General features: G+C 51.3%; 2 protein-coding genes and 1 long non-coding RNA gene across 5 annotated transcripts; 2 read left to right on the forward strand and 1 right to left on the reverse strand.

The window, feature by feature from the left end:
* The first annotated feature begins 13,867 nt into the window (after positions 1-13,867).
* Positions 13,868-48,151, forward strand: MYOZ2 (myozenin 2). The gene is made up of 6 exons (XM_084883439.1): positions 13,868-14,053; positions 21,842-22,036; positions 31,198-31,364; positions 34,441-34,570; positions 36,977-37,160; positions 47,732-48,151. Exons 3-6 carry the CDS (start codon positions 31,206-31,208, stop codon positions 47,964-47,966), a joined length of 708 nt encoding a protein of 235 aa, XP_084739565.1. The 5' UTR covers positions 13,868-14,053; positions 21,842-22,036; positions 31,198-31,205; the 3' UTR covers positions 47,967-48,151.
* A 9,260-nt stretch (positions 48,152-57,411) lies between these two features.
* Positions 57,412-66,816, reverse strand: LOC311622355. The gene is made up of 3 exons (XR_014794980.1): positions 66,641-66,816; positions 62,886-63,067; positions 57,412-58,113 (listed from the first exon to the last, which is right to left on the reverse strand). It is a non-coding gene; the product is annotated as an uncharacterized lncRNA (long non-coding RNA).
* Positions 66,817-67,339: 523 nt separating this feature from the next.
* On the forward strand, positions 67,340-117,545 carry USP53 (ubiquitin specific peptidase 53). 3 transcript variants are annotated; one of them, XM_084883394.1, is made up of 16 exons: positions 67,340-67,579; positions 79,678-80,341; positions 83,053-83,145; positions 85,528-85,662; positions 87,559-87,672; positions 87,744-87,826; positions 90,278-90,383; positions 90,948-91,094; positions 91,765-91,914; positions 97,935-98,097; positions 98,686-98,838; positions 100,353-100,475; positions 101,938-102,631; positions 103,556-103,632; positions 112,863-112,953; positions 113,616-117,545. In XM_084883394.1, exons 2-16 carry the CDS (start codon positions 80,198-80,200, stop codon positions 114,574-114,576), a joined length of 3,234 nt encoding a protein of 1,077 aa, XP_084739520.1. In that variant the 5' UTR covers positions 67,340-67,579; positions 79,678-80,197; the 3' UTR covers positions 114,577-117,545. The 3 variants fall into 3 exon arrangements, with proteins under 3 accessions (XP_084739520.1, XP_084739521.1, XP_084739522.1); XM_084883395.1 differs by having other exon boundaries at positions 87,793-87,826; XM_084883396.1 differs by lacking the exons at positions 67,340-67,579; positions 79,678-80,341; positions 83,053-83,145; positions 85,528-85,662; positions 87,559-87,672 and having other exon boundaries at positions 87,788-87,909.
* The last annotated feature ends 24,584 nt before the right edge of the window (positions 117,546-142,129 follow it).

Raw genomic sequence — 142,129 nt, forward strand, 5'->3', positions numbered from 1 at the left:
GGCACCGTGTGGCCATGTGGCTGGGTGGCCGGGTAATCGGTTGGCTTGGTGGCCGGGTGGCCGGGTGGCTGGGTGGCCGGGTGACTGAGTGGCCCAGTTGCCAGGTGGCCGGGTGGCTGAGTGGCCAGGTGGCCGGGTGGTCGGGTGGTTGAGTGGCCCGGTGGCCAGATGGCCGGTGGCCGGATGGTCTGGTGGCCGGGTAATCGGTTGGCCGGGTGGCCGGGTGGCCTGGTGGCTTAGTGGCCCTCTGGCCATGTAGCCGAGTGGCCGGTGGCTCGGTGCCCGGGTGGCCGGGTGGTCAGGTGGCCCAGAGTTCTGGTGGCCGGGTGGTCTGTTGGCCGGGTGACTGAGTGGCCCAGTGGCCAGGTGGCCGGGTGATTGGGTGGTTGAGAGTCCCGGAGGCGAGATGGCACGGTGGCCGGGTGGCCATGTGGTCATGTGGCCGGGTGGCCAGGTGGCCGGGTGGCCGTGTGGTCTGGTGGCCGGGTGGCCCGTTGGCTGGGTGGCCAGGTGGCTGGGTGGCCGGGTGGCTGAATGGCTCAGTGGCCAGGTGGCCGGGTAGCTCAGTGCCCGGGTAGTCGGGTGGCCGGGTGGACAGGTTGCCTGGTGTCCGTTGGTTGGGTGGTCAGGCGGCCCGGTGGCCGGGTGGCCAGGTGGCTCGGTGGCTGGATGGTCGGGTGATCGGGTAGCCCGTTGGCCGGTGGCTGGGTGGTCGGGCGGCCCGGTGGCCATGTGGCCGGGTGGCCCGGTGGCCGTGTGGCTGGGTGGCCTGGTGGTCGGGTGGCTGGGTGGCCGGGTGGCTCTGTGGCCCTGTGTCCAGGTGGCCAGATGGCTGGGTGGCCCTGTTGGCGGGTGGCCAGGTGGTCGGGTGGTCCGGTGGCCGTTGGGTGGGTGGCTGGGTGGTTTAGTGGCCTGGTGGCCAGGTGGTCCGGTTGCCGGGTAGCCTGGTGGCCGGGTGTTCTGGTGGCCGGGTGGTCAGGTGGTTGGGTGGCCAGGTGGCCAGGTGGCTAAGTGGCCCAGTGGCCAGGCACCGTGTGGCTGTGTGGTCGTGTCCAGCTGGCCCAGTGGCCGGTTGGCTGGGTGGCCGTGTGTTCAGGTGATCGGGTGGCCGGGTGGCTGGGTGGTCGTGTGGTCAGGTGGCCGGTGGCCCGGTGGCCGGGTGGCCCGGTGGCCGGTGGTTGGGTGGACGGGTGGCCCGGTGGCCCATGGTTGGGTGGTCGGGCAGCCCGGTGACTGTGTGGCCAGGTGGCTCGTTGGCCGGATGGCCATGTGGTTGGGTGGCCCGGTGGCCAGGTGGCCGGGTGGCCGGTGGCTTTGTGGTTGGGTGGTCAGGTAGCCATGTGGTCGTGTGGTCGTGTGGCCGGGTGGCCCAGTGGCTGGGTGGCCGGATGGTCGGGTGGTTGGGTCATCGGGTGGCCGGGTGGCCGGTTGGTCGTGTGGTCGGGTGGACGGGTGGCCCGGTGGCCGGGTGGCCAGGTGGCTGGGTGGCCGCGTGGTCGGGTGGTCGGGTGGCCGGGTGGCCCAGTGGCCGGGTGGCCAGGTAGCTGAGTGGCCCGGTGGCCAGTCACCGTGTGGCTGTGTGGCCGGGTGGCCGGGTGGCCCGGTGGCCGGGTGGTCGAGTGTCTGGGTGGCTGGGTGGTTGGGTGGTCGGTGGTTGAGTGGACGGGTGGCCCTGTAGCCCGTGGTTGGGTGGTTGGGCGGCCCCGTGACTAGGTGGCCAGATGGCTCGTTGGCCGAATGGCCATGTGGTCAGGCGGCCCGGTGGCCGGGTGCCCGGGTGGCCGGGTGGTGGGTGGCCGTGTGTCCGTTTGGCCAGGTGGCAGGGTGGCTCGTGGCCAGGTGGCCGGGTAGCCGGTGGCTTGGTGGTTGGGTGGTCAGGTGGTCAGGTAACCGGGTGGCCATGTGGTCGTATGGTAGTGTGGCCGGAATGCCCAGTGGCCGGGTGGCCGGATGGTCGGGTGGTCGGGTGGCCGAGTGGCCGGGTGGCCGGTTGGTCGGTTGGTCTGATGGCCGGGTAGGCGGTTGGGCAGGTGGCCGGGTGGCTGGGTGGCTGAGTGGCCAGGTGGCCAGGTGGCCGTGTGGCCGGGCGGGTGGCCGGGTAGCTGGTTGCCAGGTGGTCGGCTGCCTCACAGGCTGTATGGGCTGCTGAGTCCAGGTTCCTGATGGATGGGCGTGGCAGGGCTGAGATTTGCGTTCACAGAGTCATGCACTGTCACGCTCCTCTCTGAGGAGAAGCTGCTGAGAGGAGAAAGACAGAGACCAGTTGCCAGGGAATTTAGTGCAGCCCTGGGAGGCCAGCCAGGCAGGGTCGGGGCTTTGGCCCTGCCCTGCTGTGGATTCCACCGAGCTGGCCTCTCTTTAGGGAAGCTGGCTGTTCACAAACGTTCTCTCACTGACCCTATGGCGGGTGTGCCTCAGGGATAACAAAAGACAAAGAAGCAGAGAAACTCTTTTTAAAAAGGGATTGTCTATTTTAATAACGAATGTAATTGGTTTAATTACATGTAGGATGTCTGCTGCTCTGTGGGAGGAATTGTACCTTTTTATGTCTTTTATGTCTGCCAGGCTCCTCTGCTCAGCACGGAGGTATGTCCCCGAGTGCCTAACGGGACTTCTTTTTAAAAAACGTTTTTGTAGTTTTTAAGAAATATTTTATTGACTTTTTATAGAGAGGAAGGGAGAGGGACAGAGAGCTAGAAACACCGATGATAGAGAAACATCAATCAGCTGCCTCTTGCGCACCTCCTACTGGGGATGTGCCGGCAACCAAGGTACATGCCCTCGACCTGAATCGAACCTGGGACCCTTCAGTCCGCAGGCCGATACTCTATCCACTGAGCCACACCAGTTTTGGCTGGTGTTTTTGTACTTGCTTAGACATTTATTTATTTATTTATTTATTTATTTATTTATTTATTTGTGTGTGTGTTTCTTTTCTTGAAGTTGAATTTATCGGGGTGGCCTGGGTTCACAAAACCACACAGGTTTCCAGTGTGCACCCCAACAGAACCTCTCCTGCTCCTGGGCCCACCGCCCGAGCAGCCTCTCCTCTTCCCCATCCCCTCCCCGCTGGCTGCCCCACACGGTCCTCTGAGTCTGCGTGCTGTACGTATGACTTTTCAAGTGGAATGCGCTTCGTTTCACCCTCACTCTGAGGCAATCTGGAAAGGAAGCCTTGATGCCGGCACGAGGCATGTACACCTCCCAGCTGGTCCTGTCTCCACAGCCGCCCCAGAGGCCCTGAAACAGCGCGTGGGATACTCATCTGGAAGGGCAGGGGACCCCTCATCCAGCCACCAGCCGCCCCTGGCTCAGAGGGAACCAAACCCCAGAGAGGTCACCTGACGGGGCGCCCTCCCTGGGCAGGCCCGGCTTGGCTCCTCACTCCGGGGAGCGATTCCTTCCTCTTGCATCACCTCTGTCACGCAGCAGGCAGCTCCATGCCCCCCAGAGGATAAACACGCTTCTCCTGGACCTGCTGAGGGAGATTCATGGAAAACAAGCAAACACTCCACTGGAACGCAAAGGCAAGGCAGAAAAACAGCAGTTGGAAAACACTTTTTGTCACGTGGTGTAGATTTATCTTCTGATTTTCCACAGTCTTAGCCATCTGTACCAGCCTCATAATGAGAAAATGGGGTGCCCTGGTTGGTTTGGCTCAGTGGATAGAGCATCGGCCTGAGGACTGAAGGGTCCCGGGTTCAATTCCAGTCAAGGGCACATGCCTAGGTTTCGTTCTCAATCCCCAATAAGGGAACATGCAGGAGGCAGCTGATGAATGATTCTCTCTCATCATGGATGTTTCTATCTCTCTCATCATGGATGTTTCTATCTCTCTCTTCCTCTCCTTTCCTCTGAAATGAATACAATTTTTTTTTTAAATGAGGCTACATCAAAGTTACTTGGAAATGCCACTCTTATTGAAGATAACATTTTATCATGCACCCATTTTACGTTTTGAGGTAAACTGAGACCTGCATTTAGACCTTTGGTGATAAACATTCCACGGGGGCTCTGTGCCATGGGCACTACTCAGGAGCCCCACACAGGCTGTGAGTGGGGCCCATGGAGCTGCAGGTGGGGTGACTGTGGACCAGAGACCCGTCGGAGTGAGCCCCCACCCATCATAGCCACGAGGTGGAGGCCGGGTATGAGATCCTCCCTCCCGCCAGCTGGTGGGCGGAGTTATGACATTACTGGCATCTGTCACAGAGACATCCCCAAGACATTGAACCACCAATCAGCGTGTGTCGAAGTGCCCTGGAACCCACCCCTTCCTGTTCCTCCCCTTAAAATGACACCCAGACCAGCCATGTGCTGCTCTCTCCATCTTCCTCTGTGGAGGCAGCCCTGCTGGGTCCTTTCTCCCCGCTCCACTCCTTCAATTCTGACTTCTCTACGTCCAAATGAGTCCCACTCATTACTGGGGAATAAACTTCAACACGTCTCGGTGGTCAGTTTCCTGTGCCTCAAACCTTACACTGGGCACAGCGGAGGTCCGGCATCCTCACGGTCACTCAGGACTGGGCAGCGGCAGGCCACACTGCGGGGCGCCACAGCCCTCTCGGGCATAAGAAGCAAATCACAGACGTGAGCACTGCTGGTCACAGCACGTGAACAATCGTGTGCGTTCACCTTTGTCTGTGTTCCCATGTCTAGGATTCCCTGTACGGGCAATCGCTCACCCTCGAGATTATGTTTGGACACATGAGGGTTTGGACCTCCTCTTTCAAAGACATGCTCTAAGATGCCTGGCCAGCACGGAGCCCAGACTTGTAGAGTGGTTGAATGTCGACCTATGAACCAGGAAGTCAGGGTTGAATTCCCGGTCAGGGCACATGCCCAGATTGCAGGCTTAATTCCCAGGAGGGGCATACAGGAGGCAACCGGTCAATGATTCTCTCTCATCATTGATGTGTCTATCTTTCTCTCCTCCCTTCCTCTCTGAAATCAATACTTTTTTTTTTTTAAGTTAAAAAACCAACACACAAACACACTCTTAAGATTCCATCCACAGTCCAGGCAATGCCGCCCTGCCTCCCAGACCCTCGGGCCACGCACCTGAGTCACCAGGGGAACGTCCGGCAGGGACCTGTCCGTTTTCTCTCGCTTTACGTGTGGGCGTAGGAAGCTTAGTCTCTCGGGCTGGTTCTGATCCACGTCTACAAGAGCCCAAGGGCATCTCTGGCTTGAATCAGTCGTGACTTCAAAAGGACTGCATGTGTCCAGTGAGGTTACGTTTTGAAGGAGGGGCGGTCAGCACATTAATAATAGTCAGTGCTCAGTCAACAAAATGGAAAAGGGAATTACTCCATAAAAATAAAACTTCATAAAGTATGAAGTTTAAAAAAAAAAGATTTAAAAAAATCTCAACATTATACCAAAAATAACCAAGGGTATCAAGCAGTATGCTAGGTAACTATTGCGAAGAATGACTATGAAAAGAGATATAGTTTGCCAGCCAGCTTGGCTCAGTGGTTGAACTTTGACTTATGAACCAACCAGGAGTCAGGGTTTGATTCCTGGTCAGGACATGTGCCCAGGGTGCAGCCTCGATCCCCAGTCTCTAGCTCTCTTCCTTTCTCCCTTCTTCTCCGAAATCAATAAAAACATATTTTAAAAATATAATTTCTTCCTGACTGTTTTTGCTCTGAAACGAACACAATAAGACAGACACTGGCAAAGAAAAAAAAAATGGACACATTTTTAATACTATTGCTGCCCCCTCCAATTCCCTAACCCAGTGGTCGGCAAACTCATTAGTCAACAGAGCCAAACATCAACAGCACAACAATTGAAATCTCTTCTGAGAGCCACATTTTTTAAACTTAAACTTCTAATGCCACCACTTCAACATAGACTCGCCCGGGCCGTGGTGTTTTGTGGAAGAGCCACACTCAAGGGGCCAAAGAGCCGCATGTGGCTCTCGAGCCACAGTGTGCTGACCACGGCTCTAACCTAACCTTCTAGTTACAGGATGTGTTTAGCAAGTGTTAGGGATTTTCCTCCAGGTGGGAAGTCTGGGCCATGAAGAAGACTTTGACGGGAGGAGGAAACCAGAGGAGAGAGTGAGGGGAGAGGGAGGGAGGAGGACGGAGCAGGATGGCACAGGTGGTCCTGGTCACCACCTTCTGTGGCACCAAACCCTCCGGCTGCCGGGCCACACTCTACCAGGCGCCGGGGCCTCGGCAGGGACAACGCGGATCCCTTCCCCGTCCTGCCTTATGCCTGGCACCGGGTCGGCCCACCAGTGCCATGGAGGGCTCCGTGCCCAGGCTCTCACTGTCAGCACTGCCTAACCTGTCGCCCCAGCACCACAGCTGCCATTGAAGGCAACAGACGGCCGTGGCTGTACTCCCATAGGTTTTATTAAACAGCCTGTCCGGCATGGCTCAGGGGTTGAACCTCAACCTATGAACCAGGACACCAAGGTTTGATTCCCGGTCAGGGCACAGGCCCAGGTTGCTGGCTTGATCCCCACTGTGGGGCGTGCAGGAGGCAGCCCATCAATGGTTCTCATCACTGATGCTTCTCTCTCTCTCTCTCCCTCTCCCTTCCTCTCTGAAATCAATAAAAATAAAATTTTAAAAAGTTTTATTAGACAGATGGTAGATGATCTGGCTGCAAACCCTCCCTCACCTCCTGTGTGCGAGTGGGAGGGGACAGGGAAGTGGACGATGTCATTACAGGTGCCGGTAACCGCCTGGGAGAGAAGTCCCGCAGGCGGAGGGCAGAGGCCAGTGTGCGAGCTGCATGTCAGGCCTTAGGGAGGTCTGACCACAGCGATGCCTGTGGGAGGCGGAGCGGCAGAGTCTCTCTTGAAACCTCACCCCACATCTGGCAGGGCCCGTGGGCCGCGGTCACCCTGTCTCACTCCCAACCCTGGCCATGGGCTATCTGACCTTCCAAACCTTTGTCTCAGGGACCATCCGTTCTCAAGGGACCACCGTCTGTGCAGAGAAATTAACAGCTGACAGGGCCCTGAGCTGTGACCTCAGCATGAAACCAGGAGGTCCGAGTGCCCCCGTCTCAGCTCATGCTACCGGCTCCATGGGAGCAGCGTCACACGCAGAACACGCCGCCTGAGCTCCCAGGAGGCCGGGGCGCAGGCGCGGCGGGGCGCGGGCGGACGGTCTCCGGAGACGGCGCCCGTAACCAGGACGCCCTGCTCCCTTCCTGCCCAGCAGTGAGTCACGGAGTAATCCGGAGAAGTGGCTCACGCCCCAGGCACTCCACTTCCTTCCATCAGGAACAATGACCTAATGCCAGAAGCCCTGAAAACACGAGAGTTCCTTTCTGGGTTATCAGCGGCTCCCAGCAACCAGCGGCCAAGAAAACAAGAAGGTGCACGAAGCCAAAGCAATCCATTCTTCATCCTGGCATCGCCCCTGCGGGTGAGGAACGCGCCCTCCAGAACGTTCTCTCTGGGCTGGCTCAGCTCGGGCACTGCCAGCGCCGATTCCAGAAACTGGGTTCCCTCTTCCCCCAGCAGCGGGGCTCACACTGTGGCTCTTTGTCCCGTTTGTCCGGGCGAGGATAAGGCGCCAGTGTCCACTCTGAGTCCGGCACTGTGTGGCACCACCGTGTCCTGAGCTGCTCCTTTCACGGCCAAGCTCGGCCCACACGGAGCCAGTCCTTGCGTTAGCTCAGGAGGCAGCCCTCCGGTCGTGGGGTTCAGACATGGCCAGAGAGAAGGAGGGCTCCAGGCAGGGCTAGAAATTTTCCACAACAGAGATGTCAAACACTGTTTGATTATTGATTTTATATATATTGTTGATTTTTTTACAGAAAGGAAGAGAGAGGGACAGAGAGTTAGAAACATCAATGAGAGAGAATCATCGATCAGCTGCCATTTGCACACCTCCTACTGGGGATGTGCCCGCAACCAAGGTACATGCCCTTGACCAGAATCGAACCTGGGACCTTTCAGTTCGCAGGCCGACACTCTATCCACTGAGCCACACTGGTTTCAGCTGATTATTGCTTTTAATGCGGGAGGAGCAGGAGTTAGGTCAGAGGAGCTGAGTCCACAGCCTGGCCTCACCCCAGTGCTGCCAGCTGGCGGGAGGTGGAGGACCAGCTTAAACCCGAAGGTCTCAGACTTTGCACTTGCAAAATGGGGTTGAGAGGTCCCCTACGTGCCTGCTGCTGTGAGGGAGGTTCACTACGTGCCTGCTGCTGTGCGTGTTAAAGCAGAAAAGGACGTGTGTGGACAGGACCCGTGAACTCCGTGCACAGCAGTGAGCGCAGTGTGCAATGCATGATGGGACTTGGTCTTTCTACGTGAGGACAAAGCACAGCCATGACGTGCCGTTCAGCTTTCTGAACCACTTTCTGAATCTACTTTCCGGCCACGCTGAGCTTCCCACAAACCCCTCTTCTGGCAGAAGGAACGTCTCCGATTCCTCACAATATCCACCGAGCTCAGAGCAGGCGCCACACGCACTGTGTGGATTCACCTCTCTCTGGGACAGATGTGAATTCCGCACCGAAGTCCACAGCACTTCTATGTGCTACCTCAGACCCCCAAACACGGCATTTCTGTTTTCCCGAAGAGATTGCTGTGCACCAGACACAGGCTCTTGGTCACCGCCTGGCAGATCACAGCTGGCATCTAGCACAGGGACGCCACAGGAAAAGCAGGAACAACAAGCAGAGGCTGAGCCCTTACCTTCTTTAGCCTCGGAGTATAAATAGTCCAGCCTCGTAATTACATGCCCTGTGTGCTGGGCGCAGTAAAAATAAAACAAAGGGCACTTGTGACCGACACCGGGCCGCCTCCCCGCCCGCCACACTCCCTGACCCTGACCAGGGCCTGAGAAAGCAGGTGACTGGCAACGAGAACCGAGTAGCACGGAGCTGCAAGGAAGGTGCCCAAACCAGGTGACACCTGCCCCAGGCCAGGTCTCCCCCCTCCGACCGTGTCTGCCGTTTGCTCCTTTGGCCTTCGATGCCTCTGTTGGTGGCACCAGGAGCTGTAGCTGGGCTAGGAGTGAGACCACTCCCCCTGAGCGGGCGCCCAGCCCAGCCCACGCCCTACAACGTGATAGGACAGGGCAATGAGGACACGGCAGAGAGGACACGGCAGAGAGGACACGGCTGTTTCCACCTGACCTCTCAGTCCCCCCTGGGCTCCGCTCACTCTCTCTGATGGGCTGACAGACCTCAGGATGGGCTTGGCTTTGTAGTCCTTCTCTGAGCACCGATGTGACGTGGGTGTCTGTGCCGTCATGGCCGCTGTGGCCATGTGTGATCAGCTCGGTGGAGACGCCACCTGGAAATGTCCATGGTCAGCTGGGCAGGAATGACCTGGTCATGAACGCACAGCCTTTAATTGTCAGCACCACTGCAGAGTGCGTGTGTAGCCCTTTAAATGCGCCCTTCCCCTCACCGAATAGAGCTAACAGGGACTCGCTAATCACAGGGTGACGGTGAAGATTATAACCAGGGTGATGGGGCTTGGAAACGGCCCTTCGCCCGAGCGGGATAGAACGTTGGCCTGCGGACCAGAGGGTCCTGGGTTTGATTCCTGGTCAGGACCCATGCAGGAGGCAATCGATTGATGTGTTTCTCCCACATCAATGTTTCCCTCTGTCTTCCCCTCTCTCTCCCACTCTCCCTAAACATCAATGGGAACTCATTCTTGTGTGAGGATTAGCAAAACAAACAAACAAAAGGTTCTTAAATTCAGTGTGGTATTTTTACACACACACACAAAAATCTTGCAACTTATTAAAGACAGTCTATATTAATTATACACACACTATATCATTATCCTATATATTGAAGACGTAATGTGCAAATGGTCATTACATCGTGAAGCGTAATGACCCACCTCATAATGACCAGATCACGGTCAGCAGGAGGGTGGGATAGCGAGTGACAAGCGGGCGGCAGAGAGCTACAGGAGGGCCAGGGCAGCAAGGTAATAGGGGGATGGTAGGGGGGCTACAGGAGGGCTGGGCAGCAGGCAGAGAGCTAAGGAGGGAGCCAGTGAGCTACTGGCGAGCTACTGGTGCATGGATCTGTGCACAGGGCTACTAGTGTGTATATAAACACACAGATACTCTTTCTGCATACATAAACTTTTTTAGTGTTAACGAAAAAAAACATTGAAACCTGTAAAGATTTTTTTGTGAGTTTATTTGAGCCTAACTGTCGACATATGCCGGGAAGCAGAACCTCAATGGATTGAGATAATGCTCCGGAGAATGGTGGATTACATTTCTATATTTATACATTGCAATCAAAGGAAGGGGACGTAGGTGAGTTACATGAAATTCATTGGTGATAGATTAGGGAGGTGGGACAGAGCGAAGGGGGGGACACCTCTGGGATAGGGTAAAAGGTGAAATTATGGACAGGAGCTTCTTTTACAGAGATGGATACAGGATACTCTAACGTAAGTAACAGTTGACAATTAACTTGATAACAATAACAATGAGGAATGTCTTGAGGCCATTTGTTGTGCCCTGAGGGGTCCGGGGTAAAAAGGAAGTTACAGGTTACCCAGACATCTCTCAGATATGTTATCTTAGATGCGGGAAGGCAGAGGGGCTCAGTACAAGATCAAAGTTGATCTTAGTCAGGTGAAATATCTGGGACATGACTACCTACTATAACCTGTTGGATATTTAATTTTCAAACCATCTGTTGTGGTTATCTTAGGTCTCTGGGTTTGCAAGACAGCCATGCAGGCCTTCCCTGAGCTTGTCAGGTCAGCATGTGGCTCTTTTCTTTCACATTGGGAATAGGGATTCTTGCTCACGGACTCCGTGAGAGCAAAATAACCGAGGTTTTCCTTGAAATACAGGGAATGCACCGAGCGGTCTCGGGAGGTAGCATGTGAAGGGCCGGAGAGAGGATCTCCGGAGATGACACCTGTGGCTCGGAGAAGGTCTTGGGAGACGCTGGACACGTGCTGCTCGGATGCATGTGCGCTCCTCGCCCAGCTGCATCCTGTCAGTCAGGAAGCAGGAGCTTCTTATCCTCGTGACCTAGACGGACAAAGGATGTCGTTGAGCCAGACGAGCTGGCTGCCGTTCCAAAATTAACTCTTCTGGGAGACCATAAAGCCCCGATTGGAAAAGTCCTTCCTGCTTCCCCCTCTTTGGCTTTGATTATTCCAAGGGAGCGGGGGCGGGGAGCGGGAGGGCGGGGATGGGATCTGAGGCCTGCTGGTAAGTTCTAAACGTGCAAGAAACAAACAATCTAACCTCAGCCAGACAGGTGAGCCTGAGGCCACTGGGTGTTTGTTTTCTTTCCACAAACAGCCGCCCAGGATCATCTGGGGACGTGAATCCCAGAGCTGAGAGACCAGGAACGCCACCTGCAGCTGTGTTGGTCTCATCAGCATGAACGACGCGAGGGACGGATGGAGGAGCCCATGGTGGGGCACGGCGGGTACCATGGTTTGGTGGAAACAGCCTGGAAACTGGAGTAGAATCCATCCGAACCCTGGTCCTGCCCCCTCACAGCTGTGCTATTCAGGGCGATGTGAAAGCTGCCAAAACCCAATTACTATAATAGTAGGAGTAGCTTAGGCCTGGCAGCATGGCTCAGTGGTTGAGCATCAACCTATGAACCAGGAGGTCAGGGTTCAATTCCCCATCAGGGCACATGCTTGGGTTGCAGGCTTGATCCCCAGTGTGGGGCGTGCAGGAGGCAGCCCATCAATGATTCTCTCTCATCATTGATGTTTCTCTCTCTCTCTATTTCTCTCTCTCTCTCTCTCTCTCTCTCTCTCTCTCAAATCAATAAAAATGTAAAACAAACAAACAAACAAAAAGAAAAACCCAAAGAATTAACTTAAGCTCAGGACACCAGCCAAGCAGGACAAAAACCACAGTTGTCATCGAGGAAGTGGGTCAGGCCATGAAGGCTGCCAGGTCCCTGTGGGCATCTCATTTGCATACCGGTTTCCTTCCCAGGCCCAGAGCGCCCTATGTCTTATGGTGATGAGATGACTCTCCATGGCTTCCTCTGGCTCCGGCAGGACCAGCTCCCACTAGAGAGGAGGCTCCAGGGAGGAAACACTGCCCTGGGCAGGGGGGGGGGAGCGCGAGGGGTGACGCTCCGCTTCGGCCACGTGGCCACTGAGCTCGGTCAGCACATCCAGGAGCTGGAGGCACATGGGACGAGGCGGGGTCTTCCCAAGATTCGCACAAACATGCCCCCGAGGGCCAGGCAGCCCTCCTGTGATGCCCCCGCAGCCCCTGCGTCAGGCCGCTCCCTCCCGTCCTGCTTTCTTCACTGAAATGGCTGACATGGTAACACTCCCTCAGCGTGGCTGTGAGGAGCGCTCAGGGCTGATGAGGCATCTGGAACACGTGAAATGCTTTACAGAGAGACACCTGTTCAGAGCTGGCCCCAGACTCACAGGTTCCTGGAAGCTGCTGTGACCTGGCGGAGACCCTGGTGCACGCTCAGAGCCCTGGAGAGGCGTCCTGAGCGTTAGCAGGTTGGTTCAAGGTCACCAGGTCAAATGTAAACAGACACATGAGCCAGATGTAGGTCCAACCATTGAAAACATCAAGTCAAAGGAGAAACAAAATTCACTTTGTTTCATAAGAAACGGACAGCTGGCCCTCCTGTCTAAGTTACGGATCAGCACGACAAAAGGCATTTTCTGGAGAAGATAGCCGGTGTTTCTGTGGAATGGGCAAGCACGTCCTCCTCAGGACTCCTTACTCCACGCAGTCGGAGTCCATTTTAAAAATATATATTTTATTCATTTTTTTTTTTTTTTTTTTTTTTTTTTTTTTTTTTTTTACAGAGAGGAAGAGAGAGGGATAAGAGTTATAAACATCAATGAGAGAGAATCATCCATCAGCTGCCTCTTGCACACTCCCCACTGGGCTTGTGCCCGCAACCAAGGTACATGCCCTTGACCGGAATCGAACCTGGGACCTTTCAGTCCGCAGGCTGACGCTCTATCCACTGAGCCAAACCGGTTTCAGCTGAGTCCATATTTTTTGTACCAATTAAACACATGGGCCACAATACAAGTTTCTCTGCTGATGAGCACGCTGTGGGGGGGGGTGGGGGGCTGTGACAGGCAACATGACTCGCGTCTGGGCGTGTCTTCCCCCCCCCCCCCACACACACACCCCCCCAGTCTCTCCTGCTGGCGGCCGCTGATGCGGGACTGACACACAGGCCCTCGGTCCAGCGGCTCAGAACCAACGTGTGGAGGGTCCTCGGACTGCGATCATCCCTCAGGCCGCCTGCCCTGCACAGCTTCTCTCTTGGCGGGAGGGCGAAGGGGTCTAGAAGAAGGGGCGGGTTTCTCGGGGCCAGTCCTGCCCACCTTAGTTCACCTGAGCCCATCCTGACGAAAATAAGACAGCCCCGCCTCGGCTTGGGCGTGCGTGCACCAAGCATGTCAAACGAGGCATGTGGCCTGCGGGCCGCGGGTTTGACATGCTTGCCACACACACACACAGAGCCCGCCTCCTCTGGGAAGCCCTCTCTGATTTCTGGAGACTCAGTCAGATGACCCTCCTCGGGGTGGCAGCGGGCTCTGTGCTGTCCCCTGTATCACTGATGTCTCTTTCAGGGTCCAAATGCCAGAAGACACACATCGAACCAGCGCGTGCAGGAAAGGGCGCCCCCCAGCGGCAGCGTCTCCCGGACCAGCAGAGAGCCAGCATCGCGCACTCACCGGATTCTTGCTGGGTGCGCCAGGCCCACTCCCGGCGGCCGTGGGAGTGGACGCCCTGAGCCTGAAGGAAGACGGCCCTTCCGCCTGGCCTGCGGGTGCGATGAAGCGCCCTCTCCGGACCCGGGCCTCATGCCCATCAAGTGAGTCATTTCCCTGTTAACGTGAGAACGCACTCACTCTGTAAGAGCTTCGTGACTGTGTGAGCCAAAGGGTGGACAGCTGCCGGGAAGCAGAACCTCAGCGGCTGGGACGGTGCTCCGGGGAAGGGCGGTTTGACACGTCGGCAAGGAGGGCGAGGAGGAGGCCGAAGCGGCTGCGTGAACTCCATGGGTGACGGATCAGGGAGGTGGGAGAGAGCGGAGCGGGGAGACCTCTGGGGTTGGATAAAGGGTAAATGATGGGCACGTGCTGCTTTTACTCAGGTGGGTGCAGGTAGCTCACAGTCTGCAGTTAACTCAGTAACAACGAGGGGGTTGTGGTCTCTGCAGAGATGTGCCTGTGCTTTGAGGGGCCCTGAAAAAGGGGGAAATACTCTGACCTTCCAACGACATGTTATCGTCGATGCAGAAAGACCATAGACAGGCTCAGCGAAGGTAAAGACGGACCTTGGAGCGACGACCCGCCACAACCGGTTCTGGCTGAAGTTTAGTTTCAGACCGCCCTTGTGGTGACTGTGGGTCTCCGAGTCTGCCAGATCCCAAGTAGGCCTGCCCCGAGCTGGTCCGGTCAGCGTGCGGCCCCTTTCCGCCCACACCCTGGACCGCCCGCTTTCCATGCTTGTGCAGCGATTAACACGGCTTCTCCTTCGTTTACACCAGGTCCCCAGCCTCTGCTGCGGCCGGGACTCAGACCAGCACTGGCCACGGGCGAGAGTGAGCCCGGGCTTGTGTCTCCATGGGCTCCTCCTGCAGGCTCCGAACAGCACAGCCTCCTACCCACACCCGCCCACGTTGCCATGGCCGCCTCCCTCCCAACAGGGGCCTCAGCCTCACGCCTGCACCTCCGCAGTGATCAGCACCTGCACACACACACACACACACACACACACACACACCCGTCCACTCCTTCACTCCCTCTTCGGGGAAAGCCTGGTCTGGGAGGAGCCGAGTCCTCAGCCTAGGTTCTGGCGCCCGCTCCTCCGGGCACTCTGCCTTGGAGGCCAGCTCTCAATGGATGTGCGCGTGCCCTGTACGCCAGGCCTGTTCACTCTCTCAGGCAGCACTCCACCCCGGCCACAGCCCTCGAAAAGGCAACAGAGCAATGTTCCCGGAAGATCGCTCTAAAGCACCCGGCCAGCACAGCTCAGTGGCTGAGCACCGACCTATGAACCAGGAGGTCACAGCTTGGTTCCTGGTCAGAGCACAGGCCTGGGTTGTGTGCTCCATCCATCCTCAGTGTGGGGAGTGCAGGAGGCAGCTGTTCAATGATTCTCATCATTGATGTTCTGTCTCTCTCCCCCTCTCCCTTCCTCTCTGAAAGCAATAAAAAAAAAAAGATAAGAACTCTCTTAAACGGCATAAAGCGGTATACATTTGTTATAATTTAGAATGTTTCGTTGTTGAGTTTCCTGTCTAATTCACTTTCACATGCTGGTACTTGCTGTGCATGGAATCCATTAGCGGCACTCCTATAATAGCCAGGCAAGTGGTGTGTAAACGTATACAGAAAATAATCCTCTACCCTGGTCTTATTCCCTAAGAAAACCCAGCTTTTACAGAGAAAGGAGCCCGCTGACTGGAGCAGGCATAGGAGCTAGAGTCCAGCGTCGGGGGTGAGCCCCAGGCTTCCTCCAGGGCTCCTGTGAGGCTGTGGGAAGGCCGCTCACCTCCAGGCCCACCGATCGGGTCAGATGACACAGCATGTAGACAGTGTAGGCCCAGTGCGTCCTTGGTTATCAGCGTCACCATCAGTGACCTCCCTGCTCCTGCGAGCCGCTAACAAACAGCAGGCCTGTCAGGATCGTGAGGACCCAGGAGAACCTGTGAGGACCCCTGAGGACACATGAGGACCCAGGAGAACCCGTGAGGGCCCAGGAGGACCCGTGAGGGCCCAGGAGGACCCGTGAGGACCCAACAGGACCCGTGAGGACCCAGGAGAACCTGTGAGGACCCAGGAGAACCTGTGAGGACCCAACAGGACCCATGAGGACCCAGGAAGACCCGTGAGGGCCCAGGAGGACCCGTGAGGACCCAACAGGACCCGTAAGGACCCAGGAGAACCTGTGAGGACCCAGGAGAACCTGTGAGGACCCAGGAGAACCTGTGAGGACACATGAGGACCCATGAGAACCTGTGAGAACCCAGGAGGACTCGTGAGGACCCAACAGAACCCATGAGGACCCAGGAGAACCCGTGAGGATCCAGGAGAACCTGTGAGGACCCAGGAGGACCCCTGAGGACACATGAGGACCCATGAAGACCTGTGAGGACCCAGGAGAACCCATGAGGACCCAGGAGGACCCGTGAGCACCCAACAGGACCCATAAGGACCCAGGAGAACCTGTGAGGACACATTAGGACCCATGAGGACCTGTGAGGAACCAGGAGAACCTGTGAGCACCCAACAGGACCCGTGAGGACCCAGGAGGACCCGTGAGGGCCCAGGAGGACCGGTGAGGGCCCAGGAGGACCCGTGAGGACACATGAGGACACATGAGGACCCAGGAGAACTTGTGAGGACCCACAAGGACCTGTGAGGACCCACAAGGACCTGTAAGGACACATGAGGACACATGAGGACCCATGAGGATACATGAGGACCCAGGAGAACCTGTGAGGACCCACAGGACCTGTGAGGACCCCTGAGGACACATGAGGACCCAGCAGGACATGCGGGCACCGGGCCTTCTGGACCAGGCAGAGTGCTAACCAACCAGAGAGGTTTTGCTTCAGGTGGGCGTCCGGGCTCCTTGGTCGACTGGGACACCATCGCCACCAAGAAGAGAATCACCAGGAACTGCGCCTTTTTTAACGAGCACAACCTAACTTTTCTTCTAAAAAAAGCAAGGTGCACCGGTGTGGGTGGGGGAGGGCTGGAGCAAAGAAATAAGGGAGAGAACTCATGGGCAAGGACAGCAGCATGGTGATCGCAGAGGAGATGGCGGAGGCGGGAGAGGGCATAGAGGGCATACATGATGATGGGAAAAACAAACAAACAAACAAACAGACAAACAGAGGCAGACAGAACCTACGGGAACAGCGATTCCACAAACACGCGTTAAATATCCGCTATGACAAGGAGTCATTTGCGAGCGTCAGGGCTGCCCCGCTCAGAGGACGGTCCCGTGGAAGAGGGCTGTTTCGCAGGGAGGACCCCGCCCGAGGCCAGGCCCCCGCGCCCAGAGGAAAAGCACAGGCTGGCGCACCCGTGGAGGGAAATGGGAGAGCGCTCTGGGTAAAGGCTGGAGTCGGGCGAGGAAAGGGAAATGATTTGCGGGTTTTCCTTGGCAGCTCGTTCCTTCATATTCCTGCAGAGGAAGCGTGGTTTCCTCCCAGGTTCCCGACCCTGACGTCAGCTCCTGTCCGGGACCAGCTGGCCCGGCTCCCTCCCCCGCAGCCCACCTGGAGGCGTAACTGGGAGTCTGGGAGGAAATGCCTGGCGGGAGGAACACATTTGCAGAGAAAGAGGCGTGAAACGTGGGCTCACCTAAAGACGGGCTATTCTGGTGGTGTGGGCCCGGCCTTATTCCTGGCCCGGGGCGGTCTGAGGGGTGCTGTCCAGGGAAGGAAGGGGCTGCACCGCAGGCGGGCGTGTTTGTGTGTTTCCACCTGCGGGCTCGGCTCAGGGGGCAGCAGCCGGGTGTTTGCACAGCTGCAGGGAGGAAGGCCCCGGTGTGGCCGCCAGGCGTTCTCAAACCAGAAAAACAGGCCTGGGGAGGGCATGGAAGTCTAAGTAAAGGCACCACCTTGGCCAAAGCAAACGGTGCCAGATGCGGAGCCGCAGGGCGTCGGGGAGAAGGACCGGCAAGACTCCGGACCAGCCACGGCCGCTGCATGGTAGTCATGAGCTGTCCACACGGCCACACAGAGCTCCGGGGGCTGCTCCACAGGACAGCGTGCGCACATGCAGGCCTCGGTCCGCAGAGCCTGGTGCATTCCCCTGGAGCCTCTAAGGACAAGGAGCGGGGTGCCTCTCAGCCCAGCGTCCCTGCAGCCCAGGCCAGGCCGCCCGCCGCCGCAGCCTGCCCTGCTCCTCCTCGCCTGTCTGCCCTCTAGCGGCTCTGCCCGCCCAGCACACACACCCCTCTGCCTCACCCTGTGCCACCTGGGCCAGTGGCACAATCTCCCAGCCCTGCTGACGCCCATCGGCCTCCGGATGGGCACCAGGGAGCTCAGGGGTTAGCCGCGGGGGAGATGGGCAACATGGTGACGTGGTGGCCGTCCGGCCATCCAGGAGAACGGAGGGCGTTTGTGAGCCACGCCCATGCCGCCACGGACGCCTCGGGGACCTGAGCTGTCCCCCTTCCGCCCGGTCAGCACCCGTGTGGCCTCTCAGATTAGGCCCAGCAGCGGCCTGTCTGGGTGATGTGTGCAGGGGCCAGGCTGAGCCTCCATCGCGCTCACGGCTGCCTGCCCACCTCCCGGACACTCCGACCCCACACCCTGGCCCGGCCCCGGCCCTGGCCTCTGCCTGTCACAGCCACCAAACACAGACTGAACCCGGACGGAGAAAGCCACGGGATCGGAGCCACGTACCCTGGCGGGGCGGCACACAGCCTGGGCGCACGCTGCCCTCGCTGGCATCCTGGCAGGGGTCTGCTGGCAGCCAAGTTCCTTACTGAAGGACCTCCTCTTTAGCACATGGTGCAGGGGTGCAGGGAGCCCGGCAGCCCAGCAGGGGGCAGCGTGGTGGGGGTGGGGAGACTGACAGGCTCTGACTGACATCTCCCCACTGGCCTCTGAGGCCCAGCTCCCACCACAGAACCCGCTAGACTGCCCGGGAGGAAAGACCCGGCTGTGTCTTCAGCCCCGACTGATGGAACTTACCCGGGGCCCAGGGACCCGCGGCTGCTCCTCTGTGTGATGCCAAGGGAACCGTGGCTGCTCCTCTGTGTGAGGTGGGGTGGGGAGCTTCGGGGACGGGACGGTTCGGTGGGCAGGACAGGGCAGGACTGGGCCCGGAGGAAGGGAGGTCCTCCCCTGGGCAGTGTGTGTGAGGGGACTCCTGGGTCTGGGGATCAGAGGGTGGGGGCTGCGGACAGAGCAGGATGGCAATAGGACCATTTCTTAGGTGAAGTGAATTGGGGTGACATTGGTTAGGCAGCATGACCCATTTGAAGGCTCTTGACCTTGAGGAATCTGACTGGAACCAGCTCTCTGAGAAGATGAAATGGAAGTGCATTGACTGGGAGGGCAGCCCAGCCGGTGTGGCTCAGTGGTTGAGTGTCGACCTAAGAACCAGGAGGTCACAGTTCGATTCCCGGTCAGAGCTCATGCCCGGGTCACAGGCTCCATCCCCTGTGTGGGGTGAGAAGGAGGCAGCCGATCCATGATTCTCATCGTTGATGTGTGTCTCTCTCTCCCTCTCCCTTCTCTCTGAAATCAATAAAAGTGTAAAATAAAATGGAAGTGCACTGGCTTTCAGGATGGTGTTGGTGAGCACCCATCCGAGCTCTGGCTAAGACGTGTCCTCTGGGGCCTAAGCCCGTGAACAGCATAGACGGTCTCAAACTCAAACTACAGGCAGCCATTGTCTCTCTCTTTCCAGAACCAATAGCTCAGAAACCAGGAAGCTATTAGGTATAAATGAGCCCCCCAAAATAAGGCAAAACAATGTTAGGTATAACAGAAAAAATAAACAAAACCGAGTAAGTTGATATATTTTTAAAAACACTTAAAATATGTCCTTTTCAATTTGGAAACCAAAATCAACGTGAGCATTTTAACCTGTGGAACTGAAAACAGCCCAGAGCTGGAAACATGCAGGTGGCCACGCAGGAACGCTGTGGGCTGGTTTCTGAGTGTATTTTTATTGTTCACGGAAGAATGAGGGTGATTGTGCGAAGGTCCCACACCCTCCCGCTGCAGGGAGAGCATCATAAGCAGCAGGATTGAATAACAGTGTGAACCTTTCGCTAAGACCAGGCACCTCTAAAAGGAGACCTGCCTAGTGTCCATGGCACCACGTGGTAGAAACGGCATCTCCGTTTCACAGATGGGAAAACTGAGGCCTGAGAGACCCAATGGCAGCTGCAGCCACGCTAACTCAGCCCGGGAAGACCACGGAAGGCCCGCAGAGGGGCCTGTGATCAGTTTCTCGTCGGAACCTGAGAGCACCTTCCACACAGACATTTGCTCAGAAGCCATTGCAGTTGCTTAGCTCACCCGAGCCCCTCAGGCTCAGACACCAAACCTGCCGCCTGTTTCAGCCGCATGTAAGACCACTTCTCTCACCAGCGGCCACGTCTTCTTATCGTCGAGTGACTGCTCACTTATCAGGACCCGATGCCCCTGAGGCTCAATGTAACAGGAAGAGACTTCCCATCACCTGCCAGGCCTGCAGTGCATTCCACGTTCACCTCTGGCCACGCGTTTATCCAGCGGACACCGAGTGCCCCGGGCCACGCGCAGCCCTGGCTGCTGACCACACAGACGGCGCCCAGGCCCCGGCGGAGGCCAGCAGGTACCGGGCAGGTAGATGGTGACGGAGGATATGCTCTTGTGGCAAAAACGAAGCCGTTCCTCCCACTCACCACCTATCTGCCTTGCCGGCAAGTTAAGCTCTGAGTGTTAGCTGGCCACACGGCCGCGCAGAAGGAGGTCGGCGTTACCTACCTCACTCGAGAGAAGCTTCGAGTGGCAGGGGAAGGGGGCCACGGCCGCGCTCTGAGGGAGGCGCTGTGCCCGGCTCCGGACCTGCCCTGCGGACTGAAGTGAGAACTCCTGCCCCAGAGCCGGAGCCTGTGGAGGCCGAGGGGTCGCGTTTCAGGGGCAGAGGAGCCAGTCGGAAGGTCACGGCCATCCCCAGCCCTGGATGGCTTCCCTCTGGACGGAGCTAGTGTGGGCAAACATTGCTCCTGTGCACTTCCTGTGGGGGTCTCTGTCCCTCCCGTCGGACGCAGATCCGCTAAGCGGCCATTGGGAGTGAAGCTACTTTGTAGAGGATTGGCACGGGCGGTCAGAGCACTGAGAGGACAGGGGCAGCTGGGCGGTTAGAGCCGGCCTAGTGCAGTCACGTCTCAGGGAATGTCCGCACTGAAGGTATTGATTAGATTCTGGTGAGAAACCGTTGTGCCAAAGCCGACAAGGTAGACAGACGTACAGAGAACCAAGAGGCAGAGACCGAGGGCGCCTGTGGCCTCTGGACAGGGGACACAGAGAGGTCTCGGGAGCAGGTCCGAGTCCTGGTGCAGAGAGCCCTAGGCGGAGCGGGGAGCTGCAGCCAGTGGGGGGTGGGAGGGGGAGACAAAAGCAGGAATCCAGGAATGGGCTTCTGCTGTGTCCCAGCCAGATCCCACACTCCCTTTCCTGGCCACCCCCCCACCCGCCCCAGAATCCTGACTCCCAGCGCTCAGAGGGTCTCTTCCAACAGCGTTACCCAGTCAGGAGGCTCAGCTTCCGCTCAGAGCTGCCTGCAGCTCGGCATCCAACATCCATGTCAGAAGGCTCCTGTGTCCCCAGACGGACATTCCCCATCCTCCCGGCCCAGCAGGGGTGGCCTCCCGGCCCAGCCACGGGTGGTCTCCTGTCCAGTGTGTCACTTACCTTCTTCCTTTTTTAAATAGATTTTTATTGATCTCAGAGAGTAAGGGAAACAGATAAGAGGTAGAAACATCAGTGATGAGAGAGAATCATGGGTCTGCTGCCTCCTGCACGCTCCCTACTGGGGATGGAGCCCACAACCTGGCACGTGCTCTGATTGGGATTGAACAGTGACCTCCTGGTTCATAGGTCAACGCTCAACCGCTGAGCCACACGGGCCTGGCGCTAGCCCTCTTCCTGAGCTCCACGGCTGTGAGTGCCCACACCTCCCTCTCAGGGTGACACCCTGCCATCCGCTCTAATCCGTGCCCGCCTCGCCATCGCAGCCAGGACGCAGCACGAGCCCTTCCTCCTAAGCCGCCCCATCCCTGGGCCGCTGTCTCCTCCGCAGAAGGCGGCCAGAACCCTGCTGCCCCTCCCTGCACGCCTCACCCCCAGATCGCAATGCAGAACCCTAATCTCCGCTCCATCCCGCCAGGAGGCTGCGGCTGAGTGTCCGAGCTAAATATAGCCCTGACGTCAGCGGACGCAGGCTGCGGGAGGCGCCGTCCCCGGAGGAGCGGGCGAGGACCATGCCATCAGCGGCTCAGGGGTAGACTCGGCCCAGGAGCACCCACCCGCCGCGGCCTTCCGCCACCGGGCCATCCTGCTGGGAAGCACGGGCGAGGGCAAGGTGAGTGCAGGCTTCCTGAGCGAGCACTCCCTGCGCGGTCACGGGCTCGGGGCTGCGGCTCACATTGAGCATTCTTGCCCTAAGGGACAGCTGTCGATGCCAATTTTAAACAATCGCCCCCACACAGCATGCCGGCCTGGTCTGCGTCCCGGCCTCACTGTGAGCCTGTGGCCGGGGCTGGATGCTGGGAGGGGGCCGGAGGGACTCAGGGAGTCCAGAGGGATGCCGGGGGGGGGGGGGGGGGGGGGTTGGGCAGAGGGATGCGGGGGGGGGGGGGGGCAGAGGGACGCGGGGGCCAGGAGGGCGCAGGGACAGTGAGCCTGAGCGGGAGAGCTGGGAGGGCAGCTCTCTCAGTCCCCGCTGCCTGGGGTCCTTGTGCGGAGACAAGACCCACCGAGCCCGCGCCCCCTCTCTCACTGCGGCTGCGCCAGGCGACAGGCTCTGGCCCGGCGGGCGGGGGAGGCGGATGCCTCCAGGGGAACAAAGGCTCTGACAGGACGGCACCAATGCCCCCCACCTCCCCGCAGCACCTCCGCCGCCTCAGCACGTCTGTTTCCACAGTGCCACGGGGAGGCAGAGGAGGCAGAGGAGGCAGCAGGCCTCGGCCATCATGCAGGAGGTCCACGGACACGGTGCCCACGCCCGTGTGGAGGGGACGCAGTGAGGGACACGGTGCCCACGCCCGTGTGGAGGGGACACAGTGAGGGACACGGTGCCCTGAGCCCGTGTGGAGGGGACAGTGAGGGACACGGTGCCCACACCCCGTGTGGAGGGGACAGAGTGAGGGACACGGTGCCCTGAGCCCGTGTGGAGGGACACAGTGAGGGACACGGTGCCCTGAGCCCGTGTGGAGGGGACAGAGTGAGGGACACGGTGCCCCACGCCCGTGTGGAGGGGACAGAGTGAGGGACACGGTGCCCCACGCCCGTGTGGAGGGGACGGAGTGAGGGACACGGTGCCCTGAGCCCGTGTGGAGGGGACAGAGTGAGGGACACGGTGCCCTGAGCCCGTGTGGAGGGGACGCAGTGAGGGACACGGTGCCCTGAGCCCGTGTGGAGGGGACGCAGTGAGGGACACGGTGCCCCACGCCCCCTGTGGCCTGGACGTGGCTCAGCACTAAGGGGCCCCCGGCGTGGTAGGAGCCTGTGGCCGCCGTGGCTCTTGCGTTCCGGGCAGCGGGCGGGAGCCGCCGGTGCTGAGCCTTTGTAGTCACCCTCATCTGGAAGCTATTTTCAGAGGAGCGGCTGCCCGGCAGGAATGCGGCACCGACAGCTGATGTGCGTTCTGTGGGGTCTGCCGTGAGCAGCGACCAGCTCGGCTCTTCCTCCTCTGGGCAGGCCTCCCGTGGTCTCAGGTCCACCCCCGGCAGAGCTCGACGTACCCGCCCTTCTGCCCACAAATCACTCCAACAGGCCCTGCCGTCCCTTCCTTGCCAACAACAGAAGACAGATGGGAAGTGGGATCCATAATCACCGTCACTCCTCCCCCTGAGGCCGTCACATCCTGAGTGATACTCAGCGAGGACTTTGGCTGGGAATCTTTTATTCGTGATTCCTGGGGAAAGACGAAGCTCTCGTCATCTCAGGGCCACGATGCAAACCATTCTCCAAAGTGAGGGGCGAGGGCCGACGCTCCCTCCTGACCCAGGGGCTCCTCCCCCACGCTGATTGTTGTAAAGAAGCGGCTTTGCGGGGCGAAGGGTGGCATGGCGGTCACGGAGACAAAGCAGCGCGCCGGGGCCTTCGGGGCTGAGCTGAGGTTCCGGCAGACTGGGGCTCTGCCGGAGGCTCTGCTGGAGTCTCCGCCGGGAGGAGCCTCGCCTTCCCCCGAACAGCCCTGCGGCCAGGCCTGAGGTCTGGGGCGGGCAGTGAGCGGCATGGCCCCTGGCCTTCCCTGAGGGAGGGACGGGACGGGGAGCCGGGTCCGATCCTCCGACAGCGCAGGCGGGAGCGGGTGCCTGGCCGATCCTTTCCTGGTTCCCAGGAGATGAGTCGGCACAGGGACCGGCTCCGTGCCCGTGGTCCACGGCGTCGAACGGCTCGGGAGAACGTGAGGAGGATCCGGACTCGGTTTCCAGGACTGACACCGACCCAGAGTGCCCAGGTCCACGTGCAGGCTTCCTCCGTGTACCTCCTGCCTCAGGGCATCTGCCGACACGCTTCTCACCGTTCTCCTGACAACGCGGCAAAATCAGGTGGCCACTGAGTGTGAGACAAAGTTGCTTCCCTTAACACTAGACCTGAGCGGCGTGACTATTTTCTCATTCCTCAAAATCCTCATGATCGCGTGTCAGACCCATTTCCTGAATCCCAGTTTACATCTTACGTGGGCCCTGCTCTGCCAGTCCAGACACACACCTACAAGGATAAGAATAGCTTGTCTTTATAGCGTAACGTTGGTGTTTATCAAAGATTTAAAAAGTACAATTCTGTCTCAGGGGGAAACCCCAACACTGCTGCCTCAGCCCAGGCGATGCGGGTCCCCAAAGCCCCCCTTGGGGTCACGGGGAGTCCACCCCGTAGCGGGTCACAGGCTCAGCCCTAGTCCAGGCTCCCGGGTGCCAGCTGGCAGGGTTGGCCACGTGGCCCTGAGTCCCACACACAGAGCAGCTCTGTGTGTAGGAGCGGCTTCAGCCACCCCTGTGGCTCCCCCAGTGTCTCCTGGGGATGCTGTCTGCTTGCAGCTTGGCCTCCGGGACCTGGAGGTCCGGGGGGTCACTGTTTGAGGAAGCGGCTGGAGGCCCGGATGGCAGAGACCCGTTCTGGGCGCGATCCTCCAGACCTTCCGACACCGCACAGCAGCCGGAGCTGTGACTTCAGACCAAGCATGAGACTGCTTCCCACTGATTACCAGGCTGACCCAGTCACTCGGACCGGCTGACTTCTTAAAAGCAGAAAGGGAACGCCCTCGGAGCCCCCTCCCTGTGCCTCCGGCTCTTTGTAGCATGACAGTCACATATGACCGTCACGTGTGTTTTCATTCCCCTTTCAACAAACACGGAGCCCGCGGGAAAATGGGAGGCGGTCCTGGCCGCTCAGTGAGCCCCTTCTTAGCAGGAGGGGGGTGGGGTTCGGCCTGTTCCTGTTGGGGGAGACCCAGCAGGTGTGCCTTCGAGATGAAGCCTTGGGAAAGATGAAGCTAAAAAAACAAGAGTTTTACATCCGAGCCTTCACCCTCCTGAGGAAGAAATAACCGCAGAGAACCACTGCGGAGGCTCTCCACATGGACCCCCCAGGAGGAACCACAGACCGAGGCAGTGCTGCTGCTAACCCACCCCAGTCGTCTCCCTGGGCCCGGGGTGCTTGGTGTCAAACCACATCCGGACGAAGACATGGCACGCCAGCGGACAGCTGACCAGCAGGCCACGGCCCAGGTACCGCTGTTGTACTCATCACCAGCACCAGCACCAGCACCACCACCATCACCAGCACCATCACCATCACCATCACCATTGCCAGCACCATCGCCATCACCATCACCACCACCAACACCACCACCATCACCAATACCATCACCATCACCATCACCATCACCACCACCATCACCAATACCATCACCATCACCATCATCATCACCATTGCCATCACCATCACCACCACCATCACCAGCACCATCACCAGCACCAGCACCATCATCATCACCATCACCATTGCCAGCACCATCGCCATCACCATCACCACCACCAACACCACCACCATCACCAATACCATCACCATCACCATCACCACCACCATCACCAATACCATCACCATCACCATCATCATCACCATTGCCATCACCATCACCACCACCATCACCAGCACCATCACCAGCACCAGCACCATCATCATCACCAGCACCAGCACCAGCACCATCACCAATACCATCACTACCATCACCAGCACCAGCACCATCACCACCACCATCACCATCACCATCACCAGCACCAGCACCAGCACCAGCACCAGCACCAGCACCATCAACAGCCCACGGAGCAGCCGCCCCTGTTATGCAGAGGTACAAAGTCCCTGTCTGCACAGAAGTACCAGAGCCACCATGCTACCATCCAGGTGCGGCTCTCAGACCCACAGCACCACGAAGGGACTCCAGAGTGGGCGCCTGAGTTAGCTGTGGCCTGTGGCCTGTTCTGCAGTGACCGCCACCTTCCCCTGTCAGCACCTCGAAGACTGAGGACAGGGTGGGAGGAGAGGGTCAGAGGTCATTGACAGAGAGACTCGGGGGGCAGGATGGATGGAGAGGCGCAGACACCCTGGCTGGTGTCCAGAGGTAGCAGAACAGCCACGGGAGGTGGGGGCCCACGTTCCCGATTGTAGGCACAGACATTGCCAGCAGTTTAGGAGCTTCAGAAGCGGGGGGACCCCCCCTGAGGCTGTTCTGCCGCCTCCAGTTCCCTCACCTGGGCTCTGCGAGGGCTTGCTGGTGTTTCTTTCCTCTTGGAAAGGTTTTGGTTTTGGTTTTCTCCCTCATAACCTGTGAGCCGCTTTCCCAGCACCAGGGAGAGGACTGGGCTGGGCAGACTGCTGTGATTCCAGGAGAAGGGCTTAGTTTGTGCAAGCGGGGGGCCCAGGTCCACATGGGGTGCTGTGTCCAATGGTGTCCCAGGAGCCCTGGGGTCCAGACCACACACACATCGGAGTCCTCGTCCGACAATGAGGCGGCTGGGCGTGCTGACACGTTAAATTCTTGGTTCCTGTCGCTGTTACGGAGCTGTGTTTGTGCAAGCAGCAAGCATCGTGTTTGGAGTTTCTCCTCCAATAACCGAGGCACACCAATATTAACACAGACTGCGGGGCTCTCTGAAACGCACAGAGCATAACAGCTTGAATTTCAGATGGAAGATTTTGTGAAGACCCTCTTCCTTTTCCCGTCTCAGCAGATCTTACACTGTAGCTGATCATGTCATCATTATTAAAACAAGGACAGCAGATCAGAAAGTCCGGGGCAGAAAAATCACTTAGCCTAATGCCTGAGTGTACAAGTCTGCTCATTTTCTTTGGGTTAAAATTTCTCATCACCCACCCCCCACACCCCCCCAAACAAGAAAGATGTTTTATTTGGAAAGCAGTGTAGTTTCTGGCCAGTGTTTCATTGAAGCCACACGATTCCTTCCCCGGTGTCTTTGTTGCCCACGCCATTAACAGCAGCTCTATGCGGTCCTGTTTGTGGAACACAATCTGTGTCATTTAATGCGTTGGCAATCTCATTTCCTCAGTGTTTATAGATTTACACAGCCATTAAGAGAGGATATTTTTATTAACAGAACTTTAAAGTCTTAGAACTCAAATCAAGGCAAAGAGATATAAAATAGGAAAATCAAAAAAGTTCCACGTGTGTTTCAACATCAATTTTATTAGTGTAGAGAAAATTATTACTAAACTTTTAATCAGTTGTAGGCATTATGCACAATCACAGGCTACATTATTATCTTTTACTAGAGGCCCGGTGCATGAAATTTGTGCATGGAGTGTGTGTCCCTCAGCCCAGCCTGCACCCTCTCCAATCTGGGACCCCTCTCACATTCCAGGACTGCTGGCTCGCAACTGCTCTCCTGCCTGCCTTCCTGATTGCCCCTAACTGCTTCTGCCTGCCAGCCTGATCACCCCCTAAACACTCCCCTGCCAGCCTGATTGATGCCTAACTGCTCCCCTGCCAGCCTGATTACCCCTAACTGCCCTCTCCTGCAGGCCTGGTCACCCCTAACTGCCCTCCCCTGCAGGCCTGGGTCCCCCCTAACTGACCTTCTTTGTAGGTCCCCCAACTTTCCTCCTCTGCTGGCCTGGTCACCTCTAACTGCCCTTCCCTGCAGGCCTTGTTCCCCCTAACTGCCTCCCCTGCAGGCTTGATTGCCCCCAACTGCCCTCCCTTGCAGGCCTGGTCCCTCCCCTGCTGGCTTGAACACCCACAACTCTCTTCCCCTACTGGCCTGATCATCCACAACTGCCCTCCCTTTCAAGCCTGGTTCCTCCCAAAAGCCCTCCCCTGCTGGACATCTTGTGGTGGCCATCTTGTGCCCACATGGAGGCAGCCATCTTTGACCATATGGGGGCAGCCATCTTGTGTGTTGGAGTGATGGTCAATCTGTATATTATTCTTTTATTATATAGGATAGAGGTCTGGTGCATGGGTGGGGGCCAGCAGGTTTGCCCTGAAGGGTGTCCTTGATTAGGGTGTGGGTTCCCTTGGGGCATGGGGCAGCCTGGGCGAGGGGCCTGTGGTCGTTGGCGGGTCGGCCACACCCCTCCCCTGGGTGACCCAAATGGAGACCCTGGTATCTGGTATTTATTTATCTTCTATAATTAAAACTTTATAACCTTGAGCAGAGGCCAGGGCCAGCCAGGAAGCTTGGCTTCCTTCATCACTGGGGGCCACCCAAGCCTCCTGCTCTCTCCAGCTCCGTGGCTGCCACCATTTTTGTTGGGTGGGATTTATTTTCTTCTATAATTGAAACTTTGTAGCCTTTAGTGGAGGCCAGGGAGGGAAGCTTGGCTTCCTTTATTGCTGGGAAAACCTAAGCCACCTGCTCGCTCGGTGGCCACAGCCATCTTGGTTGTGTTAATTTGCATGCTTGCTCTTGATTGGCTGGTCCGCGAGACTGTGGGCATAGCAGAGGTACAGTCAATTTGCATATTTCTCTTTTATTAGTGTAGATATGACACAGTATACTGTGCAACAATGTATCTTTCCTAGGGGCATATGCAATCCACATGGGCCACCCGCAGGCAGTCCTGTCCTGGGCAGAGAAAGCCTCAAGGCCTAAGCCAGGCTCCGCAGGGAGTCCCAGGCCCCCCTGCAGCTGGGCATTCCGGTGGCTCCCCTCAGAGGGGTGCCCCCTCCACCAGAAGTGCAGCTGCCAGGCATCATGGGAAACATCTGTAAAAAGAGGTTATGTGTAAGTGGGTACCTTCACAAAGTATGAGTGGAATTCACTTACTTCTCTTAAATCTGTCACTTTGGCAGGATCACAATTTCAAATTTAAAACACAAAATTCTTGGGCACACATAAATCACTGTTAACTTAATTTCAGGATATTAACCTATGAAACTAATGTGAAAAAAAAAAACAGAATGTTTCCTTTTGGAGGAATTTAAGCCCAGTGTCTACTCAGAAGAGTACACATTGAAGTTAGGTTTGAAAAAGGAACTGATCACATTTCCAATGATGACTCATATTCTCCCAATAAAATGTGATTTTCCTTTTGGCTCCCAGAATCCAGAGCAGCATGGCTCCCCAGTATGAAATTTCTATGTAAGACTTTAAATCTTAATTTAACTACAAAGAGATTGTGCATTTGAAGACATTACAAGAAAGAATATTGATAATAATTATTTAATATATCTAGTAAATTAAAAATTGTGAGTTTTTTGGTGGAAATTAATTTGATTATGGTCAAGACCCTAAAGTTATATGATGACATCTATCCGTTCATAATTGCATAGTTATTCAAAGAAAACCCTTGATCTGCTTGAAAGAACAGTAAACTATAATAGATGAAGTCCCATCAAATGATTGAAGAATAAACAGAGAGTCCTGCCTCAGTGTCAATGACATCAGTAGGAAAGTACGCCCAGCGATATTATTTTCATTGGGTAACCTAATGCCACAAAGACAGCCTTCTAATCCACGGGTCAAGGATGTGTATCCTGACGCGTTGTATCACTTACCAGGCATCCAGCTCCCCCGGCGGCTGAGACCCTCTGGGGTGTGCAGCCAAGGCCCGGGACAGCTGAAGGGGACGCCTGTGCCCAGCTGGCAGCCTTCTGCACGCTGAGCCTCAGGCAGCGGAGTCCATACCGTAGGCTCTCCCCTGGCAGGTTGTCTGGGGAAGAAAGCCTCGCCTCAGAGAACTCACTTTATGTCTTTGGTTGTTTGTTTATGCAAAATGTGTTGGCTTATGCCTGTGCTTAGGAGTGTGCTAGTAACTAACTACTGGTTCTTTTGTGGGGGGTGGGGGGGGGTGGGCGGGGGGGATGCCTCAGTTTGCAGAGTTGGCTAATTTCTGAGGGATAAGCACTCCCTCGGTGGCCGATTTCAGTGCCATCAGGGTCACCGCGGGCCGGCCTGAGAGAGAGGTGCAGTAAGGGACCTTGTGTGGTTTCCACCGAGCAGATCCAGCAGAGAGATACCATCAAGGGCACACGGACAGCGAAAAGGAGTATACAATGTAGAACGAGGTCCTTTTGAGCTGGGTGGCTCCTCATTGAACTTTCATTTTGAGATAACTATAGTTTCCCATGCGAACATGAGAACTAATTCAGAGCTGCTCCCTGGGGCTTGCCCCAGGGTCCCCCAGCGATAACGCCTCCTAAATGAGAGTGGACCCCACAGCCAGGAACCACCCTGAGCTGGTCAGGACTCCTGCCCGTCACTGCTCCTCGTGTGTGTGTGTGTGTGTGTGTGTGTGTGTGTGTGAATATTGAACGGGTCTCGCCTCCATGGCATAAACCCCACTGGCTTGTGTAGAACCACGTCCACACATTGTGGCATTCTACTCTCGAAAACTGTGACTGGGGGAGGGACATTGGTCCTGGCCTCCTGTGTGTTCTCCTGGTTGGGTTTGGTGTCGGGGTTGCGTTAGTTAACAGTGAATTGGGAGGTGCTCCCTCACCTTCCACTTTCAGACAGAGTTCTCCAGAGGGGCCTTTTAGCTCTGAAGGCCTCGTGGCTGGGGCTTTGGGGCTGGGGCCTTGGGGCTGGATGCCTCAGGGCTGGGTGCCTCCGGGCTGGGCACAGAATGATAGTGTCTGACAGTCAGAGAAACGGGGTGGCACGGGTGAAGGGGTGGCACTCCAGGAGGAGGGACAGCTCAGGCTGATCCCTGCACAGTGGGGAGAACACGGAGCTCATCAGGAGACTCTGGGCAGTGCTGCCGGCACTGAGTGTTGGGGGTCGGCACCCTGCCGCTCCCATGACAGCTCACACCCACCCCTTCCCCACGCCACGTGCCACGCGGAAGACGTTGCCTGCAGCACTGCTCCCAGTCCTCCTCCCAGTCCGTGCGGAGGGTCTGAGGCCCCCTTTGGAGACAGGGCGTGAGGGCCGGTGGCTGGCACGGAGGGAAGCCAGGTAGCGGCGGGCCGAGGAGAGCACCCAGGCCCGGCCTGCAGGCGGCGGGACAGGCCAGAGTGGGGGGGCGCCTGAGTCGTGTGGTGTCGCTCTGCAGGCGGCGGCATGGACCTGGGCCGGAAGGTGAGCGTGCCGCGGGACATCATGCTGGAGGAGCTGACCCACCTGGCCAACCGCGGCGCCCGGCTCTTCCGCATGCGCCAGCGCCGCTCCGACAAGTACACCTTCGAGAACCTCCAGTACGAGTCGCGAGCGCAGATGCAGGTACGTAGCCTGGGCCGTGGGCCTGTGCACACGTGGGCCGTCTCCCCCTGCGTGGGATCACCAGGTTCCCAAACATCCGTTCTCTGTGGTCCTCCCTCGGACCTGGGGAGACCTTTTCTCCATGGGTCCAGGGGAGCTGTGGGGCTGAGTGTGGGGCTCAGAGAGGGACACGGTGAGCCTGTGCACGTGGCACTGAGCCCGCCGGGCCTGCCCTGGGCGGGGGAGGTGGCGGTCTTATCAGGCTGCTCGGTGTGGGTGGGGCACTCCCGGGCACAGGGCGCCCCGCAGGGCAGGGAGGATCGGGAGCTGCAGACACGCAGGTCCCCAGCACTGACTGCGGGTGGGGTAGGGAGGGCTGTGCTCTTAACCTCAGCGCCAGCGAGGGCAAGCTCCTTGGACCAAAGCTTTCCTAAGCTAGCAGCCAGTAACCAGTAAAGTAAGACATGGGACAGAGAGGTGTGGGACAGACTGACACACCTCAATGTGGGGGCAGGGACACCAGAAGAGATAAATCACAGACCTTAAATTCCTACTAGAGGCCCAGTGCACGAACTCCCACACAGCCCCAATCCGGGCGGATCAGGGCTGGACCTGTCAGGAGGAGGAGATGGCGGGAGGTTGGCCGGCTGGCTGGAATGCCCTCATAGGTCAACCAGGGCCAGGCCAGCTGGGGGAAGGGGCCTCGGTGATTGGCCAGTGGGACCCACGCCCTGGTTGGCATGGGGATGGGGATGGCCATGGGGAGGGCTGTGGGTGGTGGTCTGGCTGACGCCACCGCATTGGGGTGGGGGGTGCCAATCAGGGCCAGTGGCCTGGGGGAGGGGCCCTGGGTGGTTGACCCGCCAGCCCGCCCTTAATTGGGTGGGGGGGCCAGTCTAGTGTGGGGCCAGGCAGAGGGAGGGGCTGCAGGAAGATTGGCTGGACAGCCCCACTCCCTATTGAGGGGGTGGGGGCCTGTAGAGGGCGTGTCTGGCCAGGGGGAGGGGCTACAGGAGGTTAGCCAGTGGCCCTGCACCCTATTGAGGTGGGGTCAGGAGTGGGGCTGGCCAGAGGGAGGGTCTCAGGTTGATCAGGGTGGTGGGAGCCCAACAGGGGCATGGCCAGCTGCGGGGAGGGGCCACAGGAGGTTGGCTGGCCAGCCCTGCCCCTTATTGGGGGTGTGTGTGATCAGGATTAGGGCCTTGGGCTGGGGCCTTGGGATTGGCTACAGGAGGTTAGCCGCCCAGCTACACCCCCTGGTCAGGCTGGTTCACTGGCAATAGTGGACATTATAGCGACCAGTTGTTAGTCATTACGGCTGTTATGGCCACTGGCTTTTTATATAGAGAGATATACATAGCCATGGACACGGGCCATAGAGTGGAGAAGACATAGGGTGTGGTAGGGGTTGAGAGGAAGAGGGAAAAGGGAAGAGGAAATGGGAGATATTTATAAAACTATTGTATATTTAAAAATGAAAAACAAATAACACTAGTAAACAAGCATACTCCCTGGTGCTCAATGCTATTTGCTCAAATATTATCATTTTTAAAATAGAAAATGTAGGTGCAGTTTGGGCTTCCTCTGCTGCTCAGCACTGCCCCAGGGAGCCGCACAAACCTCCTCTGACACGGGAGACGCACAGCCTCCACAGGAGCCGCAGGCCCGGGGCTGGGACACAGCCGGGCTCCCTGCTCTGGCTCCGGTCACACAGGAAGACAGACAGGGACAGGGCGGAGGAGAGGGCCTCCGGGAAACACAGCAGGAGGCGGTTCGTGGCGATCACAATTACCTTCCATAAGTCGCTGCAAAGGGCATTCAGCAAAATGGCCACGTCTCACAGTTCAAACTAGCAGTGCCTCCAGTAACGAGGACTTTGTGAGCCCCTGCATCTTAAACAGTGTATGGGGAAGGGGAAGGTGTGCCATTGACAGTAATTCGGAGATAGCACCAAGCCAAATACACCGGGATTCTGAGAATGTGTTCATTTGCTCAAAAAATGACTTTTACTATGTATCTGGCACACATGATAGAACACCTCACCTGAGACCCTTAATTTATGGCCTTCCGTGATGATAAACATTTGGATTTTAGGACAAAATGGTCTTTTATCCTCATATTTCTATAAAGGTAAATACGTATTAAAATGTAAATCAGTACTTTACTACATCACCTTATAAATAAATATGAGCATTAAAATATTTTCTGTTTTTGTCATACCAAAAAAAGTCAAAATTGGTCTTTATTTGATATGCTCATTACCGAATTTTTCTTTCTAAATTTAAAAGATAATTTGACTTTATACTCTTCTTATATAGATGGGCCTTTTTAAAAACACACATCTTTCCCACATGTAAGTAAACAGGCTTTATTATAGAGAGAAGGTCTAGCCATACTTCTGAGGACATAACCGATTACAATTCTATTTTCTCTGTTAAAATGCAAATTGGCTATTTTTAAAGTGTTTTATTATTGCCATAGAATAAATCCTGCGTTATAATAATAAACTAAATTCACCTAAAACTTAAAAGAAAAGCATTTTATTTTTTAGAAATCCCAAATTCTTCCTTCTACAAATTTATTCAACTTAAAGGACAATGTCTTTGTGTTACACATGACTATTGTTCAAATGTCAGATTAAATTTCAAGACAAGACAAATGAAAGAATCTAACTAAATTCCAACTATAAATAGAGTAGCAATGTGACAGTGACTAAGCCCAGTGCCTGACCAGGGTGCTCTGGGTTAGGATAGTAAAGTCTTCAGAACTAATCACACTCACCTCACAGGGAGGTGGTGACTATTAGCGAAATGACGGAGACAAAGCCCGTGACACCACACCTGGCCAGTGAGGCTCAGAAACGGCGATGAGGTGGACTGTCGTCATAAGACAGACCCTAGAGTGACTTCAGCCGAAGCTCACCCAGGGCCGTGCCAAGCTCAGCCAATGACCGTGCGCACTATCGATGCCCCATGAGACAGTGACGCACTATTGCAGCTAAACCCTAAATGTGGGAGGGGCCAGCACAGGGGACACTTTCTGTTGGCCTGTCTGATATTTTTGAGTTTTCAGCCGAGTTTGCTTTTGACCAATACAGCACAACCTGGCCATGCAGAATGGGAAGCTGGACGGAAGCCTGTCAGAAGGGGGGTCACAGCAAGCCCCGTTCACTCCTCCCAACACCCCGGACCCGAGGAGCCCCCCGAATCCAGAAAACATTGCACCAGGTAACTCAGCGCCTTACAGATAAAACAATAGTCTCTGTGCGTTTAGATGTGCGGCTCGGGTCACGTGGACCCTTCCTCGTAAATGGTATCAGATTGAGACTGCCGGCCTCATTACGGTGTGTTCTTATTCATTAATTACTAGAGGCACGAAAATGTGTGCAAGAGCAGGCCTTCCTTCCCCCCGCTGCCAGCACCGGCTTTCCTCCGGCGCCCAGGCCCCGGGCTCCCTCCTCCGGCCGCCCACAGGCGCCCAGGCCCCGGGCTCCCTCCTCCGGCCGCCCACAGGCACCCAGGACCCAGCTGGCTTCCCTCCGCCCCAGCTTCGTCAGGAAGGACATGTGGAAGACGTCTGGTCTAATTAGCATATCACCCTTTATTATTATAGATTGTATTTTCCATACGAACAACTGCAGGCCTGTTTTTATAGACTCACCCCCCATCTGTGTGTGGGTAAGTCTGAGGTCAATGTCAGACGGAGACCTGAGGAGCCTGCAAAAAGCACTGACGCGGCCTCCTGTCTCAGATGGCTCGCGGTATCTGCTGGCAACCACCGTTACCTTAAAAATTAAGTCATTTGTAGTTATACTAACGCTCTTTTTGTGTAAAATTATCCAGCCTGTGGAGTGGTCCACAGAGGAGGTCTGCCCTGTGAGAGGAGTGGGCGGGAGGAGAGGCCAGCCGCAGAGTCAGGGACAACGTCCACAGGGACGGGAAGGCCAGGCCCACAGGGGTGCAGACACAGCCCCCACGGTGAAGCCTGAACAGCTGCCGGCGCTGGAAGGGACACGCCCTGCGTTACTCCCAACACCGCCGGCCCAGGGACAGGCTCCACGCTGATGATGTACGTTTGTCTTCCTTAATTTCACAGTAACTCCATGACATTTTCACTACAACCTGCTCTTTAGAGATTAAGAAACCGAGGTTGCGAGTGGCTATGTGTCAGTTCCGGTCCCAGACTTACAGTCATGGGGTCCTTGTGTCCATGGGTGAAGACACACCGGGGAAAGCACACAGAAATTACACACTTGTGTGGAGTAGTGAGGGTTTGAGAAATTTAAGAAGGTATAAAATTTTAAATGTCTGGTCTCCACATGCCTGACCTCTGATCAGCTGCAGGAGGAACAGGAAATAGATGTGGGCAGTGACACTGGAGCACTGAACCCCACACAGAGGACAGGCAGGATGGCCAGTCTGTCCCCAGGGGCCAGAGAGGTCACCTCACACCCAGGCTTCTGCAGGGCCTGACAGGTGAGGAGGGTGCAGGCAGGCCCAGGGGCACAGGGAAGGGGAGGGGGGGAATGCGGTGGGGGTAGATGCCAGCTTCAGGCAGAGCTGGGGTCTGGAGCACAGAAGTGAGGACCGTGCCAGGAGGCGAGGCTGCCCAGGGGGGTGGGGACAGGTGAGCCATGCTGAGTGGCTGGGAGTTTTGTCCTGGGAAGTGAGTGACACGGTCAAGTTTTCCTGTCGTAGGTCACTGGGCGGTATTAGCGATGGGAAGAGCGTGGGGACCAAAAGCAGGGGCTGCAGCGGGAGGTCTGTGTGCAGGGCCCTGGGAGGCCAGGGAGGCCTGGGTGCAGGGCCCGGGAGGCCTGGGTGCAGGGCCCGGGAGGCCTGGGTGAGGGTCCGGGTCAGGGGCTGGGAGGTCTGGGTGCAGGGCCCGGGAGGCCTGGGTGCAGAGCCGGGAGGTCTGGGTGAGGGTCCGGGTCAGGGCCTGTGGAGGTCTGGGTGAGGGCCTGGTAGGGAAGAGAGACTAGCAGGAAGGACACGGCAGTCAGTGGCTTGTGGATGGAGGGTGAGGGGCTCCGTGAGGACGTGGAGCCGGTCACTCAGCGCGTGTGCCAGCGGCATGGTCTATGCGAGCTGCTGTGAGACTCCATGGCATCCCAGAGGTGGTCTGCCCTGTGAGAGGAGCGGGTGGGAGGAGAGGCCAGCCGCAGAGTCAGGGACAACGTCCACAGGGACGGGAAGGCCAGGCCCACCAGGGGTGCAGACACAGCCCCCACGGTGAAGCCTGAACAGCTGCCGGCACCGAAAGGGACACGCCCTGCATTACTCCCAACACCGCCGGCCCAGGGACAGGCTCCACGCTGCCTCCTGAGTCCCGGCCGCAGCCGGCACTGATGGGTGTGCTCAAACCAATTCACAGACAGTGAGAGCAGAGCCCAGGACCAGCGAAGGGCAGGGCTGGTTTACAAACCAAAGGAGTAGACACCTGGACAATGCACCTGAGGCAGGGCTTCCTTAGAACGTCCATGCAGTGGGCGTAGCCTGTCCACCACTGAGACTGCTCACTCCGAGGCCAGGAGAGGGACCTTCTTCATCAGTGACTGCATGACCCACAGGCGCGGGCGGGGGCGCTCCCCACGGTGGGCTCCCTGCTCACTCCGCTGCCGTGCTCTCCCGAAGGCTACTCCGGGCCCCTGAAGGAGATCCCTCCGGAGAGGTTCAACACCACAGCCGTGCCCCGGTCCTACCAGTCGCCGTGGGAGCAGGCGGTCAGCGGCCACCCGGAGCTCCTCGAGGGGCTGTACCCGAAGCTGCTCACGCCCGAGGGCCAGGCAGAGCCGCCGGACTACCGGAGCTTCAACAGGTGACCACGCCGCCTGCGCCCGGGCGGGTGTGCCGGGCTGGGGCTGGGCGCCCTGGGCGGGTGCTGCCAGGCTGGGCGCCGTGGGCAGGCGCTGCGGGCTGGGCGCCCTGCAGGGTCTGCAAAATCTGCTAGAGAACCCCAAAGCCTAGGGAGCCTGGGAGGAGGGTCCGGGGACTCCAATCTTCTACTGGGACGCTGACGGCTATCCCGCTGGAGTAGAGGTGAATGAGGGCTATGTCAGCACTTGGGTTCTTACCATAGAAAGAAGGCGCTTGCTGTTGCTGTTTTAATATATTTGTATTGATTCTGGAGAGAAAGGGAGATGGGAGAGAGAGGGAGAGACATCAATGATGAGAATCATTGCTTGGCTGCTGTCTCCTGCAAGCCCCCTACTGGGGATCCAGCCTGCAACCTGGGCCCGTGCCCTTGATTTGAGTTGAACCCAGGACCTTCATGAAAATAAGTGCTTGTGCCCATTAACACAGTCCTGGATTGGATAATGGTCACCTCCTTTATTTTTATTTCATTTTTTAAAATAAATCTTTATTGTTCAGATTATTATAGGTGTTCCTCTTCCCCCCTTCCCCCACCATAGCTCCCCTCCACCTGATTCCCCACCCCACCCCAGCACTGTCCTCATCCATAGGTGTAAGATTTTTGTCCAATCACTTCCCACACCCCCTCAGACCCCCTTCCCCCTGAGAATTGTTAGTCCAATCCCTTTCTATTGTCCCTGATTCCATTATATTCACCAGTCCATTCTGTTCTTCAGACTTTTTATTCACTTGAGTTTTAGATTCACTTGTTGGTAGATATGTATTTGATGTCTTCTTGTTGTTCATAATTTTTATCTTTACTTTTTTCTTCTTCTTCCTCTGCTTTAAGAATACCCTTCAGCATTTCATGTAATCCTGGTTTGGTGGTGATGAACTCCTTTAGCTTTTCCTTGTCTGTGAAGCTCTTTATCTGACCCTCAATTCTAAATGATAGCTTTGCTGGATAGAGTAATCTTGGTTGTAGGTTCTTGCTGTTCATCACTTTAAATATTTCTTGCCACTCCCTCTGGCCTGCATAGTTTCTATTGAGAAATCAGCTGACAGTCATATGTGTACTCCCTTGTGGGTAACTAACTGTTTTTCTCTTGCTGCTTTCAAGATCCTCTCTTTGTCTTTTGCCCTTGGTGTTTTATTTTATTTTTTATTTATTTATTTTTTAAATATATTTTATTGATTTTGTACAGAGAAAGGGAGAGAGATAGAGAGTTAGAAACATCGATAAGAGAGAGTCATTGATCAGCTGCCTCTTGCACACCCCCTACTGGGGATATGCCCACAACCAAGGTACATGCCTTTGACCAGAATCGAACCTAGGACCCTTCAGTCCCCAAGCCGAAGCTCTATCCATTGAGCCAAACCGGTTTCGGCTGCCCTTGGCATTTTAATTATGATGTGTCTTGCTGTGATCGTCTTTGGATTCCGCTTGTTTGGGGTTCTGTGTGCTTCTTGAACTTATAAGTCTGTTTCTTTCATCAGGTAGGGAAAGTTTTCTGTCATTATTTCTTCTAATAGGTTTTTAATATTTTGCTCTCTCTCTTCTTCTGGCACTCCAAAAATTTGGATATTGGTATGCTTAAAGTTGTCCCAGAGGCTCCTTACTCTATTTTCATATTTTTGAATTCTTTTTTCTTTTTGTTTTTCTGGTTGTGTGTTTTTGTTTCCTCATATTTCAGATCTTTGGTTTGATTCTTAGAGTATGTTGATCTATAGTTGAGTCTCTGTATATTCTTTATTTCAGACAGTGTATGCTTAATTTCTGACTGGTCCTTTTCCATATTTTTGGCATTCTCATTAAGGTTATTGCAGGTCTCATCAAGTTTCTCAGCGGTTTTTAGAAGATTCTTGAGTAACGCTATAAATGTGGTTTTGAACTCTATGTTATCCAGTAGTTTGCTTTCTTCCCTTTCTTTCATTTGTGATATGTTTCTGTGTCTCTGCATTTTGGCTGCTTCCTGTGTTGATGGAGCAGCTTTGTGTGGTAGGTAACCTATAGGGGCCAGTAGCTCAGCCTCCCCAATCACCTAAGGTGGACGCTCTTGATACACCCCTTTGTGGGCTGAGTACAAAGTCTTGGTGTAGTTAAGCCTTGATTGCTGTTAGTACACTGGGAGGAATTGTCCTCTAGTCCAATTGGTTGTGGGGATCCGCTGTGTTTATAATGGAAGAACTGCTGTGCTGGAGACACGCTTATGGTGCAGGACTTGTTTCAGTGGGGCTTTGGTGCTCATTGAGTCTGCCTCCCAAATATGTCATTTATGGATGTGAGGAGTTGAAATCTGGTGTCTCACACTGACCACTAGGTACACTGGCTTCTGGATCTCCAATGGGGTGCAGGTCAGCTACTGTCTGAGGCCACCCTGCTGGAGCTACAGCAAGAACCAGAGTTTTCTCCTTTTTGCTTGGAATTTGGAGGTTTTGGAGCTGTCTGAACCAGGTTGCAAGTTTGCTAGGTTAAGCTGTGATGAGGAAGGCCATTCAAATGCAAAAGTCACTGCTTGGAGCTTGGGTGGGTTTGTAGATTGTGTTGGGCAGGGTTTCAGGGTGTCACTAGGCTCGGGTGTAGCAAACAGCTGTAGCTGGCAGCCAACTGTCCCCATGCCTCTGACTGCATCTCCATGTCTCATGCCCCAGCATAGCTAGCAATTATTCTTGCACGCAGCTCTGCAAGCAAGCCACACTCACTTTCTGACCTGATGGCAGACAGTCCAGCTTCTCCCCGTAGGAGTTTGGGTCCCGAGTGTCTCCCTAGAAACTGGATTTCAGAGAAATCGGGAGCTTGTCTCCTTTTGAGTTGAAGAAAGCAATACCTGCCACCAGTCCGGATCACACACTCCTCCATACCTCAGCTTTTCAGTGCTTGTGCACTGAATGCTCTTTTCTCTTTCCTTCAACTTGTACAACTTCCACTCAGCCAGCCCTCCTGTGGCTCTGGGTGATAGACGTCTTGTCTTTTAGTTATAGTTTTAAAATAGTTGTGCAAGGCAGCAGTTTAGGTATTTACCTACGCCGCCATCTTGGGTTCTCTGGTCACCTCCTTTAAATCAAACTGCTTGCCATGGACAAAGATGACACCACCGACAGACTCAAATGATCTTTACAATGTTTATTCAAGAAGCTCACCTGTCAGTTCAAAATTACCAGGCATGACAAAAATGACTGAAAATGAAGAGAAAAACAATAAACAACAGAGACAGAAACACAAAATATTGTAATATCAGACACTCACTTTAAAGCAATTGTGAGAAACATGTTTGAGAGAAGAGATGACAAAAGTGAAGAATTCCAGCTGATTGAGAATGGTTTTTATAAAGTGTCAAATGGAAATTCTACAAAAACAAAAATATTGGTACAGCAACTGAAAGTGCTAAGTCACTGGATCCATATAAGATCTGCAGGAAATACAGAGGACAGAGAAATGCTAACATTTTACCAAAAGAGTGAATGTAACCAGTACAGTTCGGTCTGTAGGACACACAATCCAGTGTCTTCAGTAATAAATTGCAGAGAAGGATGAGAGGGACATCTGTAGCATAAAAATGATCTGAAAGAGAATTTTGAAAGACAGGCAAAACTAATCCACTGTACTTAAACACGCACCCTTGGGTTATTACCATAGAAAGAAGGTGGGGGATTTTTTTGTTGGTTTTTTTTGTTTGTTGGTTGTTTTTAATATATTTGTATTGATTTTGGAGAGAAAAGGAGATGAAGAGAGAGATAGAAACATCAATGACGAAAGAGAATTATTGATCTGCTGACTCCTGCATGTCCCCCTCTGGGGATCCAGCCCACAACCTGGGCATATGCCCTTGATTTGAGTTGAACCCAGGACACTTCAGTCCACAGGCCAGTGCTTTATCCAGTGAGCCAAACCAACAAGGGCACCATAGGAAGAAGGTTTTAAAACATATTTTGTAAGTTGATATTGACATGAAAGTCAAAACACCACCGACCCCTGGGCAGGCGAGGGCTGACTGGCAGGCCCCTCGGTGCTCCTGTAGGGACTCAGGATGGGTGCTGGTGACAAGGTGGTTCACTTCTGAATAAGCTTCTGTGCCTGTTTATGAGGTTTCTGTACTCGTGCTACCTCCAATGACAGAAATGTTTTAAAAAAATAAACAAATAAGCTTCATGGCAGATTGAACATAGAGGGAAGGACTCACAGACTGAAGTCAACAGTGTGCAAACTGGAGCAGAGGAGACGAGGGGTTCCCACTGCCGGGAAAGAGCAGAATGCACTTGGCAATGAAAGTGCCAGCATACGGTGTGGTTAAAGGCTCGGGAGGGGATAAGGGCAAGTGAGGTAGAAGCAATAGCTGAAGAATTCATGGCCCAGAAAATTTCAAACTTGACAAAACACATCAGGCCTCAGATTCAAGAAGTACTATGCGACCCAGGAAACCACACAAAAGTCAGGGCTGCAAATCAACGGAAAAACCAAAGACAATGGAAACATCTTAAAGCTCGTGGAATCACGCCTTTAAAATTCTGAAATAAATAGTGGCCAGCCTGTAAGTCCATATCCAGTAAAAGCAAACACTCTTGAAAGGTGGTTAGGGGGCTATCAGGCTGGCGGGCAGAGTGGTTAGGTTAGAAGCCAGCAGTCCCAGATTGTGAGAGGAATGTCCGACTGTCTATGCGGGATTAGGCCTAAACCAGCAGTGGGACCGAGGGGTCCCAGATTGGAGAGGTGCAGGCTGGGCTGAGAAACAACACTCCTCTCCCCCAGTGCACGAATTTCGTGCACCAGGTCTCTAGTAAATGTATAAAAGGAAAAATAAAACTGTCCTTATTCCCAAATGACATGATCATGTCCCCATGAAATTCAAAAGGAGCTCCAGGTTAGAATTAGAAATTTAGTAAGATCACAGAGTACAAGATCAACATAAAAATTAATAACATTTTTATATACCAGCAACAAGTAACTAAAAAGTAAATAACATTCATCAAGTTTTACCTTAGGATTTATATACTTTTTTTTAATGTATCTTATACTTCAATAAATTTTTATTTAAAAAATATCACATAGGCAAAAATAATCTCAATAGTTATTTAGAAGTTGAAAGTGATAAAAGCCATTCCTTGAATTAGTTGAGAGCACATTCCAATCAGTTAAAAAAGGTTAACATAATTTCTAGGTACGAATTGGGTTAATATCTTTCCTGCAGTAGGTTATTTAATGGGATTTATTTTATCAAACAACTCAAGGTTATGAAAAATTAATCTGACCAGAAATTTAGTTCCTCACACAACGATTATACATTTTTTAAAAAAATTATACAAAGCAGATTAGGAAACACTGCTTTTGTTTTAATTATTTATTTATTTATTTATTTATTTATTTATTTATTTTTGTTGTTGTTAATCTTCACCTGCGAATATTTTTCCATTGATTTTTAAAAAGAATGGAAGGGATGCGGGGGGCGAGGGGGGGCGGGGGGGGGGGGAGACATTGAAGTGAGAGATACTCATCTATTGGTTGCTTTCCGCATACATCCTGGCCAGGGATGAGCCTATAACTGAGGTACATGCTCTGGACCAGAATTAAACCCAGGACCCTTCAGTCTGTAGGCCAATGCTCTATCCATTGAGGAAACCCACCTAGGGCCTATTATACACTTTAAAAAGAAGATGTAATAAGAAGTACATTTTTTCTTTCTTTTTCTTAAATAATTCAACATTATTATATTGACGCTATTCTAAAACATGTGTTTTGTTTTGTTTTGTTTTCATTTTTACTAAAACAAGAGAGCTGGAGGGGAGAGGGGTGTTCCAAATATGCCAGAGTCCTTTGCGAAGAGTAACATAATGTTATTTGGTGGCCCCACCTTATTATACATAACCACTAGCTATTGCCAGTGACGTGGGGAAGGTGAGAAGCAGTCCTATAGCATTCAGCAGGGATAGGACCAATGAGAAGTGTTCCCAAGTCTAAGCATGACTTCAAAATAGCCCACAGTTAGCACGACTTTGCATTCTTGCACTCATTTTGAATATCCACTTAAATATTATGCTACTAGAGGCCCGGTGCATGAAATATGTACATCAGTAGGGTCCCTAGGCCTGGCCAGTGACCAGGGATGATCAGAGCCCACCAGGGCCTTCCAGTCCAGCTGCCAGCCAGGGCTTCTCTTCCCTGGCTGCTGGTTGCTGGTCATGGCCTTCCTTCCTTCCTTCCATACCGCCCCCTGGTGGTCAGTGGAAGTCATAGCAAGTGATAGAACTCCCGGTCTCCTGGTCAAACTCCCGCGAGGACAGTTTGCATATTAGCCTTTTATACAGATAGATATTTAAATAATACTATATTAAACCCATGCAAGATGTGAGGAAAATTGAACTAGAAGGTTTCCAGCTCTGCTTCAAAAAGCTGTGTGACGATGCCATTTAACCCTCCTTGTATTGATTTCCTCATCTGTAAAAAACGACTATGATTGCCCTATCTGGTTTGGCTTAGTGGATAGAGCGTGGGCCTGAAGACTAAAGAGTTCTGGGTCTGATTCCAGCCAAGGACACATGCCTGGGTTGTGGGCTCAATCCCCAGTAGGGGGCTTGCAGGAGCAAGTAGATCAATGATTTGCTCTCATCATTGATGTTTCTAACTCTTTCTCCCTCTCCCTTCCTCTCTAAAATCAGTAAAATATATATTTTTTTAAAGAATGTCTATGATTGCCTGGCCTGCATGGCTCAGTGGTGGAGCGTCGACCTATGAACCAGGAGGTGATGGTTTGTTTCTTGGTCAGGGTATATGCCTGGGTTATGGGTTCAATCCCCAGTGTGGGGCATGTAGAAGGCAGCTGATCAGTGATTCTCATCATTGATGTTTCTCTCTCTCTCCCTCTCCCTTCCTCTCTGAAGTCAATAAAAATATTTTTAAATTGTCTATGATTATATGACTAAGTACCTTTAAATATATCACATACATTAGGTATCTAATTGAATAACTTATTTTAATTTCTATACAATCTCTTTACAAGATTCTTTACCTTACAAAATAATCAGTAATTATTAGGGCTATAATTCCATCACTACTAATTAGTACAAATGTAATCCCACTACTAATCAAAGTAAATAAGAAAGCATTTATTAACTGTGAATCTGAGTGGAACAAGCTCCTTATTCCATAGATGACCAGGTGTAAAGTCACATTATATCAGATCTATGTTTAAAGAAATGTGGGAATTAAAGGGAAGCAGGGTTATCCCTTGTAGACTAGTCCAAATCTTTCTTTTTATTTTTATTTTATTGATTTTTTTACAGAGAAGAAGAGAGAGGGATAGAGAGTTAGAAACATTGATGAGAGAGAATCATCGATCAACTGCTTCTTGCATACGCCCTACTGGGGATGTGCCCGCAACCAAGGTACATGCCCTTGACCAGAATCAAACCCGAGACTTTCAGTCTGCAGGCAGCGCTCTATCCACTGACCCAAACTGGTTTCGGCTAGTCCAAATCTTTTAGTGGAAAATTTTGCTTAAAAAAAAAGAACATTTTGCTTCACTATCTTTGACTAAAACTTAACACTATTTCCAGAGACCTTAAATATCCTACAAGTCGTCTTTGACTGTTTACCATCTCTGTGAATGGACTGTTTTACTTTGTGCGCCTAGAGCAATAAAAATCCAAGCAAACAGGATACAGCCTCCGTGGTGCCAAAGAAAAGAAAGGCTGCCTTTGAAACAGCAGCTTCCACTGGGCCAGAGGTAGGAGGTGGAAGACCGCGATGGGGCGGAAGGGAATGTTTTCCTTTACAGAAGAAAAGGACCCGCAAAGCGGGAGGGAAAAACAGCACAGCACTGGACCAAAAGGAAAAAGCAACACGCTCAGCACCAAGCCCAAATCCTGGAGTTCAGTGGCAGAGGAACATTTCTTCTTTCATTTAATGCAGAAAAAAATTAAATGAGTAAAATTTATATCTGGAATTCACAAACATAAGATTGACCAGATTCAGCCTAAATCTAGAAATGAAGTCCAGCATCTTGTATCCAGTGGAAACCGTATGTTCTTAAACTCCCAGGATGGATGCGTGTAAGTTCGGCTGCCTGTCGTCACAAAAACCAAACTCAGATGCCAGTGAAAAGGCAGAGAGGTTTATTTAAGTGCCAGTTACCCGAGGAGTTGGGGGACTCTTGTCCAAAGCCCATCTCAACATCGCAGTGGAGGCAGAGGCCTCTATAAGGAGGGAGAGGGAAAGCAGGACAAAGAAATCGGGTTTTCTACCTGTGGATCAGCACAGTTCCCTCTGATAAGGACCTTGAATCTGGTCAAGTGGTGGCCTGGTGTTTGTCATCCTGGGTCTACCTTATCCTGGTTTTACAGTTGAAGGTCAGCAATTCTCCTAGAGCCGTGGTCTGCAAACTGCGGCTCCAGAGCCACATGCGGCTCTTTGGCCCCTTGAGTGTGGCTCTTCCACAAAACACCACGGCCTGGGCGAGTCTATTTTGAAGAAGTGGCGTTAGAAGTTTAAGTTTAAAAAATTTGGCTCCCAAAAGAAATTTCAATCATTGTACTGTTGATATTTGGCTCTGTTGACTAATGAGTTTGCCCACCACTGACCTAGAGCTACGATGACTAAAGGTCAGAGTCTGTATCTTCTGAAGTTAGCTCCTTGGATTCTTATACAAATATGCTGTTTATCTACATGCTGCATACCAGTCAGAGTCAGCATCTGCAGAAACAATGTGGGAGAATGGTGGGTGGGTCACAATCCGGCCACATGTGCAGCCCATGCAGTGGTGTGGCCCCGGCTAGGAGGGCCATGCTTGCCATAAGGCTTTGCTGTCTCTGTTTTGATCATCTTAATGTTGTTGTTAATCCTCACCTGAGGATATTTTTCCAGTGATTTTTTTTTTCTTTTTAGAGAGAGTAGAAGGCAGGGAGGGAGGGGGAGAGAGAAGAGAACATTGATGTGAGAGATCTACCTGTTGCCTACCACACACACACACACACACACACACACACACACCCGACAGGGGCTGGGAACAAACCTGCAACCCAGGTACATACCCTTGACTGAAACTCGAACCTGAGACCCTTTGGTCTGCAGGCTGATGCTCTAACCACTGAGCAATGCCAGGCAGGATGATAGTCTTAACAATTATTAAGAAGGGCTCCCCAGTTTCTATTTTGTACGGCCCTACAGATTTCATAACTGGTCCTGATGGAGGCTCTGAACTTTACAGGTGCTTCATCTCACCCTGAGCAACTCTATTCAGGATATCCTCCCCTCAGGTTAACGATCATACTTCCCTCATGTCTCACTCTACACTGCTCTGGGAACTCATTGACGTTAATAATAATACGGCCTCTTCATCTGCGAATTCCTCACACACAGCAGGGCAGGTATCTTAAGCAATCACTTCTTTGTTGTATGAATAAATGAATGAGTCAACAAGTGGCACATACAATGGCACATTTCTAAAATGAAAACATACTGTTTTGCACACCTTAGACATCCAAGAATAGCAGGTGTCACTTAAGCACAGGATGAAATTTGAGTGTTAAAGACTCTTCAGTTCATTAAATCAAATGACCAAATGCGGGGCATGGCCAGACAGTGGCATCAGAAACATGACAGCAGCACAGCTGGACATCAGTGAGACACAGCCTGGCAGGTGGACGTTCCTACACGCGCTGCACTTGGAGAGTGCCCTCAGGAGGCCCAGCACTCCGTCCGTAGCATCTCCGGAGGGTGTGGCTCAGGCTGGTCCCTGGAAAAGCAGGCCTCCGGGGGCCTGGGTTCAAGTCCCGGTTCTACAGCGTCATAGGTGGGGCCTTGAACAAGTCATGTGCTAGAGTGTGCCTCCGGTCTCCCAAGACACAGGCATGTTCACAGAACCAGCTCCTGAGGTCGTTGTGAGGATGTCAGGAGACAAGCCCGTCAGGCCTTGGCACTGGGCACGGTGCAGACTCTCCGACATGCCCTGCGTGTCTCAACCAGCATCTGCACTCCAGAGAGGGCCCGCGGTGAGCAGCACTTCCAATGGTGGCCGGGGCATGGCACCCCGCCCCGCCTTCATCATCTTTATCCTCCTGAGGTGGCGTGATCGGAGAGCACCTGCCTGATGACCCCCCGTTCCTGGTTAAATGCTAGGAGCAATGCTGACCTAGGTCCCTCCATAAGCCCTGGCTATGGACATGGCCCAGCAGTGCTGCGGGGACCGGCCATGGAGCAGGGCTGGGGCAGCGGCTGGGAAGTTAGGACTCACAGGCTGCAGGTGGGTGGAGATGGGAGGACACGTCTTCTGCAGGGAAACGTGAGCTGAGACCCAAAGGCGAGAAGTGATCGGGCCGACCGCCAGGTGCGGGGAATAGATTTTAGTCCCAGACCGAGAGTGCCTGAGCAGGACTTCACAGGTCCGCTGTCCCTGACGGAAATGCTTGTCTCAGAGGGCAAACACTGACAGCCACACTAAGAATACGGCAGAACACGCCCGTAAAATGATGAACTAAGTTGTCTTTCTATGTTCCAGTAGACACATTTGGAAACTGATTTATTCTTTTTCTTTTCATTCCCCACAGAGTTGCCACCCCGTTTGGAGGTTTTGAAAAAGCATCAAAAATGGTGAAGTTCAAGGTCCCAGATTTTGAGCTACTACTTCTAACAGATTCCAGGTTCATGGCCTTTGCCAACCCTCTTTCTGGCAGACGGTCCTTCAACAGGACTCCTAAGGGGTGGATATCCGAGAACATCCCCATAGTGATCACCACCGAGGACCCCGAGGGCCCCGCCGTCCCCGAGTCCGAAGACCTCTGAGCAGACAGCCGCGGCCTCGGAGCCTCCGCACACTCATGTCGCTTCTGCTATTCCACTCGCTGGCAAAGCCACTCACACTGCAGCAGCAGCAGTAACTCAGCCATAACTTAGCATTGTTCCTTCCATGGCGTTTGACCTCAGCCTCAGAGCAAATACTAATAAACAACTCACAATCTTGTTTTAAACTTCCGTCTCATTCGTGTTTACCCCTTGCTTTGTTTTCCCGTGGCCCAAACAACCCCCCTTCGACGGGGGCAGCCCAGGAGATCGGACAAAAGTTCCAGCCTTTCTCGTTTGTTGTGTGAATAAATGAATGAGTCAACACCAGCTGGACCCAAATGAAGCTTTTCAAGTGCACCTAGAATCAACATGCAGTGAACATATTCAGACGCATTCCGTGCGGGATGTAAGGGTGAGGTGAGGGGTGTGGAGGAGGCAGAGCAAACATCGCGATGGGATAGGCTGGGCCGGGCCTTCCAGGTGACCACGGACAGTAGCCTGTCTGGATGGAGTCTCTGCAGGAGACGGTCTGACCGTTCCTCTCAGGCCTTGTCTCCTTCCGCGTGCTCTGAATCACAGAGTAGTTATTCCAGACATTCTCCGGAGTTCAACCGGGTTGTTACACCGGCTTAACATTCCACCAAGGAGACGGAGACAGTGACTCAGGGAACGTCCTGCCACCTAGTTTTAAATGCCAAGGTTACCTGCAATTCAGTTCCTCACACCCAACGCTGTGTGCCGATGAGGTTCGAGTTCATGTGCACATTTGTAGGAGTGTAAAAACACACACAGTGCACACTACTATACACCTAAGCAGATGTGTATGCGAGAGGGAGAGAGAAATTTGAATTGGTATCTGTCTTTGATGAATCCTTGAATTCTGTTCAAATCCTTAAGCACTAGGGAGTATATGCTATAAAACAAATAAAAACAAGCAACAGCAGTCTCAGCCAGCATGGCTCAGTGGTGGAGCATCGACCTATGGACCAGGGGTCAGGATTCACTTCGCGGTCAGGGCACAGGCCTGGGTTGGGGGCTGGATCCCCAGTGTGGGGTGTGTAGGAGGCAGCTGATTCATGATTCTCTCTCATCCTTGATATTTCTCTCTCTCTCTCCCTTCTTCTCTGAAATTAAAAAAAAAAAACAAAACAAAAAAAACACAGAAGAACACTAAGACCTCTGAAAATAATGTTTTAAACTTTATTTAAACGCACATCCGCCATGAAATTTAGGAATACACTGGAATAGGAGACTCAAACTAACATACAGGTACAGACATGTCTTAAACTAGGACTTAGGAAGCACAGTACTGGTAAGACATAGACACCAGTTCTTCCCATTTGAATTCAGCAAAGAGTTCTGTGTCAGACGCCGAGATGGAGACTGACCCTCCACAGGCAGCCACCGGAGATGAAGCTCAGGAGGTGGAGAGGGAGTGTGCCCAGCAGAGCACGAGAATCTGTTCCCAATCTTTTTTATTTTATTTCATTTTATTTTATTTTATTTTATTTCATTTCATTTTATTTTATTTTTTACAGAGAGGAAGAGAGAGGGATAGAGAGCCAGAAACATCAATGAGAGAGAAACATCAATCAGCTGCCTCCTGCACACCTCCTATTGGGGATGTGCCCGCAACAAAGGTACGTGCCCTTGACCAGAATCGAACCCAGGACCCTTCAGTCCGCAGGCTGATGCTCTATCCATTGAGCCACACTGGTTTTGGCAAGACTCTGGTTGTTTTAACCAGCCTCTTGCCTGGTAAGGGAATTTAAAAAAACTTAATCATGCAATCTCTAGAAATGACATCAATATATTATATTCATCCATACTGTCACTGGAATAATTTAAGTAATTGGTAATTGGTGTAATTTAAAATGTAACTTTATATCATTTTTATTTATGCTTTGGTGTTTATCCGTTTTAAAATGATTTGGCACCTGTGATAAACGCTAAGTATGAGGCTTACATCGCACCATTTTTATGGTTCCTTTTAAAGATAAAAATTACTCCTGTTCTATTAGGCATTTGCTGAAATGAGTTTGTTTCCGTTGGCAGCGTGAAATGAGTTACTGTTGTTCGTTGAGTTGGAATTTTATTGCCTGGTTTTCCCTACCACCACGTGGATCACCAGCCAATCCACCACCAACAGGGCCAGCAATGAAATGGCAGCTGCAGAGCCGGAGGGCGCCAGGGAGCAGCCTCTGAAAGGGAGAAGGGAAGCGCGTGTTTAAGATCAGGCGGAAAGTGAGGGACCACCCTCAGGGCACCACGCATTCCCCTTCCTGCGAGTGGCTGGCCATCGCTCAGCTTCCGGCTCCTTTAGAAAGGCCAACATTTCACTCTACCCTGTTTCCCCGAAAATAAGACAGTGTCTTATATTAATTTTTTCTCCCAATGTTTCGCTAGGTCTTATTTTCAGGGGCTGTCTTATCTTTCCATGCCCTAGGTCTTATTTTCAGAGGATGTCTTATTTTCGGGGAAACACGGTAGTTGCTGCACAATTAAGATTTCTAAGGCATTTTGATTGGGTTTCCGGGGACCTGAGAGGAGACATCTTTCCGAGCCTGAGGACTACCACAGTCAGTTTAGAACAGCAGAAGACAGGGAGGGGGGGACCATGAGGGGGGATCTGTGCCCCCCACATAGTTCGCGTGAAACATGGATAAAGGGGAGAGCAGGGGAGAGACCGAGCGCAGGGTGAGAATCCTGGGTGGCCTATTACACTCCGAGCACACAGTCACTGCTTCACACAGGCTCCTGGACACACAGTTCAGCATTTTCCTCTCACAGTGAGCCTGTGAGGAAGGCATTCAAAATAAGCTCCGTTTTACATAAGAAAACCGAGCCTCAGAGAACTCAGGGGATGGAGTCGCTTGATTCTGGCTCAAAATGGGAAGAGCTTGGCAAGTCTGACTGAAAAATAGGTAAGAACTCGTGTTCATCGCTTCTCTTTCAGAATCAAACTCAGCGCCCAACTCTTTTATTACATCTAGACAAAACAAACAAAACAAAACACACAGAAAAACCCTCCGTGGTCTTCACTGGGCAAAGACGGTGCTAAACTGGGGCCTTCTCAGGTCACCCAAGGTCAGCCGGGCGCTCTGACTCATGCCGCTCAGACGGTGCTGATGACCTAAGAGCACAGGCCTGGAGCGGCCTCAGACCCAGAGGCCGGCGGAAGGCTGCTCCCGGCTGCACAGCCTCCTGCCAGGGCCGGTGGAGCCAGTGCTGGGGCAAAGGGGGGGGGGGTGCAGACATGCACCGCAGTGACACCCCGAGGCAGTCACCCAGCGTGAGCACGCACCCCAAACACCCCTTCAAGCGAAGGTGTTGTCTCCTTTCAAAGCTTTAGAGGAAGCTCTCCCCACCCCCATCGTCCTGTCCAAGGCGCTGCTGGCCCCGAAGTGGCATTTCCTCTCTAACTTAGCCAAGGTCACCTGGCGACTTCTCCAACCAGCGCGCCAGTGAACCAGAACCAAGCTGGAAAAAACAGCCTTCTTGGCGTGCAACTCTCCCCTCCCTTCATCAGACTCTAGTATTCCTCCAGACTCTGATGATCTCACTTTCCATTCCCTAATATTCCAAAGAACTTGATAATAAAACATAACTAATTATTGGTTGTTACAAGATCAAGTGCAAATACGGGCAATCGTCTTTCAGTGGAAAGGACCATTCACTGCATCCACTTAAAATTCTGCGTTCCCTGACAGGACGCATTTATAATCGCTGCGCAGCCTGGACGGGAGGGAGCCAGTTCCTCTCACAAAGGCCGTGTGGAGCCCGGCGCCCGCGGCGAGAGCGTGGAAGGAACAGGGTGAACTTTCCAGCCGGGCACGCTGATTAATTCTGGAATTTCCTCGCTGCGCTGCTGATGCAAGATAAAGCCTGCATGACATCACCTGGTCTGGCTGCAGCCGCTTCTCACGGAGAGAGAGGACAGTGCTGCTCCGAGCACCCCTCTCTTCCTCCTCCTCCACAGGCTGCCCTGTGCAGGAGGGGCAGCGCCTTCCTGGGGGGGGGGGGGGGGGGGCGGGCGAGGCCAGGCTTTTGCCAGAAGAGCAGGGGCCTAGTCCACACTCACCAACTACAGGCTTCACCAATGCACCGCGGGGTTTGCGGAAACGATGCCTTGTCTCGGGTTTCAGTGGCTGAGGCTGCAGTGTGATTAGGGAAGTGAAGGGGTGTGTCCTCATTCAATTCCTTCAACAGGAGAGCTAGCTCTCCTCCTGCATGTTAGCTCTCCTGGCTTCTCGGCACAGCAGGGTTCAGGGGTGAGGTTCGGTGCCCTGGGCAAAGGGACGGGGAGCCAGCTGCTTCTAAGGGGTGATAATTTAGGTCCAAAAAGAACGTGCTTGCTATTCAGTCCTGTGTGACAGCTGGAAGCACATTTCAATGACAGCTTACGCAGTGGCTGGGATAGAGACAGTTCAGGAAACAGGACCGGAAAAGTTAGGAGAAAAAAAAAGAGCAATTCAATGTCATGCCCTATTTTAAAACTGCTGAGGGGAGGATTGTTTTGGAAGCTGCAGCGCCAGCAAAATAGGTAAATGCACAAGGCCCGGGTACAGGACGCCAGAGCAGGCTGAGAGACACTGCCCGCCGTGCACAGCGCTCTGCCGCTCTCCGGCCCCTGGCCTTGCCCCTCAGAAGCTGTTCTGTCCACGTACGTGCCATCTGCTTGATGGGAGCCGTCTCCCAATAGATATTCTCGTCAGACTTTATCAGAACGCACCTGCAGCAGCGCCAGCCACTACTGATCTGCCGCAAATCACGGATATCTTCTTAAGCAATGTACTTCCCCCTAAAAGTCAGAGTTTTCTTCAGCTCTATTAAGTGGCTCACACGCCATCGCGGCCTGAAACCTTCCCTGGCCGGCGCTATTGAAGGGACCACACTGCTGACCCTTCACATGTGTGTTTTTCTCTACAGCACTCCTGACTCCCTAACCTCTGAGAAGCAGATGCCAAGATGGGTCAAACCTGCAATGATTATATTAGGAAAGCTGCCCACAGGAGAGAAAATGGGGGAGAGTCCAGAGACCTCCTGTGGGTGTGTTGTAGACATAGAGGTGTTCTAGATATAGATGTATTCTAGACATAGACCTGCTCTAGTCATGGATGTGCCGGAGGCCTGAGCATGTTCTAGACATGGACATATTCTAGACATAGATGTGTTCTAGACACAGGCACCTTTAAGAAGTAGGCACGTTCTACATGTGTTCTAGACACAGGCATGTTCTAGAAGTAGACATGTTCTAGACATGGGTGTGTTCTAGACACGGTGTGTTCTAGAAGTAGGCAGGTTCTAGTCCGCTGTGCAGTCCCGGGAAGAATTGCTGGGGGATCCCGGAGCCCATCAGCTGTAGGAGGGGTCCTGTGTTCCAGAATCAGGCCTGTCCCGGTGGGTGAGTCTGTGGCTGGGTGCTGGAAGCAAATTCCAGTAATTAGCATAATAAATGTGAGGAGTTCATCAGAAAGCTAATGGACAGCTTCAGCAGGGCTGAAAATCTGCATATATTATTGGCTGCTGCTGGAACAGCCAAAGGCAGTTCTCCCAACCCAATGGTCGGCAAACTCACCAGCCAAATATCAACAGTACGAGGATTAAAATTTCTTTTGAGAGCCACATTTTTAAAACTTAAATTTCTTCTAACACCTCTTCTTCAAAATAGACTCTCCCAGGCTGTGGTATTTTGTGGAAGAGCCACACTCAAGGGGCCAAACAGCCGCATGTGGCTCAGGAGCAGCAACCGGCCTCAACCTGGTAATCTTTTTACTGTTTGCCAGGCCTTACCTTTGATATGTATATCTGCTTTGCTAGAGGGAAAATGTGTGAATAAAAAGCCCTGGGTGCTGGGACTGGAAGAACTTAGTCACTGGAACTAAGCTTCCTCCGGCTCCCTCAAATGCCTTCACGTCTAGTTTATTTCATTTACTCGCAGCCCCTTCTCCAGATTTCGGAACCCTTCTAGGTGCTGAGAACGACCCCGGCAGCTGGGAGCAGACCGCGAAGGGCAGCCTCCGCCTGAATGTCACAGAGGCCGTCCCAGTGCACAGAACTGGGCCTGGGTCACATACCAGCTGACCTGCTTCTGGGCTATTGGCCACCACACAGAATCCTGGGGTTTACTCCCCTATCGCTTATCTCCCCTGCCAGAATGAATGCCCCCAGGGCAGGGACGTGCCTTTCTATTAACTGCCGAATCCCAAACACTTGTTACGTAAATAAATATATCTGAGTTACGGGGAGCATACTAGTATCTACCTTAAAAATATTGCATTCTAAAATGCATTACCCAATACGTGGCAAGGGCTTGGTAAACGTCACTGTTATTAGCAACATAAAAATGGACAAAGAAGGTGAAGGGATTAGCTAGAGATCATATACGCACAGCCCTTCATGGCCTGCTCCCAGCCAGAGACCAGCTGTGGCAGTGACATTAGGGCAGACAAGACCTGTTTCTGGAAAACATAGGACCCCTCCTGCAGCTGACTGGGGCTCCAGCATCCCGCAGCAGCCTTGACGAATGTTCCCTGGACTGACCCTGCCTTAAACGGCACCACTCCGCAGGTCAGAGTCCAACACAGATCTCTCTGGGATAACCGCAAGGTTAAGGTGACCAGACATACAGATTTTGGAAAGAATCGGGACTTTTTTAAAAAGCCACGGGACACGGGACAAATTGTTAAAAATCGGGACTGTCCCAACGAAAGCGGGAAGTCTGGTCACCTCACTCAAGGTGCCGCAGGCCTGCATTTCCGTCTGGGGCTGGAGGGGAGAATCCGTTTCCTTGCTCCTTTGTATCATTGGCCAATTCAGTCCTGTGGCCGGAGGCTGCCGTCACCTGTTCCCTGCTGGCCGTCAGCTGACGGCCATTCCAGTTTCCAGAGTCCAGCCATTAATCCACTCATGGCTCCCTTTCGCCATCTTCAGAGCCAGAAACGGCCGGTCAAGTCCGGCTCCTGCTTTGACTCTCTCCTGCCTCCTATGTCCCATCTCTGTGATTGCAGCCGGGAAAGGCTTTCCACGTCTAAGGGCTCCTGTTACTACATCTGAACCCACATGGACAGTACAGGACAATCTCCTTATTTTAACGTCAGCAGAATCCCAGTAGGAAGCATGCAGGAGGCAGCCAATCAATATTTTTCTCTCACAACAATGTTTCTCTCCTCCTTCCTTCCTTTCTCTCCTTTTCCCTCCTCCTTTCCTCTTCCAAGTATCAGTCCAGTAGTGCAGCCGTGGAGATGTAGAATGGAGTTGTGCACTGATTTAAGGAAAGCGTGCTGGGCTCCTGCAAAGGAGGACAGAGTGGACGAGGGCTGCATGAGGAGAGTCTGGGTGAGAGCAGAGAGGACAACCCTTGAAATCCCTGTGCTGAGTCATCCCCCATTCGGCAGAAACCATCTTTCTCACGTAGAGCTTCTCCCATGAATATCAAGCTTAATTTCAAAACTCAGTTCCTGCCCAGCCAGCGTGGCTCAGGAGTTGAGTGATGACCTATGAACCAGGAGGTCACAGTTTGATTCCTGGTCAGGACACATGCCGGGTTGCTGGCTCCATTCTACTGTGCAGGAAGCAGTTGATCAATGAATAATTCTCTCTCATCATTGATGTTTCTCTCTCTCTCTTCCTCTCTGAAATCAATAAAAAATAATTTAAAATAAAATTAAAATACTCAGTTTCTAATTTCCCTTTTACGTTACTTCTCCCTGCATGCAAAACTGGGCTGCTAAAGATTCTACAGCACAGCGGATGTGCCTCAGGTCCCGCCTCCTGGGCAGGGCTCCTGCGGGGCCACACCGCACGCCGGGCTCAGAAGCTCTCTGGGAACCTGAAGTCAAAGAGACTGCATTTACTTCTTCAGTAAATGCAGTACTTCTTCTTTTTTTTTATAAATATATTGGAAACATGGATGAGAGAAAAACATCGAGCAGCTGCCTCATGGACACTCCCTACTGGGGATGTGCCTGCAACCAAGGTACATGCCCTTGACGGAATTGAACCTGGAACCCTTGAGTCTGCAGTCTGACATTCTTTCCACTGAGCCACACGTTAGGGCTTCAGTGGTTCTGATACATGGAAAGAGGGGTGAACATGGTGTATGATTCATTACAGTAAGCTTCTTTACAAACGCATCAAAATCTGTTAGGAACATAAGAAACTCACAATGCCACAGACTGATTGTGTGTTCCCCTAAAACGGGCACACTGAAACCCTAACTCCCAATGTGATGGTGTTCGGAGGTGAAGCTTTTGGGAGGCGATGAGGTCATGAGGGTGGAGGGTGGAGCCCTCATCATGGGATTAGTGCCCTCCTCGCCTCTCCTCCCTCCCCGCCCTGGCACAGGACACAGACAGCAGCCCTCTGGACCCACAGCAGCTCCCACCAGACAGGAATCTGTCGGGGTCTTGATCTTGGACTTCCCAGCATCCAGACTGTGAGAAATGAATGTCTGTTGTTTACAGTGGCCTGAACAGGCTAAGATGCCTAGAACACTAACATTACCATGGTGCCAGATGCATTTACATATGCATGCATCAATTATGGTTAATATCATAATTACCGACTGCATCAGACCATCTCATTTGTATTATCCATACCCTGATGTTGACTTAACTGGCCCTGTCAGCGGAGTCAGAGAATATTAATATTTTGGATATAATAATAATAATAATAATAAGCAAAGAACGGGTTACTATCTTGTCCAATATAACTCACTAATACTATGTCAATAGCATAACGAAACACTCTCTTTGGCTTAAATAACCATTTGCTTTGAATTGAAGAATTTTAGAATTAGACACTATTTTAAGATATTTTACATCAATTCCTTTTTACAGACGGGAACTGAAAGCTAAGAAACGAGCCCCATCTCACACTGCATGGCTCACGTGAGGACCGGGAACCCCGCTTCTGGTCTAACGCACCCCCCCCCCCTCCACTCTCTTGTTCTGGCGCTGCCTCGGCCACACACAGTCACCCGTGGCCACACTCCACACATCCTCTGCGGACACGCAGGATGTGGTTTCATACTGATGATCGTCTGTCTGGATACAGCCTCATGTAATCTGGGTGCCTTGTGTGTTAACCACAGAGAAAGAAGACCTAAGAAGAGGCGATGTTAGCACCACTCGGTGCCCTTTTCACAATGCCAGAAGTCTGACTTCCATCCGTGAAAACTGTTCATGGGAAAACCTCACACAGGGCTCCAGTGGAAGTGAGTGAATTCCCACCGGGCACTGAAGAGTGAATTCCCACCGGGCATTGAAGAGTGAACGTGGTCCTTCCACGAAAACCTCCTGCTCTGAGTCTCAAACCCTAGTTGTGTTCTGCTAAGGGGTCTAGAAAGCAGCTGAATCGGGTGTGATGCCGCTTTTCAAACGAGGAAAATAAAGTAAAATAAAACATCAGAGCACACCTCTCACAATAGCAGAGTTGTTTCATGAACTTTTTTTTACTTTTTATTAAGGTATTATATGTGTACATATCTTACCATTGCCCCCTGTTTCATAAACTTTTGATTTGTTTTATGTATGTCATGTGAGCAAGATCAAAACCTAAAAGATGCTGCTTGGCTGAAAGCTGCTGTTGCTATTGGAAAGTTCGAGTGTTAGCAGTGTTTGTAGCGACTGAAATGGCTTCTCTCCATCCAATTAAAACTACTATGCCCAATTCGAGAAGGAGAGTTCTCCTGAATTGGAATTTGAAACAGTGGGACAAAACTTGTACAAAACCATTTAACCTGAAAACTTTGACTTTAAAATGTACAAGGAGGCTCTCACATACAATCCAGGGATACTGTTTGCCAAGAGTTAATTGTTGTTTATTTTTCCGGTGCAATTTCGGGCTTAGGGCTTGTTTCATGGATGAGAGAAGAAAGACTTGAGCACTCACAGGTCAGTGTGAGAAATAAACTCATCGCTCTGGAATGCAGTTCTTTGAAGTCCTTCTATCCCTGAGACCTTTCCAGCAATTTTATTACTCTATCAAAAACTAGCCTCATTTCCCTCTTTTCTTCGGGTGCGAAGTGAATTTCAACAAGGAAGTTCAACTTGGAAACACTGGTGCCCTGAATACTTCTGTCCCCTTTACAAAGACATGCTCTCTGGGCAGCTTCCTCTGTTGGGTTCAGCCCTTAGGCCAATAGCTGTGAGCAAAGGACAAGGTGTTATTTTCCTATTTCCAAAGAGCTGCTTCCAAAATAAGCCAGTGGAAGAGGTATGTGGGTGGGTGAGTGTGTGTGAGTGTGTGTGTGTGTGTGTGTGTGTGTGTGTGTGTGTGAACGTATGCACTTATCACAGAGGCTTAGCCTGGTCAGGTTCCTGAGGGGTGGGAAAACACATCTGGTAAATTTCCAAACACCTTTGTGGGTTTCGAGTGAGAGAACGCCTGGACATCCCGGTTCAGAAAGAGGCGGTCTCAGCCTGACTTCTCCCACATCCCCTCCCCTGGACTTTCAGAGGGCACCCAGGTGCCAAAACTCAAATACAAGTAAGACGTCACTATGCTTGAATCAACAACACCATCTCCCATGAAACTTCTGAGTTCATTTGACACCAGGCCTTTGTGAGGGTTCAGGACTGGCCCACAGTCCTGGCTTACCGTGTGCAGCATGAGCTTGGGTAAATCTGCCTCCAGGAGCTTAACTTTCATTTTCTGCACAATGAGAGATCTTAAACTAGTCTCTCAGATCCTTCCCATTGCTACGATCTAACAAATCTTACATATAAAACTAGAGCCCCGGTGCAAAATTCGTGCATGGGGAGGAGGGGATGTCCCTCAGCCCAGCCTGCACCCTCTCACAATCCGGGAGCCCTCAGGGGCAGGAGGTGACCTGATAATCAGGGGATGGTGATGCCCCCATCACACCTCTTCTGCTGCCACTGCCGGCAGTGCAAGTCTTGGCCAGCCCTGGGCAGCTAGGCATCTTGCCATCCATGGCTTGCCTGCGCCTAGGGCCATCCTGGCAGCTGTGCAGCCGACATCCGAGGCTTGCCTGCTCCTCGGGCTGGTCCTGGGTGGCTACGGGGACTGGGGGACTCTGGAGGCAGGCATGTAGAGTGACCGGACCCACCTGGTGGCAGCCCTGGCCGTGCTGTGCACCTGCCACCTTGGTGGGGCTGAGGGGACTGGGCACCGCCATCTTTTGGCTGTGGACCCACCATCTTTAAGGGTGTGACAGCCAATTAACATACTCTCTCCTTATTGGCTGTGGGCACCGCCATATTTGTGAGGGTGTTGATTGATGGTCAATTAGCATATTTCCTCTTTATTAGATACGATATGTTATAAAATGTGTTTTATAAATAGAGATATTTATGCACAAAAATCCTAGGGAATGGCTTAATGACAATCTCTCTGGATGTTTCAGTTCTGTGTTTTAGTGGAAGCCATACTGCCTTGCTCATTTCTGCTAAGGGAGCCGCCACGGCCGTCACCAGGCAGGTTCCTGCTGCCTGCTGTGTGCTGGGCCCTCGCAGCACTGTCCTAAGAGAAGGATGTCATATAGCTAAGTGGTACTGCCTAGGACCGTTTGGGAAGGTAAGTAAAACCGTCTGCATGAGGCACCTGGTTTCTGACGCACATTTTGGAGTGAAATAAAGACTGGGAGCAGAAGTGCAGGGGCCTTGTCCCCAGTGGTTATTTAATGAGCATTTAGAAGTCTGTCATCCAACCCTTCCATCTCTGGATCAGGGAAGAGCGGTTAGAGGACCTGGAGTCACCAGCCGGCAGCCAGGCAGCTACCTGGTAAGACGCCCACAGTCTCTCCAGCGTCCTATGGCATCAGGCTGCTGTGGAACACAAGTGACCCCACAGCCCCCCCTTTCATCCTTTCTCCCGGGCTACAAACACTGCCAGAAAGAGATTAAAACCAGGCAAGGAAATTCCCACAGGGGGCTGGCAACCCTACCAGTCCTGGGGACCAGCTGGGACCGGTGGCAGCATCCAGAAGAGGAGACCGCGGTTAGGAGAAGCTAATAGCCGCTCAGGGCCATGCAGAATCTAAGTGGCAAGGCTAGGACCTGCACCTAGGTCTGTCTGGGTCTCGAGGCGTGTTTTTATGGCACCACCCCCCGGGTGAACGTGGACTCCAGCTCAAGCTGAGTGTCAGGAGTCCAGCCTTCTTTGACATCTGCCCCAATGACTCAGCTGAAGATAAAGAAGACCCTAACTTGGAGACACAAACTCCAGGCAGAGCAGTGAACCTGGTGCAATATGGTTAAAACTTCAATATCTGCCCGGCTGGCGTGGCTCAGTGGTTGAGTGTGACCTATGAACCAGGAGGTCACAGCTCAATTCCTGGTTAGGGCACATGCCCAGGTTGCGGGCTCGATCCCAAACAGGGGGCGTGCAAGAGGCAGCCGATCAGTGATTCTCTAATCGTTGATGCTTCTATCTCTCTCTCCCTCTCTTTCTTTCATCAGTAAAAATATGTTAAAAAACAACAAAAAACCTTCAAGATCTAATAGGGTGCTTTAAAGACAAGAACCAGAGGACGACGTTGCTTGTGTTCTGAGGCAGTATAAACATTTGTGTCTAAAAAACCAACAGCATTAAGATTTGGGGAACCTGGCTTAATATAAATTCACACAAAAACAAACAAACAATAAAAATCCAGTATTCTGAACATAAACTTCCATTGGCTAACTAAGTGACATAGTTGCAAAACAAGTTAAAACAATCTTAAACTGTCCCGATAAAAACACCCAAAGCATGAGCCTGGCAGTTGTAAAATCCTCCCTTTATTTTTGGACGCCACATTTTTGTCCCTGCGCACTGATAAGAGCCTGCTGAGATGGAGGCCAGGCCCACGCGGGGGAAGGCAGTGTGTGAGGTGATGACAGAAAAAGACCTTCCTGTTACTGATAACTCCAATGTCACAGTCACTGCTGATCTCGGTTCAGAGCCAAACCGGGTGAAGCCACAGGCTCATGCGTATGTCTGTCCTTTTGATCTCGTTCTCTTCATTCCACTTGCATTTTTTAAAAAATATATATTTTATTGATTTTTTTACAGAGAGGAAGGGAGAGAGCTAGAGAGCTAGAAACGTCGATGAGAGAGAAACATCGACCAGCTGCCTCCTGCACACCCCCCACTGGGGATGTGCCCGCAACCAACGTACATGCCCCTGACCGGAATCGAACCCAGGACCTTTCAGTCCGCAGACCGACGCTCTACCACTGTTTCGGCTCCACTTGCATTTTAATTGCCCGATTAAATCGGAGCTCTGATTCCCTCTCTGATTAATATTATAGTTGACCACCGTTTTCTAGTGTATGCTAGAATTCACTTTATTTCACTTTACTTTGTTAAGAATGTCCTTTAAGTCCTTTGTAGGATGAGGTGAACCTGGTTTGATTAGTTTAATATTTACCAGGCCTTCGACAATTGAGAGAACTGAGAGTTTGTAGCTGGAAAGCACGGGAGATGTTTTCCAAGCTGAAGCATCTCACAGGAAAGAGGACAGGTAGAGATTTCTGTGGCCACGAAGCGCAGAAGTGAGGCAGCCTGTGGACATGACGGGAGGTGGTGAAGCTCGCTGCGGTGAACATTTCGGAAGAGCTGAGGCAGTCTTACAGAGGAACAGGCGGCCCTGGGACTTCAGCGTCTCCGGCCCTGTCACCACGTTTGCACAGAGGGCGGGGACGGCCCATCAGGGCGGGAGGCCGGGCCAGAGGGCGCCTGAAGCCTCCCTCCCGGGTCTCTGAGGTTGTCGTAAGCACACACCACCGCGAGGAAGACCATACGTAGGTCTGAGAGCACCACGTTATCATGGGCGACAGCAGCCATCCTCAGAGCAGCAGTCCTGGCCGTAATGACACAGCGCAGGCGTGACAGCTGCTTTCATCTGGGCCTTGTCAGAGGACATCGGTGTAAGTGTTACTTCTCACCCCACTCGGCAGATAAGACAATTAGAAGGTTTCCACGTGAAATAACAGAGGAGGGCAATGAAATCGCCTAAGCTGACAGTAAGTCAGCAAAAATTACGGAGTCCACTGGTTCAACCACTAACTGTGGTTAACTAGCAAACGCGGGCTGGTCAGTAAGACGCCACAGACACTGCGTTTGATCTCCTGAGGTGTGACAAGATGTCACGCTGCTGAGTGTGGAGGGGTCCAGTCAACACTCACCTCTGGATCCCCCATTTCCTAAGAGAATGCAGGACCCTGCGGGCTCTCTCCTCCCACATCTGCCTGTCTCTTCCCACCCAGCTCCTCCCTGGCAAGGCCCAGCGCCTCAGCAGCTCGGAGCTCGCCTCTTCACAGCTTTGCAGAGAAAAAAGGGATCTTTCCTACAAGTTCTAATGTGAAAACTCCTGGGAGAGGACACTAACCAGCCTGAGTCACTCCTCCCCAGGGCCGTGGCCAGAAGAGGCAGAGATGCCCCGGTGCGATGCCCACGCCGTGGTGAAGGGCCCGGCGCTGTTACTGAGAGCAGAAGACAAAGCAACCCGCCTCCCCCACAGACGTTTTCTCCATGGACCTGTACGTGAGCCACATTTCCAAAGACATTCTTAGCGGCTCCATCAGAAGTCTACATAATCAATAATTATAATTAGGTCTTCTAACTTTCTAAGAGATTACTTAATAAAAAGATTATAACCTGCCCTAGCCAGAGTGGCTCAGTGGGTAAAGCGTCGGCCTGTGGACCAAAGGGTCCCGGGTTCAATTCTGCTCAAGGGCACGCACCTCCGTTGCGGGATCCTACCGGCCAGGCCCTGGTCAGGTCTCGTGCGGGAGGCAACCCATTGCTGTGTCTCTCTCACATCGATGTTTCTCTCAGTTTTTCCCCCTCTCTTCCACTCTCCCAAAAAAATCAATGGGAAAATATTCTCAGGTGAGGGTTAACAAAATAAATAAATAGCTAAATAAATAAAATTGTAGTTTTATCTCATTTTGGAGTGCTTTTCTCCCTTACCTTCTTTCCCTTCTGACCGATTTTATCAGTTCACAGACAGCAGTTACTTTGGCCATAACGTGGCTGTCCTTCCGGTTCCAACTGTGAGAAGCTACTCAGGGCGTATTCAGAGGGCATCTGAGTTCCAACAGTGACCAGCAGCCTTCCAGGGTCCCCACCCTCTTCTCTTGGTGACTGTGCATCTCAGTTGGACAGGAAAAAAAGAAATAGGTCTTATTGTCACATTTCCATTCTGTGACTTATTGCGGGTGCTAACTCAGTGTTGAACAACTCTGCCCACGCCTATCCCAGGCCACAGTGTCAGACTTCACAGGCAGAAGGACCAAGGGAGACAGGCATTCGAGGGATTTTCTCCCTAAACACTGAGTAAGTTGGTAAGCAAGCACGCCAATAAGCAAGCACAACAGTCGCAGGCTGTGATAAGCATGAGGGCAATCAGAAGGACCGCGGGTGGCAGTCCACAGGAAGTCCAGGACGGCTCTCCTCAGAAGGTGAAGTTAAGCCTGGGGATAGAGGATGGCGAGGAGCCACCACTGGAGATGCAGGGAAGGGTGCTGTCAGCCAACCCTGACACTGCTCACACCTCAGACCACAGAATCCTGGGTGGGGACTGTCTGTCCATTGCAGCAGGGGCTTCTCCCACTGCATACCTGTAGCGATGCCCTCCCTACCCCGAAATGTGTATCTGGCCATTGCCAAATGCCCCCTGAGAGCCCCAGCCCCTGGATACCCCCCACCCCCACGTGAGAGCCACTGCTGTGGACACAGGGAATTAAGAATGCGAAGCTTCAGACAGTATGAGACACTGTTAGGGAGCTAGGACACACCATTCTGGGTCCACAGGCCTTGGCAAGAATTTGGATTTTATTTCGTATAAACGGCAAGTCATTGAACACGTTTAAGTCGGGGAGTATCATGTCTATATTCAAAACAGACTCCCTGGGCTCCTGTGTGCGAAATGGGTTTAAACCAAGGAGGATGAGCGAGCTCTCAGGCCGCCCGGGAGGAGGCTGAAGAGCAGTCAGCGCCCGGGGCCAAGGCAGGAGATGTCCCAGCCCGGCTGACGCGCGGAGGGAGTGGTGGCCGGTGACTGCCCTGTTCCGGTGACCTCATTACCAAGTCACCGCCTGGAGACTTTTCTGGAACCGCTCTGTTTAGCTCATCTTCTTGCTCAGCCATGATTTCCCCTACAAACCTGTGTACAATCCCACAGTAATCATCTTGTCCAAGAACACACAGAGGCTTCCTGCGGCAGCCCCCCGCCGGCCTTGTTTATTCCTGTTTCGAAAAGTTTGCTCTTGAAGGAGCCACGGCTCTTCCCTAATGCCCTCAGCACAACCACCGTGACCCCGCAGGCCGAGGCCCGCGTGTGCTCCCCACAGAAGCTCCCCCGCCCCACCCCCCAACAACTCTGTCCCACACAGATGTCTCTCTTCTCTAAAGAGATCAATGGAACTCCCAATCGTTCACGCCATCTGCTGAGCACGTACTCGCTCAGCATCCGTGCCGGCTCTGCGCTGAGCCTGGAAATAAAACAGTGCAGAAGCGTGGTCTCTGCCCCGGGACCGCAGCCAGTGAGGAAGCAACACTTGTCAGCAGCAGTGTGGCTGGTACCTGAACCGGAGTCCGCCATTCAGCCGCTGCTCCTCCGGCCGGGCTGCTCCAGCCCGCCCAGCTCCGTCCTGGCTCGCCGCGCCCTGAGCTGGGGATCACCTCCCGGGAGTACAGCACCCCAGCGCCTCAGGGTGGAGCACACTGCACCTGCGCCATCAGCGAGAGGGTGGGGCCAGCCACAGGCGACACATTTCCCGGCGTCTGAGTTACCTCACGCCTGTAACAGGTGTGTCCGTGTGACGGTGCGGGTGGTGCGCGCTGGCTATGCCTCAGCCGAACAGTGAGGGGGTCCTTTTTAGAAATCCTCATCAGAGGATATTTTTTCCATTGCTTTTTTCAGAAAGAGTGGAAGGGAGGGAGGTGGGAGAGAGAGAGAACCACTGATGTGAGAGACATATCGACTGGGGGCAGGGAGTGAACCTGAAACCCTCGTATGTGCCCTTAACAGGGAATTGAACCCATGACCCTTTGGTGCATGGGCCGACGCTCTAACCACTGAGCACAGCAGCCATGGCATTAGGTGGTCTTTGGCATGCCAAGCCCACCCCCTTGTATGATCTTATGCCAGTGTGATATACAGAGATCCTTCTTCGTAAATTTGGGCCCATCCAGAAATAACTATTGCATCAAACCATCAAACACACACCAGCCCCGTCAAGGACAAATAGTAATTCTCAGAGGCAATACATTCAAAATCTATGTTGTGAAGTCCTAACTACAATGTTTTCTGGGACCCTTGCGGTTTGGAATGTCATAACATAGGTTTCAAATGCATTTTAAAATGCCTGTTTCTGTCCTAATATGTAGGACAATTTTCCTTTTCTCCATGTTTGCTTCAGATTCACCTCTTGACACTGAACTTGTGACCTATTACACATCCATCATTTAAAACCCAATACTTAGACATGCCAAGAACTGGCAGGAGGTTTGAAATGATGATTAAAAAAGTGTACAGTCAGGGTTTAGTCAAACTGCTGAGCAGGGTGGACTGCGTGGGCATTCTTTTGCAATCCCCCAGTGAGGACGGCAAAAAGGATGAGTCCATGGAGCCACAGTTCAAATTATTTTTTCAAGAGTGGAGGTGGGGGGTGCTCCGTCACTTATGCTTGCACAGAGATATTTATAGTACAATATCGATGTTATAATAGAGGAAAGGAGGGCAAGTCTGTCTCAGAAAGTTATGAGAAGATCCATGGAGAAGACAGGGATTGGACTGAGCCCTGGAGGGTCCCGAGGGAACCACCCTGGACCGCAAAAGAGCCAGGAGAGAGGAGCAAGGAAAAGGAGGGAGGCCATGAGGGACTCTGCAGGTGACGGGGCGCCCGGCACAACTTTGGCAGAGGAATCTGATGGTCATATTTTCATGCTAGATTATTGGTAGCATGGAGGTCGGGCAGGAGTGGGACTGACTAGAGGCTATTGCGATGGTCCCAGGGCGGTGAGTCAGGAGAGAGGATGACTACTCAATAGACTAAGAAGGGAGAGTGCAGGTTTAAGATGGGCGGGTGCTACAGATGCTTAATGAGATAAGAGCCAACAGAACTGGATAACAGGCTAGAGGGAATAGGAAAGGCAACCGAGAGAACTTGTGGATTTCTGACTTCGCCAACTGGGTGCCAGTATCTGAAACAGGGAATGAAAACGGGCTCGGTTCCAGGCGGGTGGGGAGAGACACTGCAGCAGAGGAGGAAATAAATGGTAGGTGCCTGTGTCAAGGTGGGGCGTACTGAAGGCACCTGGGTGGGTCCGAAGGAAGATGCTCTTGCTTAGAGAGGGCGCTCGAGGGAGGAGTATTAACCACGCATCAGCCAGGTAGTCCCAGAACCAGGAGACGGGCACCGGGGAAGCCCAGAGGAGTTCAGGGTGTTATTATTGTTGTTGTTTTTAAAACGTAGTTTTCTTCTTCAGGTTTACATTTCTTGAAGGCAAGAACCATGTCTTAAATTTCACTGAATTTCCTTCAGTGCCTAATGCAGTAAAGTGAACACAGTAAGTGCTCAAGGAATTCTCAATTCAGTTCGACGCACTGTTCGCCCCAACATCCTATTTCCTCAAATAAACTTGGCCTTACCTAGAGTTTACCTTCCTCAGTGCCTGCCTGCCCCACTTTGGAATGAGCTCCAAAACCATTCTCCACCCACCTAGGCATCGGTCATGCTCCAGACGACCGTGGGTTGTGAGTTTTTTTTCTTACTGCTATTCCTAAGAAACGATTTATTACGAAATCAGCTTTAGCATAATTCTCAAGAAGCAAGCAGCGTGTAATGGAAACCCTGTTGGAAAGCAGGGTAAGGAGGCGGCCAGTTTTCTAACCACAATTCACTAACCATTAACCGGGTCAGCCGGCCTGGGAAAGCTTCCATTTACTATCAGCCACAACAGCCGGCCGGGGTACACACCCTGCACCCGGACCGCACGCCGCCGCAGCCGGGGGGCAGCGCACCTGCACGGGGTCCGGGGCGGAGCCGCGCGGCTCCCAGGTCACCCGGGCCCGGAGCCCCGCGCTGAGCACCCGCTCCCCAGCTCAGGACGCTCCGACGGACCCCCGCGAACCCCGAGGAGTGACCCGCACGGACCGCCCCCTCCCGCGCCCGCACCGCACCGCACCGCCCGTCCCACCTGCGGCCACCCAGCCCGGCAGCGGGCCCGCGCCCGCCTCCCGAAGATGCTCCGACCTCGGCTCTCGCGGGATCTCGCGCCCCTTGAACCCCCGCGGGAATACCGCCCCGCGAGTCCGACCCAGGAACTCGGGGCGGGGCGGGGCCGCCGGGGAGCGCGGGGCGGGGCCAGCCCGGGGGCGGGGCGAGCGCGGCCGAGGGGCGGGGCCGCCGGGACCTGTTGATCGCAGGTGTCCCCGGGCCGCGCCGGGCACCGCGTGTGCGCATGCTCCGTGCGCAGGGTCGCGCCCCGGCGGCGGAGTGCGGGCGCCCGGGCTCCAGTTCCCCGCGCGGCGGCGGCGGAGGCGGCTGAGGCGGCGGCGGCGGCGGCGGCTGCGGCGGCGGCCGGCGTGTGAGCCCGTGCGGCGCGTTCGGCGCTGGGCCGTCGGGAGGGCGCCCCGCGGAGAGGAAGGGCCGGCGCAGGTGAGTCCCCGGGACGTGCCTCCGGACGGAGACCCGGCGACCTGTGGCCCGCGGGCCGGACGGGGACTCGGGGCTCCAGCCGCGCCCTGTCCGGCCCGCTCCGGGCCCGCGGTTCCTCCGGCCGGAGGCGGCGGCGGCGCTGCAGGGGCGGGCGAGCGGCCGGGGGACCGGTCCGCGGGGCGCGGGGCCGGGCGCCGCCTCTGCCCGGCCCGGCCTCACGGGGCCCGCGGCGAGGGGCCCGGGGCGGCAGGTGCGGGCCCCCGGGCTGCGGGCGGCGGGCGGCGGTCACCCCCGTTAACGTTCCCTCCGGACGGCCCCGGGCGCCGGCCGCAGCCGCAGACGGCGGGGAGGACGCCCGCGCAGGTGCGGAGCCCGGAGCCCGGAGGCCGGCCGTCCCGCCGCCAGGGTGTCCACCGGGAGGTCTGAGGAGGTGCACAGGCACCGCGAGGCCGGCCTGCCCCAGCCTCCAGCCGCGGCCCAAAGCCGCTTTCGCTGGGAAACACCGGCTGTGCGGGGCGGGGCCCCCGGGAGCGCTCGGGCTGCGGTTTGCGGGAGGGTCTTTGCGGAGGGGCTGGCCCGCGGCCGGTCTGGCCTCCAGGGGAAAGCACCGCGATTCTCAGCGTTTAAAGGGGTGGCAAGTGCTTACACAGACTGCACTCGGCCGAATTGATACTTGTTAGTCTTATTTTCCTTCTTTTTAACGTTCCGTGATAGGGTCTAGGCAAAGATCCGGTGCCCTGTTAACAGAGAAATTAAACAAACAAAACTTATTTTGCAAAAGCAGTGTGTGATTTATCTGCCATTGTCATAAGAATTCCAAGTAGACTAACTCACTGTAGGTAGGAGTTGAGCATGGCCTGAAAAAACAAGTGTTTTTGTTTTACATTTTAGAGGATTTTGAAATTAGCTGTTTGGACGACGAGACTAGGCTTATGATTACTGGACCGAAGTAATGAAAGTGATTTATTGAAATATGTTCACAAATTAAACTCACTGGTGGTTATGTATAAAAAAATGAGTGCCCAAGAATAAACCTTTCTTTTACCCTGTTAATTTTTGAAAAACTTTTTGTAGGTGGTAAGTTGTTCATCGAACTTGATACTAATAGGCAATCCATTAATACTATTATTTCCTCTAGATGTACAAAAAGTAGGTTATAGAAAGATAGCTATGTTAATGGGGTAGAGGCACCTTTCCCCCCCAGTTCACTTTTTTTTCCTTAAAAATAAAAGAAAATCACAAAACTCATAATTTAGTATGTTCTGTGACTCAAGATTTTTATGTTATTTAGTGTCACATAAATGTTTATTTTAAACTGTAGTATTAGGAAATAAATTTTGGAGTTATATGGTTTAGAAGTTTGTTTCAGCGGACAGAGTTAAACTATGAAAATCTGACCTATGATATTTTAAGGTGATATACACATTTACAAGTCAAAGTCAGAGGCATTTTGCCTGCGGGAACTGTTTGGAATTCACTGGCCTACCATTCCACAGAGGACAGTGCTTTGCCCTCCAATTTTCTGAAAACACGTTTGAAGTCTGTGAAGTGGTGGGTTAAGCTATCCCACAGAGACGCTGAGGTGCTGAACAACCTAGCAGGTCTTCTGATTTGAGGTGTTTCTCAATCAGACCGCAGAGGCAGCCCGCAGAGGCAGCTTACCCATCGCGGCCCGGAGCATTCGGACCAGAGCGGCTTGGTGTGCTTGGGCCCAAAAGGTTGTCCATCCAGCCTCATGCTGCTCACCAGCTCTTGGGTAAAAGGAGGAATGAGCTAGTTTGTCATCTGTGGAGAGCTAGCTAGAAATTATGACGATACAACTGTGGCGTTACTATATTATTAATGTAGTATAGCTGTAATGATTTTAGATTCTGCATTGCAGTATATGCGCGTAATAGAGCCAGAAGTGGATACAACCTATATACTACCACGGAGAAAACCTTAAAAGATTATATAAGCTTTAAGTAACTTTATATAAAATGCTATCTTGGCAAGTTACTATGATTTTTTTTTTTTAAACACTAGGAATACTACATATTTAGAATATTTAGTCAAAAAGTGTCTGTTCTTTGCTTTTCCAGGTTAACTTGTATCTTCTATTAGGAGTTCTTAAACTGGGCTCCATGTTTAAAACCAGAGCCTGTGGTTAGAGCTGAATTTTAACATAATTAACAAGCATCATTCTGAGGAGTCCATAGGCTCCGTGAGCTACCAAAGGCGGTTGTGACACACCAACGCTAGGATCCATTGCATCAAAGGTGAACAATTTTAGTTTTACATGAGTCACTTCAGAAAAGCTATATCGTATGTTCACCTTTGTGATTTATCAGAAAATAAAATGTTACGCAACATAAACCATATTTGAATATCTTAGCCGTTTCAGTGAACAAAATGAGTTAGCTGCATTGTCATGGTACTTTTTATTTAGTATTTTTTTGGAAATCATTACTTTAGCTTTCTATTTTGAAAATATCGACCTGCAGAAAGCTGTTTGAAGAAATACTTTTCCTTTGGAATTTGGAACTTTTATATTTACCTTTTGTGCTTTGCCAAGTTAGCAAATTTGTTCAATAAACATTTATTGGCCTGTAAGTTGTATGCTAGGCGCCAGGGACTCAAAAAACCAGTAGCACAGTGTTACAGTGATCAGACGCGTGAGTGCTTCCTTTTCTGAGTCTCCAATCCCTTTCCTGCCAGTCCTCCCCCAACTGCACTGAGATCCTAAAGATAAAATAGCCTTTTTTCGCCTTCTCTCTCCTCACAAGATGCCGCTTCTCCTCTCTTCCCATTCCCTTTTCAACTCCCATGACCACACAGCGCCTGGAAGTGTGTTCTGACCCAGCAAAGGACCGGAGAGTACCGATCCTTGCATTAGGCAACACTCGCTGCACTTCGCACATTCTGTTGTTGAGGGTTTATACTGTATCCCACAGGGAGGACAGATCATTACGGGCACCTGAAGATGATGGCAGGTTCTGTCATCTAACATGTCAGGAGAGTGCTGGGTGGGCCCCCCAGGGGACAGGAGTGCAGGCATGGGGAGCATTCTCAGCACACCAGGTGACCCCAATGTCAAGGCAACATTTGGTCACTCGTTTTTTTATGGCCGGCTGGGTCTTCATGTTATTTATGAATTTAAATGGCCAGTAGGAACGTTTGTGGGGTTTTTTTCCTGACAAGTTTTACAGGCAGCAGTCCCCTTATCTGATTTAGCTCTCTCCGTTTCAGATACATGCACTCACTCGCGGGCTGAAATACTCAATGGAAATCCCAGAAATAAACAGTTCCTAAGTTTGAATCGTGCACCATACTCAGTAGCGTGATGACATCTCGCAGTGTCCATTGCTGTCCCAGGGTGGCTCAGCATCTCTGCTCTGAGAACGCCCCGCCGTCAGTCAGCGGTCTGGGCTATCACACCCACTGTCTCAGAACACAGTGCTTGTTTGTGTTCATGTCACCCTCATTTTACTTCATACGGTCCCAAAGCGCAAGAGTAGCCACGGATGGTTCAGACGTGCCAAAGAGAAGTCAGAAAGTGCTTCCTTTAAGTGAAAGGCGAATTTTCACAACTTAGTAAGGAAAGAAAGAAATCTGCTATTGAGGCTGCCCAGGTCTGTGGAAGGGACTCTTCTATCTGTGGAACTGGGAAGAAGGAAAAGAATTTGTGCTGGTTTGGTGGAGAAGAGTGAGACACATTTACAGAATAGTATATAGTTTTTCTATTTAAAAAAAATAATATATTATATATTAATATTTTTATTTATTTCAGAGAGGAAGGAGAGGGAGAGAGCAATAGAAACATCAGTAATGAGAGAAAATCATTGATTGGCTGCCTCCTGCACACCCTCTACTGGGTATGTGCCTCTGCCCAGAATCAAACCCAGGACCCTTCAGTCTTCAGGCCGACACTCTATCCACTGAGCCAAACCAGCCAGGGTTAAAAATAACATTTTTATTGAGAGAACCAAGATGTTGGTGTAGGTAAACAACAATATTTGCTGCCTCCCACAACCACATCAAATTACAACTAAAATACAGAACAATCATTTTTAGAACTACCTGAAATCTGACTGAACAGAAGTTCTACAACTAGAGAAGTAAAGAAGAAAGTGCATTGAGACTTGTAGGAGGGGGAGGCATGGAACAGGCTGGTCCAACACCCGTGTGTAGTGTTTCTGTAATCGGAAGGTGATATCTCCAAGGCCTCGCGTGAGAAGCAAGGGATCCCAGCAGCACACCAGGCCCCCAGCCCAGGGCTCCAGAGCTGGGAAGAGAAGTCCCTGTAACTTCAGGCTGTAAAACCAGCAGGGATTGTAGCTGAGGGACATGGAGGCTGCCGGAGGCCCAGGTGCTCCTCCTAAAGGGCCGGCTGTGATCTTACGTGGTCCCGATTCCTCTGAGCTCGAGCCAGGCGGAGGCTTTGGGGGCGTCCAGGGACACATGGGAAGGAACTGGACTGCCTGGCTTTCTCCCAGACAGGCGTGCTTGCAGGGCTCATTGTTCCTGTGCTGGGACCACCCCCATCACAGAGCTGACTGGCAGCCATATCTGAGTTTCCATCAACATGGCCCATCCTGGTGATTCCCTGAGACCCCCGCCCCATCCAATTTTCAGCTCCACCCAAGCTGTTCGAAGCTGCTTTTCCACATGAATGGCCAGTCCTGGCTCACCTTTCAGAATTTGCTAAAATATCTTAAACAAACAGGTGGAGTCAGCATGCCTCAAACCTATCAATGAAAGTACAAAGATCCAGCACTAGCACCAGCCTGTCTTGCCTCACACCTGGGCCTCACCTGGGCAGTTCCTAGCCCAATACAAATAGCAGCCATCTGCAGATCTCTCTGTAGTTTCTGCTGGATGGCCCCAGGCAGTGGCTGACTTTGCACCTCCCAAGAGACCCCAGAGCCAGTGCACCCGGTGGGCAGCTTCAGACCACACCAGATTACAACTCTACACATCCACAGGTGACACAATCAAGGGGCAGACTCGTGAGCACCAGAGCCCCACTGAAGTAAGTCCTGCTCCACAGGGGTGTTCCTGCACAGCAGCTCTCCCATGGTAGACACAGCCGGTCCTCACAGCCAGTTGGCCTGGAGGTGAATTTGTCCCAGTGATACCAACGGCAATCAAGGCTCAACTACAACAAGACTGTGCGCACAACCCACACGGGGGTGCACCTAGTCTCCAGCTCAGGTGACAGGAGGCTGAGAGCCCTACAGTACACCTACTACACAAGGCCACTCTACCACTTCTGGGAGACATAACAGCTCTATCTAATACATAAAAACAAACACAGGGAAACAGCCACAATGCAGAAACAAAGAAACATGTCACAAATAAAAAAAATGGAAGCAAGCAAACTACTAGATACAGAGTTCAAAACCATGGATATAAAGTTTACACAAGGCTCTTAATGAGATCTTCAGGGTACTTTGAGACTTTCAGGGGTTTTAATGAAAATGTCAAAGACAAAAAAGTCAGAAATTAAGAATACACTAGCTGAAATAAAGAATAATTTACAGGGATTCAACAGTATAGTAGAGGATTCTGAGAATCAAATCAAAGATTTGGAATTTGAAGAAGTAAAAAACACCCAAGGAGAAGAGTGAAAAAAAAGGAATCCAAAAATATGAGGATAGTGTCAGCACTCTCTGGGACAACTTCGAGTGCACCAATATTTGCATCATGAGGATGCCAGAAGCAGAAGACAGAAGACATTAAAAACCTATTTGAAGAAATAGTGACAGAAAACTTCCCCTACCTGCTGAAAGAAATAGACTTATAAGTCCAAGAAGCACAGAGTCCCAAACAAGAGAAACCCAAAGAGGCCCACACCAGATATGTCCTATATAATATAAAGAGAATATGCAAATAGACCAAATGGAACAACTGAACAACCAGTTGCTATGACATCGGCCATGGCGGGATGGTGGAGCATGTGAGTGGGGGCGCCAGACCAAGGCGGGGTGCTGGTCGCTGTCATCAGGGGGAGCCTCTGGTGGTTACTGAAAGTTATTTGCTCCCATGCGCCGCGGTCCTGCCCAGCGTACGCACCTATTGTGGGCACTGGCCCTGCTCACACCTCTACCAGTGCCAGAGCCACTGCCTGGCCCTGATAGTTTCTCAGGATTTCTCCACCTTCCCTGCTCCTGAGGGGTGATCAGGGCAGCAGCCACCGCTCACACCTGCTGCCAGCTCCTGGCACTGGTCCTGATCACTTGGCGTCGTCAGCAGAAGCTGCCGGCCCCAACCATCCTTGAGCACTTCTCCACCTCCCCCTGCTCCTTAGGGGCAATTGGGTCAGCAGCCGCGCTCGCACCCGCTGATGGCACCGGCCCCAGTTGCTCCGCGCCGTCAGCATGTGGGAGCAGCGGCCATGGGAGCAGGGTTGCTAGCAGATGGGACTGGGAGCTGCAGCGGGAGGGGCCAAGGTGGGGCACCCCTTTGCCCACTGCAGCCTCACGGCCCACAGTTCCTTCTGAATTCGTGCACTGGGCCCATAGTCATAATTAAAATGCCCAGGGTTAAACACAGAATCTTAAAAGCATCAAGAGAAAAGCAGTTACCCACCAGGGAGTGCCCATATGAGTGTCAGCTGATGTCTCAAGAGAAACTTTGCAGGCCAGTAGGGAGTGGCAAGAAATATTCAAAGTGATGAATAGCAAGGACCTGCAACCAAGATTACTCTACCCAGCAAAGTTCTCATTTAGAATTGAGGGTCAGATAAAGAGCTTCACAGAGAAGCAAAAGGTCTTCACCACCAAACCAGTATTACATGAAATGTTGAAGGGTATTCTTTAAGAAAAAGAGGAAGAGGAGGAGAGAGGGGAGAAAACATGAACAATAAAATGGCAATAAATACGTATCTATCAAAATAAGTGAACAAGAAATCTAATGAACAAAATAAACTGATGCATAAAATAGAATCAGAAGCATGGGAATATGGAACAAAATGACGAATTTCAGAGGGAAGGTGGATGGACGGGAAGGAGAGGTGGGAAAAGATTAAAGACCTTATATGCATACATGCATTACCTAAGGTCATACAATAGGGTGGTGATGGCGGGGGGCAGGGCAGGAACTACGCAGAGGAGGGTTGGGGGGGGAAAGAGGGACTTCTGTAATACTCTCAACAATAAAGATTTAAAATAAAAAAATAAAAAGTATATTGATTTCAGAAAAGAAGGGAGAGAGAGAGATACATAGAAACATCAATGATGTGAGAGAATCATTGATCGGCTGCCTTTTACTGCTCCTCTCTGAGGATTGAACTCCCAACCCAGGTCTGTGCCCTGACTGGGAATTGAACTCTTGGTTCATGGGTCAATGTTCAACCACTGAGCAACACCATCTGAGCATATAGTTTTTCTATTTTATAATTAGTTGTCTTACTGTGCCCAATTTATAAATAAAACTTTATCATAGATATGTGTGTATAGGAAAAAGCAGTGTGTGTGTATCTATATCTATATATATGTATACATGTATATACACACACACATAATGAGAGGACCACATAGATTGAATTTTTCTAAATGAAATCTTCTCCATTGCTTACGTGATTGTTTGAGTAGCTGCCTAAGTATTTCTGGTGTGTTACTTTCTACTGTTTTAATTCAGTTCTTCTCTAGTCCAGTTTGCAAAGGAAAGTTTGAAACAATGTGATTGATGGTGATTCCACTTGAAATGAAGCATACCTGGTTTTCTGTAAGTTAGAATTTTTCACATGTTAAGGTTTTATATAGTAATATACAGCTCTATAAATGAAATTGCTTATTAACAAATTTTAAAATTTAGAAATTGATACTTTATTATACAGTTCATCTGACCACACTAAATCTGGATGAAGGCCATGGTCAAGAGTGATACAGCAGCTTAAAGAAATGGAGAAAGATGGCAAAGTGGGATATAAAATACCATGTAGTACAGCTTTTCCTTTATTCAATGTTTATGTTCTTAAAAATCACATCAAAGATCGTGTGTTCTGTCATTACCCTGGTAATGCTTGCATTACTGAATGCCTACTATGTTTTAGGTGTTTATTAGGTCTCTTACCCGTGGTTTATGATTCCTACAATAACTCTCTGAGCCTTTTACAGAGATTGTGATGGTAGCGACTGCGTGCCTATAATGATTCCGTGGTTGAGAGGTGTGTGTGTGGCTGGAGCTATTGGGGTGGAGTCAACAACCGGGAATCCTGAGTCAGAGCGTGGACTCCATGCCTGTCAGGGCCACCAGGAACCCACTAGACCCTACACATGGGCTTCTTAGCTGGTCAGCCTGCAGAACGCACTCTTGCCCTCATGGTGGCTGCACCCATCTCCAGGTGAGCAGGCTGAGTGGGTCCTTGGAGGTGTGCCCCGTTTGTACTGCTCTGCAGCCTGAGAGCACCCACCCCCTCAGCCTGGTCCTGGCCCTGTCTCTGCTGCCCACGTGGGGACCCGTCCTGGACCCTCGTGCCTCGGTCTGCTCAGGTGGAACCCTGATGGCAGAGGGCTTGTCGGTGGAGGTTTCACTCGGTAAGAAGAGGAGTAAGAGGTGATGCCAAGATGCTGTTCTGAGCTGCGGGGGATGAAGTCACCGGCAAGAAGGGGACGCAGGGAGGCCAAGCCGGAGCTCAGGCTGGAGCTGCGCCTGGTGCCTGCCGCGGCACCTCTCTGGGGCCGTCTCAGAGGGTGCCGTGCTCCTGTTCCGTATCAGGGCGCACTGCAGGCTTGTCCGAAGTCACTTGTGGAGACGAGCATGTAGGGGAGGTCACAGCACAGTCCTCTGTTTTCACAAAGACATTGAGCAAAACGTGCAGGACATTGAAAATTACTTAAAGCCCGCTGTTTTTGTTTGTGGTGGCAGAGTATTTCCTTATTCTTATGTATTCTTACTTATTTTAGTTTTATAAATTTGCTAACCCAGTCTTCTCCAGTTCCTCCATATATAGTGACAACAGTTCTGTATATCAAAGGGCATCTATTCTTCAATTAATATCTCCCTTACTGTAATCTTTCCCCGGTATCGTTTTTGTTTTAATAGTATATTTGCGTATGCATACACTCCTAACTCATGTGATACATACATACAGAGATGAATATAAATGCTATAGTTTTTCTTCACGCAGGTGTTTTCTATGTTTATCCTCTAGCTTGGCTGTCCACCCCTATTTCAGTTAGACACACACACACTGCTCCCTGCTCAGAGGCTCATAGAAAGCATGAATACTTCCCCACATATGATCAAAGTGGGGTCATGTTACATTTCTGCATTTTGCCCTTGTCACTAAAAAGTTATATTAAGTCTCTATTTAGGGATGTTGGTTTTGTTTTTTCCCTTATTCACTGCACCTACCTAATATATCTAAATAAAGTACTTTTATTTTAGAAGCATATATTGTCAATATTGTTTTTTATTAATATTGTAGTGTGCCTATCCATGGCACACTTTTTTTTTTTTTTTTTTTTTTTTTTTTTTTTTTATTTCAGAGAGGGAGAGAAAGATAGAAATATCATCAGTGATGAAAGAGAATCACTGGTCAGTTGCCTCCTGGTTTATAGGTTGATGCTCCACCACTGAGCCACACCATCCAAGCCCTGTCCCACTGAGCCAGAAGCTGGGCTGGCTGATCCTTAGCACTGCCGCGGAGGAGGGAGAGGCTCCCACCAGCACTGCTGCGCTCGCAGCCGTGAGCCTGGCTCTGGCCGAGCGGTGACCCGCTCTGAGAGCGCTCTGACCACGGGGCAGCTCCTGTGTGAGCATCTGCCCCTGATGGTCCGTGTGCATCATGGCGACCGGTCGTTTTGCCATTCAGTCTATTTGCATATTAGCCTTTTATTATCCCATCTAATAAAAGAGTAATATGCAGCCAAAACCGGTTTGGCTCAGTGGATAGAGCGTGGGTCTGCAGACTGAAAGGTCCCAGGTTCGATTCTGGTCAAGAGCATGTACATTGGCTGGGGGCACATCTCCAGTGGGGGGTGTTCAGGAGGCAGCTGATCGATGTCTCTCTCTCATAGATGTTTCTGGCTCTCTATCCCTCTCCCTTCCTCTCTGTAAAAAAAAAAAAAAAAAAAAAAAAAAAAATCAATAAAATATATATATATGTTTTTAAAAAGAGTAATATGCAAATTGACTGTACCTCCGCTATACCCACAAGCCATGCCCACCTGCCAATCAGGAGCGGATATGCAAATAAACCCAACCAAGATGGCTGCAGCTACGGAGAGCAGGAGGGAGGCTTGGGTTTCCCTGGAGTCAGGTGATCGGAGCCAGGGGGGTTCCCTGCCCAGGGCCCCAGCCTCAGCCAGAGTGGAGGTGGAGTCAGAGATCTGAGGAGATAGTTGTGAACTGCAGAGGAAACAGCTTTTCTGACTGCTCATTGGTTAACGTCCTGTATGCCACTGGTAATATTCTTAGTAACTTGGGTGATCTAGGGCTTCTCCACCATACTCCTGAAGAAAAAACTGAACTTCTGCTGCTGGATGGCTAAGAAATGCCATATCCTGCCCTAGGCAGTTTGGCTCAGTGGATAATGCCTTTGTTATCAACTGCAGGATCCAGGTTAGATTCTGATCAAGGGCATGTACCTAGGTTGCAGGCTCCTCCCTGGCTGGGGCCCAGATCAGGGCTCATGCAGGAGGCAACCAATCAAAGTGTTCCTCTCACTTTGATGTTTCTTTCTGTCTTTCCCTTTCTCTTCCACATTCTCTAAAAATCAGTGGAAACATATCCTCAGGGGAGAAAGGGAGGGAGGGAGTGAAGAAAGAAAAGAAGAGAAGAGAAGAGAAAAGTCATATCTTATGAAAGACACACCTTGAAAATGCCTAAAGAAATTTGTCATTTTTTCATGGTGAAGGGACCAGAGTCTTTGTTGATGAAAACACCTTGGTGGCTGCAGTGACTGGCAGTGGCAGCAGCAGCGGGGTGATGGGGCTGGCGCCTTCCCCTGATCAGCCTAGTCGTCTCCCACAAAGGGGGGCCAGACTGCGGCTTAGGTCCGCTCCCCAGGGAGTTGGCCTAAGCCATCAGTAGGACATCCCCTGAGGGCTCCCAGTATGTGAGAGGGGGCAGGCTGGGCTGAAGGGACGCCTCTTCCAGTACACGAATTTCATGCACCAGGCCCCTAGTATAGGATAATTTATATACCATACAGTTTGTTCATCTAAAGTGGATTTTAGTACATCACAACTGTAGGACATTTTCATCACTTCTGAAAGAACCACAGTATCCTCCTTACTGCCACAGCCCTCACTTTCCTATCTAGGCTGCCACGAGCATCTGTCTGGCTAGATTGCTGTGTTCTGGCCATTTTGAATGAATGGAATCGTGCGCCGTGTGGTCTGTAGTGACAGTGTTTTCAGTGTTCCTCCATGTCGTTCAGCTGTCAGTCCTTCATTCCTTTTCATGGCTGAATAATATTCCACTGTTTGACACACACACACACACACACACACACACACTCACATACACACACACACACACAGTGTTTGGGAAGTGTAAGCTTTTTGATTTACATTAAGAGCTGAAAATTCTGGTTTCATACTAGCTTCAGTAGTTTAAAGTTATGTAGCATGGTAACACCTACAAAAATGCTTTATGCTGGATATTGTGCAAATTTTATCCCCTGAACAAGGGGGACCAAATAATCTCTCTCACTTATTGTCAATGTGCAAAACTTTTATTTTTTATTGTAATTGACACAAATTATATTAGTTTCAGGTGTACAACACAGTAATCCAACATTTCTCTCTCTTAGGAGTGATCATGTTAAATCTAGTGACCATCTGGCGCTGAGTAGATTATTACAATGCTACTGAGTGGATTCTCTGTGCTATTCCTTTGCTCCGGACTCATTTATTTTAGACCTGGGAGTTTGCACCTTTTTGCACATGTCCCCTCTCCCCTGTTTCCATAGGGTTTGATGTCACATTGATATTTAAACAATTTTAATGGTAAACTGTTTTCATTTTCATATTTTAGAACATTAGCTTTAGTCTTTTTATGATTATATTCAGCATTTCCAATATGTATTCACTATTTGTGTTCACATAGTGAAGTAGGGCTTTGTTGATTGCCTTTACGTTTATGTAAACTCTTTTTCTTTGTTGTAGAGTCACTTTGCGGTCACATGGATCTGCGGTATGGAGTCGGCCACGTTTGATAACTTCACCTGGGAAGGAGAGAGCCTTCTTCCTTATTAAAAGCCGTGAGGAAAACAACCAAAGGAATCGTGCCAGATGCCAATGCTACATCGCTTTCAAACCCTCAAGGCAAATGGCTTGAACTTTAAAGAAAACTTGTTCATCAACATTATTTTTAGCCATTTAAGAAAACATTGTTTTCACCTTAAGCTATCCAAATCTTTTTTAAATGTAACATAAAAATCTCTAAGGCCTTGTTCAAAATAGCCTTCTTCTTCGTTTTCAGAACTTAATGTTCATGTGCCCTGTTTCAGTTGGCGCAGTCCTCACAGTATCCGGCAGCAGGAAAGCTATGGCTGCGGAGGGTCACGGCATTGTCATAGGCTGCAGCACATTTCCGTGGGCTCTGAAGTCAAGACAGCACCCATTTCATCACAATATCACACGAGCACACTGCTCTCAGCTTTGATGCCCACTGAGCTGCTTGAGCATGGCGTGGGTGAAGTTCCTGCGGAAGCCGGGCGGCAACCTGGGCAAGGCGTACCAGCCGGGCAGCATGCTGTCGCTGGCGCCCACCAAGGGGCTGCTCAACGCGCCGGGCCAGAACAGCTGCTTCCTCAACAGCGCCGTGCAGGTGAGCCCGCCCCGAGCGCAGCCAGCCTTCAGCAGAGGCTTCGTCTGGTGTTGCTTTAACTTGTGCATAAGAATCAAGTTATGCTTTTTTAAAATATATTTTTATTGATTTCAGAGAGGAAGGGAGAGGGAGAGAAAGGTGGAAACATCAGTGATGAGAGAGAATCATTGATTGGCTGCCTCCTGCTACTGGGGATTGAGCCCACAGCCTGGGCATGTGCCCTTGACTGGAGTTGAACCCGGGACCCTTCAGTCTGCAGGCTGACGCTCTATCTACTGAGCCAAACAGTCCAGGGCAAGAATAAAGTTATTCTTGGCTGCAATGACCTTTTATCACTTTTATTTTTATTTTTATTTTTAAAATATTTTTTATTGATTTCTTACAGAGAGGAAGAGAGAGGGATAGAGAGTCAGAAACATCGATGAGGGAGAATCATCGATCAGCTGCCTCTTGCACATCCCCACTGGGGTTATGCCCGCAACCAAAGTACATGCCCTTGACCAGAATCGAACCCGAGACCCTCCAGTCCACAGGCTGATGCTCTATCCACTGAGCCAAACCGGTCTTGGCCTTTTATCACTTTTAATGGTGGCGACAATATATGGGCTAGTAGGCACTTTGGTTATTATACCAGAAGGAATTATTTTTTTCAGCAGGGTCATATATTACTATGATATAAAAACATATTTTGATTTATAGTGGTTACTTAGTTCATTAAGAGTATATTTCTCAAATACATAAAATAGTTTTTGAATCCGCTAATTTCCTCCTGTGCCTGCTACATGCACACACATCCACATATTTTTTTAAAAGGAAATCCAGTAGAACCCATGGTCAGCATAAAAGGAAATGAGCCATTTGAGAGGAGCTGTTTTTTTTTTTTTTTTAATATAATTGATTTTTTACAGAGAGGAAGAGAGAGGAATAGAGAGCTAGAAACATCGATGAGAGAGAATCATCCATCAGCTGCCTCTTGCACACCTCCTACTGGGGATGTGCCCGCAACCAAGGTACATGCCTCTGACCAGAATCGAACCCGGGACCTTTCAGTCCATAGGCCGACGCTCTATCCACTGAGCCAAACCAGTTTTGGCGGGAGCTGGGTTTTAATCGCAGTGCTCCAGCCTCCTCACCCGCTGTGCCCTGGCCACCTCTGTGGGTGTTGGTCCAGTTTGCCTCGGTCCTTGTTGCAGTTCTTGTAACTGACAGGTGTATATTAGCCCGCTTCTCTGTGTCAGATAAATGTCCTGTGTGTGGCATGGTTTCTGTTCACCGTCCCAGCTTTTGGAGGATCCTGTGTTCTTCCCACCACCACTGAAGAGGCTCTTACTCTGGGGACCCCAGAATATTCCTTAGAAGAATTGATTGAAAATAAACCACTTTGACGTGTTTTCCAATGCTGCTTTTTCCTCCTGCAGCTCAGAGCAGACAGATAGTACTGGCTAGTGAGCCCCTCGTTCAGTGAGCCTGTCGGACGCTCAGACGGCTGAGCGAGGACGCGGTGAAGGAAGTGGAGCGGTGCTCCTTCAGGAATGCACTCAGGGGCGCCCTGGCCTGCCACGGAGCTGCTCCCACGCAGCCGCCTCGCTGCTGCGGGCATCTGTGTGCAGGCCCCGCTGGCGTCTGCTGGCACCTCGGCGTTTCTCGTGGTCCAGGATGTCGGCCATGAGTTCTTGAGTTTTTGTGTGTCGGGAAAAAATGGACTTCGTTTTGTTTGTGAAAGGCGTCTGAGTTGCCATTTTCTCTCCAGTTCTGTGGCGCTCTCGCTCCCTTTCTTTGTTCGCGTTGTTTCTGCTGGGACGCCGTGGTCTCACCCATCCCTCTGCCCACGCCCTCTTCTCTATCCCCGGGCGGCCAGGGCGTGGAGTACTTCCGCACTGTCCCCTGCATGCTGCTGGTATGCGGTTTGCTGAGAACTGATGTATAATTTTAATTAAATAGGGAAACTCAGACCATTAAGCCTTCAGATTGTCCTGTCCCCTCCTGTGGAGCTGCACGTAACGATCTGGTGGTTATGGCAGGAACGACAGCGGCAGGGAGCAGCTGGCACTCGTTGCCTGCCGGCTAGGCCCGGCACTGCTCTCCCGCTGCAAAGGTTTAACTGAGTGTGGGTCCTCATCAAGAGCGCTGTGAGGGCGAGGCAGCGCGGTCCCCACGGGAGAGAAGCCAGGGTTTTCAGACCTGCGTTAAGTGCTGGTTTAAATAAATCAGTGCTCTCTCTGTCTGTCTGTCTTTTAGTAGTAAATGATGACTAGATAGTTATAGCAGAAGTATCGGGTTATTTCTAACTCTGCTTCCTACACCCCAATGCCAGCCAGGCGCCTTCCCCTCAGGGTGGGGTGAGCACACAGGCCGCTGCTCGCCTGTCTTCTCATCCACCCCACACTGACCTGCACCCTGGTCTCAAGTCCAGGTGTACTTCCTCTGAGTTCCAGTTCCTTTCAAGAACTGCAATCACTTCCTCTTGTGTCGCTGCCAAGTCCCCGCAGTAACGCGGTGTGCTGCTCAGAGTCCTTACCTGAGGCATCCACTCTCTGCTCGGCGCTGCCCGGGCCCCGGGCGCCGGTTGGCATCGTGCTTCCTGCTAGTGCTGTCGGGGGGGTGGGGGGGGTGTCTGATGGCAGGAGGTGAAGGCCGTCACGGCCTGCGATTTCTAACACTTCCCGCCTCCTCTCGCCGAGAGGCTCACGGTCCCCCGCCTCCCACCACAGGTGCTGTGGCAGCTGGACATCTTCCGGAGAAGCCTGCGGGCCCTGACGGGGCACGTCTGTCAGGGCGAGGCCTGCATCTTCTGTGCGCTGAAGGTAACCTACAGCTCCCACAACTCCAGTTGTCTCTCCACATTTTAATTTTATCTGACTGTTTGCCATATTTGATTAGCTCACTTGTAATTAAAGTTCATTGTCAAGCGATTTATAATTTTGAAGATGAATTCTTAAAGTATGACTTATTTGGGTTTATGTTTTCATTTTTCACTTCTGTACAAAGACAATTAATACTATACATGGTATGAAGTTGTTGAGAACATTACCTTTTACATTGTTTTGGAATTACTAGTTTTAGCCTGTTTTTTGAACTGCTACTAAATTCTGGTTGCCAAGGAGGCAGCAGTGAACAGTGATAAGCCTGCTCTCAGGGAGCGTCTGTCCCAGGTAGGGGCAGTGAAGCAGCACTGTGGGGAGTATCTCGGGCAGTAGAGCAGCACTGTGGGGAGTATCTCAGGGGCAGGAAAGAGCACTGTGGGGAGTATCGGGCAGTAGAGCAGCACTGTGGGAAGTATCTCAGGGGCAGTAGAGCAGCACTGTGGGGAGTATCTCAGGGGAAATAGAGCTGCACTGTGGGGAGTATCTCAGGGGCAGTAGAGCAGCACTGTGGGGAGTATCTCGGGGGCAGGAAAGAGCACTGTGGGGAATATTTCAGGGGCAGTAGAGCAGCACTGTGGGGAGTATCTCGGGGGCAGGAAAGAGCACTGTGGGGAATATTTCAGGGGCAGTAGAGCAGCACTGTGGGGAGTATCTCAGGGGAAATAGAGCTGCACTGTGGGGAGTATCTCGGGGGCAGGAAAGAGCACTGTGGGAGTATCTCGGGCAGTGAAGCAGCACTGTGGGGAGTATCTCAGGGGCAGTAGAGCAGCACTGTGGGGAGTATCTTGGGCAGTAGAGCAGCACTGGGGAGTATCTCAGGGGCTGGAAAGAGCACTGTGGGGAGTATCTCAGGCAGTAGAGCAGCACTGTGGGAGTATCTCGGGGGGCAGTGACTGCAAACGAGGAAAATGGGCCAGAAGGGGATGGAGTCGTGCAGCAGGAAGCCCTCGCGGGGAGAGTGGCATTTACATTAGGACCTGAAAGGGTGACCGTGGCCTGAATGTTCAGACGGCAGGCCCCTGAGGGCCGTGAGCATGACAAGGTCCTGGAGATGTGGCTGCAGCCGCTGTGTGGGCTCGGGTGCCAGGACTCAGTGTGGGGAGCAGTGATCACACCCGCCTGCGGAGGCCTCTGTGTGGGCTCCAGCCATGACATGGGCTGAGGCTGCAGGTGCTGCAGCCCTGAGGTCAGGTTCCTGGAGAGGGCGCCCCGGCTCCCCCTGGCTCTAAGGAGTGGTTGTTCTCTGAAGGGCTGCGATCCCAGGAGGAGGCCAGGCTGGCCCCACAGCCGGCAGGGGGCAGCACTAGCAGCTGCCTGGCATCGGTTTCCATGAGTGCATTTCTAGCACCAGGCTGTGCCACAGGCCTCCACCAGAGCAGGGCTGAACTGTCCCCTCCAAGTTCAGATTTGTGCCCTAAGTGAGGCCGACTGTTGGTCACAGCCGGGTGCTTCGTCATGGAGTGGTCGGTAATGCACAGGGAGGCAGGGCACGGGGGCCTTCCGTGATGCCAGGAGTTGGGGTCCTTGGCATAGAGGGGGGCCGCCGTTTGTTTTAATTGGATACTGTGTTTGGACTGGACTGACTGCAGGAATGAGCATAAAGAGAAGATACACCAGACAGAGGCAGGGAGTCTATACAAATTAAGCATCTCATTTACATCATTGAAATCCCATCCAGGAATCTAAGGTTTTCATCAACACTTTTAAAAAAAAAATCGATTTAGAGAGGAAGAAAGAGGGAAAGAGAAAGAGAGACATCAGTGATGAGAAAGAATCACTGATTGGCTGCCTCTTGCACAATCCCATTGGGGATCAAGCCCCCAACCCAGGCATGTGCCCTTCACCGGGAATCAAACTATGAGCTCCTGGTTCATAGGTCAACAGTCAACCATTGAGCCACACCGTCCAGGTTATTAACACATTTTAACACTATCGAGTGCCTGCTATTTCTCATATGATTAGATACTTATTCTTGGTTAACATAATTTCAGTTCCTGTAGTACACTTTTGATTCAAAGCAACTTATCACAACACTCCCCGAGACCCGGTCAGCATCACCGGGAGCATGTAACGCGGGCCTCGCTCAGGCACACGCAGCCAGGAGCAGCCAGGCTGGCTGAGAGGTGCTGGTCCTGATGCCGCCGCTGACCTGAGAGGCCGGGCAGCCACCTCCCGCAGGGCTTTTCTGTGGAGTTTCAGGACAAAAGATAGTTCAGTGTTGGTTTCCCAAGGTAGTGTTTTGTGTCACCGTGTTCGGGTGAAATAGGGACGTGTTTCTGAGTTGTTGGCATTGAGCTCACGCATGTGCTTGTGGATTCGCAGACCATGTTTGCTCAGTTTCAACACAGCCGGGAGAAGGCCCTCCCGTCGGACAACGTGCGGCGTGCGCTGGCCGAGAGCTTCCGGGACGAGCAGCGGTTCCAGCTGGGCCTCATGGACGACGCTGCCGAGTGCTTCGTAAGGACTGGGCCGCCTCCCGCGAGGGCGCGTCCCGAGAGCGATGCACAGACGGCGACACGGCCGAGCGCGGCGGGGTCCGAGCGCCTGCGCAGCTCCGGCGGGCTCCTGGACCTCTGGGTCTGCCCTTCGTGCTGCTCCGCGCTGTCCTGAGTGTTAGGCTCTAGGGTATTTAAAATGTATTTGTTAGAGCAAAAGGTTATTCAGGTAAAGACAGCACTTAAGCTGACGCCCGCCCCCCGGCTGCAGGTGTGCAGCCTGCCAGCCTGTCTAGGGGAGCTCTCGGGCAGCAGGGCTGGCACCCACCCCGTGGCAGGCCGAGAGGCCCTGGGGCATCGCCGTGTGGACGAGCAGAGCGTTCCGCGGCCCGTCCGTCACGGACCGTCTGCACCTCCTCGGTGTCTGAGAGAGAGGCTGCCTGTACGTCAGACGCACCGTTTCTCTCCGGCTTGTGTCCAGTCAGCAAGTCCCCGTGCTTCTCAGAGCCTGTGAGGGTCTGGCCTTAGTTCTCCGGTCCCTTCCTCTCAGGCTGCAGGGAAGCTCCTTCCTGAGGCCGTTCAGCCTAGCCCCTTGCAGTCTGGTTTTTTAAATATGCTGTTACTGATCTCAGAGAGGAAGGGAGAGGGAGAGAGAGAGAAACATCAGTTAGGAGAGAGAACCATTGAGTGGCTGCCTCCTGCATTCCCCCTACTGGGGATTGAGCCCACAACCTGGGCATGTGCCCTTGGCTGGAATTGAACCTGGGACCCTTCTGTCTGCAGGCCAATGCTCTATCCACTGAGCCACACCAGCAGGGGCCTTACAGGTTTTTTTTAATGGCCCTGGTTAATATCATTTTCTTCAGTCTATTGCTTGCTCTCCTAATATTTCTGTGACTCGAATCCTAACTCTCTCCTGACACGTAAGGCCCTTCAGTTGAACTGCAGGCCTCGCTCTGCGTCCCTGACTGTCCTGTGAATGAGTGATCACAGTCGCCTTTACTCAGGCCCCGAAATACTATGACTCCGATGTATTCAGTTGTCCAGGTGCGGCCCAGTCATGCCTGCTGGATACGGCAGGTCACAGCCCCCACAGTGCTCCCAGTCTCTGTCATTGTCGTTAGCGAGCATCTTCTCTGCTCCTTGGACAGGGCTCCTTGACGGAGGACTGCTCAGCACACTGGCCATGTTGACTAAACTTCCAAAACAGCACACACATCATGAAATAGGCTTTTACAGTTCTCATCTTAATCCACCCATTGCTCTAAACATAAACATATGGGGCACAATACTGAAACCTACAGTTCACTTTGCTGAGATGCACTAACACAGGAGGCCACAGTTCAAGGAGTATTTAGCAGTTCCAGCTTGATAACCGTTTTCAAGGTGGTTGAAAGGTTTCGTTATTTACGCTTTGATAAAAGAGGGTAGTTTGTTGGAGTAAATGCCCTTGGTCACGTGTATTAGACCTGGGCTGTCCCCTGAGCCTGGGGGAGCAGGCCCTGTGCGTGGGGAGAGTGCGGTGTTCTCATTGCACGCCTCCGTGGACGTAAGTCACATGGACTGTCCAGGATGGTGTTTAATTAACAGGAAACATAGGAAACTTTTCTGGTATTAAGTCCTAGATGTCAGCTACCATAACCTGATTTTTAAAAGGACTTTTAAAATCTTTATTAAAACCACACGTGTCTTTTGTTAAATTTGTGAAGTTTATTCGATTTGTTGTCGGCTGATTCCACGTGGTGAGCAGTTGACAGCGTTCGAGGTGTCACTGAGCAGGAAGCTGGCAGTAAGGAGGGAGCGCCTAGATCTGGCCCCGGGAGACCGGAAGGGCTACGCTTGGGAGGATGTGAAGGCTGTCTGTGTTCGGAAGTGCCTCTGCCAGATTGACCGCTCCCGTGTCTTCTGCTTTTTGCAGGAAAACATCTTGGAGAGGATCCACTTCCACATCGTGCCCAGCCGGGACGCGGACATGTGCGTCTCCAAGTGCTGCGTCGCGCACCAGAAGTTTGCCATGACGCTGTACGAGCAGGTGAGGCGCCGCCCTCGCCCCGATGCCGTCTGTTCCACGAGCCGTGCATTAAGCGTCTGTTTCTGCCGCAGTGCGTGTGTCGTAGCTGTGGGGCCTCATCAGACCCTCTGCCTTTCACAGAATTCGTGCGGTACATTTCGACGACAGCCCTGTGGTAAGAACCGGAAAGCACCTTCACCAAAGATTTAATAGCGCAGCGAGGCACAGCGAGCATTTACTTTGTAAGCCACGGCACCCGTGAGTATCTGCTCTCTGTCTGGGACTCAGGCTGCGACCGTCAGAGGTACTGAGTGGTGTCTGTCTCAGTTGGATATTTCTGAGTTAGCCCGATGCATCTACCACTTAGTGAAATGTGCAAAACACGAGTCAAAATTCACGTCTGTTCACATTGAGAGCACGTCTTTGGAATGGGGCAGGAGGGCTGGAAATGATAAGCAGCCCCAGCTGGTGTGGCTCAGTGGTTGGGCGTTGTCCCATGCACTGAGAGGTTGCTGGTTCGATTCCTGGTCAGGGCACATGTGTGGGCTCAATTCCCCGTGGTGGGCGTGCAGGAGGCAGCTGCTCACTGTTCTGCTCTCACACCGATGTTTCTCTCCTTTCTCTTTCTCTAAAAAAACAAATATTTTTTAAAAAATGACAAGCGAGTGGTCAGGGAGCTGCACCCAACTCCCTAACTTCGGCAGGTGTCACATTTGCAGTGGCCGTGTCCCCTGTCAGCACTGCGTGTGCCTCCGTGGTGATGGAAGCTGCACCTGACCCCCTAGCTTCGGCAGGTGTGACTTTGCAGTGGCCGTGTGCCCGGGGGTGATGGAAATGGGAAGCAGGAAAGAAAGAAAACAGTGAACACAACCTCCTCGGGGTCTGCGGCCTCAGGCCTCACCATCACTGGCATAGGGATTGGCCTGGCTTGCCCGCCTGCCCCACTCTGCCTGCCCAGGGCACAGTACTAGTTAGGGACCAGAAGTATCCCCAAACTTCACACAACAGCCATCACTTGAACACTCCCAGCAGGCAGTGGAGAGAATACTATTTGCTGTGTGCATACACTAAGGCCATGGTTGGCAAACTGTGGCTCACATGTAGCTCTTTGGCCCCATGAGTGTGGCTCTTCCACGAAATACCACGGCCTGAGCGAGTCTATTTTGAAGAAGTGGTGTTAGAAGAAGTTTAAGTTTAAAAAATTAGGCGCTCAAAAGAAATGTCAATCATTGTCCTGTTGATATTGGCTCTGTGGACTAATGAGTTTGCCGACCACTGGGCTTAGGTCACAGGTGCTTGCAGGTGTTCTAGTGCAGGAGCCAAAGGTGGTCGGTGATCCTGTCAGATCTGTCCGCTGGTTGGTCACTCAGGGCCCAGTGTTTGCTCTGCAGAGTGAGGCACGTGTTCCTCACTCACCCACTCCATGTTCAGACTTCCTCCTCTGTGGGTGCAGCACAGCATTCTAAACACTGCTGGGTAATAGCAACTTTGCTATTGGTGTGCTTAGCATCTTTCTTGTGTGGACAGAGTTGGGGGAACGTCGGTTTAAAGAAACATTCCCTGAACTGCAGTCATTTGCGGCTCGTTTTGTTCTCTGTGTGAAGAGGAGGGTGGTAGGAACAGGAGAGCCTGCGCTAAGGGTTAGGGTGAGCCTTCGCTTTGAAGCTCCTGTGTGCAGGCGCCTGAGCAGGCACTGAGGTTACACAAACCGGCGCTCCATCCGTGTGCCTGGCCCACGCCCCAGATCTCAAGAGCCCAGACTATGAATTGTGATTGTCCCTTTTGGGGGTATTGAGGATTGAATATTAATTATTGCATGCTTACTATGTTCCAGGCTTTACATAAATGGTCACTTTAACCTTAACAACACCATTTTCATTGATGCAGACATAGGTTTAATAGGTTATCTGATACATAGACCAAGTAAGACTGAGAGCCAGGTGGGTTCCATTTCATTCATTATTGGCTGTGCACACTCCCGACAGCCGGTCTGATTGTGCTCTCTGTCCCCGGGTGGAGTGCGTTAGGAGGAGGGGGCGTGAGCCGTGACTGAATAGTGCATGCTTTTCCGCTGAACCGTCCACTGTGTCCAGCCCTGGACACTGACATTACATAGAGTCTGGAATGGAAATGAGTAAGGGTTTTGAGCGCATCACAGTCTCTGGAAATGTGTGCACACTTGCCTAAAGATGCTTGGTACGTGTATGGAAAAGGCTGACTCACGTAGCTGCCCCTGGAGCCGGGGTCCGAGAGGGAGCCTCCCCGAAGTCGGTCAGGCCCAGCCTGTGCTCACGCCCCTCAGTAATTGGTCATAATTTAAGTCATCATGTAAAACAAATATTGGGCTTACAGCTACCTTTAGACAGAACAGCTTACCTCATTCATGCGGTTCCAAATAGTGCTATAATTTTTGTGCTGTTCCATTCTTGCCCTGGTTTTTGTATCACATACCTGCCAGATTTCATAGTTTTCACTTTATGGAAATTCATGGTTAATTTTTTTTTTTTACACAAAATCATGTTTTAAGACAGAAAAAAAGTGATCCTGCATATATTGATAACTTAATATTTTTCATATGTAATTTCATACATAGGCCAGATTTGGGACTGCTTCTTTTTTTTTGTAGCAACGAAGTTGGAAGAATGACGGACAGGCATGAGCGTGTGAAGCCCGAATTGTTTGCGGAATTGTTGCAAGCAGCGAATACGACGGATGACTATCGGAAGTGCCCCGTAAGCACAGTTTTGGACTGTCAGTGGCTTGTGTGTGCGCTTAAAGGAGACACCCAGAGTTATTATGTCATGTTGATTGTCTGTGGAATTACTTTAAGGAATTTGTTTTTGCAATGTTATTTTAGGTAATTATACCAGGTGAGCTATTTATCTCAGCACTAGTTCTTTAAACACTCAACTTTGGAAGGACTTAAGGTAGCATATGTCAGTTTTTTTTAAAGTTCAGAAATCTATCATTTCACTAAAGACAAAATTTCTTTTTCCAAATGGTGTCATTCTTTTCTGATGTACTATTATTAATCATTTTCAGGGGCTCTATTTCTGATTTTTTTAGACTGAATTCTTGTTTTAACATACTTACAAAAATATTGAAGAAAGCACTTTGATTTAAAATAAACTTCCTGTTTAATCAATAATTAAGAGAACTAGTTTGTTAGAAGTTTATTTTAACATGCTAAATAAATAAATTTGCAATATAAAGAGTGTCACTGCATCATGTCACAGGCGCCACCTGTGGAATATGTTTCAGTAATTCCTAAACTTGCCTCTTGTGTTTTCCTTTAGAGTAACTGTGGCCAGAAAATAAAGATCCGCCGCGTCCTGATGAACTGCCCGGAGATCGTCACCATCGGCCTGGTCTGGGACTCTGAGCACTCGGACCTGACCAGCGACGTGGTTCGGAGTCTGGCCACTCATCTCTCTCTTCCCGGGGTATCTCCGCTCTCTCCTTCTCTTCCTCGTTTTGCACTCGGGACACACTTTCATCAGCTGGTTTCTCAGAACGAAGTTCTCTTTCTAAGGGAAGGAGGTTCAGATGGACTCTCTTGGAGCTGACCCAGTCAGGCTAGCTGGACTTCCTCAGAGCCCAGGCCGGGAGTGGTTTTCACTTCTAACTGTCTCCTGCTGCGTCTCTTACCACTCTAGAGTGATGGAGATGTGATTGTAACTGTAAATGTGAGCTGCTTGCTTATATGCTTTTACCATCTTAGTTAACTATTTTGAATTGGTTGATGTTACAATTTTTTAGAGAATCATCTTTTAGGTGACACAAGTTTAATGTATGTTCGAATATGTGATTCAATCAAGAACTATCAGAAAGTGGGGGGTTATTTCATATTTTGAGTCTGTAGATGTAACGTGTCTGTTCTCTGGAGACACTGTATTACTGGGCTAAAGTTAGGGCCTTCCTGTAATGCCCTGGCAGGCGATTGGAAGTGTAACTGGGGGCATGCAGGGCCGTGGTGCCTTCACACCAGGCAGCGCTGGGTGGGCAGCACGCCCGGGAGGTATGTTTATGGGGCGTCAGATACATGATAGCACATCACTGCTCTTCACTTTTGAGGATACAGTCCTAACTGTGCATTGCTAATTTTTCCAACAGCTGTTTTATAGGGTTACTGATGAAAATGCCAAAAACAGTGAACTTCACCTTGTTGGTCTGATATGCTACACCAGCCGGCACTACTGTGCCTTCACGTTTCACACCAAGAGTTCCAAGTGGGTGTTTTTCGATGATGCAAATGTGAAAGAGGTAGGTGACACTTCTGTGAACTGGGATACTTACTGTGACTTACGCTCTTTAGGAATAAATGTTGTATTAATAATCTATAATAAAAAAAGCGTAATATGCTAATTAGACCTGATATCCTTCTGGATGACCTTTTAGACAAAGCCAGGGCTGCGAGGGAAGCTCAGGTCCCCGGTGCTTGCTAACAGCCGGAGGAAAGCCCAGGTCCTGGGTACCAAAAGGAAGCCGGTGCCAGCAGCCGGGGGAAGGAAGGCCTGCTCTTGCACTAATTTCATGCATACAGCTTCTAATCTACACCAATAAAAGAGAAATATGCAAATTGACTGTGCCTTCGCTATATCCACCAGCCAATCAGGAGTAAGTTATACAAGTTAACTCAACAAAGATGGTGGGTTGAGTTGCATACGCAGGTGCCAAGCGGCTGGGGATGGGGTGAGATGCTTGCATCGTTGCCATGGTGTTCTGCACTGCCCCAGCCACACAGGGCCTCTGAGCAACCTGGGAAGGCAGGGCCAGAGCGGAAAGAGATGGCTCCAGGGCTGGAGCTGAAAGAGCCGGCCCCAAGGCCGGTAGCCAGGGAAAGGAAGGCCCATTTTTGTACAAATCTTTGTGCATTGGGCTTCTAATTTATACTGATAATAGAGTAATATGCTAATTAGACTTCTGGTTGTTTGGTCCTCCTTCCGGGCAAAGCCACGGTGGTGGGGGCGGAGGCAGAGGTGGTTAGGGACAATCAGGCTAGTAGGGGAAGGGCTGTTAGGGGTGATCAGGCTGGCAGGCAAGTGAGCGGTTAGGAGCCAGCAGTCCTGGATTGCAAGAGGGATGTCCAACTGCCCGATCCCTGAGGGATCCTGAATTGGAGAGAGTGCAGGCCGGGCTGAAGGGTTATCCCCTCTCCACCCGTGCACGAATTTAGTGCACCAGGCCTCTAGTATCAATATAATAGTGAGTGATAAAATAAAGGTTTCTGTATGCAGGCAGTCCTCAGGTTACATCTGAGATCCATTCCTATGGCGCGACATAACTCAATTTCTCCATAAGTTGGAACCCACCTACATAAGTACCTTTGTCACTCATATGGAACACATACACAGCAGTAATGAAGTGAAAGTGTAACAGAAAATTAAAAGAAAGATAATTCCTCTGAAACTGGTTTGTCTCAGTGGATAGAACGTCGGCCTGCAGACTAGAAGGTCCCAGATTTGATTCTGGTCAAGGGCATGTACCTTGGTTGCGGGCATATCCCTGGTAGCTAATCGATGTTTCTTTCTCATCGATGTTTCTAACTCTATCCCTCTCTCTTCTTCTCTGTAAAAAATCAAATATATTAAAAAAAAAAAAAAGATAATTCCTCACCTTTACTTATGTTAAATAAATAATAAAAAACAAAAAAAGCACATATGTACTAAGTGACTGAACGACTGAATGACCAGTCGCTGTGATGTGCACTGATCACCAGGGGGCAGACACTCAAGCAGGGGCTGTATCCTGGCGGTCAGTACGCTCCTACAGCCAACTTCCTGTGGTTTCTCCTGGCTGAGGGACTCTACCCATGCATGAATTCGTGCACTGGTCTGTAGTAATTATATAAAACTAGAGGCCTGGTGCACAAAATTCATGCGGGGTGAGGGGGTGTCCCTCAGCCCAGCCTCTGCTTGCTCTGTTGGGATTTATGTATCTTCTATAATTGAAACTTTGTAGCCTGAAGTGGAGGTCTGGGCCAGCCAGGGTATGCGGAAAGCTTGGCTTCCTCCATTGCCGGGGAAATCCAAGTCTCCCTCCTGCTCTCTGTGGCTGTAGCCATCTTAGTTGGGTTTATTTTCATGCATATTGGCTCCTGATTGGCTGATGGGTGTAGCAGAGTGATAATTTTCATATTACTCTTTTATTAGATAGGATGATTATTAGATGTAAATGTTTTTATAAAATAATAAGTGAATTTAATGACAATTCTTGGAATCCTTTTATTAACTTGAAATCTGATTTTTTTTCTAAGCTGAATCCATATCTAGAATAATAAAAGGTCAACAAATAAATGTTAGTGTAGCCACCAAGGATCCATATGTACCATCCTTCTGTCTGGTACACAAAAGATTTGGACAGTTCACCAAAGGAGATAGGTGAATAGCTCTTGTGATGATACTCGGCATGATTGGGCACAGAGACACATTCAGTTCACAGTGAGGTTCAGACTCAGCCGTTAGGAGGATAAATCCCAAAGCCCGACCTCACTGGCAGTGTGGATAGCAAGCAGCCAATGCCTGACGCAGGCGCGTGGCAGTGCCGACCTCACCCGGAGGGTGGAGGACATCGAGCAGCCAGATCTCCGATGCAGGCGCGTGGCAGTGCCACATGGAACAGCCACCTTAGAGGTGCGTCAGCGTCTTGCACGTATAACCTTACCATGCAGCCAGCAGCACCACTCCCTGAGAACTTGCCCCCACACAGCCTCCCTTAATGTCCGTGGGAGTCTTATTCCTGTAATGTCCATCAGTGCGTGAGCAGATAACCACCGCGTGGTCCAAGCGCAGTGGAGCCTCACGCCCCTCAGACAGCAGTGAGCTGACAGGTGTGGGACATCTCAAACCACTGTGCTGATGACAGAAGTGAGACTCACGGCCAAATACCAGCTCCACTGACGCAGACTCCCCTGAAAGGAGGAGAGTGTGATGGAAGCCACTGCAGAGGGGAGTGAGGAGCGAGGCTGCACACAAGGCTGTGCGCACGTCAGAGCGCGGGGCTTGCACAGCGTACCAGCGTAGTTCGTGATTGTTCTCAGGAAGCCCAATGGGGAACTCTGGTACTTACGTTCTAAAAGCAGCTTCGCTCGGACTCCTTCAGGCTTTGCTGTAGCAGCTTATTAAGAGGCTCCGCCTGATTCTGTGCGCAGCGCCTTTGGCCGTCCTACTGGCATCCACGTCCTTTAAATTGTCAAAGCTTGAAGGAGGACCTGGGTGTGCAGTCACCCTGTGAGTTTTATATTTGTTTTGCTTTCAAGTCACACTAGTTCCTCAAGTATGTCAGCGTCCCAGATGAGGAGGGTCAGCGGCTAAGTGTGTATCGTATTTTCCGGTGTATAAGACAACTTTTGAAACGAAAAAAAGTCAACCGAAAATCAGGGGCAAAAGACCAAAATTGCACAAAAATTACCTGCAGATCTTGACGGCAAAGTAAGTCTTTTCTTTGAAGTGGGGGGTAGTCTTACACAGTGAATATAGGCCTAAACCTATGTTTTAACTGTAAAATTAGGGGGTCATCTTATACGCCGGAAAATACGGTAGTTTAAAAAATTCCTCAGACATTTTTACAGCCCTTCCTTCCCTGCAAAAGCCACCATTCGAGAATGCTTTAGTTCCTGTTCGTTCGGTTCTGTTTTGTTTTTAAATCAACATTATCCTATCTAATAAAAGAGTAATATGCAAATTAACCATCACTCTACTACAAAGATGGTGGAGCTCATAGCAGAGTGGGATGCTGGCCGCAGAGGGAGGAAAGGCTGCAGTCAGATCGCTGGGCTGCTGTGCTGGGGGCGTGCTCTGAGCTGCTGCCACGCGGCTTGGGACACGCCTCCAGCCCAGCAGACAGAAGCCCAGCTGACACAACCGGGCCACTGGGCTGGGTGCTGCTCAGAGCCGCTGCTGTAAAGCTTGGGGCATGCCCACGGCCCAGCAGACAGAAGCCCAGCTGACAGAAAGCGGGGCTGCTGGCCCTAGCAGCCCCAGCCAGTGGACAGAAGCCCTGCGGACACAATGCAGGGGTCCTCTGTGCGTGAGCTGCAGAGGAAACACCTTTTCTGAGGACTCAGTGGCTAAGCTCCCTCCCACAGTGTTCTTGGTAACTTGGGTAATAAGAATGCAAGAAGGTGGTTTAGGGGTTTTTCCACCTCATTCCTGGAGGGAAAACTAAGGCCTGCTGCTGGAGGGGCTAAGAAGTGTCATATCCTGCCCTAGCCAGTTTGGCTCAGTGGATAGAGCTTCGGACTGTTGATCACGGAGTCTGGGTTCTGTTCTGATCAAGGGCATTTACCTAGGTTGCAGGCTCCTCCCCGGCCAGGGATCATGCGGGAGGCAACCAGTCGAAGTATCCCTCTCACATTGATGTTTCTCTCTGTCTTTCCCTCTCTCTTCCAAGCTCTCTAAAAAGCAGTGGAAACATATCCTCAGGTGAGGATAAAAGAGAAAGGTCATATCCTATGAAAGACACATCTTAAAAACGCCTAAAGAAAGTTGTCATTTTTTCTTGGTGAAGGGACTAGAGTCGGTGTTGATGAAAAACCTTGGCGGCTGTGACAGTGGCAGCAGCAGCGGGGTGATGGCACTGGCACCTTCCCCTGATCAGCCCAGTCACCTCCTGCAGAGGAAGGCCAGACTCTGCCTTAGGCCTGCTCCCCATCAGTAGGACATCTCCTGAGGACTCCCAGTCCGTGGGGGATTGGGGAGGGGGGCAGGCTGGGCTGAGGGACACCCCCCCCCAAGTGCACGAATTTTGTGCACTGGGCCTCTAGTAGAAGTATAACTTATAAACATTAAAGTGCACCCATGAAAGTGTTTTGGCAACTGTATACACATCTCCACACCATATAGCACAAAGCATACCCTTCCCCTGCGTGGTGTCACGTTCCTGGTGGGCCCCTTCCCTCCAACCCCCCTCCGCGCGCCCCACCCCAGGAATCCTGATGCTCTGTGGATTGTTCTGCTCCGTCTTCACCATCATGGGGATGGCCTTCCCAGTACACATCCCTCTGAGGCTGGATGCTTCGTCAAGCACATACCTTTTAGGATTCTCGCGTGCGGCGTTCCGTCCTGCGGCTGTGTAGAGCAGGGGTCCTGTTCAGGTGGGAAGAGTCTGGGAGTGAATACATTTTCCCATTGCTCCCAGGACCAGGGGGGGTGCCTGGGTGTCTGCTGCGTGTGTTCAGCTGTATGTGACCTGACAAATGCTGTCCACAGAGACTGAGCATTTCCCTTCCGCACAGCACCCCCTGCTGGGAGTCTCAGGTTAGCCTTCCAGGGACCCTGAGTGGCCTTACGGTGATTTTCCCTGCACTTCCCTTTGGTTAACAGGAATGTGCTTCCTGGCCATTCTTACGTCTCTAGTGACCTGTCGGTTCAGATAATTTGCCCATTTTTCATATTGGATTATTCCCTTCTTAATGAGCTGTAGGAATTCTGTACCGGGCACAGTACCCCTTTATTAGGTGGGGGTTTTGTTTCGTTATATTTTCCATTTTGTTAATAGTGTTTTTCATGATCAGAAGTAATTTATTCATTTCATGGAATCCAATTTTATATGTTTTCTTTGGTTTGATGTCCTATATAAGATATTTTTACTTTCCTTAGGGTTAATGTTTTCTCTCATTTTCTTGTGTAAACTGTAGAGATTTTATGTGACTCCTTCTGAGTTCATTTTTGGGCTTCATGTGTAGTTGTGTCTTTTCTTTTTCCTCCGATTGCTGTAGAATCATTTGTGGAATCGACTTTTATATTTTCCCATTAAACTGCCTTTAATCTTTGTCAAAAGGCAGTTGACCATGTGTGTGGAAAGCTTTCTAAAATTTGTTATCCAAATCTTGATATAGAGTGTATAATTTTTCCCATCAATTTTTAATATATATTTTTATTGATTTCAGATAGGAAGGGAGGAGAGAGATATAGAAACATCAATGATAAGAGAGAATCATTGATTGGCTGCCTCCTGCACGCCCCCTACTGGGGATCAAGCCTGCAATCCAAGCACGTGCCCTGGACTGAAATTGAACCCGAGTCACTTCAGTCTGCAGGCTGATGCTCTATATGCACTGAGCCAAACCAGCTAGGATAGCCCATCAATTTTTTAATGTTAATGTTTGAAGAGTTCTTAGGCTCATTAAATAAAATAAAGTTACTCATAATACAACGCACAGCTGAACGGCTGGCTAGCATCTGGATGTTGTTAAACATCTTTAATATGCAAATCAATTCAGTCCCTGCCTTTCCGGGTAGCAGGCTGCTGACAGGTTGGTTTTGCTCCCTGTGGTTTTAAAGGTGGGAACACGGTGGAAGGACGTGGTCTCCAAGTGCCTCCGGGGCCACTTCCAGCCCCTGCTGCTGTTCTACGCCAACCCCGACGGCACGGCGGTTTCCACCGAAGACGCGCTCAGGCAGGTGGTCAGCTGGCCGCAGCAGAAACCCGGGGCGGACAGTATGGGTAAGTCTTCGTCGTTTAGTGTTTTTCTTTCTCACAGTCACACTGGGAATATTCATATCCTGTATAATAAAAGGCTGATATGCAAATAGACTGAACAGCGGATCGACAGGTCGCTATGACTGTGCACTGACCACGAGGGGGCTGATGCTCAATGCAGGAGCTGCCCCCTGGTGGTCAGTGCGTGCCCACAGGGGCCGCGGTTCAGCCAGAAGCCGGGCTGTGGCAGGAGTGCAGCAGCAGTGGCGGGAGCCTCTCCCTCCTCTGTGGCAGCGCATCATTATCTTCCCTGACCAGTGGCCTCACAGGCACCCCGGGAGCCACCCATGACAGTGGTCACATGGGCACAGGGGCTGCCCAGCTGTGAGCTCTTCCTAGCAGGAAGCTGGGATGTAAAGCGAGTTAGTCCCTGGGAAAGTCCAGAGCAGCGGGGAGTCCGTGGGCATTGCACAGCACGTGGAGATCCTTGGGAGGTGTCACGCCTCTGAGTTAGCAATTGTCCACAGCATCAAGCATATCTGAGAGGATGACTTGGCGCCGCCTCTGGTAGGAGGAGGAAAGGGATGATGCGTTTGTGCTTGTCTTTTTAAGGATCTGAAAAGCCCTCGATTTATAAGTCAGAGAATCCCAAAGAGAATGGATTTGGTGGTCAGGCCAAACAGAGAGAAAGCCAGAAATTTCAGACAGATGACATTTCATCCTTCAGTCGGAGCCACAGCCAGGCGAGCGGCAGCAGAGGAGCAGGTAAGTGTTCTGACTGCGTCTTCGCAGGCCCCGAGGAGGCGCGCTTGCCCGGGAGGGGCCAGGTGACAGGAACAGCAGCAGCGGAGCTCTGCCTTCCCACTGATGGGGTCTCAGACGGGCAGCCTCCTCTGGACAGCCCGCCTCGCCACTGCCCGAGCTCACGGCTCCGAGCCCTCGTGGTGGAGGCAGTCTGGGCTGTTAGCAAACACTGGCCTTGCCTTCATGGTGTCCGTTACCAACTCCAGAGGAAAGACACGACTTAACATTCAGCTCACACGCCAACACCAAATTACACTCCGTGACTGCAGTGGTAGTTCACAGCTACTGTTGTAGTTTATTGCTAACCGCATTGTTATCCTGTTATTGTCATCCGCAACTTGGATTTTCACAACCGAGTGCTGTGCGGCACAGCTTAGAGGTACCCTGAACTCCACATGGGTGGGTGTTCAGGATGATTTGTAAGCAACTTAAAAAAATTTGTTGTTGTTAATCCTCGCCCGAGGATATTTTTTCATTGATCTTTAGAGAGTGTGGGAGGGAGGTGGGGAGACAGAGAGATTATGTACGGAAGACACAGCGATTGGTTGCTTCCCACAGGAGCCCGACGAGGGTGGGGATCAGGCCTGCAGCGAGGCACATGCCGCTGGCAGAATCAAGCCCGGGACCCGCCCGTCCACAGGCCTGCGCTCTGTCCACTGAGCCACACCAGCTAGGGCTGTTTTTTTGTTTGTTTTTAAATTGATTTCAGAGAGAGGAAGGGGGAGAGAGAGAGAATTAGCCATCTGCTGCTTCTTGCATGCCCCCCCTCCTGGGGATCAAGCCTATGGGAATCGAACCATGACCTGATTCATGGGTTGACTTTCAATCGCTGAGCCACACTAGCCCGGCAACTTTTTAATATGTTAGTGAAATAATGTCTAACAAAAAAGATAGCCCATATCAAGGAAGGTGAGCTTCAGAATTAAGTCATCAACAAAATACAGGAAATGCTTTTTAAAACTCTGAATGGAAATATACCCCTTCCTTCTTATGTATTGTTGATGCTTTTAGATTAAGCCATTATCTGTTTTCCTAAAGATACCTAGTTTGAGCCCAGGAACTGTGTGTGTGTGAACACAAACATGGCATCAGGCAGCTCGGCACTCTCTGTGTGTACATTGTGAGGGACGGGAACTTGGGCAGCTTGTTCCTTCTGCTTCCCAAGGCAAATGTGCCTGTGCTTGTGTCCTCTCACCAACGAAGTGAGTCAGGACACATGGCGACCGTCATCAGCCTTTAGCTCTTACGTTTCAACAGAAGCTCACTTCCCCCGCACACCCACTTCAGGTGCTTTACAACAAGTGTGAAAGGTAACACGCGTCTCCGTTGTCAGGAGAGTCACACTAACTTTAGTTAGACATGTGTGCTTTGTTTGAACACAGAGGTCTTAAACGTTCCATGCAGTTCAGTGTGTGCGCGTAGTGAGCAGCTAGAAAGCCATGTGCTTCCTGACCGGATGCCTGGTTCCCCTACAGCCAGGCCGGCTCCCGGCGACGCCCGGGAGAAGATGAGGGGCCTGTCCAGGGAGTGTGCCCTGAAGGCGCTGGAGCAGAGGCGCCTCCTGTGTGCACCGCGGAGGGACGCGGGTCGGCACCCAGGTGAGGAGGGCGGGCGGCGTGCTGGGAAGGGCCGCTGCAGCCTTATGTGAACTGCATTGTGCAACTGAATACAGCTCAGCCATGTTAAATACGTCCTATGTGTTTGTTTGCATACGTTAATATGGCTTCTCTAATACTCCTGTTGGACCTGTAGGTAGAAAATTTTCACATTCTTGTTTAATTCTAATCTGGCATACTTCGTTGTTTTAGCTTTAAAAAATGAATAAAAGTTAATTTTTTAAAAGAATTTAAAATATATTTTTATTGATTTCAGAGAGGAAGAGGGAGAGGGAGAAACATCAATTATGAGAGAGAAGCCTTGACTGGCTGCCTCCTGCACTCTCCCTACTGGGGATCGAGCCCACAGCCCAGGCATGCGCCCTTACCGGGAATCGAACCATGCCCTCCTGATGCTGAGCCACACTGGCTGGGAAATTTATTTAAATTGTCATTAAAATTATTCTCAGCCCACTGGTGGTGCCCTCAGTAACGGGCTTGCTTTCCTGGCACCCCGACCTCCCCTGGTCGCCATCGTCGTCTTGTTTACCGCCAGCCTGCCCATCCCAGCGTGTTCCCTGTGGCCATCTGGTCTCACCGAGGCTGCAGCCTGTAGACAGGGTGCGAGGTTAACCTTTGTGTGCCCTGTGTGGACAGCCACAGCAGAGGGAATCGCTGGGCTAGGGGTCTGTTTTGGACTTGGTCGCTGTGGCTCAGTTGCTTTCTTAATGGGAACCCGTCCGCGGTCCCCCCACAGTGACTGGGCGTCTGTCCCTCCCCCTCCACAGCAATCATTCTCACAGACATTGGACAGTCTGCTGGCATAAGAGATAGAACATATTTTTTTTTAAATATATTTTATTGATTTTTTACAGAGAGGAAGGGAGAGAGATAGAGAGCGAGCCAGAAACGTCGATGAGAGAGAAACATCGATCAGCTGCCTCCTGCACATCCCCCACCGGGGATGTGCCCGCCACCAACGTACATGCCCTTGACTGGAATCGATCCCGGGACCTTTCAGTCCACAGACCGATGCTCTACCACTGAGCCAAACCAGTTTCGGCATATTTTTGTTTTTTAAGATAATCATTAACCATGAATGAGGTTGAATACTGTTTTTTAAAAAATTATCCTATGATCTACTTTAGAGATAATTTAAAAAACCAGTATGTAACATCTATAATAATAAAAGGTAAAACGGTAATTACACCAGATGTCATTCCGCACATCCTTCCTGATGAAGCCACGGCCTGAGGGAAGCAGCCCATGTCCTGGGTGCCTGCTGAAAGCCGGTGCGGAGCGGGGAAAGGAAGGCCCCAAGTTTTCGTGCGCTGGGCCTCTAGTTTAATTTATAAATGCCTCAGTTAGCGCAGGACTAGAGCTCTGGATGGTAGAATCTGGGTGGGAGTGGCTTGTGACAGAGTGGCCCTGAGAGTAGTGTGTGTCTTTCCCTTTTGTTTTAAAGATGCGCTGGATGAAGACCTGCCACGTGTCCAGCCAGGATCACCTCCTGCCCCGAACGGCTTCCGGCAGTTCGGCAGTCGCCCCACGTCACCCAGTCAGAGGCGGGGTCCGTGCGGACAGGCCCCCCCCACCCCGAGCCGGGCGCCTGCGCAGGGCCCGAGTATGGGGAGGCCCCCAGCTCCGGGTCCAGCAGAGCAGACCCCCCTGTCCGGCCCGGTGCAGGGCGACAGTGGCCCCGGGTACGAGACAGACAGCAGCCTGGACTCTCGGGGTAAAGGTAGCAGCTGCCGCAGCAGCAGCAGGAGCCGGAGCCGCGGCTGGAAGCCCATGAGAGAAGCGCTGAACGTGGACAGTGTCTTCAGCGACAGCGAGAGGAGACAGCACAGCCCGCGGCATAAGCCCGGCGCCAGCCACCCCCCCAGGGGCAGCAGGGACCAGGGTCCCGGCCGCTGGCCCACGGAGCCACCCCAGCAGACGTGCTTGATGACCATCTACGAGGACGAAGCGCGGCAGGAGCTGGGCAGCAGGAGTTCCCTCCAGGGCCCGGGGAAAGGCCTCGCGGACACGGGCGTCCCTGCCGACGCGTGGCCGGGGCCGAGGACCGAGTCCGGCTACGAGAGCAGCGACCACGTCAGCAGTGGCTCGGCCAGCCTGGACTCGCCGGGCGGGGAGGGCGCCGGGAGCGTGGAGCCCAGGTAGCTCAGGCATGGAGCCCGCCGGCTCTCGTTAATTATTCGAAGTGGTTTCCAAAGTCCGGGTTCGTGAGGTGTGATGGGAAGAGCGTGAGCTCACAGGAACGACCCCCGGGGACACTCTTTGTTCATTATGTCAAGTTTTTATTTTCAATAGTTCTTTCCGATCCCAACACACACAGCTGTGTAGGAAATGGAGATAGAGGAATGCATTCTCATGGTCAACACGTTGGAAACTATTGGAAGATGCCCCAGGGCGCAAAGCACAGCTTTAAGTGGGTGGTTTAATTCCTCCAACTAGTTCATGGCTATTCTCCCTCTCTGATGTGTGACTCGGAAGTGGGGATATTTCACGCTGTCACAACCCCTGCCGTGGAGCGTGGTTTTCCTCAGAGCGAAGCATGCAGCCAGGCCGTAGGTTTGTGCTCGGTGACTGAGCGTGTGCTGTTGCTGTCCCGGGAACCCTGTCCCCAGCCTGCTCAGCGGCTGGCTTTGTGGGTCAGACTAGCGACTGTTTCTGCTTTTAATTCATCCACAACATTCCAATTTGATATTAGATGGTGTTCTACCACCTGCATTACTAAAAGGCCAGATTTGCAGAAACCAGCTGCCCGTGTTCCATTACCATGGCCGGGAACTTTTTGTCAGCAGGGTAATTGCTCTGGGAAGGGGTTGCTCAGGGAGGGAGAAAGGTCCAGGGCTTCGTAGCCTTGGGTTTTAATTATTGGGCAGATTAAGTTTCCTTCCTCGCCCTGACCTGCTCTGCCCTGAAGTGCTAGGGCTGTGAGTGTCTGCTGAGAGGTAAGTGAAATTGTATGGGTTAGCCATTGCTTAACGGGTGTTGTTTCTTTCTTTGTCTCAGAGGAAACTGAAATAGTAATTCATGGTGGCTGATGTGTCTGGTGTGTGTTTTGTTCTGTTTTTTAGTGACCAGAGTAAGATAAACAACCGAAATACAGAGCGTGTGAACGGCACCTCCCAGCAGAGTAAAAGCCACCTGGAAGGTAAGCTTTTATTCACATAGATTGCACTTGTGGTCCTAAGAGTAAGGAAGCTAAAGCAGTCCCGTCACTGAGAAGTTGGGAGCCTGAGGTGGAAGTGGGCGGAGCCCGTGCTGGGAGCCTTTGAGGAGACAGGAAGGGGAGTGTCCGCTCGGGGAGGACAGCAGAGTCCAGGGTACAGGGTCCTAGCGCAGTGTGTGTGGTTCATGTCGTGTGCAGGACCGCCAGCCTGCTGATGGACCCGGTGATCACGGGCCCCAGCGACAGGACCCCATCGGTACTGATGCTTCTCTGATCACCGCCCTATGGGGATGGGGGTACCCCGCACAGAAAATCACGTGTTTGTTCCTAACGCTTCGCCTACTCCCCGCACTGGCCAGGCAGGCCTCGGCCACAGGCCTGATTGCAGAGGGAGGGACCAGTCACAGGGCCCGGACGATGAGCTGCCGCTTGCACGACACCCTGGTGTCTACCACAGGGTCAGGGCAGAGAGAAACTGGTCAGCAGCTGCGTGGCAAGTTCATTCTGGAAACAGTGGGCAGGGGGGAGAGTTACTCCAGTGCCTTGTCAGCAGCGAGTAGTGGCCCGGAAGCCAAGGATGTTGCGGGGGGGTCGGGGGTGTATCATGTACAGAACTCGGCACTGCTGCCGAGGGGCCCACGGTGTCTAGGAACCATGAGCAATTACCATTGAGGTTGCAGGAACCGACAATAGAAATGGTAAAATTCAGAGGATTAAAAGGGATTTAATTTTTCAAAATAAAGAATAGCCATAAAAATCAAACTTTAAAGCTTGTTTTTAGTGTTTATCGTCCTGAAGGCTGTTGTGGAGGTTATTGTTCAGGTGGCAAACTTTGAATGTGGTTAAGTGCTATTATTTTGTTTGCATAAAGGGTATAATATCAGAAGGAAACACTGATACCGAGGAAATAACCTTCCTTTCCCATATAAATGTCTCGCCTGTTTTACAAGTCTGATAACGTCTGGTGAGCAAGTATTGCAGGAAGGGCTGGCCAGAGGCCACGGCGAGGTGGGGAGCGTGAACAATGACCCCAGTGCAGGATCTTGGCAGAATGGCGCTGGCCTCCCGGAGTGTATCGCACAGGTCGGGGCCTGCAGCCAGGAGTGAGAGCGTGAGAGTGTGCCTGGGTTTCCCGGGGCTCTGAGAGGGCAGGCAGCCCTTAGAACAGGGTTCTCAGCATGTTTGCATTGGTTTCGGAGAGGAGGGCAGGGCGAGAGAGAAACACCAATGGGAGAGCGAGTCACTGATTGGCTGCCTCCTGTACGCCCTAATGGGGATCAAGCCTACCACCCAGGCAAGTGCCCTTAACTGGAATCAAACCCAGGACCCTTCAGCCTGCATGCCAACGCTGTATTCCCTGAGCCAAACCAGCCAGGGCTGAGACAATTCTTATTGTGGTGAAATATGCAGGACGTTTGCCATTCTAATAGCCTTTCTAAGCGACAGCTCCATGGCATGAGGTACACTCACATTGTTCTGCAGCCTGCACCTCCCCACCTCCACCTTCATCTTCTCACTAAAACTCTGTCCCCATCCCTCCCTCCCTCCTACTCCCCGTCCCAACCCTCCCTCCCCTCCTCCCTACCCTGCCCGGCAGTCACCTTGCTGTCTATGTCTCTGAACTGGACTAGTCCAGGCACCTCAGAAAAGGGATCGAACTGACTGTTTTGTGGCTGGCTTGCTTCACCTCACACAATGTCTTCAGGCTTCAGCCATACAGCAGCCATATTTTCTAGGCGGAATAGTGTTCCCTGGTGGGACCTGACGCGTTCTTGTTTGTCCACTCTCTGCTGTCGGACGCTCGGGGCATCTCCGTCTGTGGCACTGGGAGCGGCACTCTGAACGCGGGGCCGGGGCCTGAGAGCCCGGAGTGGCTGCTGGCCCTGTGGTCGTTCTGGTTAATTCCTGAGAAGCCATTCTGCCGTTCCACAGCGCCCTGCTGTGCCCGCGGTGCGCCGCACTCCACCCGCCCAGCACGCATGTCACCGGGCTCTCTGATGGCTGCCATCCTGATGGGTGTGCAGTCCTCTTTTTGTTTAGCTACACAGATTGCATCTGTTAAAATCATTTCTGCCCAGCCGCGTGGCCTGTGAACCAGGAGGTCACGGTTCAATTCCCAAAGCATATGCCTGCGTTGAGGACTCAATCCCAGGTAGGGGGCTGTCGGAAGCAACCGATGGATGATGTTTCTCTCTCATTGATGTTTCTATTTCTCTCTCCTCCTCCTTCTTCCTCTCTTTAAATCAATAAAAATATATCCACTCATCTGCTGATGGGCACTTGGGCTATGTCCAGATCTCAGCTATTGTAAGTTGTGCTGCTATGAATATAGAGTTGCACACATTCTTTCGGATTGGTGTTCCAAGTTTCTTAGGTTATATTCCTAGAAGTGGGATCACTGGGTCAAAATGCAGATCCATATTTAATTTTTTAAGGAAGCCCCATACTGCTCTCCACAGCGGCTGCCCCAGTCTGCACTCCCACCAGCAGTGCACGAGGCTCCCTTTCTCCGCATCCTCGCCAGCACCTGGCATTTGTTGATGTGCTGCTGCGGCCATTCCGACAGGTGTGCGGTGATAGCCCCAGTGCCCATCAGCAGGTGTACATCTACACCATGGAGTACTACACTGCTGTGAAAAAGAAGGATCTCTTACCCTTTGCAACAGCATGGAGGGGCCTGGAGAGATTGTGCTGAGTGAAATAAGCCACTCAGAGAAAGACAAGTATCACATGATCTCACTCATATGTGGAATCTAATGAATAAAATAAATCTAGAGACATAGAAGCACAGGACAGACTGAAGTGGAAGCTCAGAGGGAAGGCGGGGGAGGGTGGGTGGTGGGGAAGTGGTCAGCTAAAGAGCTTGTGTGCAATGTGCCTAAGCCGTGGACACTGCCAATTGTGAGGTGAAGGTCTGGGGCGGGGGTGGCGGGCAGGCTAGAAGGGGTCGGGGCGGGGGGGGGGAATGGGGGGCGTATGTAATACTTTCAACAATAAAGATTTAAAAATAAATATAAAAAAAGAACTGAGTTGGATTTATAGTGCCATCTAAAATAAAGCATGACTGAAGTATAGACACCCTACAAAATTTTTTTTTTAATTTCTTATTCAGTGCACATCAGACCCATGGTTCTTACTGGCTTTGCCTTGCTCACGTCCCTGCCCTGGGTGTCTGTGCCCCTGCCCAGGCCTGGGAAGTGGATTTATTAGGCAGTTAGGGATGTATGCCTAGATCTCAGGACAGATGCTGTATTTGGACTCGTCAGCACGTATGGGAGCTGAATGGCATGGGCATGAGCTGTAGCACTCAACAGAACTGGAGCTGTGGAAGCAAACAATAGAAAAAGAAAGGAAGGATCTTTCATTCATCAGTTTATTTTGTTCATTAGATTCCACTTATAAGTGGGGTTTGCTGGGTGAGAAAGGTGAACCAGGACAGGGAGAAGGAGTCATGTTGGGAAAATGTGAGGAGTAGCTGGGAAGGCTGAGAATACCCAGCAGGGGGTCATCCTAGGGGACCTGGGGAGCTTCCTGAGGGGTCAGGGTCACAGTGAGCAGAGTAGGGTTAGATGTCCACTTCAGCAGTGGTCCTCAGGGATGCCCGAGAGCCAGCGGGCTGGAGGACATGAGACGTGAAGCAAAGTGAAGCATTGGGAAGTAGGCCGTGTTCTTGGTGCTCACTCACGTGTGTTAGACCACAGGGGGAATGTTCACCAGAGGGTATCTGGGAAGGGTACAGGGCTTAATCTTTCAACTTTTCTGAACTCACTGAAATTATCTATACTAAAGACTGGGTCAACCGAACATCTTCTGGTTGTCCAGTCCTCCTTCCTGACAAAGCCACAGTGGCAGGGGGCTGAGGCAGAGGCAGAGGTGGTTAGGGGTGATCAGACCAGCAGGGTAGCAGGGGCCATCAGGCTGGCAGGGGAGAGCCGTTAGGGGTGATCAGACCAGCAGGGGAGCAGTTAGGGGCCATCAGGTTGCCAGGGGAGGGTGGTTAGGGGCAATCAGGCTGGCAGGGGAGGGCAGTTAGGGGCAATCAAGCAGAGGTGGTTAGGGGTGATCAGGCAGACAGGCAGAGGTAGTTAGGGGCAATTAGGCAGGCAGGCAGAGTGGTTAGGGGTGATCAGGCAGGCAGGAGGGTGAGTGGTTAGGAACTGACGTCCCAGGTTGTGAGAGGAATATTTGACTGCCAGTTTAAACCAGCAGTCAGGCATCCCCTAAGGGAACCCGGATTGGAGAGGGTGCAGGCCAGGCTGAGGGATCCCCCCTCCCATGCACAAATTTCATGCATCAGGGCCTCTAGTGTGTGTGTGTGTGTGTGTGTGTGTGTGTACCTAAGCAACCGTTAAACCATTCCACCGGTAACTATGATGCACACTGACCACCAGGGGGCAGACACTCTGACCAGTGGTGTTAGCTTGCTGCTGGATTCCAGTTGAGCCAATTGGGATTGGGTGAGACAGGCTGGACATGCCATGGAGCCCTTCTGCAGCCCCTCTCTGGCCCTGATCGTGCACTGGTGGGGTCCCTCAGCTTGGCCCGTGCTCTCTCACAATCCAGGACTCCTCGGAGGATATTGGATAGCCGGTTTCGGCCCAATACCTGCAGGCCAGACTGAGGGACCCCACCGGTGCACAAATCCATGCACCAGGCCTCTATTTTCAAATAAAAAGTATTCCCAGTAGAATTGAAAGTAAATAACAGGGAAGTAGAGATGTGGCTTTACAACGTCTGTCCAACCTTGGCTGGGAACAGCCCAGCAGCGTCTGGAGGAGGAAAATGAAGGCCAGAGCTCAGTTTGGCAATCGCGTCAGGAGTAAGGAATAAGGATGCCCTAGGAGGAGGAGGTTTGAGGGCGGGAGCTGGGCGGGGCAGGATGGCCAGGGCGAGGTGTGTGGAGGGAGAGCTGGAGGGAGCGAGGAGGAAGCAGGCCTGGTGGGAGGACACGGGGCCTCCTTCCCTGTGCTGTGCTCAGTGGGGTGTTGCAGGAGGTCACACCCAGTGGTATCTCTCCCGGAGCGGAGGGTATCTGCTCAGTCATGTATGCTCAGCTATTACAGATCATACACAATAAGTCTCAAAGGGATTATTAGGCTTTTCAGAAAACTTTTGCCACCAACTTTGGAGTCAGCAATCCTTGGCTCAGTCTCGGTTGAGGGTAGAATTCAGCCTTAGTTCAAGCTGAGAATCTGGATCTTGGAAATGACAAGTTAATCTGTCATTTAAAAAATCTGTTAATTCCCTGAATTTCTTACTACAAAAAAAGTCTACTTCCACTCTGTTGATACTGTGAAAGAGACTACCCTTAATAGTGTTAAATCCAGAATCAATAAATGAAAAAAAATTTCATTGGAAGAGTTTGTACATGTGCCTGTTCACTTTCTCTGAGGTTTCCCCCCAAAAAACTGCAGTGTATTGAAAACAACCCATAATAATAAAAGCATACTATGCTAATTAGACCGAACAGCCAAACGTCCTTCCGGACAAAGCTGCGGCGGCTGCGAGGGCCGAGGGCAGGCCGCTGCGGCGGCCGGCAGTGGCAGCAGCACGGAGTGATCTGCTGGTTGCCTCCCCTGAGGGCTCCTGGGCTGAGGGGGCAGGCTGGGCTAAGGGCCCTCCCCCAGGGCATGGCTGTTCGTGCAGCATCAGAGAGTATCTGGAGGAGGTGCTTTCGCCGGTTGACTGGTTCCTGTGATGCCACATTTATTTTGTTTCTGAGTGTCCCTGACTGCAGAGGGTAGTGATGGCACACAGCACCACCACATGTTGTTGTCGTTTTTAAAACTAAGCGTTTGGTATTGAAATTTAAGTTTGTCGCAAAATAGCATTATTTACTTTTTGTTTAAATTGTAATTCCAGTGAGAAAAGTTTCCAACTCCTGTCTTTTTATTTTGTATCATCCCAATATTTAGTTCCCTGGGAGTGTTGGTAAAATAGCCACTCATGCCCTGACCGCTGTGCTCAGTGGTTAAAGCGTCGGCCTGCGGACTGAAGGGTCACAGGTTCGATTCTGGTCAAGGGCATGCACCTTGGTTACGGGCACTTCCCCAGTATGGGGTGTGCAGGAGGCAGCTGATTGATGTTTCTCTCTCATCGATGTTTCTAATTCTCTATCCTTCTCCCTCCTCTCTGTAAAAAATCAATAAAAATTTTTTTTAAAAAAGTAGCCACTCATTCCTGCAGGATAAATGTAGGCAGAAATAGTTATCCAGTGAAATTCTGTGCTTTTTCTAAAGTATTCAGACCATATTTGCATGTCTTATCATTGTAGACCAGGTCATTAAGTAGTATATGCCTGCTCTTGAATGGTTAGGCTTTGTAACAGTAGTGTTTCTCTTCATTCTGAAATCTCCGGACAGCGAGAGGGCAGTTTGGTTTTATGGTTCCGTAAGTCTGTTCCTGACTGCTGGGCTTTGGTTTTTTTGTATGCAGCATCAAAGTTAGCATTTTTAGTTAAAGTGCTCTGCCCTGACATCAGCCGTGCCAAGTGCTAATGTCGGTCTGTTTTAGATTTGCAAAGAACCTGGAGCCAAAATGCCCGTAAAGACACATGATGTCTGTCAGCAGGAGAGGAAAATAACGCACCTATTTTTAAGGTAGTGGGATTCTGAAGTCAGACCGCTGGGTTGAATGCTTGCCATAGTGACTGATATTCCACACCCTCGCAGAGCTCTGCTGCCCGCTGCTGCCGGCGGTGTGGACACTTGGACAGAAGGAAAGCGTTCTTTAAGAATTGTTTATTTCTTGTGTGTGTGTGTGAGAGTCTGTTAGACTTGAAATTATGTGAAGCTAAAAAGCAAAATAAATATTCTAAAGTTAATATCAAAATGGGTAGGAAATTATAATGTAATTTTAAATTACAAATGTTTTAGGCTTTAAATATTGAAAAATTAGCCAGGTTCTTTTGACATTACTTTTTAACCATAAAGTAGCACAGGGGAGGGGGGGAGGCTTAGTTTTTGTCTGGGGTGGCGGAAGGTAAAAAAACGTATGGCAGCTCGCTTCCGCACTAAGACTGGGGGCGTCACACCCTTTTATTCAGGCGGCGCCAGCGTGGTGCTCGGTGGAGACCTGACAGGTGGGGAGGTCAGAGACGGCTCAGGGTCCACTCCCTGGCCCGGGCCCGGGAGCTGGGCCACGGAGGACGGGGGGCTGCCCAGGCAGTTGCTTGTTGGTTCTGTGGATTTCCATTGTGTGTCCTCCGTGTGCTAGACACAGCTGGCCCCTGGGAACCAGTAACAGGTGAAGAGCGTCCTGGTCTGGTGGGAGCCAGACCTGTGCCTCCCCATTCCGCCGGGAGGTGTCAGTACGTGTGAGCAGCGTCGCAGAGAAGTATTAAATCCCGTGAATAGTACACAGCTCTTGCTTGGGAACTGCTTCAGGATTTAACTTGCAGAACTGATCAAAGTCAAATACAGATTTTTTGGTAGGGTAATATTTAGATGTTTGGATCAAGTATGGATTCCACCTGAATTCTGAGGGACAGGGTAGTTTTTATACATATACCCTGAAGATCAACTTAGGGACAAAGGGCATCTATGATAGAGTTCCATATTATTGTTTAAAAAATAAAGTTCTGTTTTAATACCTTTGCTTCATTTTCTTTGATCTTTAATTTGGTGTGCATGAGGAGAGGAAATTGAGATAAATGAACATGATGAAAAGGTCACCTAAAATAAGGAGAATACAAAAACTTAGTAGAACGGTACAGACTATAGGCAATTTGTTGAAAATGCAAGCTGATGCCATGTATTTTACCTTGTGTGGGCACCAGCCCCTTAAAGTGCATCGTGAGACTCGATGTTCAAACCAGCGGCCCAGCTTCGTCAGACAGACGCTGTGGATGACCTTGTACTGAGGGCACATGCGCACAAGGGCTCCGGGCGCCGGGAGCCCCGTGTGACTGCCGCCTGGCCGCAGCGGAGCGTCGCTGGGCCGCCTGCCTTCCTGGGCAGGAGAGGGGAGTGTCTCAGGGCATGGCTGCCGGAGCTCTTAGGAAGACAGCTGTTTGAATGGAGAGCAGTGGTTTACAAGCCTTTTAACCGCATGTCATTATATTGTTACAAAACACCGAGGACCTCTGGGTCATACCTATCAATACTTGCTCTGGTACGCATTAGGCCAAACATTTTAAATATTTACTCAAAGTATGTCTTACTTTACTCACACATGGTTTTATAACAGCCATGATCTTTATTTGGAATTATTGGTTTGCTAAATTAAGTAAGTCTTCTAGTCCTTGACACTTATTTTTTTAGGAATAGTTCATCCTTACACCCCCCTCCGCCCTTGTTCTTTACCACCCTGTTGCCGTCCATGCTGTGCATATGAGTATGTAAGCTCTTTGGTGTCTCTTCTTGTCCCCCCACCCCCACATCGAGGTATGTCAGTCTCTTCCATGCCTCCTTGCTCAGGTCTTATTTTGATACTATCTTTATATATCTTTTTTTAAACCCTATTTGTTGATATCCCCACCGACTTTAGCAGAAAGTCTTTGTAGTTACTGGGAAGATAAAAAACTCACAGAGGTAGATAATAAGTTTTTCAAAAGTCTTACTTTGATCTAAAAGCTTGAATTTCATCATTGGCAATAAACACTGCCAGTTGGTTTTCTTGGAGTCATATTTTCACTTCTTTAACGTTCAAGAAAATTTCTGCCAAATAACCAAGTCTGATAATCCACACTTGTCATCATTTTCAGTAAAAATGGTGTTCAGTTGTAGAGGGTCAATAAAGTCATTATTATCCACTTCTCACAGCCCACGTGGGCGGTCAGGGTTGGCGTTAGTCGGTGGTGGTGGTGGTGGTGGTGTATCGTGGCCCCCGGGGTGCTCCTACCTGTGAGGCAGGGAAATCAGTCCTGTGGCCTCAGTGCTAAGGGAGCGGCATTGTCGGCTGAGGGCCCGGTCAGCCGTGACTGCAGGCTCCCACCGAGCCCTCCGTCTTCCAAGTGAGGGTTCTGTACCTCCTTAGCGGTGGGCCTCGGGCACGTGGGACACGGGCACCTGAGACACGGGCCCCAGGCCGTGCCCAACCAGGGAGAAGAGCATAATTCAGGCATCGCTGACACTGGAAGTGGTAACACGTTGAGGGAAGAGCCATTCTGTGGAAAGGGCCGGAAAAGAGGTGCTGTTTGAGCTGAGTGCTGAGGAATCCGTTTGCTTGTTAATCGGACAGTTTTTAATGCTCCCCCTTACCTCCCTCCCCAGGCTGTAGAAAAGAATTCAAGAACTTGGAAGTAGGCTGTAGGTCTCATGACCCGGAATCCCATCCACAAACGAAAACCCCTGTGATAAAGAGGTAAGGAGAGGCATTGGGAACAGTAATGTCTTTTCCTAAGGGGGTGCATCAGAGGAATGCCGTGCTCACCAGAGGCCCAGTGCACACTGCCACCCGCAGCCGTGGTCTGCAGCATGGTGATGCCCATCTTTTTGGGGTCAGCTAGCAGGACATATACTAAGGAGAGGGGCCACGGGTGCTACACGGTTGTTTCAATCCTCATAGATCCTTACAAAGTGGGTGGTATTTTGCAAGAGAAGATTTGGGACTTAGATGAAGTAATTTGTCCATAGTAGGGAGCTCAAACCTGACTGCAGCTCTCGTCTACCTAGCAAAGCCTCAGCTCCTCATCACTATGTAATGCCCATGATAAAAATGGCCAGGTGAGCAGAAGTATTTTATCTCCACCTTGGATGTTAATTACTACCTAAGTAGACGTTATCTTGGTGAACTAGATTATTTTAAATTAGTGTCCTATGCTTACATGTCAAGATTAAAGTCCCTCCGTTACTACGAACTCTGCAGTGCTGGTTGGGTAGTGTCTGAGGGGAAGGAAGTGTTTGCTGGGACTATCTTCCTGAAGTCGCCGAACGTGTCTGCTGGGCGGTGAGGTGAGCGGCCAGCTCCTCCGCTCCGCATGCCGCCACATGGGGCTGTAGCTTCGCTTTGTGTTTCCACTTCAGGCCCCGTGGACGCGAGCCCAGCGGGAAGCTGCTCCCTGCGCCGGGCCCACCTGTCCTCCGGGACCTCGCAGCCAGTGAGCACCCCTCGACGGGGGAGCAGAAGCTTGAACAGGACAGCGAGGGCCAGTTTCCCGCGCGGCCAGATGGAGGCAGTTCCGAGGGGACAGGTTTACGTGCTCCCACTGATGCTAGTGCTGCTTCTGGAATGAGAACGAGCAGTGATGAGGTCTCACCAGCCTCGGTGTGGCCCGTGCCCGGGAGAGCTGCCCCCCTCGCCCGGCAGTGCACTGCCACAGACTTGTGTCACCCAGAGTCCTCCCCGTCCAGGGGCCGCGGGGCTCCGTCCACTCACAGAGCCGACGATTGCCAGGTGCCAACACTCACTTGCCAGAATCCACCCCCCCCTTTGCCACCAAAAAGGTATGCTGTGCCCGGCGTGCCACAGCCGGGGAAAACCGGCCCTGAACCAGACGCCAGGCCCCCAGAGGCGCCCAGAGCGCACTCGGCTGGCCCTCCGCCACTCCGTGCTGGGACTGCGGCCGCACCGGGCTCCACGGCGAGCGCCCCGTCCAGGGACGAGAGGCCCAAGCAGCCGGTCCCAGCGCGAGAGCGCGTGGGCGCCCCCCGGAGCCACCCGGCCAGCGCGGCCAACGGTGCCCCAGCAGGCCTGGGTACAAGTGGCACTGCTCCGTGCCAACCAGCAGCAGACCGGAGCCCGGCCTGGCCCGGGGACACCGTCTCCCTCACCACCTACTTCTCCGTCGACAGCTGCATGACTGACACGTACAGGCTGAAGTACCACCAGCGGCCCAGGCTCTGCTTCCCGGAGGGCTCCGGCTCCGGCTCCAGCTCTGGCTCCGGCTGCGGGAACTCGGCCCCAGGACCTGCGCAGCCGGACAGTCTCGGGACGAGCTGCCCTCCTGAGCACAGACACAAGCCCAGCGTCCACTGTGACAGGTGAACCACGACCCGCAGCCTCACGCTCAGGCCATCACAGCACGGGGAGATGGACGGACCGCACTTAGTGAACCATGAGGTTAAAGCTGTGCTGTTTCCAAGTCATCCGTCACTTTAACACTCTCTCGTACGTTGTACCTCGAGACAATCAACTTACTGTGTTTTAGAAATCCCGTTGAGTCATCTTGGCTTGCCTCGAAAAACAGACAATCAGGGATGTGCAAAAAGTCACTTATTGCATGGTGTGGCTGACTAAAAATGGAGCCTGCCCCTTTGTTTGAGGTTGTAGAACCCCGAGAGAAGAGTCAGACCTCGTGCGTGGAGATGGCTACGCCGGCTGACGCAACAGTGCCCGGGGGTGTACTCGGCAGGCAAACAGGCTGGGCTTTCTGAACAAGCACTTTCTCGTGGGGCCAAAGGACACTTCGCCTTCCCATGGGTTCCGACTTCTGGGATAGTTGGCTACGTGTGACCTCTCCATGTCTTAGAAAATACCGACTCATGAAATTGATAGCATTTGGGGGAAAAGCCTTAATGATAAAGACATTTTTAAAATATATATATATATTTTTACTGATTTCAGAGAGGAAGAGAGAGGTTAATAGAAATAGAAACATCATGATGAGAGAGGATCATTGATCGGCTGCCTCCTGTATACCCCACACTGGGGATTGAGCCTGCAACCCGGCATGTGCCCTGACTGGGAATCAAACCATGACCTCCTGGTTCATAGGTCGATGCTCGACCACTGAGCCACATTGCTGGGCAATAAAAAAAATTTTACATTCAATACTCAAGGTCAAAACAGGAGAAACTTAATTTTGCTCCTAGAACTCTCATCTTCAGAATGCCTAGTTAACATCAATTTGGCCTTTGACTGTCGTATCAATAAACAATACTTCAGCCAGGTAAGCTAAAAATAATAAAGTACTTAGCGTTAGTATTTATTTATCGTGTTACTTTTTTAAGCTTTTGTATGCAATGTGAACGGTTTTTACTTTGGGTAGGTTTACTGTGGGCTGCTAGGAGCCAGTGTGGGCAGTTGACCTGGTGCCCTGGGGACCTCACTGTGACTGCCTGGACTTCCCTGCCATCATCTCTCCCGAATCTAGGATGGCAGCCTGTTTTATTGATTTTCTGATTCTTATATCTGAAAATCTTACTGGGTTTCCAGATAAAATTGTTGCCTTTGATTTAGAGGGTTTAATTTTAATGAAATGTCATTTTACCCTAACTACGTTCATGGAGAAGGCTCTATTTTTTAAAAAAAATAATCTTCCATTATCACGATGAACTCACAAGTGGGAGTTACTTTAATTGACCATTACTTTACTTTGTCGTTTTGTTCTGAGGAACCTCACTGGCTCAGCTGAGTTTCACATTGTCCACTTCAGAGAACGACACACCGAGAGCTTTTCTTGCCTTTGCCGATGGTAGTTTATAGGTCGGACTTGGTCACTCTACAAGCTGACGACTAAATTTAATACTTTGACCAATTCCAAAAATTAAAGTATTCCAAAGTGTAAATGACTAACAATACTTCCAAATAGGAAGTAATTGCTTATAAAAGTCTAACTTACCCAGTTTTCAAATCTTACAGTTGTCTTCCACCAAGAAGGGTTTTAATAGTCTTTTCTAACCATGACAGTGATTATCACCTCTCTTCATTTAGAAATACTTGAATATCAACTGAATTAAATTTTATCTTTTTTAAGAAAGCTTATTTTAACGTGACTGAGTATGGAGCATTTGTAAATATTGTAAACTTTGTAAAATTGTATTTGAAATGTCAGTGTATATAAATAGTGCTTTTATAACATTGTAAAATACTAGAAAACAAGCTTCAAGTATTTTTAATGGCTCTCAAAACCTTTTGTGTAGGTTTTTATTCTACTGATCAAGATGTTCAGTTGAGATGTATTATTTGAAATAGTTAAAGCAATTTCTGATATTTAACAACAATCTCATAGATTTGAATTTACACTCACAATTGAATTTAAACATCAACTAGAAATGTCCCCTTTGGCTCGTTAAGTGCTGTCCAGTCGGAACATCCCGAGTCATGTACCAGCTCGGACAGGCTAGAAATGGCCGTTCGTCTCTATGTGATCCAACACTCCAAACACAGTTTGAGTGCTTACTTAGTAACTAATTCACATGTACAATTTTTATTTTTAGGGTGCCTATTTTTTATAAGTGTCTTCCGCTTATAAACTTACTATGGTAACTTTTGAAATAATGCAACCAATTGTCTTCCAAATATTCTATTTTCATGTGAAATGAGTTTTTCCAGTTCAAATTTTTGGGAGTTTTTTTTAGATAAGCTGTTCTTTGTTGGATCTTTGCATTCATGAACTTTCTTCTCTCCCCTCCCCCATGTGGATTATGTATTTTATGTGAAATTTAAAGTTCAGGGGACATGGAGCATCACTGACCAAGTGTCATCACGGGAGGCTCCCAAGGGAAAGGGCAGTGACGCCGGAAGCAGCCCCACGGGAGCTGGCAGGCTCGGTGAGGAGCCAGGTAGCACTCCAGGCCTGTGATGAGGGCTGGTGGCACACAGCTCCTCAGCTCCACCAGAGCCGCGGGGAAGCAGGCGTGTGCCAGGGAAGCGTGGATGTTGACACTTGAACGTCATACAATTTTTACATGTCAGGAGATAATCTGTTCTCCCCCGTTGCTTTCTCAGCTCATGGGCCTTATAAAGAGAGGCAGCGGGCCGGCTGTGGCCCATGGCCAGTTTCATGAGCCGTGTCCTGGAGCAGCATCCACACGATGCCCTCCTGACCCTCGGCACCCACAGGCTCTGAGTCTGCAGTTCGAGGCTGGGCACAGGCAGACCTTCACACCCGAACACTTCGAGGCTAACGGCCTTCCTCACAATTGCTGATGTGCCAGTTCATTTCAAATGGTTGTGGACAATCGTTTTACTTTTAAGCTTGTGAAATTTATATTAAAGTCATATTGCTGTCATTCTTGTGGTGTCTTTGTCCTTGCCGTAGCAAGTGTGCCAGCGTTCTTGGCGTCCCATTACCAGGGTGGAGGCTGAGAAGGCGGCACTGCTTGAGGCCACAGCTCAGCGGTAGTGCCATTTCTTACTCAACACCTGGAGGACAGGTTCCGCCTCACCTGCCACTTCTGGTGCCATTCACAGCCAGGCCCAGCTCAGAGCCTCCGTGTACCCGTACAGAAATGCTTCAAAGGTGCCATCGATGGATGGAGGCTGATTTTAGGCACGGAAAGGTAGTATGCAGTGCAAGCCCATGTGTGACAACCGTAAGCAAGGACATGAGAACTTCCATCCTGTCACAGCCTCATGTATACATCAGACCAGTCAGCTGCACAATAAACTTTATTGGACAAAATTACCAGCCAGCAGCACAGAAACAATTCATACAATGTTTGGATACGCAAGGAAATTTCAGGTCTGTTTCTCTGATGCTACAATCTTTGCCCAAGAGGTTTTTTTCAGACTATCAACGGTGCCTGGAGGCACTGTTGTTAACCTGTAGGTGACAGATCCCACTGTACCCCAAGTGCCATCCTGAACGGTAGAGGACACAGAGTTCACCAGATCTATGCCTTGATTTGAAAGAGGGCATATCCCCCAAAATGTAGGCAACTCACATACATCAAACGTCCCTAATTTCGACAAGAGGCTGTTCCGGGCATTGTCTTACAAGTGCTCAAATGTTTGTTGAATGAATAAATATGCTGATTTTGCTGAACAGTTACAGTAATTATAAAAACAAAGGTGTTTTGGCCACAAGTATTCTTAATGTAACCCCAATAATAAATAAAGGACTGAAACACACTGTCCTATTTTAAGAAGTTCAAGAGCTTAAAAGGAAGAGGGGGAGCACTGGGCAGGAAGAGCTGCCCATTAGCTTTCCACTACTGGCTACTACATACTTTCTCCAGGGTTCTGGCAGCCAGGCAGAGAGGGGCCCACTCAATCTACAACTTCAGCTGGACTCTTACAGCCAGTAATCTGTAGACCTGCATTTTCTGTATAGCTTCTAATTCTTTTCTAAAATTCTCCCCTTGCTTTCTAGGAATTTAATTTTAGATACTTCACCTTAATAATTCACCATATATAATATTGCATCGTACTGTAAACCCTGGTCAACCCTGAAAATGTTAAGGGAGTCATTGCTGTAGTTCTTAATGAATACACTAAGGCTTTCTGTACAACTATTTTAATTCAGCTCCCGAAAAGCCCCAGCTATTTGAAGAAAGTTTTTAAACATGAATCAAAGAATCTAGTTTTCAGAACTTAGTTATGAATGGGTGAGGTCACTACCCATTTATTATAGTCCCCGAAAGAGTAAGGAATGTGTAAAAAGAAAGAAGGTCCCTTAAGAGTTTGAAATTCTTCAGTTGCACAATCCTCTTTGTTCAAGAAGTTGTAAGTCACGTTCAGAGTTCAGTCCAGGAGCCACCTTCTTGATGTAGATACCAGGCAATCCATCTGTAAAAACCGATTATTTGTCAACAGTGTTTACTTTTTCTTCCCATAACACTTTATGCCAACTTCTGAAATTGACTGTCTCGGTGACTTGCCTATTCCGGATGAATGACATTGACAAGAGCAAAAAATAGCCCGAGCCATTGACCAAAAGGCTTGTTTTCTACCCAGAGCTGAAAATTCAGGTGATTAAAAAAAAAATCATTACACTCGGGGCACATCTCTACCAAAAAGGGGGCGGCGGCGAAGAGTGGATAGTCTCCCTCTTTACAAGTGGCCCCACGGAGGATTTCACAGAATCACCAACTCCCCCATCCGCCACCCACCTTCCCCGCTCACCTGCCAGAGCCAAGAACCCGGAGACAGGGGCCTCGGGTACACGCTTTCGCTCCCCAATCTTTGCCAAAACGTGGGCAGCCGCCTACCCAGGGCGCTGACTCCCAGTGTGATGACGAGGGAATCGAGAACCCCGACCAGGCGGCCTCTGATCCCTTTGCCCACAGGCGCCTTCGGTCAGGCTTCTGGGCTCCACTGGACCTCCGCGCCCCCCAACTCCCTTCAGTCCTGCGTCCCCCTCCTCCTCGCCTTCCTCCCTCGCGGCCGGCACTGCCCTCGGGGGCGGCTGGGAAGAGGACTGGCCGGGGGAACCAGAGCTCGGAGCTCTGCCCGCGGTGTGGGGTGTGCGGGGGTCCGGCCGGGTCCGGGGGGGAAGCTAACGCCACTGACGTGGCAGCCCTGGGAGTGAGCTCGCCTGGGACCCGAGCCCCCGCGCGGCGGGCCCGGTGCGGCCGCAGGACAGTCCCGGGGCCTGGCCGCCGCGCGGGGGCCTCGCCCGCAGGCAGACCCGCCACTGGCGCCGCCGCCCTCGCCCGGCCCCGCGGTGCGCCCGGAGCTCCAGGCGGCACGGCCTCCGTGTCTCCGGGGCGAGCACCCCCCTCCCCCGCGGCTCCACCGGGGCCGCACCCGGGCCCCGCGCCCGGCTCCACCGGGGCCGCACCCGGGCCCCGCGCCCGGCTCCACCGGGGCCGCACCCGGACCCCGCGCCCGGCTCCACCGGGGCCGCACCCGGGCCCCGCGCCCGGCTCCACCGGGGCCGCACTCAGACCCCGCGCCCGGCTCCACCGGGGCCGCACCCGGTCCCCGCGCGGCTCCACCGGGGCCGCACTCCGGCCCCGCCCCGCCCGCTCACCACGGCCACAGGTACACGACCAGCAGCAGCGCCAGGTCCACCAGCACGAACAGCCAGAGGTCCAGCCAGTACGAGTGCGCGGCCAGCCGCCCCGCCGCCGCCGCGGGCCGGGTCTGGTGGTTCTGCTGCGGCGCCGCCGCGGCGCCCGGCCCTCGCCGCTCGCGGGGCCCGTTCCGGCCGTCCCCCGCCGCCGCGCGCCCCTCCATGGCGCCTCCGCCGCAGCCGGAAACCGCGGCCCGCTTCCGCCTCCCCCGCCCATCGGGGAGCCGGGCCGCCGCCTACGCATGCGCCGCGCCCCGCCCCGGAAGTGGCCCCCGCCCCGCCCCCGCGCCGCGGCCGTGACCGCCGGCAGGCAGCGTGGAGGGCGTGGTGGCCGCCGCCCACCGGCCGCTCCTCCCGGCCCGCCCCGCCGCCCGAGGCCTCCGGGCGGGAAGCCGGCCTTTCCGGTTTCCCTAGAAGAAGTGTCCGGCGGTGACGGCCCCAGCGGCGCGGCGCACGGCTCCCCCTCCGCGTCCTCCGTGCCCCCATCCCGGGCGGGGGCGGCGGGGCGGTTCGGGGCTCTCCCCGCGGCCCCGCCCGCTGGCTCTGGGGTTTGTGAGGAGTTGGAATCCCACTGGCCGGCGCGAGCCCCCCGGGGCCCGGGCGGAAGGGCAGGCACCTCGCGGGCGCGAACTTGAGTGGAACCGGGGTTGCCGGGCCCGGCCGGCTGGGGGCGCCCAGGACGGAGCTTGGCCGCTGCACCGGCAGGAACCCCCGCCCCTCTCAGTCCCAGATTGCCGCCAGGTGACGGGCGCCCCGAAGAGCGTCTTCCTGCACAGACCCTCACGGGGTCCGCCCCCAAAGGGCCTGGCAGAGGCCTCCTCACCTGGGGAATCGCGGGAGGAGAGTGGGTTTGCCTGTACGGGCTTCTCCTCGACACTCCTCGTCCCTTGTCCTCCTGGGCCAGGGGCACCTCATCTCGTTTCAGGAAGAGGAATGCCCTCCGTGCACCTGCTGTTTCTAAAGAGCGTTGAGCTCAAAATGGTCCCTTTGCCCAGTGGCCTCGTTGGGGGTGACAAGCGCTGGACTCCTCCACTTCCCGATGGTCAGAGCGGCTTGACCAGGTGGCTGTGGACAGGGTGGGGTTGCTGGCAAGGGGTCTCAGATTAGAATGGAAGGAGTAAAGTGGAAGCTTGCAGATCTGAGCACATTTCCCCACATCCCATTAGATCCAGCCTCCGTCCCGGGAGGCCCATTTATCAGATGGAGAGCTTTCACCGTGTCCTTCAGAGAGCTTTCACCGTGTCCTTCAGAGGGTTCCTGCCGGTGGTTTCTTCCCAGAAACGTGCACAGAAGCAGCGCCCCCCCAAATTACACAGCCCCTCTCTCGGGCTGTCCGAGTGACCAGGCGAGGGGCATGTGGAGGACAGCAAGGCTGACTATAGACCTCTGAGCACTGTGCTCCCAGGATGTGCACAATGATAGCAAACTGCTCTGTTTCTCTGGGAAGATGTAGAACTGCCTTTACTGACTGACGGGTTCCCAAGCCTGGGAAAAGGGATCTCAATGCTGAAAAGAACGTAGGACTGTGAGGCACAAGCCAGTTTCCTATAACATCTCCTCTGTATGTTCACGTGGCACTACTTTAAGGACAGGATTCAGGTTGTAATTTGGCCCATCCTGAAGGCGGAGTGCCTGGTGACCAAGGGCGTCAAGAATCCGAGTCCATATCGTCCTAGCCATCTGGGCGGGGACCTCTGTATGCTTGTCAGCACAGGAGATGAAAAGGCCAGTGTTGTTCATGCCTGACGTGTGACCGACAGGAACGTGTGACCATCAGGTCGGGGTGGTGTGCCTTGTCACCGGTCGTGCTGGCATCTGCACATCTCCGTCCCTGTGTGTGGAGCAGAGCAGGCTGTGGAATAATGACATGGGAGCTAGCTACAAGGCTTGGTTTTATTACCTGAGCATCTCAGTCCGGATTGTTGTTCTACCCATAGGTAATGTTTGGTTTTTTGGCAACTAGTCAGGGGAGCCTCTGAGCTACCTAAGGTTGCACAAGCGTGGCTGGAGAGCCACACGTCACAGCTAGTGATTTGGCAAGTGTCCATACCGTAAGAAGCCACACTGAGACTGTTCATGACCTTCGTGAGAGGCTTGGGATGCTCCCTGTGGAATCAAACCCAGGGTGGCTGCAGTGCTGCCTTGGTACTCGACCCAGGCAAGGCCCAAGGAGAAAATGCCCCTCTAATGTGTCTGCCCGAGCTGAGACAGTCCTTGAGCTTCTAAAGGCATTTCTGTGTGTGGTGTGTGTGTGTGTGTGTGTGTGTGTGTGTGTGTGTGTGGTGTGTGTGTGTGGTGTGTGTGTGTGTGTGTGTGTGTGTGTGTCTGTGGTGTGTGTGTATGTGTCTGTGGTGTGTGTGTGTGTGTGTGTGTGTCTACAATTGGCTCACCAAAAGAAGAAGTGACGCTGTTTTGGTCATGGAGGCCACACGTTGCCATTCATCCAGTTTCCAGAGTTGGTCCTCCAGGTCCCGACATTGGCAGGAACACAAATGAGTGTTTTCGCTCCTGCCAGTGGTCTAAGTGTTGGCATAGCCAGCACTCAGACTGATGAGCGAATGTGGCCAGGGTTTGGAAAGTTGGTACAGGGGATGTCTGTGCTTGACCTTTTGAGAAATCAGTACGAGTTTAAGTTCATAAGAGTGAGACACAGCTTGGGGAAGAGCCATGGTGAAGAACCAGATGGAAAACAAGATAGATTGAGACAAGCAAGCTCATGTCAGCCTTTTCATAAAAGGCTGAAGGAAGTGGAGGTCTGGTTAAAAGGAAGATCCCTCTCTGTTGTATTTCCCTGTAGAAGTACGGAGACCCAATAGGGGAGGAAGGAAGTGGAAGTGAAGTTTCTTGATCTGTGATCTTGGGAAGAACTGTCTGCTCCGTCTTGTGTCTGCCCCTGGGGAGTGGGAATTGGTCCAGGAGTCCTGACTTCAAGGTCACCTTTTGATAGTCTTCTAATGATCCTGGGAGCGGTGGCCACACCAAGCTAGTGTGGCTTATGTGAATCCAAAGTACTGTTTTCTTCATTTTGATGGCAGTAGGTCGTGAGCATCTCCTAAGGATTTCTTCATAGCCGTGATGTATGTCCCATCTCCAAGTCAAAAGGGATGGCAGGGCTTAAGGTCAGTGGAGGCCATGCCCTTTTACCTGTTGATGCTATCCTACAGGTAAACTAGTTAGTTCCTGCATGTCGCTGGTCAGCATGGAATTGAGTCACTGACGCCAGGAATGGGAGGATCAGAGAAGCCAGGAGGCACAGGCAACCAGACACTCTTCCAAAGGGTGACCCATGTCTTCCACCCGGGGTTCTGTGAGGACCATGGGGAGTGCTGGCCGGTGAGTCCAGGTCCTGGCAGTTTCCATAAAGCCTTGATTCCTGGACTTCTGGTTCCATTTGCCCTGAGGATTGGGGTTGTTGCTGGGAATGAAATATTGGTGGGTACGCCAGCATTTTTGCAAGGAAGAGGCTTATTTCTGCTGTACAATGGGCTCCTGGGTCTGAGTCAGTCCATCCAGGAACATCATGTCTGGATGTTCTCCGTCTCTGTGGCCCTTTGCGCACACTCACCGCCTCTGTGGCGTCCATCCAGCAGTCCTTTCCCCAGTCCATCCACCAAACGTACAGGCCAGAACCAGTGGGAAGAGCCCACAGTGGAGGCAACTCGAGGGTCTGCTTTTAGTGCTGCCTGGGCAGTGGGGCAAGGAGGGCCCTTCCTCACCCCAGGTTTGGGAACTAGGGCGGATGGCCCTGGCTGGACACTGAGACCCTGGCCCTCGGACAGAAGCCGCAGAAGGTAGGGATTGGCCTGTGTCAGTCTCCAGCTCTGCCTGCAGGGCCCGATCAAGCAGAGTGGGCCAGTCTGTCTTCGCTACACCCCTTCTGGACTTAGAGTGGCCTGCGAAAATGTGCGGCCAGTTCTGAGGAAGAGTAACTCCGGACTTTCTCTTATGAGGACTCCTGTTTCTATTTCTGACGGCTGTAAGGAAAGGAGGGCTGAACAGCTTACCTCTCTAGATCCCAGCCCCCTCAGAGGGTTCATTTTTGCCTTCTGCGGACAGCACCCTTCAACGCACTGGTCAGCTGGGCCTCAGTCGCACCCAAAGCTCACCACTGGCCTTAGCAGAGGCCTGGACAGGCTCCCTGGGCACAGTGCAGCGTCAGCCCCATCCCGAGCGAGGCTCGCTCTCTCCTGGCACCTCTGTGGGCTGCCTACTCATGGTCCATATCTTGGGCCACCCTAGCATCCTTAGGCCCCTTTGTCCCATTCCCTTCTCCGTCATTGCTGCTTTACATTCGTGACAGTTCTCTTTGAGAGCCGGGCAGTTGTAACCAATGCTGTTGGTTGCAGCTTCTCTACTGTCTTCGTCTTAGCCTCTCGCACTCCCATCCCTCGTCCCACTCAGCCCAGTGCCCAACAGCATGTCTGCTCAGCCACTCAGCACTGAGTACCCCATGTCCAGAGCACCCCTACTCAGCCCCGGCCCCTGCCCCCATGCCCAGAGCACCCCTGCTCAGACCCGGCCCCATGCCCAGAGCACCCCTGCCCCCATGCCCAGAGCACCCCTGCTCAGATCCGGCCCCATGCCCAGAGCACCCCTGCCCCCATGCCCAGAGCACCCCTGCTCAGCCACTCAGCCCCCCGGGGCGCAGAGTGCCTCCCCCCTTTAGCCAGATTTCCGTCTCTGTCTTCCTGTGGACACCCTTCTCTGGCCTGTGGGCTATGCTGCTTCTTGTTCTCACTCACCTATATGCTTCCCCACCTGTCCCAGCCCTATCCATCCCTTCTCAATGTAAACACACCTTCCTAACATTCCTCCTGCGATTCACACCCATCCCCCATTCTCAGTCTGTCTAACATGCCAACTGCAAACACGGCTCATTCATGTGTCTCCAGCATGTGGTGTGGTGCTTTCTTCCTGGGCAGGGTTGTATCCTGAAGGCCAGGCAGGCGGTGACGTTCCTCTGTGTCCTTCGCCTTCTCGGTCTGTAGCACCTCCTGTTGATTCCGCTGTATTGGATGGGTCACTTTTCAAAATTGCTGTACATTCTGCTAAAAAATACTGGAATTTCCTTACCAAAAACAGCCTGCGCATCCACTTGCTTTGCAGCACTAACTTACGTGAATCGTCTCCCCTGTCAGAGTAGTAAGGGCTCTTCAGGGGGAGCTGTCTTCTTTACCATCTCCGCGGCCCCCACAGTCCCTCGGGCAGTGCCTTGAGCAGGGAAGAAAGTCAGTATTTATCCAGTTATGTTTTGTTGTTTTTAGCAACCACTGCACAGTCCTGTTCACAAGTATTTGCTGATGGTCTTTTCCTGGCTGAGCAGCGTACTGGTCCCTCCCGCCAGGCTTCCTCAGCTGCTGCCACGGACACGCACGTGCTGCGGTGGACGGCTCCGAGGAAGCCGTGTCCGAGTGCTGGGCACTGCGGAGCCCGGGAGACACAGGGGCAGGGTCACCCACGCATCAGCAGAGCCAGCCTCCACCACAGCACCGTGGTGGGTGGCCAGCAGCCTGGCCCGGAGCCGAAGTGGGCATCCCGCCTGGGTGCGGGAGGGCCACGCAGGACGGGCTGTGAATGAACGGCCTCCACCTGCTGTCCACGCACTCACAGACCTCCGCAGGGGAGCTCGCTCTCATTTATTTCATGTTACAGGGTTCAGAGGAGATTTCATTTTAAACTAAATGGACATTCTGCTGCTAAATTTTTAAGGATTAAAAACAACTCAATGGGGCAACGGTCATTTAATTGGCAGGAGGTATAGATGACAAAGATGGTGGAACCCACAACCTTAAAATACCTTCATGCTCATCAGCAGAGCAAACAACCAGCTTTTGTTTTATTGGGAGGTGGAGGGACAGTCTCGGCGGGTGGAGACTGGAGGTGAGGCAGCACAGGGCCCATCTGCTCTCATGCAGTGATGGCACGGGCTTCCAGGCGAGGGCATGCCAATGCAATAGGTGCCATCCAGAATAACTGCGAGCTGAGTGGATGCCAGGTGGTCAGACACTCACCAGATTTGGGCATTGTTGTGTGGGAGAGGTCAGCATGTTAACAGCGGTTACCTCAGGAAATGGGATCACAGGTCATATTATTGCTGTGCTTTTTCATAATTTCTAAACTTTCTCAAAGAAAATACATTAACTAGAAGTTGGGGAGAGAGTTTTTTGAAAGCAAGTTAGAAAATTAAGGAGGCCCCCTGGGCCCACGCTCTTACTTGGTGATTTCTAACGTGGGATCCCGGAGGAGGCGTGTCTGTGGGGTTGCTGTGAGGGGTGACTGCTCGTCAACCTGCCCCTCCTGGAGCTCTGATCCCAGAGGAAGTGTGACGTCCACGCCTGTAAATGTCCCCGTGAGGAAACAGACTGACTTTCCCTTCCAGCCTGGTGACCTCGGTGTCAGAAGGTCCCCGGGAGACCCAGGTTGGGCAAGGGGGAGAAGGCAGCTCCACACCTCCTCCCTCCACAGAGACCGGGGGAAGGAGCAGGGCCTGTCCCGAGCAGCTGTCCGGACTCGGCACAGTCAGAGGTTTGCGGACCTGAGCCAACACAGAGTCAATGACGTGAAGGCATGGACAGAATCCAGGGAGAAGAGACGGTTCTGCAGTAACAGTTGAAGGTTCAACACCCGCTCTCAGTAATGGCTACAACATCCAGACAGAAGGTCGGTAAGAAAGCAGGAACTTGAATGGCACTGTGACCGCCAGACTAACAGATGAGGAGCTGTGCCCAGCAGCCCCAGAATCATGCTCCACTGCTCGGCAGCCTGAGTGACCGGACAGGTCATGCATGAGCTTTCTAAAGCGGGAAAAGTAAACTTTATAAAGTCTCAACGTTGCCAGCTCACTAAAGAGTTCTGCACAGATCCCAGCTCCCAGCAAGCGAGAGGCTGTGCTTATACATCGCACCCTCTGCTCTGCCTATACCTGGCATCCTGAGATTGGATCCGCACCCACAGGTAATGGCTGTCAGACGGCACAGTGCTGTGGGGACAGTGAGCCAGACTACTCTGGTTCAAGTCCTGGATCAGCCACTTCCTGGCCAAGTTCCATAACCCCTCTTCCTCAGTTCCCCATCTGTTAAGTGAGGGTTGCTGGTTCCTGTGAGGAGCTGTGAGCATTAACATGTGTTGATTTTTAAGAGGCACTTCAACAGCATTTGCTCATTAAAGACATCACAAAGGTGGGGCAAGGTGCACTGAACTTCACCTCAGCTAGTGCTGTGTTCTGTGGATAAAACATTTATAGTTTATAATGCTCTCTTTATATTTTGGAGCCATTTTGAATTTTGAAGATATTTTAGGTCTTGGGAACCAGCCTTTTCATGTCTGGTTACAAATTAAAATAAGGATGGAAAGAACACATCCTTATTAAGTGTGCAACAGGCCTCCTATAACTCGGGAAGGCCACATAACCAGTGAGTGGGGAAGGAGGCCCATGGAAACATGAGTTTAGATGCTGTGTGAGTTTATGAGAGCTTCGGCTAGGTCTCTGTAACACCTATCACTGTGGTTTCTGCTGGTTTCTACCTCCAGATTCTGGCCTAGGCTGGATTCGAAGCTCTGTGGGGACTACATGGGTCTGCCTCATCCATCACTGAGTTCAGATTAGCTGGAAGGGGCAAAGTTGTCCAGCACAGGGCTATCGGTGTGTGTATGTCCCACAATACAGGTGGGGAGGCTGGGTGACTGCCTGCAGGCCCAGGTATCATCCAGCTACAATGATTAATGTTTGCTGTGTGAGAGGGACATAGGTGTACAGAACTGAGACCATCCTGGTCTTAAAGAGCTCACGGCCTACAGGCAGCAAGTTAACCCACTGGGTCCAGAGCACTGGTGTGATACTGGCAAGCCCTTTTGTGCTGTGGGCACTCAGGAGGCACACTCAGGCCATCCTCACTTCAGTGTTTCTATCCCAATGACATGTTAGAACAAAGACATTCTGAGTCATGTTTGTCCTTTGATATCCTTATTATTTTGAGATCTTTTTTTAAAAAAACAAACATAGAAATGATTGCAACTAGACAGCAAAAATGGGGAAACAAAGAAATGATCCCCACAGGAAAGAAAAGGAGGAATTGCCAGGAAATGAACTAAATGAAATGGAGGCAAGTCATTTGTCAGAGTAATGGTTGTTCATATGTTTAAACGTATGAATGAAAAATACACAACTCAATGAGAATTATAAAGAGCCAAATGTGAATTTCACCAACATGAATAAGAATCAAGAGGAAGTGAAGAATGACATAACTTCAATAACACTATAGAAGGTTTCAATGGTAGACTAGAAGAAACTGAGGACTGAATCAGCGAGTTAGAAGACGAGATATAAAATTATCTAAAGGAAAACCAAGCAATGGCAGTAAGCACACACTCCTTGCGCTGAAGCACTTTGGGTGTGTTTCTTTGAATGAGGGAGAGCACAGTTCTTTGGCTCTGGGGCTTCCTGTGGTGAGTGTGGGCAGTGGAGCAGAACTGTCTGAGAAGAACCCCTTACAGCACTGTCCTCTGGGACATGACCTTGGGACTGAACAGAGGCCTGGGAGAACTTCCTCCCTTGCCAGACTCCACTCCTCCTCCCCACACAGGAGTCCTGCCCACTTACTACTGGGCGGGACTTACCTTCCCTCTTCTCTTCCTGGTGGACTGGCTGCCTCTGAAGTCAGGACTTCCATGGCGTTCTCAGTGGGAGTGGGGAAGGATCAGGAAAGCCCTGGGAACACTCTTCTGATAATTTGCTCCATGGTCCTACATTTTGCAACTTCTGCTACTTCCTGCTGACTCTGCCTACTGATTGTGATGTTTCTTCCACGTACTTGCCTGAAGGTGATTGTTGAACTTGGCAGTCATAAGTGTACATCACCTTGCACGTCAGTACATGCTGAGGGTCACCCTACATATCAGTACACAGTGAATGAGTGTCACCCTGCACATCCATACTCAGAATGAGTGTTACCCTGCACACCAGCACATGCAGAACGGGTGTCATCCTTCATGTTAGCACATGCCGAACAATTATCACTCTGTATATCAGCACATGCAGAACGAATGTCACCCTGTACATCAGCACACACAGAATCACCCGGTATGTCAGCACAGAAGAACCAGTGTCACCCTTCAAGTTAGCACCTGCTAAATGAGTGTCACCCTATATGTTAGCATGTGCAAAAGAGTATCACCCTGCATGTCAGCAGGATGAGTGAATTTGTTGATGACTTTTTTTTTTTTAAATAAAGCAGGGAGAGGGATAGGGAGAAACATGGATGAGAGAGAAACATCAATCAGCTGCCTACTGCACACCCCCTACTTAAGATGTGCCTGCAACCAAGGTACATGCCCTTGACCGGAATGGAACCCGGGACCCTTCAGTCCACAGGCCAACGCTCTATCCACTGAGCCAAAGTAGCCAGGGCTGATGACATTCTCAACTACCTTACCAGTGGCATCTATTATTGAATACTTGTTGCCTGACACACAGTGCTGTTATGAAAGCAATGAAAGCCACTTTGGGGATTGCTGGGGAGGACAGAGGAGTGTTTGCATTGCTTCTGTTTTGTTTGGAAGTTGGTATGAAGAAGCCTTTGCCAAGTATTGCAAACGGCCAAATGCAGCATGTCCAGCCTTCTGAAATCCATCTGCCCCTGGAGTCCTTAAACGAGCTCATGCCCATGACCAGCAGGTGGCAGTCTCATCATAGAGTTGAGAAAAAGCAAGTGGCAGTAGAGGGTCAGGAGCATTTCAAACCCCTTGGAAGTCCCTCTTCTTCACTTTTCCTGCCTCCCCAGACAGCATCACACCCACCCTGCCCCTTGGCAGGTGCCAGGGCTGGCTTCCGGCCAGGCTATCGCTGCTTGTGGGAAAATGGCTGTTACAGTTAGTCCCAGCTGGCTCACAGGAACAGAGCCTGTGTAAAATGCACATGTGAGGCCACTGGTTAAGAGTTTTCTGAGTGTAAGTACAGTCACAGCCATGAAGCAGCCATGTCTGTATTGTAGCTCCTGTGACACAGCACAGCACTTAACAGTCACTGCATGCAGCTCACAGACCATAGAATCTGGCATCGGGAGGGGATTTAGAGACCATCTACTTCAGTGGTTCTCAACCTTTTTAATGCCGCAACCCTTTGATACAGTTCCCTATGTTGTGGTGACCCCAAACCATAAAATTATTTTTGTTGCTGTTTCATAACTGTCATTTGGCTACTGTTATGAATTGTAATGTAATTATCTGTGTTTTTCGATGATCTTTTGCAACCCTGCTTGTGACCCACAGGTTAAGAACCGCTGCTGTAGAGCCTCTTAAAGAGGACTGAAGTGTTACAAAGAGACCAAGTGACTAACCTGTGTCCTGAGCTTGTGATGTCACAGACTTCCCTGGACTCAGGGTTCTCACTCCCAGGTAAGGCTCTTCCCCCAGCTCCAGGGTGGTGATGCCCCAGGATGAGGCCCCTCCCCCGGCTGGTGATGCCCCAGGCTGAGGGCCCTCCCCTCAGACTGGTGATGCCCTAGGCTGAGGGCCCTCCCCTTAGACTGGTGATGCCCCAGGCTGAGGTTGTCCCCCCACCCCTTGCTGTTCCCATTGGTCAGATACACTTTGCTCTGTTCTCCCTACAAGAGAATGCATAGGTGTGAATTACACTTATTGAGTACAAACTGCTGGGCATCTTGCTAGATGTTTTATATATAACTAGAGGCCCAGTGCATGAAATTCATGCATTTATGCAGAGGGTGGGAATACGGGGTGGCGGTACTGGGCAGGGGGCTCCTCTTGAAGTCTGTGAGCCCTCAGGGGATGTCTGATTGCTGGCATAGGCCCATTGGACATCCAAGTGCTGCCATGGAATCAGGAGATGCTCCCGCCACTTCCACTGCACTCGGCAGTCATGAGCCTAGCTTCTGGCACACTGACCACTAGAGAGTAGCTCCTGCATTGAGTGTCTGCTCCTTGGTGGTCAGTAGGTATCATAGTGACAGGTCATTCCACTATTTGGTTGATTTACATATTAGCCTTTTATTAACACTTAACAATTGCTCAATTAACAATCTCAAGATGATTACCATTTTTCATGGGAGGAAAATCAAGGCTGGACACTTGCACTTGAGTTAGTGAGTAGAAGACAGAGTGTGGGAAGTCTGGCATTCCCACCCACTCCTGAGCCCAGGAAGAACCAGCCGGCATGCCTATGCATGGCACCCATCTTCAGTCTGTGATGGCAGGAAACATAGCTGTGTCGACTCTCCTTTGCCTCCTGCTTTCCAGGATTTCAACTTGCCTGGAACCGTTGTTGAAGTGTCTTTTCATTTCGAAGTTTCTTTCCTGACACACTCTGATGGCTATATTGTCTCCATCCCGTCTTATGGACATGTCCACCCTGTTTCGATTCTCCATTCCTGCAAGTGGGAGGGGTGCAGTGCAGTCAATGCTAGTTGTGTCTTAACTCAGGATCACCATTTTTGACCAATATTGGGGGTGGCAGGCGTGGGAACAGGGTGGGGTGGAAGACCCGAGGGCATGGCCCTGTAGATGGGCAGGTGCTTCTGTAGAAAATGTCCCCGCCCAGCTGGTCTTCAGCCCCAACAAGCTATTCTCTCTGAATTTGAGAAAAAATAAATGTAGTATAGAACTACAGAACCTTAGAACTGAGTAATTTAAATGAAGTGATCAACCTTTTTGTCTCAGAGTCAAACCAAATTCCAGATATGTCCAATGAAGGATTAAAATGGCTTTCATCCATGTGTAAGATTATACAACTTAAATTCTGCAAATACAGGATTCTATTCTTACTGCAATTCTGCTTTCCACAATGGCTTCATATTTTTTAAAATATATATACTTCATTGATTTTTTTACAGAGAGGAAGGGAGAGGAGTACAGAGCTAGAAACATCAATGAAAGAGAAAGATAGATCAGCTGCCTCCTGCACACTCCCCACTGGGAATGTGCCTGAAACCAAGGTACATGCCCCTGATCAAAATCGAAGCTGGGACCTTTCAGTCCGCAGACTGATACTCTATCCACTGAGCCACACCGGTTTAGGTGATGGCTTCAGATTTGGACCTTTGTCCTTATCTTTGGTTTTTGAAGCATTTCTGACTGTCACCGACATGAGGAAGTCAGTGATTATTACAGTCCAGGTCATTATCATAAAACCTACATATTCCACAAATGCGAGCTTCTGGTCCCTGAGCTGCAGGTCACAGTGCAGGCAGCATTTTGCTCTGAGGAATGTCACAGGTGTGCCTGTCCTCTTGGGCAGTGTGTGAGTGGCCGAGTGTTGGAGCAGTTATTAAAACCAGTTACACCAGGGCCTCCCTGAGGAACCCAGGTTGTCGGGAGGTTGTTCCAAGGTTATTGCCTGGCCTGCGACTCCTGCTAGAGCCCTCCCTCACTCATCCCATGCCTTGGCTTGGCCGGTCCTGGAATGGACTGTCTCAGGCCCAGTAGCAGCCATACACACCGCCCTTCTTCCCTTTATAAAAAGGAGCTGTGCGAGAAGTGAATAAAGCTGGAGAAACCAAGATGGCGGCATAGGTAAACACCTAAACTTCTGCCTTGCATAACAATTTCAAAACTACAATGAAAAGACAAAAACAAACGTCATCCAAAACAACAGGAAAGCTGGCTGAGTGGAAATTCTACAACTGGAAGGAAAGAGGAAAGCACACGGAGAATCAGAGGAGCTGCAAAAGGCTGAGGTACAGAGACACACATGCGGGTGACTGAGTGCCTGGCTGGCTTTCTCTAGCGGGAAGGAGACAAAAGCTTCTGACTCCACTAAACCCCATTTCTGGGTGAGACCCTGGGGACCCAGATTTATACGGAGATGAATCTGGACTGTCAGGCGAAAACTCAGAGGAGCCCCAAAAGGCAAAGGTCTGTAGGCGAGTGCGCAAAGAGAGGACTGACTGCTGAGTCTGCTGCTGGCTTTCTCTAGCAGGTGGGAAATGGAAGCTCCCCAATATGCTCAACTCCAGTTCGGGGTGAGAATCTGGGAATCCAAATTCATTGTGGGAGAAACTGGACTGTCTGGCAGCGGGAGAAACTCATGGGTGGCCTACTCTTAGAGGTGCTTACAGCGATTACCGCGGGACACTGAGACCCAGGGGCCTCATTGGGCAGGGCAGATGGAAAGCCAAGACTGTCTGCTTAGTCCTGAGACTCCGCCACATCCAAGCTGAGCCCAGAGGTTTTTGCAAATTTACAAGTCTTGTCTTATAAGGCTGTGTCTAGCACAGAAATTCTCCCAGCGTAGACACAGCTGATCCCCTCAGCCAATTGTCCTGGAGGTCAATTCCTTCTAGTGACATCAACAAAAATCAAGGTTTAACTAGAGCAAGGCTGTACACACAGTGCACAAGGGGGTGCATCAAGATTGTCCATCTCAGATAACTGTGGATGCCGAGCTACAGAACCATATAGGACACCTAGCACACAAAGCTACCCTACCCACTCAGGGAAGCAGTGAATATGTGGAGACAAAGAAACAGAATACAAATGAAAGAAATGGAGGAAAACAAATGACTGGATATAGATTTCAAAACCACGATTATAAGGTTTTTCAAGAATTTTCTAGAAAAGGCCGATAAATTTAGCAAGACCCTTGAGGATATGAAAAAGGACCAATTAGAAATCAAACATACACTTGACTGAAATAAAAAATATTATGCAGAGATCCAACAGCAGACTAGAGGAATGAAGGAATCAAGTCGAAGATTTGAAATGCAAAGAAGCAAAAAACACTCAATCGTAAAAGCAAAAAGAAAAAGAATCCAAAAATTGAAGATAGTGTAAGAAGCCTCTGTGACAACTTCGAGCATACCAACCTCTGAATAATGGGGGTAGCCAGAAGAAGAGAGAGAGCAAGATACTGAAAACCTATATGAAGAAATATTGACTGAAAACTTCCCCTACCTGGTGAAAGAAATAGACTTACAAGTCCAGGAAGTGCACAGAACCCTAAACAAAAGGAATCCAAAGAGGACCACACCAAGACACACCATAATTAAAATGCCAAGGGCAAAAGACAAAGAGAGAATATTAAAAGCAGCAAGAGAAAAACAGTTAGTTACCTACAAGGTAGCACCCATACTGTTATCAGCTGATTTCTTAACAGAAACTATGCAGGTCAGAAGGGAGTGGCAAGAAATATTCAAAGCGATGAATAGCAAGAACCTACATCCAAGATTACTCTACCCAGCAAAGCTATCATTCAGAATTGAAAGTCAGATAAAGAACTTCACAGATAAGAAAAAGCTAAAAGAGTTCATCAACATCAAACCAGTATTATATGTAATGCTGAAAGGTATTCTTTAAGAAGAGGAAGAAGAAGAAAATGGTAAATATAAAAATTATGATCAACAAATACATATCTATCAACAAATGAACCTAAAAATCAAGTGAATTAAAAATCTGATGAACAGAATAAACTGGTGAATATAATAGAATCAGGGGCATAGAAAGGGAGTGGACTGAAAATTCTCAGGGGGAAAAGGGTGTGGGGCGTGTGATAAGAGACTGGACAAAAATTGTACACTTATGGATGAGTACAGCGGTTGGGAGGTTAAGGGTATAGGGAACCTGGTTAGCAAAAAGCAATGACGGAGGCGAAATGGAGCAAGTTAGTTCTCTATAAAGATTAAGTATAGTTTTGGGTCTATGGATCACTGGATCAACAGAAACACATTATCTGGAGCCACTGAGGCAATTTAGAAGAATTGTGCTGTCAGGGTCTCGGGACCACTGAGTGAACCGAAACGCATTATCTATAGCTACTGAGGCAATTGAGGGTAATTGTGCTGTCCTGGTTCCCAGGTACAGAGGAATGTGCTTCGATAACCAGTAAGGTCACAGTCAATGGGATATTCAAACCACCATCCATGGAATATTCAATCGATTGTGATAGCATACATAAGTTCAGAAAATCAAAATAACTTTTCTATTGTTTTAGCAAGCAAATAAGTAGAGTCCAAACAGCAGAGTTAAAGTTAAAGATAAAACTGCAGTTTCTACCTGAGATGATTGCTACCATACTTCAAAAGATGCAGATGTTGCCTCGCGTTAGAGCTGACTGCGCCATTCTTTTTTTTTAATTTAATAAATGTTTATTGTTCAGATTATTATAATTGTTCCTCTCCCCCCCCCCCCCCATTGCTCCCCTCCAACCGGTTCCCACCTAACCCTATACCCTAACCAGTTTGGCTCAGTGGATAGAGCATTGGCCTGCAGACAGAAGGGTCCCAGGCTCAATTCTGGTCAAGGGCATGTACCTTGATAGTGGGCACATCCCCAGCAGGAGGTATGCAGGAGGCAGCTGACTGATGTTTCTCTCTTCGATGTTTCTAAGTCTCTATCCCTCTCCCTTACTCTCTGTAAAAAATCGGCCGGGCCAGGGCAGGGTGGTGGCCACCAGCCCTGAGGGTGGTGTGGCAACCACACCAGTGGCCCCTGGCTGTGTGTCTGCAGGGCAGAGGAGGAACCACGTGAGCAAGGCTTAGGGCTCCTGCTGGTGTCTGCAGCCTTGCCTCCCCACCTCCCACCTCGTGCCCCCTGGGTTGGTCACCAGCACTGTCCACAGCCCTGCTCCAGCGAGTGCTGTGTGCTGTGCCCCACGGCTGCCTCTCCTTGGAGCCCGCCCTGCGCCCATGAGGGTCACCCCCCTCCCCCTCCAGGGCAGTGACCTCCCGTCGCTCAGAAGAGACACCAGGGACACGCAGCCCTGAGACTGGGGGAGGGAGTGCCATGCTGGGGGCTCACCCCAGAGGGCAGGCTCCAGAGGTCAGGGATCTTCCCCATCCCCCAGCGGTGGGAAAGGGCTTGTTAACAGAAAAAAACAAACAAACAAAAATAAAAACAAACAAACACAAAAAAAACAAAAAACAAATAAAAACAAAAAACATTGAAACCTGTAAAGAATTTTTGTGCGTTTATGAGCCAAACTGTCGACATATGCAGGGAAGCAGAACCTCAGTGGATTGAGATAATGCTCCAGAGAATGCAGGGTTTCATCAAAATGATTTCCTTTCACTTTCATGGTGGTGGCTTTAGAATGCCCTGGGATTTTTATAATTGCCAATTGTTTTGGTTGCTATATGGCATCTAAAAGTTCTGCAACCAATTTTCCTTTTTTTATGGGCTGCCCAGAGGAACTTAAGAATCCTCGCTTCTTCCATAACATTCCAAAGTCATGAGCTACACCAAATGCATAGCGACTATCAGTGTAGAGATTGGCTACCTGACCTTTGGCTAATTGACAAGCCCGAGTCAAAGCAATGAGTTCAGCTTGCTGGGCAGATCTGATTCCAGGCAGATAAGAACTTTCAATTATATCCACCATGGAAGCTATGGCATATCCAGCTCGGAAATGTCCTTGTTCATCCTTTAGACAGGATCCATCTGTGAACCAAATGAAGTCAGCATATTAATAGGAGTTTCCTGTAAATCATTCCTAGGAGCAAAATGGTGGTCAGTAAGTAAAACACAATTGTGGGTGTCTCCATCCTGTAAAGAGGGTAACAACGTGGCAGGATTAAGGCGATTACACCTAGTTAAAGTAATATTAGGTGCAGAGAGCAGGAGTACTTCATAAGAAGCCAGTTGACTGACAGAGAAGTGTTGAGTGTGATGAGAGTTCAGCAAGGATTCAACAGAATTAGGAACATATATATTATAGTTAAAGGGGAGCCCATGACTATCTCTTCTGTCTGTTTACATAACAAGGCTGTAGCTGAGATGGCCCTCATGCAGGAAGGGAGCCCTTTGGCCACTGAGTCTAGTTGCTGACTATAATACCTATAGGTCTATGGTGGTCTCCGTGTTTCTGAGTTAGAACTCCTAAAGCATTGACCTTACTTTCATGTGTGAAAAGGAAGAAGGGAAGTTTATAGTTTGGATGCCCCAGAGCAGGAGCTCAGGACAGTACCTCCTTCAGAGCCTCTATAGCTTGTTTCCCTTCAGGGTTCCACTGAATTGGATCAAGTGTATCTGACTTTAACAGGCATAGAGAGGCTGGGCTATCAATGAAAAGCTTGGAACCCAATTTCTACAATATCCGGTCAAGCCCTGGAGTCCTCTAAGCTGCTTTTTTTGTTTTTGGAAGAGGGAAAGATAGGATTCCTCTAAGTCTTTCCGGGTTAAGCAGTAGCCCATCCTTTGATATGAGGTGGCCAAGATATTTTACTTGAGGTAAGCAAAATTGAAGCTTATCTTTTGAGACCTTATGTCCCTTTACAGCTAGCAGTTGTAGTAAGTAAATTGTATCCTTTTGAGAGTCTAGTAATGTCCTGGAGCATACAACTAAATCATCCACATACTGAATTAGAGTGAAATCTCTAGGAAATTTAACATCATTTAGATCAGCTTTTAATATCTGGGAGAAATAGGTGGGACTTACTGTATATCCTTGGGGCATCACAGTCCAAGTAAATTGTCAATCTTCCCAAGTGAAAGCAAAGAGGTATTGACTGTCCTCTTCTACTGGAATGCTGAAAAAAGCACTACATAAATCTATTACTGAAAAATATTGGCAGTCCTCAGGAATAGTTGATAATAAAGTATGTGAATTTGGAACCACAGGATGTCGGGGAATAGCTATCTCATTTATAGCTCTGAGATCCTGCACAAATCTCCACCCTTTCCCATTTGGTTTCTTTACTGGAAAGATAGGAGAATTACAGGGACTTGTACATGGAATTATAAGTCCTCTTTTTCAGAAATCTTGTATAATGGGCTTAATTCCAGCTAGTGCATCAGGTCTTAGAGGATATTGGCAAATAATAGGTAAAGGCAAAGTACTATCAATAGTTATTTTAATAGGAGTGGCAGACTCAATCTTGGCAATATCTGTACTGGAATGGGCCCAAAGTTGCATTGGAACTTTTTGCAACAAATGCTCAATTTCAAGATTATTTTCTTCTGGTGAAAGTTCATTTAAAATCATTATTTTCCCAATTGGTTCAGTATCTGATTCATTTAGTTCTAAATACATTTCACCTTTTTGGAAAAAAAGATATATGAGCATCATGGGTTTCAAGAAAATCTCTCCCTATCAGGTGAATTGGGGCCGATTTGACCAGTAAGAATGTGTTGCCCCGTAACATCCCCTAGTTGAAAGGAGACAGGCTCTGACTTAAAAACAGTCATTGATTGGTTAGACACCCCTACCATTGTACAGAAGCTTGCTCCGAGGGAGAGGGGAAGTTACATGGGTAGGGTTAAGAACGGATAAAGTGGCCCCAGTATCCACAAGGGCTTTAGTAACTTCTCCTTTTATGATAATTTCAATTTCTCCTAAAGTATTAGTAAGGAGAAGAGGAAGTACCCTCTCATAATCCTCGAAGCAGCCCGATGCTTGCTTCTGTCTGTTTTCTCTTTTCAAATCCCATTTCAGTTTTTTACAGTCTTTCTTATGGTGGCCTGGATTTTTGCAGTAAAAACAGACTCCTTTCTCTACTTTTCTTAGAGACTTTGGAGTAGAACTGGCTTGGTTGCTTAATTGTTGAAGCTGTAAGTTCATAATTTGGGTATCTTTATCTTTTTCTTTCTTTTGAATAGTTTTAAATAGCTAATCAGCCAGAAGAGCCAGTTCATCAGCATGGGTAGTCTGCCATTTCAATTTATGTTGTTTGATCAGAGTTACAAGTTCTTCATCTAGTCCTTCCAAAAATTCCGAATTTAATAAGGGATCATTTTGATGTTCCTTGAAATTGTCTGGCGACAGACCTGAATATCGTTTGAAAGTCTTTTCAAAATGTTCAAAGAAATCAAGCACTCGTTCATCAGGCTTTCTTTTACATTGCTGGATCTTGGTCCAGTCCGTTCTCCAAGGAAAAAAATCAGGTATGGCTTGATAAAGCCGGTGGGCCAATTCCCTGCATTTTTCTCTGTCTGTCTCTTTCTGTTTTAAAAAATCATCTTCAGGAGTATTCCAGCGAACCTTATTCAGCCATTCTGTTGCCTTGCTCTCAGAAACCAGTAGGTGTATTAATTGGAACAGGTCAGAATAGCCAGGATCATATGTTCTAACAGTTAAATCAAATTCCTTTGCAACCCATCAGGGTCCTGCAGAGGGTCAGGAATATCTTTAGCTAGGTTTCTTAATTCTGTTCTAGTCCAAGGAACATATACAATTGCTGGATCCCCTCTACCTGAGACAGGCTTTTCCCGGAAAGAAGCTGTTAGAATTCTTGAATCATCTTTCTCTGAGTCTGTATTCTCAATTTTTCCTACATCAGCAGGGAATGGTGGTTGAGGAGATATAGGAGGAGGAGGAAGAGAGATGGAGGGCAAGTCTGTGCAAGGAAGCGCAGACAGCAAAGGGTATAGGGGAGGAGCAGTGAGAGGAGGAGGAATGGGATCTTAGCACTTAATTGCTTCAGTGGACTTCTTTAGTTCAGAGACAGTCTCCAAAATTTTCTTATTTAACTTCTAGTAGGGAAGATATTTTATCCAATCCTCTCCTAGAAGTCTCTAATTTCTAATCAAAATAAGCTTCCCATTCATTTAATTTAATTTTAGAGCCGGCTTTTTCTAATTGAATGCACAGAAAAATCAATTTGGGGTGTCAAAAGTTCCCCACTTTGGCCATTTCAAGTTGGTATCATTTTTAGTTAAATTTTCCCATTTTTGTAGATACTTGCAAGTTGAAATTCCGTATGAATTGTACATGTACCCTGCTGGAGTGTTAACAGGGGGCTGGGATGCTTGGGGTTTAGCAACCTCAGAGGTGCAATTTCCCATCTTTTAAAATTTATTATTATTATTGAATATCTGCAGAGTCTGAGCAAATCTTTCTAGGGATGTTATGTAGTGGGTTGCAAAGTGTACTGCTTATGGGTTGAGCTCCATGAGGCTGTCACCCCTCATGTCAAAATTCAACCCTCTTACGTGCCTCGGTTTCTCTCCTGGCTGTCTAAAACAGCCAGAAGGGCTCGGGGCGCTGGCTTACCAGGCCTTATAGGCGCTCCCCCGGACGAGCCAGTCAGTTAATTACAGCTGAGTTGGGATTTCCCTATGGGGCTCCTTCACGTCGTGAGGGATGACCTCTGACACCTCCACAAGGTTCTTAGTTGCCTAAGAACACCCGAGAATCGGGCAGGAGGGAGGATGTGCCCTTTATCTTCGGAGCTGAATGAGTTCAGCTCTCATAAGTTTAGCGAAGGTTTTTGCTCAGACTCTCAGAAAGCAATTCCAATTGAAGAGACAAAATCAAAACCAGCCACCTGTTTTTTCCTCTGAGAGGGCGGGGCTAACTCCTGACTCCATTTTGTACTGTATCCTCCATTTTGTATAACTATGTCACTGTGTAACTTGACCCTAGCCCTCACCCAACCAATCGGGGTCAGCCAAAGCAGTGACCTCACCACCCATCCCCTGGACCCCTATAAAACCCTTTGATCTGTTGAAGCTCGCTCTCTTCCACCTCGAGGATGCGATGCGTTGGTGTAAGTGGGACAGAGCTCAGGCTAGCCTGAATAAATGGCTCTTGCTTTTGCATCGGACTCAGCTCCCTGGTGGTTTTTGGGGATCACCAAATCTGGGTATAACACCTCCATTCTTGCCTTAACCTGGGTTCTATTAACCCTTAGTCTTAGTTCCACCTCGAGGATTTTAAAACATAGCTCAAATAAAGTCAGACCCTCTACCAAAACAAGGAAAGGTCCCGGATCCAAGAGACAACTCACCCAAATTCACCTGATACTGTGGGGAGTCAGTGGGGCTCAATGGGCTCCTTGCTGGATCCTAGCACCAAGTCTTAGTCCACAAGGTGGTCCTGGGTGAGCTTCTTTGGAATCCTGCAGTGACCATGCCAAGGGTTAATGGAAAAAACAAAACAAAACAGTGAAGCCTGTAAAGAATTTTTGTGAGTTTATTTGAGCCAAACTGTGGACATATGCCGGGAAGCAGAACCTCAACAGATTGAAATAATGCTCTGAAGAATGGTGGGTTACATTTCTATATTTATACATTGCAACCAAAGGAAAGGGACGTAGGTGAGTTACATGAAATTCATTGGTGATAGATTAGGGAGGTGGGACAGAGCGAGGTGGGGAAACCTCTAGGATAGGGTAAAAGGTTAAATGATGGACATGAGCTTCTTTCACAGAGATCGATACAGGATACTCTAACGTAATTAACAGTTGACAATTAACTTCATAACAATAACAATGAGGGAATGTCTCGAAGCCATTTGTTGTGCCCTGAGGGGTCTGGGATAAAAAGGAAGTTACAAGTTACCCAGACATCTCTCAGATACGTTATCTTAGATGCAAGAAGGCAGAGGGGCTCAGTAAAGAGATCGAAGTTGATCTTTGTCAGGTGAAATATCGGTCTAGGACATGACTACCCACTATAACCTGTTTGTAGTTAGATATTTAATTTTCAAACCATCTTTTGTGGTAATTTTAGGTCTCTGAGTTTGCAAGACTGCCACACAGGCCTTCCCTGAGCTTGTCAGGTTAGCATGTGGCTCTTTTCTTTTACACTTTCTAGCACCTAGTGTGTCAGCTGGGTGACCTGCAGGCAGGGATTGGGACCTCCCCCCCCCCTCCCCTCCACTCTAATCCCAGAGGCCCCAGGATGTGTGTTTGTAGGGGGAGGGGGGCTGCTCCTCTCCCACCCTCACATGTCCACCCACACAGAGGCCGGCGGGTCGCATGGTCTCTGTTCCCCAGGCCGCATCCCACACCTTAGGTTTCTGCCTTTTTTTTTTTTTTTTTTTTTTTTTTTTTTTTTTTTTATTTAAGAAAAGCTTTTCTTTTGAGCCCATTTCCAACTTGCCATGACCTTCCAGCCTCGGCCTCACGTTATCTCCTCCTCTGGGAGTGTCGCCATCATAGGGCCCATCGTGCTGTCTGCCATCCACACTGA

This window comes from Pipistrellus hanaki, assembly GCF_964339955.1.
Source record: "Pipistrellus hanaki genome assembly, chromosome: 5".
Lineage (NCBI taxonomy): Eukaryota > Metazoa > Chordata > Mammalia > Chiroptera > Vespertilionidae > Pipistrellus > Pipistrellus hanaki.

Bases quoted from the DNA above. Each gene is read 5' to 3' on its own strand.
- USP53 (XM_084883394.1), top strand. From the start codon at position 80,198: ATGGCGTGGGTGAAGTTCCTGCGGAAGCCGGGCGGCAACCTGGGCAAG. The intron at 87,827-90,277 runs GTAAGAACCGGA...TTTTTTTTGTAG, and splicing joins ATTTCGACGACAGCCCTGTG to CAACGAAGTTGGAAGAATGA. The intron at 102,632-103,555 runs GTAGCTCAGGCA...TCTGTTTTTTAG, and splicing joins GCCGGGAGCGTGGAGCCCAG to TGACCAGAGTAAGATAAACA.
- MYOZ2 (XM_084883439.1), top strand. From the start codon at position 31,206: ATGGACCTGGGCCGGAAGGTGAGCGTGCCGCGGGACATCATGCTGGAG. The intron at 31,365-34,440 runs GTACGTAGCCTG...TGACCAATACAG, and splicing joins AGTCGCGAGCGCAGATGCAG to CACAACCTGGCCATGCAGAA. The intron at 37,161-47,731 runs GTGACCACGCCG...CATTCCCCACAG, and splicing joins GACTACCGGAGCTTCAACAG to AGTTGCCACCCCGTTTGGAG.